This window comes from Sinohyriopsis cumingii, chromosome 10 (assembly GCF_028554795.1).
Source record: "Sinohyriopsis cumingii isolate HCF-2022 chromosome 10, ASM2855479v2, whole genome shotgun sequence".
Lineage (NCBI taxonomy): Eukaryota > Metazoa > Mollusca > Bivalvia > Unionida > Unionidae > Sinohyriopsis > Sinohyriopsis cumingii.
This window is the reverse complement of record NC_142970.1, coordinates 96,270,287-96,414,465: the sequence shown is the minus strand read 5'-3', so window position 1 is coordinate 96,414,465 and position 144,179 is coordinate 96,270,287. Positions and strand designations below refer to the sequence as shown.

General features: G+C 38.2%; 3 protein-coding genes and 1 pseudogene across 3 annotated transcripts; 1 reads left to right on the top strand and 3 right to left on the bottom strand.

Moving 5' to 3' along the window:
• Window positions 1–11,353: 11,353 nt before the first annotated feature.
• Window positions 11,354–21,011, bottom strand: LOC149790617 (uncharacterized). Its single transcript, XM_089972729.1, has 5 exons — window positions 20,906–21,011; window positions 18,714–19,034; window positions 18,165–18,266; window positions 13,616–13,822; window positions 11,354–12,550 (listed from the first exon to the last, which is right to left on the bottom strand). The coding sequence occupies exons 2-5, from the start codon at window positions 19,009–19,011 to the stop codon at window positions 11,685–11,687; spliced, it is 1,473 nt and encodes a 490-aa protein (XP_089828855.1). The 5' UTR covers window positions 19,012–19,034; window positions 20,906–21,011; the 3' UTR covers window positions 11,354–11,684.
• Window positions 21,012–48,331: 27,320 nt separating this feature from the next.
• On the bottom strand, window positions 48,332–117,421 carry LOC149790616 (diamine oxidase [copper-containing]-like). The gene is made up of 4 exons (XM_089972728.1): window positions 114,722–117,421; window positions 55,088–55,932; window positions 52,389–53,623; window positions 48,332–51,313 (listed from the first exon to the last, which is right to left on the bottom strand). Exons 1-4 carry the CDS (start codon window positions 114,824–114,826, stop codon window positions 50,907–50,909), a joined length of 2,592 nt encoding a protein of 863 aa, XP_089828854.1. The 5' UTR covers window positions 114,827–117,421; the 3' UTR covers window positions 48,332–50,906.
• A 12,604-nt stretch (window positions 117,422–130,025) lies between these two features.
• Window positions 130,026–131,211, top strand: LOC149790615 (uncharacterized; annotated as a pseudogene).
• Window positions 131,212–138,573: 7,362 nt separating this feature from the next.
• Window positions 138,574–143,254, bottom strand: LOC149790614 (uncharacterized). Its single transcript, XM_089972727.1, has 4 exons — window positions 143,100–143,254; window positions 141,647–141,737; window positions 139,493–139,575; window positions 138,574–139,254 (listed from the first exon to the last, which is right to left on the bottom strand). Exons 1-4 carry the CDS (start codon window positions 143,215–143,217, stop codon window positions 139,151–139,153), a joined length of 396 nt encoding a protein of 131 aa, XP_089828853.1. The 5' UTR covers window positions 143,218–143,254; the 3' UTR covers window positions 138,574–139,150.
• Between the last annotated feature and the right edge of the window lie 925 nt (window positions 143,255–144,179).

Sequence of the window (144,179 nt, the reverse complement as noted above, 5' to 3'; positions counted from 1 at the left end):
CGGTAACTTTAATAAAGCCTTAAACAATTACACCAAAATGCACAGTTCGCATAAGCAACAGTCTGTCAGAATGATTCAATGTCTGTAATGTTGTTAAGCACGGAAACATCCTGTCTACTCCTCTATTCAGAGTAGTGGTGGAATAGATCATGAAATTTGCACATCAGAGATGCCATATGCAATCTGCTGAACATACCTGGACCATGCAAATTATTAAGCACTATTAAGTACCACGCACAAATCCTTGCGAAGTCTAGAAAACAGCCAGATATTACCGGCTGGCCTAACCGGGCTGAAGATCAATGCAATGAAAACAAAGGTACTTGAAACTCAAAAGCCTAATTTGTTGATCAAAGTGAACGATATTCGATAGAAATGGCAACAACTTCACCTACGGGGTGGGGGTGGGGGAGGTGATAACTAGGAATGGTGATCTTGTGGCAGAAATACGAACAAGGATTGCCAAAGTTGCGGTTTCCATCAATACATTAAGCATCATAGAAAACAAATTCTGATCCTGTATTTGAAAATGAAGATCTTGATGTAAAATGTTATTTCAATATGTATGCATAGATTTGGATTTGTACACAAATAATAAAAAATAACCGAAATATTTTAAGAACAAATGCCTAAGAAAGATAAGAGACAAAGTACACCAAAGTAACGAATAAAAAGGACAGGAGTACCAACAGAACTTTCTCAGAACAGTCAGAGACACAAACAGATAGACATACCTGGGCAGTGTGATGGGAATTACACCAGAGCGTCTATCGAAAACAGTACTTAAACGATAGCAAGGGAAATAATCCATGAACATGAACAGGATACCCTTAAGATGAAAACGCTGCAGGGCTTGAAACACGGGAAGTGATGACTGATGCGACAAAGGCAGAGGAAGATCGCATGTGATGCTGCAACATCTAATAGGAACATAGCTACTTTTAAATACAAACCTCATCTACCCCATGTAATTGTCGGTAAGTTCCGAGAAAGTTAAACAACATAATAAATTACTAACGAATCATTGTTCGAAGTATTAGTATTTTCGAAATCAATTTTATTGCACATCTCTGGTTAAGCCAGCAATCGCAAAAGTCAGTTACTGTTTCATCAACTATCTGATGCTTTCACAAAACACAGTAGTTTGTATCCATACCAAAAACACTGATAATATTCTAGATCAAAACATTTCTTTTGACGGTCTACTGGAAGTAACGCACTTTTTTAAATATACATGCTACACATAGCTTTATTTTGCTCGCTTAAAGATTTGTTTTCTCTGTATAATTTCCTTGATGCCAAGAATCATCATTTTCCAAAGGTGTATTATTGTTCTCATTTGTTTACTTCAACTAAATATTAATGTTTTCTTCTTTAAGACATTTACTTCAAGATTCCAAACCATTCAAAATTTGTAACAGAATAGTTGGTCCAATGCGTTTTGCAAGAAGGCATGGGAGTTTTGTTCGTAAAGCGCTTCCTCTCATATAATACAATAATAGGTTCTAAACTGTAGCATATACATTCGTTTTCTCGTCATATAATACAATAATAGCTTTATAATCTGTAGCATAAGCATTCAGCTTCCTCGTCATATAATACAATAATAGGTTCTAAACTGTATCATAAGCATTCAGCTTTCTCGTCAAATGATACAATAATAGGTTTATAAACTGTAACGTAAGCATTCAGCTTCCTCGTCATATAGTACCATAATAGGTTCTAAACTGTAGTATAAGCATTCAGCTTCCTCGTCATATAATACCATAATAGGTTCTAAACTGTAGCATAAGCATTCAGCTTTCTCGTCATATAATACAAAAATAGGTTCTAAACTGTAGCATAAGCATTCAGCTTTCTGGTCAAATGATACAATGATAGGTTCTAAACTGTAGCATAAGCATTCAGCTTTCTCGTCATATAATACAATAATAGCTTTATAAACTGTAGCATAAGCATTCAGCTTCCTCGTCATATAATACAATAATAGGTTCTAAACTGTAGCATAAGCATTCGCTTTCTCGTCATATAATACAAAAATTGGTTTATAAACTGTAGCATAAGCATTCAGCTTACTCGTCATATAATACAATGATAGGTTATAAAGTGTAGCATAAGCATTCAGCTTTCGCGTCATATACTACAATAATAGGTTTCTTAACTGTAGCATAATCATTCAGCTTTCTCGTCAAATGATACAATAATAGGTTCATAAACTGTAGCATAAGCATTCAGCTTCCTCGTCATATAATACCATAGTAGGTTCTAAAATGCAGATACGCATTCAGCTTCCTCGTCATATAATACCATAATAGGTTCTAAACTGTAGCATAAGCATTCAGCTTTCTCGTCATATAATACAAAAATAGGTTCTAAACTGTAGCATAAGCATTTAGCTTTCTCGTCAAATGATACAATAATAGGTTTATAAACTGTAACATAAGCATTCAGCTTCCTAGTCATATAATACAATGATAGGTTCTAAAGTGTAGCATAAGCATTGAGCTTCCTCGTCATATAATACAATAATAGGTTCTAAACTGTAGCATAAGCATTCAGCTTTCTCGTCATATAATACAATAATAGGTTCTAAACTGTAACATAAGCATTCAGCTTCCTAGTCTTATAATACAATGATAGGTTCTAAAGTGTAGCATAAGCATTGAGCTTCCTCGTCATATAATACAATGATAGGTTCTAAACTGTAGCATAAGCATTCAGCTTCCTAGTCATATAATACAATGATAGGTTCTAAACTGTAGCATAAGCATTCAGCTTTCTCGTCAAATGATACAATAAAAGGTTCTAAACTGCAGCATAAGCATTCAGCTTCCTAGTCATATAATACAATGATAGGTTCTAAACTGTAGCATAAGCATTCAGCTTCCTAGTCATATAATTCAATGATAGGTTCTAAACTGTAGCATAAGCATTCAGCTTTCTCGTCAAATGATACAATAAAAGGTTCTAAACTGTAGCATAAGCATTCAGCTTCCTAGTCATATAATACAATAATAGGTTTATAAACTGTAGCATAAGCATTCAGCTTTCTCGTCAAATGATACAATAAAAGGTTCTAAAGTGTAGCATAAGCATTCAGCTTTCTCGTCATAAAATACAATAATAGGTTCTAAACTGTAGCATATAAAACAATAATAGGTTATAAACTGTAGCATAAGCATTCAGCTTCCTCGTCATATAATACAATAATAGGTTCTAAACTGTAACATAAGCATTCAGCTTTCTCGTCATATAATACAAAAATAGATTATAAACTGTAGCATAAGCATTCAGCTCTCGAGACAGATAATAATGATTATCGTGTAAATTATTAACTATGAGTAAAGGTTCTAAATTATCAAGAAAAAAGGGAAAGGTCATGATAACCTCCTTTAATAGTATCAAACAATTTCCTTTCGTTTTAGCATTGCCTTGGTAACTTACACTCCGTGATGCTGCGCTTTTGAACATCCGAAAACTAATTCATTCTCCTATGTGAAAACCCACAGACCATTACATGTAAAGATCTACTAAACAGCAAATCTAGTTCATTTTATACTGTATAGATAGTTTAAATGTAAAACGTATCATTTCGTTGATTTATATGTGCCCTTTAGACATGGTTATGAATCAGTCACGCTTCAAGGTAGACATGCACGTACATCATGTTTAAATACGATGTCTGTGCCCGACTGGATTTAAATCTTTCCACTTAACCATGCACTGGCATTCAGTGTTTGTCTTGGGTGACGATGACAAAGTATTTTTTGTCGTGGCTTCAATAATTGATGAGTTATTTAAATTTTGTGACATGCAGTAAAATCATAATTAATGGTCATGAGCAACCACACAGAAATATGCATGCATAGAAAGAACAGCATAATATACTGTCAATCCTTTAATACTGTCGCTAGAAGGCAATTTTATTTTTCCATATGAACGGAACGAATACATTAAGCTGCATTACAATTACACCCATACACTAAGAGAGAGAGAGAGAGAGAGAGAGAGAGAGTTGCTTAGATAAATAGTTCAAAGATAGCGGTGTCTGTCGTTAGACCAAACTGAAACACAATTTTGTCAGTGCTTGAATATCAAGATACATGTATGAATTCCAACTACTGTTTAAAACTGTTTCATAATTATTTTGGAATGTCCAGTTGCTTATCAAAATCCATTTTTAATTATTTACAAAATGATTAGGAAAGTTATTTCTGTGTTTAACAGGTCAAACATATTGAATAACAATTGTAAGCAACTCGAATACAGTACTTAATGTATCCATTAAGATGACTAATTGTGTTAACTTCTAAACAAATATATGTAAATAAATGACAGTGAAATTAATTGCTTCACCGTACAACCTGTTTATTCTGTAGAGGAAAGCAGGTGCCTGGAATTATTTTTTTATATAACGATTCGTCATTACCGTTTAGACTGGTCTGTAGTCTTAAACAAATCGATCAAATTTTTACAGAATTAGTGTGCAGACTTGAATTTATCCATCAACTGACAAATACATCACAAACATAATGGATTCATAAAATACATAGTTCTGTGAACTGAATCTTCGTAATACCTATATTTATGTTATAAGTAAACATTGTATTAGTTTCACAAAAATTAACAATCAAAACAAACATTGTAGATCAACAAGCATGTTATGGTTGAAGTTTAGCACTAACAATACATAGATACTGAGGATTCACACTCACTCAGTGGTTAGCGTGTCATTCAGTAAAAAATAGCGTTTTGCGAGCCTTGAAAACAGCGTTACCTTTGATGCATGGAAATAGCGATTGCCCCCAAAAAATGACTTCCAACAAATGTATGCGCCCCATAGCATCTTGTCAATAATGTTGATTAATGTTGTGCTATTAAATGCATATCTACAGTGTGTACTTAACATTTGTCCATGATTGTAGATTGTGCTTTAAGGGTCAAGGTCACATATACATAACATGATTACGTAGCGAATGTTTGACTATGACTGCAGTAAGTAAATTTTGACTTTGACAGAGCTTTTTGGGTTTAGAATATTCTATGAATATATATATATATATATATATATATATATATATATATATATATATATATATATATATATATATATATATATATATATATATATATATATATATATATATATGAGTGCTGAGAGAGAGAGAGAGAGAAAGAGAGAGAGAGAAGTAGAGAGATCGTAAACAAATAATGAATTCCTGTTTTCTACCTGTCCATGAGAATCAATGTTCAGGATTTGCAATTATGTTCAGATATAATTCAAGAGAAATTATTTATTTTAATTATTCATTGGCATTACCACGTCATTTTAGAATCATTGATACCTCTTTCAAAGACATTCTTAATTGCATGATTGTAGTATATCAGGACATTCAAGACTATTTGAATTTTATTCGGAACATTCTCTTATTTTGGTCTTGTGATAGGACATTTAGAATTATATGGGATTTAGTTCGCAATACTATAAGTGTATCTTGCATTTTTATATTTTATTTAAGGTTTTTTCTTTTCTTTGTTTGTTTATTGAACTTATTGTTGAATTTGTTTTCTTTAGGTTCCATAATAAAGACCTAGAGTCGTATAAACTGCCTTACTCAATCCGTCTCGTTGAATGGTCATTTGGAGTCAGATAATTTGGAAAAATGTCAAAAAAGTAACTATTGCAACACATTAGGTAAGCCCAAAATATATTGTCCTCTTAAGTTGCTGATATTTGTATCACCACAATATGAGTACAGTTGAAATTGCTATGAATAAGTATGGGTGTGTGTATTCGGCGGGGGAAGAATTGGGGAAGGAGGAGTAGGTATTTGCTGAAAACCGAGTTCATACGTTCGACTAAAATTTGGAGAAAAATAAACTACATTTCACCTTTTCTGTGTAAATATTACACATAGTCCTTCTTCTGGTACACAAACAAAATGGTATATTTTGACTCGTGACATCGACAATAGTTATTCGTACTGCACGATGAAATATATATGGTATTACTGCAATTAAGGAACATATTTATAAATTCAAAATATAACAAATGTATACTATTGCGTACAAATTATTTAGCAGCAATTATTAAAGTTACTTTCAGTACTTGTTTTGTATCATAAACTACAGCTGATTTCTGAAGAAAAATCGAAAACAGTAGCGATATTTGGGATAATATTACTGATATCGATGATCATTTGATATATAATATAACGGGATTTGTGAAAAAAAAGCCTTTTAAACCTAAAAATAATATCAACAAATATGAAACTTGTAAATGGAGTATGTGGCATAAAGATAACACTACCATTTTAGAAACTCTTGAAATTGTGCGTAATTATATTGCAATACAAATAATATAGAAAAAATGTAAAGTGTAGTACCAGAATAAACAAAATAGAGATCATGGTTCGAACGGATGTGGCAAACTGGTTTCTTGTATCTGTAGCATACATATAGCAACTATACACCACCATTGAAGACACTGTTGAATACGTGTGTATTTATTGTGCAATACAAATCATATAGACAAAAATTAAATTGTATTACTAGTTTAAACAAAATAAAGATCATGTTTTTTTTTTTTTTTACTGACGAAGCAAACTGATGTCTTGTATCTATGCTACTGAGACTTTTTTTTGTCGTTGTTGTCAGTGAGTGCGCGAGATTTATTGTTGACGTATGATTGAGGAATTCGTCTTAAGTCAACTAAGTCATAATGATTGAGCAGTGTTTTTAAGATGTTTTAGTGCTTTTTGTTTCTGAAATAGATCACAGCCTCTACCCCAACCCCATGACGTCTGTTGATTTTCTTAATACTATGTGCAACCCGTGGATTAATAATCGCTCAAGACAGAGACAGTGACCTAGTTTTCAGTCATGTCTATATTATTGACTGCAACTATACAACAGAAAATACTCTTTTGCAATGCTGCAGAAACAAGGTTATTGATTTTCACTACACAGCAGAGAATACTTGTGTACTTGCAGAGGATATTTTATACTGAATACAGCTGAGAATATACTATAATGGAGAAATATTGTCATAAAAAATGCATAGAGATCTCAGCTAAGGGTATTATTTGATCAGAAGAATGGCATATAAAAATACGTTTAATAAGACATCTGTTTCGTTTAAATGCATCATAGAGAATTATCTGAAAAGCTCAAGATGTTATTTCAAAATAGAGCCGAAACATATTGCAAAATTTGAAATTCCTGAGGTTGACTGTATCACCTAGTAAACGAGTTAATAATCTGATGATGTTAACAGCGTATATTCTAACAGTAATGATAATCTCCAAGAACAAATTATTTAGATAAATGTTTCTGGTATTTACGTAACAATGAGATCTACATTCGATAATCAACGGAATGTGTTTTACAAAAGGATATACGACGATACAAAGTAGATCATCTCGAGTACTTGAGGAAATTTGCAACAGCACTTATCAGACAAAAGAAACCAAAAACTATGGAGCAATTTACAATACGTTCGATATTACTGGGTACACACATTCAACGTCTGGCTATATTAGAGTTTGTGTAATGCTAAGTGATGGGTCATTTCAGGTTCTTTGCACCAATTCCTTTTTAAAAGAAATTCTTCTCATGCCGCAATGGAATTGTACGATGAGGACCCTGAAATATGCACAATCATTTATTTGAAAATGGCTGATTCAAAATATCGTATTGCAATCGATGGACTCTACAAGGTTTTATATAAAATACCACGGAAGGCTTATAACGAGATAACACGGCAATAACACATAAATCAGATTGAATAACCCCCTTTTTAAGTACAGTGGTACACAAATAATCTCTGTGAGATAAAACAATGCAAACTATTTAAAATTATTAAATTCGATGCTCCAAACGATAGTTTATGGGTTGGTTGCGTGTTAAATGATGGATTATGTAAACTGATCTGGGCCGACATCGACTTTCGGCATATTCTCCATAAGTGTATTGATTTATATATTAGATGAAGATAACTGAAGATATGTTTCTCTTGAGTTTACGTCCAGTAAGATAAACACTAACATATTTAAAAAGCTTAATGACATTGTAATCTGTTAAGGTGTATGCGAGAAAAGTTGACATACTTGTAATAGCAGGTGTGTTTGGGGATAAAGAAAGCCTTCGTCGTATTTCATCTTTAATTGGTACGTAGGCGGCTGAGTTTGTTCATGAACGAGAACGTAGTGGTAATGCCACTGAGGCCACGTTAAATGGACAGCAATTACAACTATCTGAATTTAACATTCAAAAGCGCAGTGGTGAATTAGAAAATTACGTGGCAATTATCACACACACATATGAAAAGGCAAAAGCGCTCGACAACTGATAGCAAATATAAGTAATGGAATTATATCGATGTGACGGTGCTCTGGTACCGCAAGAGATATTGGTCTTCGTGCGCATTTAGTTACGCAGCTTTATTGACTGTCATCAGACAAGCATGGATTTAAAATCATGTCGCCATGAACTCACAGCGGTGCTCGTACACGTATGATCTAAAGATTCAAAGTCTATTAATGATGAAATAGGCAAAGCAAGCGAAAATATTCTTAGGTCGTTGAAAAATATATTAATTCAGAATCCGGATGGACTCTTGACAGATATACATCAGTTGAAGTGCATAATTCCCTATATATCAACCGTTTAGTGGATTAAGTTATATTCCAACACCAATGTGTATTCTAGTGCAGATAAAAATTAAATATTAAAATTGTTTATACCTGTTGTAAATGAGCAATTTTGTCGGTGTTATATCCGGTTAGTGTTAGGCAGGACCAGCCTCGAAAATAGGGCAGCATATTGGCTCATGTAATTTTGGTAATGTAGAGTTTCCCGACTAGATAAGGTTTCGGTTCCTTGTTCTTCAAGACCAGCACTGCACATACTTATTGATTTCACAGCGAGGTACGTTGGATGTTCTACAGAATGCCTGTTGATATTTACGGACGCTCAACAGCCCGACTATGCGGTGTGGATATGAGCATACGTGCAATCAATGAGGATTCGACTAAGTTAACTTGTCATGTTTTTGTTTGTGTCGACCAAAGTGACTTTTGAAATTGAACTGGTAGATTAAACACGTCTAACGTGGACATTCAAGATATGGTTCTCTGGTTTGAGTGGCTATTATTCAAATAACTGTGTCGTAATTAGTGAAGTCGGAGGAGTCAAAGACTCTGGTAGAACGTTGCGTTTATCAAAAAATATTCTGACCTTTTTGCTGCTACAACAAAACAAAAATTAGATGAGCACATCACATATGCTACCTCATCACCTGAAGTAAGTTCGTTTGCATCATACCTAATATTGCCGACAAATGTAGGAAATGAAAATACTGGTAATATAATTACAATAATATTTTGAATGGTTTTGATAAAACTAAACCGGACATTTTAACGACGCACGAGTCTAGATCCTATTTACTTATCGTATCCCCTTATTACAGTGGATGGAGTCACTGATAAACAATCCGCCTGTCCAAGATAAAAATTCGTAATGAACCCGACACCTGTCGTCCAAAATATTTCATATATACAACATAAATATCATTGATAGCTAAAGATGAAATCCGATTGAAATCATTCACATCTACTTTCTTTGGCGTTTCTAGCTGAGATCGGATTTCTTATTACATATAAATAATGGATTCTGACCTTGATGACGAAATTGTAAAATTTTCCGACGGGGTGTTACGCCGGTTGACAATTGACGCTAACACTGATGGCAATTTTGTTAGTCGACAAATGTGTGTGTCATTGTAGTGTTACTAGACCCTTATATACACTGAAATATAATTCTGTCAAGCGTCAAAAAGAAATCCATAGTTGAAACCATCATAAGGTGGCATACCAACTAAGGTCAGCTCGGCGTTACAGCATTAGCAATCTTTTGAATGAAACTTGTGCTACAAGCCAGAACGCACAATCGTTTCAACGTTTCAAGTTTAAATATTTTCTAAGCAGATATTTTCAGTGATTGTATGACAGTGCCACTATAATATATAATTGGTTAGAAGTGCGTCAAAGTGTTGCATCTGATCAAGGTCGGCCTGTCGAACAGTTGTATTATTTATAGAAGAACTTTGATGGCCTTCAGCGTTATTGACGTGAACAAGTAATGGATGTGGAACTGCAACTGCAAAATGAAATCACCAAGAGAACCGCTTCTCGTAAAATACGACCGTTAATGTCTTGTCATTAACGTAATTTGTGGCATGGCGCAAAAAAGAAACTGCTGGTCTGGGTGTGGCTGGAATCACAGGGCTATATCAGTTGTAACCGGTGTTACGGCTGGTGCTGATAAAATAATTTCGATTCGGTTTCATTCACTAGTACATGTCTATTCAAAATAACTAGCATGTCTTAGTTTGAGACTGTGTTGGTGGAAATGGAAAATTACGGAAAACTTCGAGCACATATAACTAAACGTGGGGTCGCAGATTTACAGATAAAAAAGTCGAGTAAAACGTCTATTGAAGTAATTTTATATGCATTTTTACCGGCGATTAATCCATGCAACTGCCAATATCTAAAATGAATATGTTGCCTTGGTGTTGACTACTTATTCACTTGTTGCACACAGCATGTGGCTCGTTTGCAAAAGACAACAAACATCATGGGATGATGTGACCTATATCGGGAACATAAATACAAAACCGCCATGTATATACTACTAATACAAATGATTACTTTTTTCAAACTGTTATGAGTAAATAATATGTATTGTTGTTGACTTTTCTTAATGACTGTATGTGTTTTATATATACATATATTGTGCTTGACCTTGTCCAAATCAAATTCATAAAACTGACCACTGAATTTTAATGGATAAACAGCAGAATACATAGCTAAACTTTTGTCTACGATTGTGGATTAAAATATTCAGATCATCCTGAATATAAACGGGTTTACATGAATGAATTAACGATAGTCTTGATTCTGACTTTAGAATCTTCTAGAATGCACAATTTCATTAAGTGACATAGTATTCCAGAATATGGTAATTGCTACCTAGATCAAATAAAGGGGTTTATAGTCTTGCATACTTGAAAAATTACTCATTCATGCATTAACACCTGCAGCAGAATCAATTGTGCTGTGTTCAGTTCTTGCAAGTAACGTGATAGATGTAAGCTACATGATAAGAGACATTTTTACATATGTGTATTCCTACAGATGGGTCGACAGCAAAACAGACAGATAAAAAGACAGATAATAAGAAATGTAGACAGACATATACAGATTCACATATATACATGTCGCTAAAGACAGACAAATAGGGCCGACATATGACTGTATGGATACAAATTAAAGATGCTCTTGAAATCTAATTTTGGGTTTTTATATTTCACTTTATTTAAATTATTTCCATAGTGGCCTTGCGAACGTTGTGTAAGTACTATATATTTCATCAAGACTAATACATCATTACCACATTCCAAACATAAATAGAATTTTCACCCTCTAAAGTTTCATCAAACATGTTCATTCTCGAACGTTTCATAATCTTGGAGGTAAATGTTTCCATTTGAAACACATTTTAATGTTGCGAGGGAATCTGGTACACTCAAATTTTATCAATGATGAGCACATTACCCCGTTTTCATTTCAATGCCGATCTCTTAGGAAAGACTCATGACAGTCTTACAAAGAATTATACAATCACTGGTATTGTTCTATCTTTGATGAGCTAATCTCGAAAGACACTTTTCTACGAACAAGGGAACTATGTGTTGTATTATGTTCAAGTAGGCTTTTGGATCTTTTAAACATGGAGGTTCTGCCAGGAGAATGCCATTTTTTATTAATTTTTTTTGAATACGTTAATTGATCTTCATCTTTCGTTGCCTCTGCAGTGCCATTTCTCCCTACGTCCGGAGAAGCAGGAAGTGACACCATGAATGCGTCTGACTCGGAATCGTTTGATTCGTTCTCCTGGAATGCATTATCATCTTCTTTCGGGATGTCTAAAATATGTGATATATTTGGCGACAAAGGTGGGGATGACTTTGGTGACGACAATTTCGATGATAACGACAGTGTATCTGCACGCAGAATTAAGTGGTGTTTACTTTCAGAATCATCCAAGGATGCTTTGAAGATTTCTTTTATTTCTGAACATGGCGGCGACCTAGAATCGTATTCAGTCCCTGAGGTCTGAAAGACGTGCACACCATCTGCAGAAAGTGGCGATAATGGCAACTTTGGTGATGGCAAATTGAACTCGTCTCTTAAGGTTTGAGAACATAGACGTTTTATTCTTGGTGAGGCTGGTGATAAGTAATGTCTCCTAATTGGTATTTCACCATCATCACCCTTTATGCTCAGTTTTCTCACTAAAGACGACTGTGAGTTGAAAGAAGGCTTCCTGGAGATTCCTATCCTTGGAATTTGGCTTATGTTTGGTTCTTTTGGCAAAATGGCCTCACCAAGCTGTGTTTGCAGCGCCTCGTAAAATGTATGGTCCTGGATGAGGAGGTTATGTTCCTCCTCAGAGAGCCAGCCACTATCTGGTCTTGCATCGTAGCCTGGCAATAATAATAATAATAATAATAATAATAATAATCTTCATCATCATGATTGGGTGGTAGTGATAGTAATAAAAAAGATATTGGATCTCAAGAAAACACTTCAAGATAGGAATAATATAATGCTTCATCTATTATATACAAGCTATTTTAGCACTCAGTACTAATTAGATTATATTGTAGATTCACGCTGCTTAATTTACAAACCTCGGGGAATTCGCTTTCAAGACGAATAAACAATTTAAGTTTGTCAAGAAATCGTTGCTCGCGTAACCTTATATAGCAAAGGAAACAAAACACAAAAATGAAACAAACGAGGGTAAAAGACAAATAAACATGCAATACGTCAAACTAAAAAAAGAATTATTCGATTGGCTGTCTCTTAATATGTCTAATCTTGTCACAGAAACACGTTATCCAATTCTTTCATCTGGGTTTTACAAACGCAGGTAATAGCCGTAGACTTTTTTTTCTTCTTCTTTTAATTGACCCTTGAAAGATCTTTACAAAGCGAACTTATTGTTGACAGGATAAATATACAAAAAGGTATTAATACGAAAACATACAGCAGTAACTTTTCATTATGAAGCTGACTCTGTTTATGTGTGTGTGAATGTGTGTGATCTGCATTTTTGGAATTTTAACGTAGCTTAAACAACTTTCGTAATAACACTACGATGTTTTCAGTGTTGCAGTTAATAGTGATGTCTTGTACTGAGGCAACATACCGCAGACATGTGACAGCATGTCCCACCCAGTCACAATATCCTGACACCAGGCCTACCAGTCCTAACACTAACCTCTTAAAGCTGAGTGCCAAGCGAAGCAGCTGCTAGTACCATTATTACAAGTCTCTGTTCTGACTCGGCCGGGGTTTGAACTCGCGACCTCCCGCATCCGAGTCGGACGCTATAACCACTTAGGCCACCGGAGCGATCTTGTAGCTGACTATAACAATGCCAAATAATTTTTCGAGAAAAAGAGAGACAGCCTTCACTAGCTACGATTTGTACATGAAGTGATATAAAGTTTGTCTATATAAGGGGATCTGTTATGAACACTCACCTGATGTGATTAAAAGCTTTGCCATATCAAGAGATCTGCTGTGAGGACTGTGAACCGCTATGTAAAGGGAACTGTGGCCGCAAGCTGTAAACAGGTTCACGTTACATCCGTAACGCATAAGTAAATCTGCAGACAGTATGCTACCTTCATTAAATGCAATATGGAGGGCTGTTCGTCCATTATTATCTTGTACATCCGGGTCAGCGTCTGAGAATAATGATAATAATAATAATCAATAACGTGTTTATAGGATCACTCGTTTGGTGAAAGGCATTTCTCCTATGACACTTTATTACTGAACAAAATATATCAAAGTATATCATACTAATAGAAATAACTATTGAGGTTAAATTATGTAGTATTGTAATAGTATAATAAAGTAATAGCACGTACTTATTTATGTCTCTTTTTCAATATTGTAATACTTTTGCAGATTTTACATGCAAAAGAAGCTGATTCCACAGAGTATCTTTCTTAAATAGCTATGTTCTTGGTTTCCTTGAAAGGAAGTTAAAGAATATGTGTACGATTTTCAGTGCTTGGTTAAATTAATATGTATTGACGTAATTGTAAACACCACACTAATGTCTCATAAATTAATACGTATTGACGTAATTGTAAACACCACACTGATGTCTCATAAATTAATACGTATTGACGTAATTGTAAACACCACACTGATGTCTCATAAATTAATACGTATTGACGTAATTGTAAACACCACACTAATGTCTCATAAATTAATACGTATTGACGTAATTGTAAACACCACACTGATGTCTCATAAATTAATACGTATTGACGTAATTGTAAACACCACACTGATGTCTCACAGTGCCTATTCGTTCATATATTTAGCTGATGTACTGTTAAAATAATTTCATGTAAAGATTGCAATGTCGCTACAAATGACCTTTTGAAAATAGAAGAAATAATAGTCGGAGCAATAGTATTCAAAACAATTTTAGGTTTGTAAGTATCAATATGTAGTGATGAATATAGTTGTAGTAGTAGTAGTAGCAGACGCAGTACAGTAGTAATACACGTAGTGGTAAGAAGTAGTAAATGAGGTATACATGTAATAGTACATTTGTGGTAATATTTTGTAATGAAATACAGATGGAGTAGCAGGTTCGTGGTAATTTTGCAATGAAGTATAGATGTATTAGTACATTCGTAGTAATTTTGTAATGAAATATAGATGTAGTAGTACATTCGTGGTAATTTTGTAATGAAGTATAGATGTATTAGTACGTTCGTGGTAATTTTGTTCAAAACTTGAAAACACCGGAGGTTAGACGGTCTAATTCTGCCAACCCCACCTATAAACTAACCCTGCCAACCCCACTTAGATCTAGTTGTTGCTTTAAAAATAGAATTACAGTTCTAAACAGAAAGCATATCCAAATGTTGTGAATATAAATGGGTACATAGACAACTGTTATGTATATTTGATTGAATTATTTGCTAGTTCGTTTTTAATTTTTTTAATTATATTACATGCTATTGTAATGTAACTTTGTTTACTGGATTTGATATTGTCTGGAACAGAGTTCAGTTCAAACTGATATTTTAAAATATTTTTGACGTAAACAGCTAATAATAGAGACATTGTATCTAATGCTGACCTAGTTCCTGGTCTTGATTCAGAAGCAATGGCAGTTCCGGTAAACAACTTATTTTTAAAAATTTTATTCTTTCCCAGAGTAAGAACATTGATTTCAGTTAAGGCCATACTGGGAGAACGTGATGTTAGGCATTTAAAAAGCTTCTATTTTGTTCTAGAAAGATGTCCATGTGACTCTCATCAGGAAATCTGTTTTGCGTCTTAAGTTAGCCTTATACCTAATGTTTTGTATAGAAGTAGCTAGTGGGGCTTTAAACTTTTGACACATAAAGTTGTGTTCTTTTGACCAGTTTGAGCTGAGATTTCAATTTCTTCAAATTATTGGATTTTAAGTGATTATTTTCCATGGAAATACTAGTTGTCTAAATTATTTCTTGGACAAGGATATTTTTCGAAAATTATACAGAATTCAAAAACTCGAATAATATTTTATGTGATTCAACAAGAGACTGTTGACACTATAGCACTTCGCAGATTACAACAGACGTCATCGTCTTCCATTTTGGATTACATCGGGATTCGAACTCAGTTTTATCATGACTTTTGATTACTAGGACTTCTATTTTTTAATTCTTGGATTATTTTTAGATATTTTTTCGTAAAATCGTTAGTTCTTTTTTTTCATGTTTCACTTGATAGTCTAGGAAAATAAATTATTTGCTAATTTTTTCAAAGCTTGTTGTCTTAACTTTTCTCTGTTACTTTTTGTAAGAGCCTAGACTCGAAACCGTTTCATTTGACAATACGAAATGTAAATTTTGTGACGAATACTTCCTTTCTATATTTTACTCAGCACGTTCTCAATTTATATCGTTTCTATCATCGCGTTTCTATAGACGTATCATGTTACATGATAGCTAATTTTTTCTTCACTCGTGACTTGTACCTTGATTAGTGGATACGTTCACCTTGTACTGGGACTACACAGTGTAAAAACGTCGAAAAATGTTTTAATTTTCATCATCGCTAACATTCATCCACAATGATCAAGATAAACATTAACGGAAACACATGTGCGTACTAAAACAGGATGTGGTTAAAGCCGCAAAAAGACAGCTTCGCACCGATGGGATGATTTACATGTACTTCTGTAGTCAATTTCATTTTTTGTTAAAATGTGATCATTTCCTAATTTTTTCTGTTGGGTGTATCAATTCTAGATCAACATGGAACCGACGACCGTTTCATTTTGTTTTGTCTGTCGTTATTAATTTTTTGGATAAAAGTGACATTATTTCTTAACTGTTCACATTTGTATCATCGCACAAACTTTGTGCAATACACGATTCAGACCCGGTGGATTGCCATTATCACCGCCGCTTGAACCGCAGTTCTTTTAAATATAAACTGTATTTAACGTTATTTAATGTTGACTTTAAATCGTTCCGTGTACGCTCTATTTTAAGATAAATAAATTTCAATGGATGCTTTATGCTGTTTGTAAATCACACCAGTATTCGCAATGGCACATTGACCTCAACTTTTTTTTTTCTTTCAAAACTGTGAGAAAACAATTCCTTCGTTATCCTGCAGTTCATGATAGATATATTGCACTCTCGAGATCAAAGGTTCGTGTGTGACGCAAATTTCAATGTCACTTTAATTTTTCATTGGCATGCCAAGACTATTCATTATTCATTCACTTGTATGCATCACAGATTTTACAAAGACCTCTTTGTGTACATGCTGGATTATGTCCATTTTAGTATTTACATCATATTAATTATACTATTTATTATATATTTCATTGAATTGTTTCCCATTTGTATGTATGTTCATGGACCAATCTGATCACTGGTTTAAAGTTCTTCATCTTTCTTCATACGATGTTCCTATGATAATTAAAACAACATATTTGTTTTCTTGTACAAGAGTGTTTCGACAGGTAGTTATATTCGTTTCCTCGTTGATATGCGTGCTAAATTCAGACATTGTGGGGAAAAAGAACTTAGTTTTTCCACCTCAGTGAGACAGAGGTCGAAAAACCTGACTGTAAACATGTGTTTGTGGGTGATCTTAAGCTGTACCTGGTTACCTCCGATTATATGATAGGTCGTCCCCAATGACGCGCGGTGCACGTGATCTTTATGACTAATTGCATCCGGGACTGTACGGCGAGATATCAAAGCACGGTATGTATGGCTTATTACTCGACGAAACTCCCTCGCACCTAAAAGCTGTCAGTTTAACGTTCATCGTGCGCAAAAGTAATGATAATAAAGAACATTTATGAACCACGCAAGGCATATTACCATGCTACTAAACCAGAGGTGGGCAAACTTTCCAGTGTAAGTGCCGCGTACACAAATTTACACCTTGTCGCGGGTCGCATAGTTCATTAGGTAAAATAATTAATATTTGAAATAGCGAAAACAAAAGGTTTTTCTAAATAGCATCTAATTAATTTTCAGTTCTTAATATGTTGTTAATATTTGAAAACTTAAACTTCTAAAGAAGCACATTTATTTGATAAACAGAGTAACATAAACAGAGTCAGCGCGAATAATGACTTGTTCCTAGGCCGCATGAAAACCCTTGTCGGGCCGCATGAAAGCCCTTGGCGGGCCGCATGCGGCCCGCGGACCGTAGCTTGCCCACCCCTGTACTAAACCATTACTTTCATTCAACAGCTTTCAATTTAACTCAACATATTTATTCATACACACACCCGATAATAATAATAAATGCGACAAAAATAGCAGCAACAACAACATAATAATAATCATCATAATAATGTGGCCTTCTTTCTATTTTACTTTGGTTACTGCAACTGATTTTAAGATTTTGTTAAGTTACTGTACCCAAAATATGACAACGTGTAAAGAGCTTTTATTTATTAAAAGAAGTTTCCATGTACACAGACCAGCACTTACCAGTTTTATTTATTAAAAGAAGTTTCGATGTACACAGACCAGCACTTACCACTTTTAAGCAGAGCACTCAAGATCTCGATGTAGTCATAATAGGAAGCTTTCATTAAGGCCGTCTGTCCATCGTTATTTTTCAAGTTAATGTTTATTTTCCCTGAAAAATAAAACATATAAGTCTTATCGTGCAAGGTATTTTAAAACAATTGCACACTCATGTCTTCTGCATTAATATTAACATTTCTGATCTTTTTCGTCTTTGGTGACTTTGCAGTTTTGCACGTACAGAATGAATAAGCCTTAAATGACATTTAAACTGGAAACGTCTATAACCTTTATAACTTTTTAATTGTGTAATGAATGAATATATCAAGACAGGTATACAGGTATACATTTCCTGTATGTTTGTGTCATTTATATACGGATATTTCGTGACATCATAATTTATAAAAGAGACGTCTTTTTAGGTTTTAATGTATTATCAACAATGACAACATAATGCACGCTTGAAAAATATATATATATATATATATATATATATATATATATATATATATATATATATATATATATATATATATATATATATATAATGGGTACTTACCATGCTGTACGAGACTATGAACGATGTCTAAGTCAGATTTTTCAACTGCCTCATGTAAAGGCGTACTTCCGGTGTCATCTCCAACATTAGGGTCACTTCCTGCCTTTAGTAGAATATCCATTATCTCTCGTCTACAGTAGCAGGCCGAATAAAATAATGGCGTCCGACCTTTGGAATCGGTAACATTTAAGTTAACATCCTTTTTCTTTATGCAGTCTATCACTTGTGCTATTTCATTTTTGTACACTGCAATATGTAATGTTGTCCTTGAATCTAGCCGGGATAGTGCTTCCTTCATTATGAGGAATTACCTTTGGATACCTATGGAATCAACATTTAAATTCAGAAACATATTTTTTGTGAACAAATATTAAGACGGGAGGAAATAATGATGAGTTTGAAACATCAAGCTGTATTATGCCTGTGAGAAATACGCTATCTATATATTTTTCTTGACTATGCTAGGAACAAGCAAGACACTTGCAAAAACTGTTTTAAACTAAATGATTTACAAAACTTGATTAAGTAGTGACTATTGAAATTTTTGTGCAATTAAAGACAAACTATATCCCATTATAACATAGAATGAATATAAACAAGACCCTTTATTTTTGTAATATCGTAGAAAAGATATTCTGACACCCCAAATACTAATAAACACGATGTACGAGACAGAAAGTCTGAACAGAAGGCTCGAAATTACTGATTCCTTTCCATTATACAAACACAAGATGTATACTACAAACTATAGGCATCGTCTAAATCGGATAATACTTAAACTTGGTGGGGAGACAGGGAGATAAAATCACAAGGTTTCAATTCGTTACTGTATATGTTTGCTTATGGTGTTGTGCTGTGTAAGTATATGCGAGTATAAATCAACAAATATGCTTTGTCGTGGACCTGTTTTAAACATTCCTAACGCAGTTATCGTTTTATCGAGTAAGCAACATAGCATGAATATGTGGGCTGTGCACTTTTCCCTTGTGTATTCGATACGCATTTTATGTAACATTTCCATTAAAGATAAGGATGAGAGAGAGAGAGAGAGAGAGAGAGAGAGAGAGAGAGAGAGAGATGGATTTTTAACGTAGCTTTAACAATTTTTCAGTCATACGATGTCTGCAGTGTGGCAGTTTATAGCGATATCTATCACTGGGGCATCATGCCACAGACATGTAGCATGATGTCCCATCCAGTCAAATTATCATTACCCCAGACCGACCAGTCCTGACACTAACCTCTTAATGCTGAGAGCCAAGCGAGGGAGCTGTGAGTACCATTTTTGTAAGTCTTTGGTATGACTCAGCCGGGGATCGAACCTCCCGCATCCGAGGCGGACGCTCTAACTACTAGGCCACAGGAGCGGTTGAGAGAGAGAGAGAGAGAGAGAGAGAGAGAGAGAGAGAGAGAGAGAGAGAATTTAACTATATGTAAATATGGTAGACACAATATTAACATTCATGAATGTACGCCCACGACATAGGAATTTGTCAGGCTTCAAATATAGAAAGTATAATTTAACATATATCGCTGTGTATTCTAATGTAGATTAAATATAATGAACATGTAGACTATGTATAACAAATAAGTATTGACGAATTTGAGTGCATGTACCAATAAGTCTGAATATCGTTAAGGTGAAAGTGTTAGTTTAAAAAAAAAAATCAATGGGAAGCTAAAATCGAGGAAGTTAACTTTCTGTGAATTACTTTTGTTCCTTGGAAACACATAGCCAGTGTAAAGGATATTTATCCAAAGAGACGTTTCTGCCAGAATTCCAAATATGGTATTATAATGTGGCATTCATGGAGCGGCTGGTTAGCGAAAATTCATTACTGGTTTTTAAGGCACAAATACTGCACTTTCAAACATTATTTTAATTAAAATATTCACGGGTAGCTTGTCACAAGGAGGTGCAGAGAGGCAATTCGACATATTTAAGATATATCTCTAACATTTCCTAAATTCATATGTTAGCCATTTTAATAAATATAATGAAATTAAGAAATTGCATGCATGCTGTTTGTTTTAGAACAGACACTCTTTGATCCAATTTAATTACATTCATTTTTCGTACCTGCTGAAACTTAACTAGTATCGTTATGGTTATAACAAAAGGATTATGTACAAAAATCGATAAGAAAACTGCCTAAAGAAAACATCCAAGAAATAATAATGTTAATACACACCTTATTTCACTCTTTGGTCCAACGAAAATTAAAAACGGAAGCGATGAATAGAAATGCAATCGCTCAACTGAAGAACACCACACGGTGTGAGTGATATACTGTAACCTATGTCATGTGACTTTTACGTCATCACTGACACGTCTAAGAAGCAGGTCACCTGTATCGACCGATAACGTAAGCGTAATAAGATGATAAGACATCCCTTGTCAAGCTCGTGTTATTGTTTTACGTGTGTGCTCGGACGTCTCTATGTAGTCAACACTAATAAATATATGACTAATTTGAGACGCTTGTTTTGAAATGAAATTTGAAATTTACTTCAGAGAAAAATAGAACGTAGATTAACAGTCATAAACAGTTTTGCTGTTTCCTGTTTCAAAGTAAATATCTGTGATATAAAAACAAATTGTAAAATACTTCTGGGTCCATTTCAGTAGAAATTGATAGTCCCATGGCAACGTCCTACCCGTGTTAAATATATATATTCACTAATTAAAAGTAATAAAATGATTTACTTTATTCATTTTCACAAAATAGTATGTTTAAATGTGAGGAGGAGAAAACGAATTTGAACACTAGAATTCACCTTCCATTTAATAAAGACTTATATACAGTATGAATCGGGATTAATGCTATTGAAAATTCTACACAACGTCGAGGACAAGCAAATTTTACAAATTATCTGGAGAAGCCGACGCAACTGAAAATATATTTGAACCGCTATGGGTGCCTGATTATGAGCTAAGCTCATTTTGTTTTTATCGCCTATTTGTTGACATGGTGCTAATATAAAGTTAAGAGAGAAAACGTGCAGATACGTTTGATTCTTAGAGATTATTTGTGATTTACAAATAGCTATGATGTGGATATCCTATTTCCATTGACCCTGTCTACTTGTTATTCACATTCACAAGAAATAAATATTTACACGAAATTATTTCCTCAAACATGGTACGATTTTGGCAACAGAAACGAAGCTAAATAAAGGAGTTCTTGGACTTCAAAATTATCATTTTTAATTTGAAGAAATTTACACAACTTTATAATTATATAAATATATCTCTACTTAAAAGCAATTGTTTAAATTTGGTAAGTATTACTATTTGCACAAAATCACAGTTTTGTCTGAATACATCCACTAGTGGTGACTTATATGTAATATAATGGCATTCATCTCAGGTTTGATTCATTTAAAAATGATCCTTTTATCTCGTGGAACAATGTGCTCCTTTTTGGTGTAGGAATAAGAGTTTTGATTCGTTAGATCTAGAATCAATGACTTAGTTTATCACACCTTTGTAATTGAACACAATTTATATTGGTGTAAATAGATTATGTCGCAGTCAAATGTTAACATGAGCTACTTTCACGACTTTCCGTTCAAATTGCCGTGACGTTTTATAAGTACATCCTCATTCACTACCCTAACCCCCAACCCTGATCGTCGCTTCATATATTTCCTTTAAATGACTGATATTTTCCTTCGTTATAATTTATATGAAAGCTGTTCATGCGATTAATACATGCGTTTGTCACCAACAACTTGATACATGTATAATGGATGACAAAATTATGAATTTTCACATATGTTTACCTGTCATCGTGGGCTATTACTTTATACCGGTAGGGTTTGACAGTACAAAACGTTTAGATACATATACACTTGTATGTTTTGCCGTAACCATTAATTGTTTTCAAAGTGGATGAAAGATTAAACGACAAAACACTACCGATCCCAGTAATGACTGGTGTTGGTGAGGTTAAGCAGTATAATTTATTGTGTGACGCAATTGTTTTAACGTTTTATACATCATGCTAGTGGAGATAGAAATGAAATACATGTTTTGATATTTACTGAGAATCAATAAATATTCAAGGTTAGTGTTATAAATAATTATAACATAATTACCTTAAGACTCTGAAAAGCGACCTTTAAAATTAATAATTCAGATTATCAGAATATTTAATGAGACCTCCTATGTCATACGTTGAAAGAATTAAATAAGTACTCTACGACATTATTTACAGCTCTTTGGAATCAAATTTGTATGGGTTTTTTTTGTGATGGTTTTTGTCTGTTCCATTTGCAATACTAATGTTCAATTCCCGTTTTAAATTCTTAAACAGTTTTTAGAATTTGGCTTTTTCTAATTTTGTCTTCAATTAATCATAAATGTGTACACTTATCCTCCCTCCGAGAATACATGGCCACCAAAGAACATGTAGTAGAACAGTGTTCAGCACGTAATTTTCGCCCTCACCGAAAGAGTTTAATGTGTATTAGAAAATACTATATACGAACACCATGATTCCGGCTACATATTTGGTGAAGAACCTGCGGTCAAAGACACTGTAAAACAAGTAGTTTTCTTTATCAAGGTCGACGAACTTTTGGGTGGCGAATATTGAGATATAAAACATTATTAATGTTATGAAATTATTCGGAACCATGGAAATAAATCAAGAGTAGACATTGTCAAAATATTTGCAAGACACGCATGGATGATGATGACATGTGCATAATGTACAAAGATCAGTACCACATAAGACATGGCTAGATAGGGAGAAAACTCAAAGGATTCTATCTTTAACGAATTATTTGATCAGTATGTCGCCAACCGTCACTCAGAATCTAATTCAGTCAAACAGAGATTTGTTAACAGATTAAAACTACTATGACCTATTTTAGGAACGGCAGAGCCTGGACAAAGTCCAGTACAAATGAATTATCTGTAAGAAACCCAGTAGTGATAACAAGAGTTAATGCAACAATATGAGAAAATAAATCAGACGTAATGAACAGCTTTGTTTTAAAAATACGAAAATAAATTACACGTAATGAATAGCTTTGTTTTAAAAATACGAAAATAAATCACACGTAATGAATAGATTTGAAACGTACTTTTGATGTCAATTGTCAACATACTGTTCAAATTCGGTTACCTTCTTTTGTTTTTAAGATTGTGAGTAACAAACATACTATCATCATCATGTAACAACAACAATGACAATGACAACAACAATAACAATTAAGATATTAGTAATGATGATTAATTGAATTCATAGCAATACAATTCTCCTAACTGTTATAAAATTAACTACTGCATATCAAATACCAGAAAATAAATATTACGGTTTTTTGTTTGTTTATTTATTTGTTCTATTAAATTCGAGGAGGCATATGGGATGTTTGTCCGCTAAGACATAATTTAGTTCCTTTTAAGACTTTGTTGTTTTAAAACTAAACAAAGAAGATACACACCCTGATTTACGTTTATGAACCTTGTCTTTCATAGTCACTTAAAGCGCATACAGGTGCTTTATCCCATGACGTTATTATATCAGGGAAAAAAATTATATTAAGAAAAGAAAAAATAATTAAAAAGACAAACGCAAAATCAGACATTTGACTCACGTGGTTTATGGTGGCTGATTCTATCCGATTAATCGAATTAAGTGACTTCTATCTACTACAGCCTTTACTAGACCTCACCTATCATGTGTTGATGTACCGTTAGAGACCAAAGAGACCGGAAAATGAACAAAGTCCGTGTATATAGTACACTCAAAAGTTATAAATAAGCACATGTCTAACAAAGTTTTTGTATACAGTACACTCAAAGCGTATCAATAAGCACATGTCTAACAAGGTCTGTGTATACTGTATATTAAAAACGTGTAAATTAACACATGTCTAAAAAAGTATGTGTATACAGTACACTCAAAACGTATAGGGGTCCCTAGTGCCCGAATTACGTATCACTGCCGTCTCACCTCTGTCTGCGTGGGTTCGAGTCTCGGGCTCGGTCAATGTGGGTACGTGGTTCTTTCTGGGGTTTCCCCGGGTTCGTCCTAGATCATTTATACTGGCCGCCATGCATAGCCTGTCTTGTACTGAAAAATGGCGTTAAATCATACAACAACAGCAACAACAACAAAACTTATAAATAAGCACATGTCTAACTAATTCTGTGTATACAGTACACTCAAAACGTATAAATAAACACATGTCTAACAAAGTCTGTGTATACAGTACATTCAAAACGTATAAATAAGCACATGTCTAACAAAGTCTGTGTATACAGTACATTCAACACGTATAAATAAGCACATGTCTAACAAAGTCTGTGTATACTGTACACTCCAAACGTATAAATAAACACATGTCTAACAAAGTCTGTGTATACAGTACACTCAACACACTGCTTATTATAAATAAGCATGTCTGTAATCTCGATTTTTAAATTTGTCATAATCTATTACCAACTCAGCATTTAACGTTTTACTGCAGAAAAGTGTAATATTGGTAAATCGCATATTCAGATTCAGAAATGTCTTTTCAAAAGGGAGGGTGGCAGTCTATAAATGAAGGCGAGGGGTTTGTGGGACGGAACACTCAACATGATCCAGTGGGTAAACCTTTAAGAGACTCCTACATTTTAATTGTTTCGAGAGCATATCATTAACTATGTTATGTATAAAAACACTTGCTCGGGAATAGGTTCAAGTTGTTTGAAGCTATTATATGAGGGAGGAGGGGGTTGCAGAGGTGTGTTCTGGCGTCAAATATGCTCCACTACCCCAGCATCCGTCCCTGTGTTGCACGAGTATTCTAGGCACGAAAGATATATATATATATATATATATATATATATATATATATATATATATATATATATATATATATATATATATATATATCTTTCGTGCCTAGAATATATATATATACATTCGGCATCATTGATATTAAAATTTCATATACTACATTTATAAGTCAACAGTACGCTGTAATGATTACTTTACGTGTTTTCACAATCTTGACCTGTCATAGTATTATTTAGCTAAAAATTATTTTTCTTTTTGTTCTTGTGGTTTTAAAATGAACCAGCAACAATACTCACTTATCTCTGATCTACTAGTAAATACCTCAAAATGTATACAAATTTATTGTCATGCAAATATATCTGATTAAAAAAAAAGTACAAAACACGGCGTACTCTGTTCTTATTACTTCTGTAGAAGCCAAACAGCCGCGCTATGGTTAAGGCCGAGTGCAATATCTGTATTATATGTCACTGACATATTAATCATACTTACCACAAAGTACTTTTTGCACTTTAATTCCAGCCGGGCTAATGAGTCTTGTAAAGAAGGCGTTGTGGGACAGGGAACGCGGTACAATAGTTAAGGTCTAATAAACAAACAAAATAAGTTTAAATATTTATCATTAATTTAGCATTATTTGCTTCATCCCCATTTATACTTTAAGGTAGATATTTTATCTTTTATATTGGATGGTGGACTATAAAAGAAATCTCTTATTTTCATTCTGAGTTATTCTGAGTTATTCAACCCGATTTTACGTGACTATAAATTTAAATGCCGCTAAAATCAAAGATACAAAAAAAATTATAAAGGCATGGTATTCATGTTGGTCAACTGTTCCATGTACCATCTCATTATGTTATCCCTTCCCTGTTCTTACCAACGAGTTACCAATATTAGCCTCGCAGACATTGCCACCATTTGAACTGTCACACTTAAAGAGGATATCTTTTATACAAGCTCAGGAGTTTTTGCAAAGCGAAATTGTTTTACTCTACGTTTGTACTTAAATAGGTTTCTTCGTCGTTCCGTATGTATGCGTGTCCTCAAACAAGGTTTCTCCGAAACCACTGAGTGGGCGCACGTTGCCATGTTGTGATCATATTCTGGATTTTTTTAGACTCTCCCCTGTTGTTACTCGGAGATGGAGAGGGGTGGAACAAATTTAAAATGAACAACAATTTAAATATGTTTTAACTTTGCATATGCAATCGTAGAAGCGGACATATAATACATACAAGTAACATGTTTGGGGTTAAAAACTCTGGGTTACGGTCTGTCGTGGTGGGGGTGGGTATGCTTGGTTTATGTATGTTAAACAACATCTTACAACAAATAATGGGCTATAAAAGGCAGCCAAAATATCTAGTGGAGGAATAATAAAACGGACCCACGGGAAGACACTTGCAAACTTTTCCACATACTCGCAATGTCCGATCCCGAGCCTCGATCCCACGCGGACTGGTGAGATGGTAGTGATTAGCAAAGGCTAAAAGCTAAGACCATTCGGACACCCGGGGCCACGGGAGTATGATGTATCAAAAAGCGCGAGGATTTGAAATGGCGTTTCGTTGAAGTATCCGTTGGTTTGAATTGCGGCCATGCATTTCTACGAGAATCAAATGATATAGATCTTAGAATTTAATATCTCGCTAAAGCATACAGAAAAGAATTATCATCCTAATCGCTGCTTCGACTCCAACCCTCAGTCAACGGGTTCAGTTATATGTCCACTGGACCCTCTAGCTTAATTATCCTGCCTAGTGTAATCGCTGCCTTGACTCCAACCCTCAGTCAACGGGTTCAGTTATATGTCCACTGGACCCTCTAGCTTAATTATCCTGCCTAGAGTAATCGCTGCCTTGACTCCAACCCTCAATCAACGGGTTCAGTTATATGTCCACTGGACCCTCTAGCTTAATTATCCTGCCTAGAGTAATCGCTGCCTTGACTCCAACCCTCAGTCAACGGGTTCAGTTATATGTCCACTGGACCCTCTAGCTTAATTATCCTGCTTAGAGTAATCGCTGCCTTGATTCAGTCATCGGATTCAGTTATATGTCCACTGGACCCTCTAGCTTAATTATCCTGCTTAGAGTAAAGAAACCTTTTGGCTTCGATTTTGATGGTATATTTGCATAGACACTTTAGTGTACCCCAAATGCATTGCTAAAATAGTCTTATATGTGGTATGTGTGGATGACATGGCATACCAATCCGACTGCAAACAATTTCCAAGATTTTGACAAGGAGATTTAATGAATCATTGTAACAAATCCGGACTGAGATTGGATCTACAAAGACACCGAATGTAACTGAATTGTGAATGAATTGGACTCGTGCGAATAAAGTCTATCAAGGATTTAACAGAATACTGCGCATGAAGTTCAACAACGGATACAACAAAATTATATCGTTCCTAAATGGAACTAATCCGAGCACGCAACTTCAACGAGTAATCAAAAGAACCAACGTATAGAACTTGCAAACATAAATTACTGATAGATGATCACAGTGGATGATCTATTATAGAACTGATACAAAATTATGAACAATGTGTGGTTCATCCTCATACCAGATAAATGTATGGTTATTTTCAGTCATATAGCGTTATTGAATTATATTTAAACCCCTATTGTAACCCATTTTCACTGCGATTAAATACAATTCTCTGAGCCATCTACGCAGCATCCGAGTTACACGAAACCCGACAGGCTTCGACGATTCCCCGAGAAAAATCTAAAACTATAATGACTGAACAATACAATCCATGAGACACGATTAAGTACGAATACAATGATTAACTACATACCCATTTAATTTTGCATGACTGATCCATGTAGATGTTCAAACTGTGATTCCGTATCGCAAACCTCAAATTTCCGTATCGATCGCCCGGACTGGAACTACTTTTGCAACATTTAATGTGTGTGTGTGTGTGTGTGTGTGTGTGTTTAATGTAGTTTTATCAATTCATCAGTCTTATTGCTACGAAGCCTGCAGTGTGGTAGTTTGTAGTGATGTCTAGTATTGTGGCAACATGTCGCACACATGTAGTATCGTGTCTCACCCAGTTACATTATCCTGACACCAGGCCGACCAGTCTTAATACTAACCTATTAATTTTGATCGCCAAGAGAGGCAGTTGCTATTACCATTTTATAAGTCTTTGGTATCACTCGGCTGGGGTTCCAATTTACGAATACCTGCGTCCGAGGAGGACGCTCTTACCAGTAAAGCCATCGGAACGGTATAACTATTTTGTAATAGTCTACTTGTAAAATGATTTTTGATACATTATAAATTATCAAAACATGTATCGTTTGTTATTTAAACAAATGCAGTCAGAAGCTGATGTGCAAAGTGACCTCAAACGAGAGAGAGAGAGAGAGAGAGAGAGAGTACTATGCCGCTGAAATCTTGTCTCTAAAGTTTAAATACATATAGAAAAAGGAAGAAAGACTCAGACAGTCATGACATGATGAAAGGCTTCGTTAGAAATGCTCCCATAGTCAAAGAAAAGTTTACCACAAGTTTAATTCCCAAGAGACATTCCACGATATAAATCATCTAAAATACCAAACTTACCCAAACTCCATTTTGGTTTCAGAGAACACAAGTATGGTCTTCGGAATTATACATTTAAAGGAGCAAGTTTAAGTGGAGGAACTTTCAATTTCCAATTAGCCTATTAATAATGCTAAGGAATCAAATTCATTTAGCTAGTCTGAAGATAAAACTGACAGCGATTTGCAACATAAAGGTAAACCTATCACCAACAGCAGGAGCAGCTGTTTTGGTTGTGACGCAAAATTACTAGAATTACATCTTGTTACAATTTTGCTCGGACTTTTCATCCCTGGGACAGATAGACAGATTGACAGATAAGAGAGAAGTTTGTTGACATTTTAAATTCTCGCTACTGTTCAAACAAGATAATAAAGACAAGAAACAGAACAATATTGTTTAGAATTTTCTAGCAAAATATTTCAAAAAAATATTAAAAAACTAGTCCGCATGTTAGAGAGAGACCGAACCTTCGATTTCGTACAAATTAGGGTTAACATATCACTTTAAGTAACACGAATCACTAATTTCTTGTATTAAATAAAAACGTAAATAGAGAGTTTGAAAATACTGCAAATAATGAGATTTCTATATAAAATTGAATGTATCTAATTAATGTTAGTCTGTGAAATTTACCCTGAAATTAGCTTGGAAGTAGAGTGTGTGTATTCTGTAACTAGAGTGTAAGAAAAATTGTCACTTTCTGGTCCAAATTCCGTGTTCCATTTGAGAAGTAAGGAAAAATCCACTTGCCTGTGACTACAGTTTAAAATTCTTTAATATGTCCCATGCAACATCTTTTTAAAAATCAAAGCTAAATAGTAAATCATATCAGCAAGGCAGCAGACCAACGCCTTAAATGCATGCTATATATTCGGTCCTAATACCGTTTACGTACATTCGGAATTTTTTAATGTTATACAATAGCTTTCAAAAAACGCCAAAATTCTAAAATTCATTATTAAGCGTATCCATTAAAAAAAATCGAAACGAACATGTGAATAAAAGGGGACATATACTAAATACAAAACTGCATAATTGTTTTCTTCCGATTAGGGATAAAGAACCCGTTTGATACAGCCTAAGAACATGTCTCGGCCTAGGGGCCTCGACAGATTCCAATGCCGTATCAAACTCATTCTTTCCCTCCCACACGGAACAAAACATGTAGTTTTGTTTATATACATCATGCATGTGCGCACATGAATTGACGTCTTCACACATTAAATTGTTTCATTAGAGCTGCTGATGAGAGGTAACAATAGTATAACTAGTACATCAATACGTGTCCGACGCGAATGATCTCAATGGATTATAAGACCACGAACATTGCTAATCATTTAATGAATTTAAAATAAAATTCGATTCAATGTGTCTGCTCATTTATTAAAATGGCTACACTGAAGCAAACTATAGCCCACATGAAAGCATGAAGTATGACGTTATGTGACATAGGTCTGACTGCAAAATATAGAATAATTCTGAAGCATCCAGTGTATAAAACGGGTTCTCTCACATGTAAAGGATAGTTAGAAAGAAGGCAATTTCAAATGTCAAGTAGTTATACGGATGAAGATTGCTTTCGTAAAGTTGACAGCTCCTGACAAAACTCGTCTGTATCGTCATAATAAGGGGGCTCCGAGTGGCCGAGTGGTCTAAAGCGTTCTCCGTTACGGATCACTGCCATCTCCGCATTTTTGACAAAAACAAGATGGCCGCTATCGCTTAACCGGCTTGAAGCTGCTGTTCCGATTTTTAGTGCCGTTTTCACGATATTTGTGCTTGTTGCCTGTTTTCATCTACGTTATTGTATTCATTATGTATTGGCTGTTAAATTCGTATGTGTTTCTTCATCTCCTTGTTTTGGAAATGAGAACAATTAGACTTTTTCTCAGCTGTCTTGCTCCACTGTTTTTGAACAAACCGCCATCACGTGATACTCGCCAGTCAACCCGTTTATGCTACGATGGACCCTCATTAATTGCTTTAAATGATCACTCCTTGGCTCTCCACACTACATTGTGCTCTAGACTAAACGAACTAAGATTACATTCATCATTACCTAAATGTAAACAGAAGCGTAAAAAAAAACGTTGTTTCAAAGCTGGCCGGCGTAGAACAGGAAGAAGAATTCCAGTTATCTCCCTTATTTCGGCTCAACAATTTAAAAAAAAAGTTCGACCGTTAATTTAGATAACTAATTCAAATCCCAATTAATTCGTCAACCTTTGTGTCAGCTATCCAAAAGATACCTCTGCTTATTGCATTATTCAATGCCCGTTCAGTAGGACCACCGGAAAAGAGCACAGAAATAGTTCATTTTATCAATGAGCAGAATATCGACATCTTTTTCCTGAAAACATGGCTAAAAACACCTGGCGATGAGCCCAAGTGTGTGTATCTAACACCCACTGGTTACTCCATCAAGTCTTTCCCCTGTAATTCTCGCGGAGGTGGAATTGCTGTCATCACAAAGAACTCCATGATAAAACGTCTTAACCATACCACAACATTCAATTTCGAGTACACATCGCTTGAACTAGTCCAAACTACACTAACACTGGAGTAAAGGTCAGTACATTTTTTCTGCCTATACCGCCCTCTTCCTAGTAGAAAAAACAAGCTGGCTGACTCTCTCTTTTTGGAGCAGTTTCCTAATCTCCTGGACTATGGAAATTCGATAGGTGGCAACCTGATTATTCTTGGAGATTTCAACTTTCACTTTGACTGTCCCGGAAACCCAAATACATCAAAACTCAACCTAAAACAACCAGTTAAGCAACCCACCCATAAACATGGTCACATTTTAGACTGGATTCTTCACAGACCTGATGATAACATTCTACGGTCCTCCCTGGTATCCCATGACCTTGCATCAGATCACCTCTGCATTATAGGCCATCTTGATGTATCAGTCCCTAACCCTCCACCTTTATCTGCTGTTAAGAGAAATCTCCGTATGATAAATAGAACCAAACTAATGCACGACATCCTCACTAACCTCACAACTTGCTTAGCTCCTACCGCAGAACAACTTGATAACTGCATGCGCTCATTGCTTGACAAACATGCCCCAGCTGCCAAGTGCAGAGTATCAATTCAAAAGTGTTCTCCGTGGATTAGCAGTGTTAGGGACCAGCTTAGCACTGCTAAAAGAGACCGCCGTAAAGCTGAGAAGCTTTGGCTTTCCACCAGACTCACTATTCATGAGCAAATCTATGAAGCCGCTAAGAAGAATGTCACAAATATAGTCCATGCAGCGAAATCAACCCACTACACTACTAAGATCATGGAAAGTTCCAGCTGCAAAGAGCTCTTTGGGATTACTAACAAGCTAATGTCAAGGAAGAAATCAACACCACTTCCAACTACCTTCTCTCCAGTCGACCTTCCGGACATGTTTGCAAATGTCTTCCGTGACAAAGTACATACCATTAGAGATAAGCTTGACACCACAATTTCAATTGACTCGTCGTCACCATACAGTTGGGATACTGAATTTGAGCGGCAACCATTAGCAGCATTTGAACCTGTCTCTATGGATTTTCTACGTACAATCCTGATGAAGAGTGCACCAAAGTCATGTGAACTTGATCCAATTCCAACATCACTGCTGCTTGAGTGCTAAGATCCAGTATTGCCTTCACTAACTGATGTTATTAATACCTCTCTCTCATCCGGGGAATTCCCATCATTTTTCAAAACTGCCATTGTAAAGCCTCTGCTGAAGAAACCAACACTAGACCATATCGATTTAAACAAGAACCGCCCAGTTTCTAATCTCCCATTCATATAAAAAATCTTAGAAAAGGTTGTTCTATCCTAGCTTGTATCTCATCTAAATTCAAGCAGTCTTTTTAGCAATGTACAATCTGCATATCGCCCTTGCCACTGTACTGAAACTACTCTTCTAAAAGTAGTTAATGACATTCTCTCTAGCGTTGGATAGTGGAAAGATTACAGTTCTCACCCTCCTTGATTTGTCTGCAGCATTTGACACACTAGACCATGATATATTACTTCACCGTCTCCAGCATGTATTTGGCATTCATGATATAGCCTTACTGTGGTTCAAGTCCAGCCCAGTTAATCTATGTTGTGGTGTTCTAGAGGGGTCTGTTCTTGGACCTGTTTTCTTCGTTCTGTACACTCAGCCGCTCTCAAGTGCCATAGATCATCATCCAGTGTCTCACCAATTGTAAGCTGATGACACCCAAATATACAAATCTAGCCACCCAACCGAAGTTGATGCCACCATCTAAGTTGTAGAGAGGTGCATTTCTGATGTGAAATCATGGATGACATGTAACAAGCTGCAGATGAATGATGATAAAACTGAGGCCATTCTGATCACAACACAAAGACTTTCTCATTCACATCATTTACCTCAAACAATAAATATCAGCAACACCAAAATTAAATTCACACAATCAGTACGAAACCTAGGTGTTACTCTGGACAGTACTCTCACATTGCACCAACATGTCATGAACATATGCAAGGCTGCATATCTTGAGCTGAGACGAATCAGCTCAATTCGCAAATATCTTTCAGTTGATGCCACTAAAATACTTGTATGTTCATTAGTACTTTCAAGACTGGACTATTGTAACTCAATTATGTCTGGTTCATCGCAATATCTGCTCCAGAAACTTAAAAAAAGTTCAAAACACAGCTGCTCGGATCATACTTAGAGTACCACGATCAGAGCACACCTCCCCCCTGCTCTGTACCCTATACTGGCTATCCATTCGATCCAGAATCAAACACAAAATTTGTTCTCTGTGCTACGTTTCACTGTCGGACTATAGTCCAACATACCTATCCGACCTCACCCATGTGTACACACCAGCAAGATACTTACGCTCCTCTTCTGGCAATCGTATACTCATTATTCCAAGTATGAAAACAAAGTCATATGGACAGCGTTCTTTTGCATACCAGGGCCCAGCAACTTGGAATGAATAGACCACTGAACTTAGACACAAAGACACAGTGATCACATTCAAGAGGGCTCTCAAAACTCACTTATTTCAACTGCAAGAACAAACTTGAAGACCTAATAATGTTTCCCACCTTAAATATTCTCAGCATGTTTTTTAATGTTTTCTAATTTCATGGTGTTTGTTTTCGTAATCATATCATTATGTTTTTTATCTTATAGGTGTTGTCTAATGTTGTAAAGCGCTTAGAGCTTCTAAAGATTAGGCGCTATACAAAGTCCTCATTATTATTATTATTATTATTATTATTATCTCACCTATGTCTGCGTGGGTTCGAGTCTTGGATTCAGACAATGTGGGTATGTGAGAAAGCTTGCCAGTAGCTTCTCGTGGGTCGATGGTTCTTTCCGGAGTTTTCCCGGGTTCTTCCTTCACCATTAATACTGGCCGCCATGTATAGACGTTTCTTTTATTTTATAGTGTGCTGAAAAATGACGTTAAACCCTACAACAACAACAACAAAAACAACAACAAATCGTCATAATACTCTGAGAATGTATGGTGTATGTAACCATTATCCTTTTTATCCACGTCTAGGGAAATTGAGAAAATCGGGTTTCTGACTGTATGCACTCTGCGCTTGCTGCAATGGGAGATTCAAACTTAGTATTTTGAGATAACTACGTCAAAAACTAAACCACCTTTTGGTAACACTGCCTCCATTCTTACTGTGATTAGGGCAGTTTGATGTCTATTTTATATGTTCAATCAATAATCAATTATTTGTTTGCAAGAAAAAGGTAGCATGCATGCTTCATCAAATCCTTAAGGATGCCAGAGAGAATAGGAGTAGACGTTTTTCTCGATTTGACAAGTTAATGCTAACATTGAGGTCAAAGATCAAGTGATTACAAAGCCCACTATTGGATTTATCAATCGTTATTCTTTAAATTAGCGTGGAGCCAGTGAACAATATAAAAGGCTGTTATTATGCATAGCCTTGTGTAACAGTATTACTTCTAGGGAACTGTGCCTCGTAATACTTCTTAGGGTTGTAATATTGCCGTGCAAAAGCATTCGATGCGATTAAAGAACTGGAAACGTAATCTATTTGCTAAATTTTCAAGTCTGAATAATTGCTTTTACGACGAAACTAAGACAATATCAAAGTATTCTGAGTACTATGGAAAGAAAAACAAAAGTGACTGAAGTAACTATAGTAACTCCGATGCACCATAGTATGTTTCGTCATTAGTTTGAATTGTTCAAAAGAAAACGAAAGTGTATAAAGGGGATTTTATGAACTGCTGACGTCATTATGAAAAGTAGTTACATATACTTAACAGAAACAGGACCGGAAGATACAGGAAGTGTCTTTTCCATGAGACACTGTCTCCGCAACCTTGAATAATATAATTTTCTCACCAGGCAGTAATTTGGTGAAGAAACATATCTTGAGCATAAATGTATTTGACCGTGTGAACGTATGGGATTCTTCACCTACGCCATGCACATGAAGTCTTAATTATTGTTGTCTTATGTTATAATGTTATAAAGGACACACACACTACCAACACCACCACCAAACAACTTTGCACCTTTGTGTCCCTATGGAGATCATATCAAAAATAGGTAATATTAACATGCATCCGTGTGTGTATATGTATGCAAGCATGTGCGTGTGTAATTGTGTGTGCGAAGTAATTATGATACAAGGAAATAACATTTTAAAATCTGGTTCCTGTCTTCAGATACAAAAATGTATTGGTTGCACAAAGAATGGCATATCATACATGATACGATAATACTATCCTATCCAAACGTCATATAAAACGTTTACAGCTGGGCAAAATATGTTTCCAATGTCCGAAAAAGACCTCTGTAAAGCTAAGAGACGTCTGTATTTTTCTTGTCGTTTCCTTTAAGGATATTATATTAGCAATGATGATGACGTTTACTGTGATACCAGAGGAACAGGATAGCAAATTAATCTAATTCACAGTTCCTAATAACATCAATTATAAATCTGCATGATCCTGTTCATAATAGTTAAAGAAAACAAGATATACGTGACAAAATTTATGACCGATATCTAAAGTATGTCGTAAAAGGATATCAGCTTAATATATGTCGTGAAATACGTTCGGTCAAAAGAGTAGCCTAGATGAGGATTTGTGGAGACTCATTAACGTGTCTCTCTACGCGTGCAGGATGTCAACCGGAAATAGCAGAAAGGCCAATACATAGATGATAATGAATGTTCTAATGCCTTTTATAACGAATAGCATAGGATGTTCATGTTCGTCGTACGAATACCTGTCTTAATTATTTGTGTAGTTTCTCTACATCTAGAACCTTGACTGTTATATGGAACAGTAATAATAATAAAGGATAAAACAAATGCATCTTTTTTTTTAATCAGTTGAAAGCATGTTAGAAGAAAATGAGTTGATGACATTTAACATAACCTTTACCTGTGCTTTCAAAATAGAGGTAAATACCATTCGTAAAATATTATGACGTTTCTTTTATTTTATTTTATTGGTTTGCATGTCTTTGTCTTATTCTAATCAATATAAACTTTTCGCTCGAAAGGATCCGTTACAGCGTACTCTCCTCATGACAGTAAAATAAGCTTTCTTCTTGATGTTATCAGGCGGACAGCACCTTCCGTTCTATGCATCAAGGATCAGTATTACATTAAAACTATGATACCGGCTTAAAGCGGCGTGTAGTTTAATTTCATAACTAGAGGTATCAGATAGAAAGCAATACTTAGTAACTAAGGATGGTGTGGAGCAGAAGAAACAGTATTCCAGCCGTGTATCTGGAACTTATTTCATGCAATTTTAGTTGATCTTATCACGGATCTATGTGCCAGTTCCTCGTTTGAAAACATTTGTAGTAAATTGATCTTTAAATCACATTACGTTGTTGAATCAGACACACTTCTATAATGTCACTTTAAGTACCATATGTTGTTTGGGAGACATGTCTCATTCTATCACAAATATGACGTAAAATTTCAACCAGCAGTTGAACTCTGCTCTGTCTGCTATTCCTTTAAAGACGTTGAATAACCGTGCCTGATAACGCATGAAATAATTATTTTTCAGTGAGGTGAGTAGTAAAGATTCCTGCCAGTTATTGGATATGCCTGCAGCATTTGCAATACTTTGTTTTCATGATTTTTTAGACCAGCAGCCTTTTGAACTTGAAAGTAACAGCAAATGTAATGTATTTCTCTTACACAGCTCGACTCAACGATTGATCACAGCAAAACCATAGCCTTGATAAGTATATAAAAAGTTGGCACTTCCTGAAAACCATCCTTTCTCAGCGATTTTATCAGTTATATGTAATCGATAGCGACCTACCCAAATTTGAAGTCATCAGTGATTACCGAACTTGATAATGTCTCTGAAGGTAAACTGGGTACACTGTATGTTAGCTTTATGCCAATAAGGCAATGATTGACCTCAAATAATGCTCTAAGACTTGCATTACTAGGATTTTACTTTATATTGTCTCATTACCTCCAATTTCGCTCTTTCTAAGCACGACCTACATAGCATCCGCCACGTTATTAATGGTTCGTTATGAGCATTCGGAAATGAGTATCTAAATAAAATGGGATGAGATTTTTGATACTCCATCATAAACAGAGTGTCAAAATGGACTCTGAATCATCAAGTAAAGAATGAACCTGTGAGCGTTGTCGTCTCGCTTGAGATAGTGAGGTAAAAGTTACAATACTGCTTTTGCTACAGCATGCTTATAAAATGATCAAGATCGGAAACAAATTCAAAAAAACTCATAAGAAATTATATTATCATTTGCAAAAAATAGATGGAGCGACTTTATATGAGAAAAGACATGACGCGCATTAAGAAAACTATGGCGTTGGTATCAAGTATCTGTTGGTTTTACATATGCTTGAAAAGATGGCCAGATCAGATTGTAGCCAAACCAAGAAAATTATCGATGGCAAGAGCCAATGCAGCTTCAAGAGACATTTTAATAACATATTACACGGAACTTTGGAATACTTTTAGCAAAAGCAGCTTGAAAGATAAGCCAGAGAGAGTTTACAATATAGATGAGACAGGGATTAGCACTGAATATACACTAATGCCAATAATTTGTATTTTAAAAAATACCACTAAAGCACAATGTGTTTCTTCACTAAGATCCTCAAGTGTCACAACAATTGCCTCTGGAAATGCACATGGGAATATTATTCCTCCATATTTTGTGTTTCCTCGGCAGAGATAGAATAATGATCGTACAAATGGAGCCCGTCCTGAATCAGTATGTGCAATGTCCAAATCTGGATGGTTGAATTCACGTCCATTTTAAAATTAGTTCACAAACAAATTTGTAAAATATGCAAATGTTTGTGATGGGAAGACACAATCTTCCATTCAAATCTTGCACTATGGAACAGATCTCATATTTCTCTAATCTGAGCAGACTAGGCTAGGAAGAACAATGTTTTACTGTTTTCTTACCATCACACACCAGCTATTTGACAAACCTTTAGAAGTTGGAACATTTGGACCGTTTATAGTAATGTACAACAGAGATGTCAAAAATATATAAAAAAATAATCATGGTTTCACAATATCAAAATATCAAGTTGCTGAACTTACTGTCAAGCCTTACTTGCAAGTCATAACTGCAAAGAATTTTATATCTGCATTTAAAACGACAGGTTTTCATCCCTTTGACCACATGTCCGGAAAATCAAGTTGCAATGGCGCTAATATATAGCAGGACAGATCAAAATAAGAAGAATGTTCCTAACAAAGTAACAAGATCACATCAAAACATTGTCAAATAACGACGGTTAATGAGTTGACACCAGTTTTGAAAGAAGCATGTGCACATTGACAGATAGAAGAAATTTCAGCTGGCAGTGAAATTACAATGAAGTCTCCATTTTTCAAAGACAGACACATTACAAATGCCATTAATTAAAAAAAAACAGAAAGAAAATGTGTTACACCTCTCTTATCTGGAAACCTTTTGAAGAATTCCAATACTGGCATTATGAAATCTGCAGCAATGAAAAAAAAATTTACTGACGAAAACTTTGTGGATGCAATTCAAAAATCTGCAGATCAGAAAAAGAACAGGAATGAAATTTGTAAACTTCCCCAGTAAAGCAAAGAAGTTATTCCCAGTACATCAGGAACTAACAAGAATGTAGCACCAATTAATTTAGAAGCAGTTGAAAGTGAATTGTCAGATGACGATGACGACGACGACAATGATGATGATGATGATGACGACCACCACCACCACCACCACCACGATGATGATGATGATGATGATGATGATGATGAAAAATGCTGTGTTCTTCTTGACTTGGATCCAGATGAAATAAGGGGCTGTCGTCGATTGGTTTTGTAACATGGGGAAAATGTGAATTCTGTCCACACTGGAGTCATCATAAGTTTCGTTTGTATGAACAAGATATACGTTAAGCTTCGAATAAGTTATAACAGTTCCAGAATAATATTATGGTCCAAATAATGAGCACTTTCTATTTCCACTGAACAGTCCAAACAGATTTTTTCCTCGAATGTAATCTAACTACAACATACAGCACGTCTGCAAACTTACAATAGCAGCACAAGACATGCGAGTAACAAAATCGGAATGAAACTGATTGATTAGTTCTCTCTTTTTATACACCGTCTAATGTGACTATATTTCGCAACTGACCCCTCGTGACAGATCACACTACTAATTTTGCCTCAAATTTGCCATTCATGTGTCCTAGACCATCCAATGCGATGGTTCTGAATTCTTTATCAGCCAGTGAGAAACTAAGTCATAGATGCTATTCAGTCTTATTATTACGATTATAATTGATAATTGTCAACAGACACGTAAGAACCTATTTAGAGATGCTGTATAATACGAAACTCTTAACACACTCATGTCACGTATGCAAAATTTAACAAAAGATATTCTGTGCAATTTACAGCTATGTATCAGAATTATAAAAATTGAATTAAATCATGTACCATTCATGTACCATTAGTTCCAAAAGATGTGTGTGTGTGTATATATATATATATATATATATATATATATATATATATATATATATATATATATATATACTGTAGTTTCGTTTGCTCCGCTTGAACTTTTAGTCAGGAAAGCAATGTAATTGACGGATCGCTAGGTTTAAGTAAGACTGAAATACATGCAAGTACCGACGAATCATAATTATTCCTGGCAGGGTCAGGAGCATTCATTTATCCGATGGATATGACATCTTACCTATTCTGGTTTATGATCCAACATCTAGATGGCTGTCACTAATTATATTCATATCAATCAAATGTTCATAGTGTCAACATTCTATCACAGTCTGCACCCGTAGATTTTGAAAGATATTAATTCCATTATGATAATTGTTAGTTTTTAATTTAAAATAAACCGATTCAATAAACAAACTACTGTGCTACTAAACAGGTAGTGATGTATTTACTCCACAGAAAAAATCAGTTTAATAAGTAATAATGTCTTTCATAAGACAACTTAAAATATTTTCCAGTCTTTATGAAATCAAAGTGTTTATACAGAACGCCTATTCACATCCAAGTTGCTGCATATGTCGGACGTTTCCAGTGATCTATTCTAGAGTGAACTATCGAAATAACCAGTAAAGGTGAATGGAGACTAAAAAAGTAATTGAAGAGAGCAAAGTAAGAGAATAATTTTTATTTATATTTAAAGTTCCTTTACTGGCATCGATGTTCCATTTGTTCATTTACTATATGTTCTATTTGTTCGTTTAGTACACGTTCTGTTTGCTCATTTAGTACAACTTCTGGTTTCACATTTAGTACAACTTCTGGTTTCACATTTAGTACAACTTCTGGTTTCACATATAGTTCATGTTCTGCAGAACAACGGAGGCAAAATAGGAATGTCAAACTACATAACGTCGCATCTATTGTAGCATATTTTTAACTATATGAATGTTCTTTACAACGAATGAAAAGCCATTTTAACAAAACTTTACATAGAATGAATCAAATCAAAATTACCTTAACATGCAATACATCAAATCAAAACTACATTTACACAGAAGGAAACGAATCGAAACATCGTATTCCAATAAAAGGACATAATTCTGTCCTGTGCGATTACCACTTATCTGTTTATACACATGATATTCATCCGTAATCAAACCGATATTGTACTGATAAATCACCAAATCGCAAGCAGGTCACGTGTTAGATGATGGGGATTTACAGAATTTCAAAAGTTTCCTCAAAAGGGCACCGAAGCAAAAGTGTAAGTGTGTATTTACTCAAAGTGTACATAATACAAAATAAACGTGCACAAGAATTAAACAACGATTAAATTTGAAGTGACAAGTGACTGTACGTTTTTGTTACGGTAGAGGGGTGGGGGTATGTCTGGAAGCCGATCCGTCTCAGTAGATCCTTATTTATACATTGAAAACGTTCACTTGATGAAGATGTAATAATACCCCTTTAGAAAGTCATTTTTCTGTGTTGTTTTCGTGTAACATTTCAGATGTCAGATACATATGTAAAAAGGATTTAGAAGAAAATCCGGTTGGTACGGAATGAATAACTATTGCTCTGCTGAGAGGCTATGTTTTACCTGTACTAATGGTTTCACCTGGATTTTGTTTTAAACGAAGCTATGATATAGATAGGTAAATTCAATAATACTCGACTAATGATGAAAGACCATCAGATGCATAGTTGATCAAAAGTACTTGATAACACTGAAGGTCACGTGGAATATATAATCGTACACTAGTATGAGAGTCAAAAGCTATATCGGTTATACAGACATAGATATCAGGTCAGTTTGTACCTGAGATATCGTCTCTAGTATTCCATCTATTTAAAGTTGCCACTTCGTTGTTTTATTCGTTTTGTTGTAAGCCGTTCACATCAATAGGTTTATACATTGCTTAAAGGTTTACTTGCTTAAGGAAACACAGTCGATGGGAAAATACTGGCAATTCAGTCCGTTTATCGATATGGATCGTAGTGACCACACACACATACACACACACAAACAAACGCGCGCGCACACACACGCACACGCACACTTTCTTTGGACTAAAGTTCGTGGAGTTTGTAGGCACTGATGTTGACTTTAGTAACTGGTAATTGTTTCTTTCCGGATTATTAATATATCCCGCCATTTTTAGCATTGATTGTTTCCGGATTATTAATACATCTCGCCATTTTTAGCATTGATTATTTCCAGAGTATTATTACATCTCGCCATTTTTAGCATTGATTGTTTCCGGATTATTAATACATCTCGCCATTTTTAGCATTGATTGTTTCAGAATTAGTAATACATCTTACCATTTTTAGCATTGATTGTTTCCGGATTATTGATGCATCTCGCCATTTTTAGCATTGACTGTTTCCGGAGTATTAATACATCTCGCCATTTTTAGCATTGATTGTTTCCGGAGTACTATTACATCTCACCATTTTAGCAACCACGAAATCTACGAAATCTATACCTGACAAATATATATAATTTACGATAAAGTTTCTTTGTCACTCTTTTCAAAAATCGGAAGGTAATAAAAAAAATTTCACCGTGGCTGTTTTCAAAACTGGTGGAACAAGGTGTGCAGTTCATTATTTTTCTACAGTCAGTGTCATTAAAAGTCGATATATGATTAATAACGCGCTTAATAAGTCAAATGTTTAACAAGGCATGTGAGGTTATTATTCATTTTTAGCGATGAACTGCGATACAGGACTTGTCTAACAGAAGGACTTGTCTAACAGAAGGACTTATCTAACAGAAGGGCTTGTCTAACAGAAGGACTTACCTAACAGAAGGAGGAATAGCAAGATTTAATGAAAGTGTTCCGTTTTCTGTGTAACGTCTTTAAAATGCACAAATTTAAAATAGAACATATATTATGCAGTCTGTTTCCACTTTTCAAGATAGTGTTAAAAATTAGTTTGAAAACTTAATTTTGAGAGAACATGACTAAACTCAAATGCAACCAGAGAGATAAGAGCAAAATGGTTCAGGCACAGAATTTAGAGGAAACGGTGTTGCTAGTGGTGATTTTTCAGCCTGTGGCCTTTTTGAATGCATGTTTGCGGTATTGGTGAATTCTTGCAGCAATATCATAACAAGACAATACTGTTATACTATTATTATTATTATTATTATTGCTCTTTATTATTATTATTATTATTATTATTATTATTGCGAAGTTACATAATCTGACTGACTCATTCACCACATACTGCATTTTTGCTACAATGTTGTAACACCCTTACGTCAGCTCAAAAGAGTGCTATAAAACCGATTACCTGGTGTCTTCTTCTCCAGTGTTAGAAAATCGGAGCATTCAGTACTGCTCGTCAAGGTTATCTGGGTCAAGAATAGAGCCTATTCATTTACGGTCAAAGGTCAAGGTTATCTGGGTCAAGGAGCAATGGGTTTGACACAATAACTGATGCTCACTGCCGACCAAACGTTATGACTAGATGGCACTTATGATAATAAACAAACAAAGACTCAGGATCTAAATGTCAGAGTTCAGGTAAGTCTAATAAAATATAATGCACATTCAGTAGAGATCAAAAGTGCATATCTTGACGGACAGGGAACTGTTAAACACGGGGCAGGCGAATAATGTTCAATTTACGACATTCTTTCTCAGTGTATTACCCTAAATCAAAAGTAAATAATTGTATAATATTATCTGTGATAATTTATAATTGCAAACAGCTACTTTAACATTTCAAAATTGTTAATCTCTGTTATTTAAGAACGAAAGGAGAATTGGATTTGTTTAGTTCCTTTACAATACTCTCTTTCCATCCCCCTCTCTCTCTCTGTCACATACACACGCATGCATGCACATACACACACTCACACACGCACGAATTGATGGATAAATAGATTGACAGACATACATGTTGTTTTCGTAGCCTGGCAATAGGATTTGTATTGCATGAGCTAACACAGTGAGTTAATTTGTTTATATCTCTTAGACACGTGATTAAAGGCAAATTTGTTTATCATCGATAGACTGGATTACATACGATCACAATTCTAGACAATCTATCTTACCGACGCGGCGTACAACAATTACATTATTTTGAAACGGACAGGTACACATGCAATACATGTTTAGAGGTAACAAAAAATTATACCAATTAGGTACACGAACAAGCCAACAGTAACAACAGCATAAAAAGCAAACGACAAAACACACAACATCCGGATACACATTTCAAAGAATAATAAAACGGTTGCACGTATATGACATATCACAGAATGTGTACATGTATATGTAAACATTTGGCATTATGATTGTCAATTACAGTGTGTAAATAGCGGTAAATAGCAGGGGGGGGGAAGGGTTTAAAGTAAGTATGTCTATAATATTCAATACAAGACTAATTATAGTAATATTAATAGGCACGGAACACACAAACATTGGCCCGGATTAATGATAGTCCAGATAATTATGGTAATATTAATAGGCACAGAACACAAACATTGGCCCGGATTAATGATAGTACAGATAATTATAGTAATATTAGTAGGCACAGAACACACAAACATTGGCCCGGATTAATGATAGTCCAGATAAATTAGAGCAATATAAGGATACATGCATAAAGGATCAACTTAGTCATAATTAATGCACTGTTCAGATAAATATGTGCAGATAATCGAAGCTTTACTGTACAGGCAAAATGATCTTCCGTAATTTATGAGAATGCTTCATCTCCTAACAATAGCATCTTGCAAACCGATTTATTTTTATTTTTAAACCAAAATCCTACTCAGACTTTGAATCTGATTACTTTATATACACTAGTTGTCAAAGATAAAGCCATGGAAAATTTTATATGCATTATTAAAACCTGAACAGGCCGATTTCGCTACGGCAATCAGAGCCACAGAGTACATGAGTCTTTACAATCATCATGTCACGGTTGTAGTTACATGATTCTTTACAATCATCATGTCACGGTTATAGTTACATGATTCTTTATGATCATCGTGTCACGATTGTAGTTACAGGATTCTTTACAATCATCATGTCACGGTTGTAGTTACATGATTCTTTACAATCATCATGACACGGTTATAGTTACATGATTCTTTATGATCATCGTGTCACGATTGTAGTTACACGATTCTTTACAATCATCATGTCACGGTTGTAGTTACACGATTCTTTACAATCATCATGTCACGGTTGTAGTTACACGAGTCTTTACAATCATCATGTCACGGTTGTAGTTACACGATTCTTTACAATCATCATGTCACGGTTGTAGTTACAAGATTCTTTACAATCATCATGTCACGGTTGTAGTTACATGATTCTTTACAATCATCATGTCACGGTTATAGTTACATGATTCTTTATGATCATCGTGTCACGATTGTAGTTACAGGATTCTTTACAATCATCATGTCACGGTTGTAGTTACATGATTCTTTACAATCATCATGTCACGGTTATAGTTACATGATTCTTTATGATCATCGTGTCACGATTGTAGTTACAGGATTCTTTGCAATCATCATGTCACGGTTGTAGTTACACGATTCTTTACAATCATCATGTCACGGTTGTAGTTACAAGATTCTTTACAATCATCATGTCACGATTGTAGTTACAGGATTCTTTACAATCATCATGTCACGATTGTATTTACACGATTCTTTACAATCATCATGTCACGGTTGCAGTTACATGATTCTTTACAAACATCATGTCACGGTTGTAGTTGAAACAAATAGCCCTCGGATTCAAAATAAAGACCTTTGTGATGGTTCTGATTGGAGAAGAAATTGGGTTCATCTTGTGCATGTTATGAGATGTATTTGAAGGTTTAGACTGTCTTGCTATCCATGTAAAAATAACAGTGACTTAGAGATGTGTAAAGGATGAATTCAGTGCGATTTTAGTAATTGAAGGGTTACAAATGATATATCCATGATGATCAAAACGTCTGTAACATTTACCTACATAAATGCTGGGACCAATTTAAAGCTATCTTCATTTTGTCTGAGCAATTCCTGAGCATTGATATATAATCAGTACCTGGAATCAATGTATCCACTTTCTACAGACGGGAACGGGATTATTTGCTTATCTGTATAACCCTTTTTTATATCGCAATTAAACGGCATTACTTCATCCTATTTATAGATACATGACACCTGTATGATGTGGAGAATTGTCGTCAGGCCATTTGGTCTCCATACAATCTTCTCTTGCTACCTCACATGATATCCATGGATCCTCCAGAATTTATATCGGAAGACTGTCACGTTGCTTTCTGTATACAATCTTCAAAATGTTCGATCGGAGCGAAAGGACACACTGGTTACCCAGCGAAAAGACAGACTGGTTAATGTTATCTATCCAGCGTAAATGTTTAAGTGTCATGTGATTTTTTTTGTCGCTTGAAGAATGTGAAAGATCTAATAATAATAATAATAATAGTAATAATAATAATATAGTGTAAGAAAAAACACATACATGCAAAATATATTCGCAATAGCTGTGTACTATCTGTGTTAAAAGCACTATACAATCTGAAGGTCATCATTCGTACCAATCATCAAAACGTATGTCGACTAGGTTAAATTTATCGAAATAACCTTACAGACCAATAACTGTTGAGAAGTAACAACACATAGTCTCACAAATACCTAATTTAAGAGACTATTTTGTGACTACTAGATACCTATTCTGATGGACACCTGCTTTAAGGACAGCTATAGCTATCTATGGGACGTGTACATGAGAATGGTACAGGTGATGTTCTTATGTACGGCGGGATGAAATAAATACATATTTTATTGGGAGGAATAGAGTTGGGGACAAACCTTCAATGTAATAAACCCATAGGGATGAATGATGAATGATTGTAAATATACAAACATTGGAACAAACGTAAAGAGATTAATGCTGGGAAATACACATATATTATTTTTAAAACCTCACTCGGACGAATGAGTTTAGGAAAAAGATGTACACACACACACACACACACACACATATTGTTGTAAATCTACACGGAAGAATGGCGGAAATTTATATTACTAGAAATACATGGACACTGTTCAATTGCTTCAGTGATCCTTTTCTTAAAGTGCAATCCTGGTTTTCCTTTAAATAACACATGATGGATTTCTTTAGGGATGCTAATTTTATGACATTTTTGTTTTCAATCTGCGATTCTAAATTGATCACTTCTGTAGCGTTTAAACTTACAAAAATAAATGTTAATTAAAACAAAAATTTGAATAGCGTCGACTCCATGTTGAGAGCAAACATTCATGTAAGAAAATATATTATTTACAAATGAAAACTTCAATGATATTAGATGATGCAGGAAATAAAAATTTAGATATTGTTACTGTTGGAGACAGACAGACATATAGAGAGATATTCTAAGATTTAAAACATTAAAACATAATTACAAACAACTATTTTCTTTCTAAATTCACGCTTTTAAATTGCATGTTTAACCAGCTCAATAATACACTCACTCCGTAACAGGTAATGAGGACTAGCGATTAGTTCCGTTGTTGTTGCAGAGTTTAATGTCATAATCAGCACAATATAGGCTATGTATGGCGGCCAGTAAAAATGGTACAGGAAGAACCCGGGAAAACCCTGAGAAGAATCACCTACCCACGAGAAGCTACTGGAAAGCTTTCTCACGTACCCACATTGGCCGAGCCCGAGACTCGAACCCATGCAGACAGAGGTGAGATGGCAGTGATCCGTAACGGTGATCTCCGTTATCTTGTTGATTAAGTCACTCACTTGTGATTCAAACCAGACTGTCTTGTTAGTATTGTCCGAATTCTCTCCTATGGTCAAGGATGTGGTGGGGGTAAATCTCTGAAAGATTTGTTACTTCCGTCAACTGATCCATAACTTGGTCACAGTGCCTGTGATGAGCTCTACAGCAACTCGCTCAACACTCAGTCTTATTAGGTTTGTTGCAGAAAAGCGTTGTGCTCTGTGCACTCCAATGCTTTTGCAAATTATAAAAAATGACATTCAATCCTTGTCAGCTCCATTATATTAATTAAAGAATGAAATTTGTTGTTTTTTACTCTTGATGAACATTTTGTCAGCCGTTACGGACTTAATTAAATATGTACAAGGATTATGGTTTGCTGCATTTGTTTGGGAAATATAAGCGAGTTTTTCGGAGCTGTATTACGCGATGTTAGGAGTGAAGCATAGATCAGAAAGAAAAACAAAACGTGCTCATATTTAAATGTAGTAACTCGTTTATTTATATACTATGAAGTATAGATCAGAAAAATACATGTTCATATTTAACCATATAAATGTAGTAACTCGTTTATTTATATACTAAGTTTGCTGCTATATCACATACTGAATAATTAAAAGAGCACTACAAGAAGCAAATTAATTGAATTTCTGCTCGATTCCATAGTAAATCCATGAACACATAGCCCCGCCCTGCGACCTTTGAACTTTGTAGCGAATCACGCACTCAGTTATTTGTATGCAAATGAAATCTCATTAGAGTAATATTGTAAAAAAATATCTGCGCCTTGGAAATACATTCCCAATTGGTCTAGAATGGAGTGATTTTGGTTTTCTGTCGATCCAACTTTATTCTGCTTATCTTGATGTAATGTACTGGAGTTATTAGCCAGGTAGATTCCGTATGATGTAAATGTGACTAGATGGTCTGGCGCTGGAGCAAGTTGCATCTGTTTTGGTTCTGTCATTGATAGTTTGGAATCATGATTTCCAAAAATATGAAATTCTTTTAATTGAAATCCTCAGGAAGACTCAGGATTAGACATTGTTTGTTAAGGAACAATATCTTCATTTCTTTTCAAATTGCAGTAAATTCTCAACTGGAACGTAATTCTGTTGAAAATGTGATATAGAGATGCAATGCAATTTCTCGCTGTGAATCAGTGTTTGGAACCCATGTAATTCTGATAAACAGAAATAGCTAGGTAAGTATACTTTGGTGAAAGCTTACCTGTGTAGTAATATTCATATTTGACAATGTATTTAACTTTTCAATTACATATACAAAAAATAGAGAAAGCTAACCTGAAGCTTTCGTCCTTACGCTAAGGACTTCATCAGCAGATTGATGTGATCTCTCCTGTCAGCATCTCTCGAAGGAATAGTTAGCGATGTTCACAGATTGTCCCAGATATGCGGCAGGTATCACGGCACATCCACACTATTTTACCTGGCCATACTATAACTTGGAACTCTGTAAAACTCCTAGATGGAGAACACGCCTGGTTCGAGCGGGGGTGGGGTGGGTGGGTTAAGGAATCGATTTACATCCTTGCGCACAAACCGACGCTGAACAGGGACGGGGGCCGTTACAAACAAAACCGGCATATGAATAGTGTGAACATTAATGGGAATGTCATCGTTTTCGAAAAAAGAACAAATAAATTCATATTCAACAAATATGCTCTATTTTAAACAAACATAGAAAAATAGAGTTCGTCTTCAAAAGATAATAAACACTGTTTTCTCATCCATTTATACGCCTAATGTTTAACACTAAAATTAGTGACTTTGTTTTCATTTGCCTATACACAGCATACACCGGCTGTTGGTCATTGAGACAGTAGTAATATAGAAGAGAAAAAGTTTCTTTTAACTAGCTATAGTCGTTTTGCTCATTCCGCATTCAAGGTAGTAGAAGTAATAAGCCGTGAGAAGTTTAATTTTATGTTTGTGAACAAAAAGACTGAATATAAAGCGGCTGAAACATCTTTCAAAGTTTGCATTTTTCTGATTTTCTATGGCACTTTGCAAATTTAAAACATTTGCTACAACCAACAGACCGCTCCGGTGGCCTAGTGGTTAGAGCGTCCGCCCCGGATGCGGGAGGTCGTGGGTTCGATCCCCGGCCTAGTCATATAAAAAATGGTACTAAACTCTGCCTCGTTAGGTGCTTAGCATTAAGAGGTTAGTGTTAGGATTGGTCGATCTGGTGTCAGGATAATGTGACTGGGTGGGACATCATGCTACATGTATCACGCCACATCCTACATTTAGGCGTCATGATGTCCCAGTGCTATACATCACTTTAAACTGCCATACTGCAGACATCGTAGCGACATGACTGGAAAATTGTTAAAGCTACGTTAAAAATCTAAATCACACACACACACACCAGTAATTGCTCAAGAAATCTCCACTTTTATACTACTCCCTGATGAGTGGAGATTGAAAAAAGACTAAGCAAACTGCAGAACAGAAAAACTAAAAACTATTACTCTCACTCGCACAAACAGACACATACACACATGTATTCTGGTACACGCATATTAAGGATTATTTTAAACGAAAATGAATTAAGAACATAAACACGTGCGACCATTTCTTACACAGTTCTACAGCTTTTAAAATAATTATGAGTGAGCGCTGAAGTATTGCATAAGGATGACGTCTGACCATGGTTTTTAATATAGTCATATATATATATATATATATATATATATATATATATATATATATATATATATATATATATATATATATATATATATATATATATATATATATGAATGATTAAAATTACATGTAATATGTTGGTCCTCGTTCGAATTATCTATCTTTAACACCTAGTTTATATGCATTTCTCCAAAACAGTAAACAATATTTCCAGCATTTCTCGAAAACTCTGTCTGTAAGAATTCATGTAAACTTTTCTTCTCCTTCTTTGTGTAATGTTTGTATCTCTCATCTAAGTTCATTTGCTTAATCGTTCGAGTAGGTAGGACTAGACTGCGTGTCTTGCTGAGAGACTCAGTGGGGCAAAATATTCTCAGTGTTCGTTATTCGGCTCGAGGCACGTGTCAAAAGCAGGCTCGTGTTCCACATTAGTGGTGCCCTGCTCTTCAAAGTACTGCGGCATGTCAAACGTGGCGGTTTTGTCAAAAAAATTAAATGGCTTTAACAGGAAGCCGGTCTCAATACTTGGCGTCATTGGGAAATCCTCTGATGTAGGGACATGAAGGACTCCAACGGTAATCCAATTGACGATGTCCTCGTTGACAATGGATTCGTTATCCAGCATAAGGTCAAGGTGACCTTTAGGACTGTCCATCCGGTTGATGTCATAGATGGAACTAAGGTACATCTCTTCCTCTTTCCGCTTGGTGACGGTCATGTGATACTTGGTAAATGACAGGGCTTTCATGGCAGGATGTTCTTCCGAAAGAGACTGGGCGCCTGAAACAAATAAATAGATTCTTGGTGTGACTGTGGTAGTAAGAGAGTTTATAATAGTATATAACTGGTCTAAATTATGCTTCCCAAAATGATATTATAATGTGAACAACTCAGCAAAGTGGTTGACAAAAATTAATATCTTGTCAAAGAATACCTTATTTCGCTCTCAATTTGCGTATTGGACTTTCTTATCTGCTCTTTGAAGTGAAATAAAATATTCAGAAGAACGGATCCTCACTTAGTAATGATGAAATTTATAGAATAAAGATGCAAACTGAAGTAAGCATTCTCATTACCAAAAAAAGCAAATAAACTTAGAATCCTTTGATCTTTTCGATTCTGTCTATTGTTTTATCTCTACAACAGCGCTTAATATTAATACAATAATTCCAATCCTACCAGGATAAAAACATCACAGATAAAACTAAGATGATTGAAGCAAATTATTAATTGTAGACAAGAATTCTTGACTGACAACGCATCCCAGCCTGTCCCAGACCTCTATCGGAAACCAAAAGCAAACTAGTATAAAAACGAACGTGATGAGGATACATACACATTCTTAAGCAAAGATAGTCAAACTATCCATTAATTCATCATTTCGATGTTTTAAAAATATCCCTAAAGAGAAAGGTTTTAACATGTCTTAAACTTTTCCATACAGATCTTTTTTCTTGATAAACTTTAATAACTTCAAATAGATGCATCCATATGGTCTATATGAGCACGTCGCATAGCTTTGCTTCTGTCTGCCAAAACACAATACGTTTATGGAGCTACGTAAAGTCTCAAGCCATTGCAATAAAATCGTTAATAATAATAGGTCCCTCTCTACCTCCATTAAAATATTGCTTGAATAATGATGTCTTGTCTTTAACAAGATTTTAAAAGGTTCGGTTTTAATCTAAAATGGAAGCTTAACAATATGGAAGCAAACATTTCATATTTAAGGTTGTCACAAGGTGTTTCTGTTTCGATATAAATTTGATCTTATGATAAAAATTGTGTGTGCACTGCAAATAAATACACGTGGAAGCTGCTTTCAGAAATACTACAGTTTCAAAACCATTCTTACCAGTAGCGAGAGGGACTATTCGATAGCCTCTCTTGACTCCCCATCTGTTCCTCTTGTTTTCATTGACCACGACAAACAATTTCTGATTATTATAGTCTAGTCGGCATCCCGTCTCTTTCCGCATAGTCTCGAATTCCAAGTATCTGGTTTCGTTATAGATAAAGTATGGAGGAACCTGTGTAATGTTTGACTGAGTCCTTAAAGCGTTGTATATGTTACCGGCCTTCCAATGAATCGTTTCAAAGGAGTTATTGGAGTCAATGACATCCATGTCAACTTTAAATCCAAACGTATGATCGTGAATAGGTCCTGTTTGGTACTGCGACACCCGATAGCCAAAAGCATCCCTAGTTTTCTCTCCCCCAACATTCGGATTGTGTTCATCCCAAAAGCTAGTCAGAATGTAGCCAGTTGCTTTTCCCTTAGTGTATAATCTCCCGTCAAGATAAAATTGGAATTCAAAAATGTAGTCATAGTTGCCAACGACAAGGGGCACGCGCACAACGAGATATCTGTTCCTCATTCCACCTGAAAAGTTTGCACTAAAATGGCGCCATAAAGCGTCGTCCCCATCCGCTTCGAAAACACAAACTGATTTCATGTCATTTGCTTTCTGGTACACTGGATTCCAGTATGAAGTATTGAGCACATCAGCATAACTAGGGCAGTCGACGTCACGAAATATGCTAGTAGGTGTATAGCCTCCCATTATACCATACGAAGCGTCCATGTAAATAATATTGTTATGGCCGGACGAGTCCATGGCATATACTAGAGATATATCGTTCACTGCAAGCTCGTATGCTATCTGGTTACCCTTAAACCTAATATCAAAAAGGGCCGGACCCCTAAGCTGTCCGCCACTGATATGGAAGCTCCAGCCCATCCAGTTGACTCTGGTACCATTAATGCGGAATCGTGGCCCTTTCGGCATGTAAGACCTTGCCCCTGGTTGGTCAGCATATTCCCTTAGCGGCAAAGAATGGTCTCTTTGAGGAAACACATTTTTTCGTAACTTACTGCGATATTCCTGAGGAAGTCTGACTTTTCGGATCAGGTTGTTGTTGTATGCAGCAATGAGATCAGATGCTGTACGGTATGGACCCTGGTTAAGGTAATAATACGAGTGCGGGTACCATTCTGACACGTTCGTCCCCGGATTATGAACTGTGCCACTCAAGGGAAGAAAATTGAGCACATCTCCATCTTCGACTGCTCGGAATCCTATGATAAATCTATAAAACAAATTTAAAATATACGCATTGATTACACGGTTGTATATACGTTGCGTTTTCTGCGCTTGTGTTCCGAAGGTATCTATCGCTCTACTTGCTAATAATAACCATTATAAATATAGTGAACTCGTTCAATTCATTCGTTGCTTATCGCAAAGTGTACCAATGCTTTAGGTCTTATATCCGTGGTAAATTAGAAGAGAACCAACAATTTAAAATATCAATGTATGTTGTGCTTTCTGATTTTTTGTACTCGAGGCTTTACGCTAAACATAGAATTTAAGAGTTTGTTGACTCGCAGGATGTAGCATTGCTTCTGCCGCGCTCATCAAAACTGTTGTGGACATTAACAGCAGAAACAGCACTGTACGCCATTCTTGCTGTACTTTACGCGGAATGGTTTTTACACTGTTTAGCAATATACGCTGTCGCGTTCCTCCATATCGCCTTGGAGTAACATGATAAAAGCAGCGAATGAAAACAACAATGTACTTCATCCAGGTCGCTTAAAAGCACTCGAGATCCAAAGCCGAATTTAGAATTTAAGAGTTTATTTTTCACAAAGTGTAGCAATGCTTACTTTAATGTTCACTAAAATACCCTTGAAAAATTAGAACAGAATCAGCCATAAAAAATACCAGTGTAATTTGCTATTGATGTTGAAACGTAGAGGAGTTAAAGTCGGTGTTAGTTATTCAAAATGTTTTGGACAGTCACAGTAGGTGTTGGTCAGTCAGAATAGTCATTGAATAGTCAAATGTGTTGATCAGTTATAATAGGTGTTTTCCAATCACCAGAATATATACTGGTTAGCCAAAGTAGGTGATAGTCATTTGAAACAGATGTTGATGAGTTAGAATATGTTCTTGGCAGAATATTCAGTGAGCATAAATGTAGAATAATTAGGGTTAGTCCTTGGCAAAGGTTATACATATCTGACTAAATCTGTTTAATTTTCATAAACCATGGAATGTTCCATTATGGTATATTCCTCTATGGGACATAAACATGTAATATTAAATACAACTGGGGAACATAAGCCACTGATTTTAAATTCCTACAGAAGGCCATACAAAATGTATTTAATGCTGTATTATTCGGGGGCTATAAACTTTTAATTTCAAATTTCCATTGGGGCTATACAGTCCCAAATTTGCCACTTCATGAATTCCACTTGTGGTCATGTCCACATGTCTCCTTAATTACTATTAATTAAAATACAACATATCACTTGCATAATAAATATAAACGGTACGACGCTAATCGTCAGCAAAGAACCGTCAAGGGATCATACTTACTAAAAGCATCGTATAGCGTGGTTACATCGTCCGACCATGAAACAAATTATGCAGCAAAAATGCAATAACTTTTCCTGACTCAGATGATAAACATTGTGAAGACAACCGTGCAATAACACAATAAAGCGTCATTGATCATGATCGTGTAAACTATATGAGCCCTTACCGTGTTTCCCTCTCAGTAGCCGTCATGCCAGGTGGACCAGTCTGGTAGTTTATGAACAGATCCTCCGGGAAAGTCGCACCGTCAAAGCTTTCCCTCATCAAAGTCTCCAGGACCTTCATGTCCTTATGTAGAAGATGCCTGAGTGCTATCTCCTCCACAATATCATAGGGTCGGCTATTGAAGTGGATCTCACCAGGGCTAGTCAAGGGAATCACAGTGGCTACACCAGGAGACCCCAAGGGACCCACTTTATACTCCATGATATCAGGTAGTTGTATCGCCCCTCTCTGAATGTGTACTATGGCATAGCGTACAGGCTTCATCCCATCATGGTAAAGATATTTAATGGCGTCTTCCTTTCTTGGTGGATGTAAATACATAAATACAATGAAGTTTTCCACTAATGAAGTCGGTGTTTGGCCAATCGTAGTGATGTATCTTTTCTGGCATAGAATTTCCGATACCTCTTTCATTTCCTTTGTGGTCAACGGCGCAAAGAGACTGGACTCGTAGGGCGCGTAATTGTTTGGATTATTGTTGGGACATTGTTCTACATTGGTTGTAGGGGCTGTAGTCGGTATCGTACCGTCGAACTTTGCTTTTTGGTATGACTTATCTTGACACGAGTTACTGCTCTTGTTGCCACAGTAACCGTATATTCCAATTAGAATCCCACCTGCCAGACCTACGACAAATACCACTAACACAAATAAATTGGAACGAAAGTTGAAAATGATCTTCGCTTTTTGTTCTGTGTGCTCCACATTGCATATTCTTAGGGGAGAATTCACAATATCGTCGTCTGATCCTCGTTTGGCGGTCATGGTTAACTCGACATGAAAGAGCTACAAAGAAAACAACAACAAAAGTAAAATGCAAATCTAACATTTGTATTTTGGGCTCAAATGTAAATTCTTACTAAAAGTGTAACAATAATCAATTACAGGCATCACAATAAACCACTCACTCGCTTTTAATCCAAAATCATTCATCCTCTCTATTCGCCAGGTAATCAGCTGCGTATTGAATGTTGTTTGCCTCAGTATGTTTTAGTGGAAAAAGACTTTTGTTTTCGGCCAATTATCAAACATAAACGAACATTGTTGCCCACAAAATTGTTTACAAAAGTATTTTTTACATTTTCAATGGTAAGGCGCTCCTGTTACTGTACAAAACACTGCATTAAGCATTTGTGTAGTTCTCTCAGCTTCAAAATTAAGCTTTCGCGCTTATGTTTTCTGGAATGCACACCTCTGGTCTTGTGATTGAAGTGTCACTTTAGTGTCACTTACAATCACACCGTTCTCGATTTTGTCACATCTTAATAAATTCACTGCCCACGAGCATTAGACTTAGATAACGTTTCTTCTTTGCCAATATACAGTTTATCGAATAAACAAAATGGCATGTAACTGGTCGCACATGTATTAAAAGTCAAGCAGTGAGTAATATATCAATTAGGAAGAGTTATATCACACACAAAAAATTGTTTTATTTCCAATGTGAACAAGGCTCAAACCTGTACTCGCTTAAATTTTGATCCATAGCATTTCTACCTCATGAAATTGATCACTGTATTATTGGTAATTTCTTTTGACACACTGAAGAGACTTACTAGCATAGATAAGAGACCTAGAAAGCGATAGCAAATCTGCACATGGTTGCAGCGGGGCTTGCACCTGGAATCCTGTATAAAGTAGTAGTAGTAGTAGTAGTAGCAGAAGCAGCAGTAGTAGTAGTAGTAATGTATGAAAAATGTTATGAAATTAATCATCATACTCAGACTCATTAGTGTTGTCAACCAAATCCACACGTACCGGTGATATTGTGCCACCTCTTCCAGGCATAACAAAATGTATGGCAGTTCGTTTAAGACATTCCTTACCAACAAACAAAATCAAGTCTACGGATGTGGCAAAGTGTTCTACAAATTCTTAATCAACGTATATAAAAAGATTATTTAATGCACATGTGTACAGTGTTGGATACAATATTGTATTTATATTATGAAACTATGAGTACATTGTAACAATTACCGTAACCATGGGAGACGTCACTCCTTGAGAAATCAAGCACAGTACATGTTATGAAATGCAATAAGCGAGTAGAATTGTATCATGCAATGGTAAAAAGGTAGTACCCATGGGCTTTCGTAATTGATGCAACATATTAAGAGAACAGTATGTACAGATAGACTACATAAAAGGAATTAATTCTAAAACGACTTACCATACAATATGACCATTTAAATATGGTACATAATATTTCAACATCTAAGCTTGTTTTGTTCTCTAGAGATAAAAGTCGTATCGAGTGTAATACGATGTACTTTAGTATTAACCAAATTGTCACACCGAGTGTAATAAAATGTAACATAGTCTTAACCAGAAAGTCATACCAAATGTAATACGATGTAAAAATAGTAGTAACCAAAATATCATACCGTGTGTAATACGATGTAACATACTATTAACCAAAATGTCATACCGAGTGTAATACGATGTAACATAGTTATAACCAAAATGTCATACCAAGTATAATACGATGTAACATAGTTATAACCAAAATGTCATACCGAGTGTAATACGATGTAACATAGTTATAACCAAAATGTCATACTGAGAGTAATAAGATGTAACATAGTCATAACCAAAATCTCATACTGAGTATAATACGATGTAACATAGTTATAACCAAAATGTCATACTGAGAGTAATAAGATGTAACATAGTCATAACCAAAATGTCATACTGAGTATAATACGATGTAACATAGTTATAACCAAAATGTCATACTGAGAGTAATAAGATGTAACATAGTCATAACCAAAATGTCATACTGAGTATAATACGATGTAACATAGTTATAACCAAAATGTCATACCGAGTATAATACGATGTAACATAGTTATAACCAAAATGTCATATTGAGAGTAATAAGATGTAACATAGTTATAACCAAAATTTCATACGGAGTGTAATAAGATGTAACATAGTTATAACCAAAATGTCATACTGAGAGTAATAAGATGTAACATAGTTATAACCAAAATGTCATACCGAGTGTAATACGATGTAACATAGTTATAACCAAAATGTCATACCGAGTGTAATACGATGTAACATAGTTATAACCAAAATGTCATGCTGAGAGTAATAAGATGTAACATAGTTATAACCAAAATGTCATGCTGAGAGTAATAAGATGTAACATAGTTATAACCAAAATGTTATACTGAGAGTAATAAGATGTAACATAGTTATAACCAAAATGTCATACCGAGTGTAATACGATGTAACATAGTTATAACCAAAATGTCATGCTGAGAGTAATAAGATGTAACATAGTTATAACCAAAATGTCATACTGAGAGTAATAAGATGTAACATAGTTATAACCAAAATGTCATACCGAGTGTAATACGATAGGTGTTAGTACCGGACCAATATGTTGTCTATTTTATGAAGCCGATGAAAACATTGTCAGATTCTGTCCTAAAAATTTTAAGTATGTGAATCTATCGAATATCAATTAAATTTCTTTAATTTGTGAAATAAAACAAAACTATTTCATACATGTAAAGCAAATGCTTTCATATTCGTTTATGTGTATTTGAAATTTACATGACTTTTGTATGCATAATTAAAGTTGCCTTTTATATACACGAAACTGTCAATAACATCTGTAAAATTCATTATTCACATAATTGGATTTCTTGTTAGCATACGTGAAATAATTTTCAAACGTTAATTTTAAATTAAATTCTATGTTACATCAGTACAATTTTTGTTTTAAGCAGTAAACGAGTACTGAAAGATTAAATTTCACATATGTGAATGAAAGTCAAATTCATGGTTAAACGTACGATTTTCTTTATGTATTTTTAAATAGTTTTTCACATACGTAAGCAAGAAAAATATTTAGATTCTCCATTAGATATCATTGGGTATAGAACGGAATTCTCAATTCAGTGATTTTTTTTTCCCTTCTAAACAGCGATCTTAAGGCAATGAATTCATGCAATCATTGATATAACTGTATATATCGAGTTTTGTGATATGTGTTCCTCTCACTTGCAAGCAGATTTTCGGAATTATTTCAACAGCAAACAATAAAGCCATAACTATTTCTCTCTTGGAAAGTAAAATTCATATTTTATTCGAGAATTGTTTTACAAATATCACGGAGGAAACAAACTTCAGACAGGCGAAAATGAGTGGTAAATTGTAATTAAAAAATAACTTTAAAAAAAACAAAATATTCAGATGTGAAAGGTAAACATCCATCCTTTTGAATTAAAAGTTTCTTATGCTACAGCTGAGCTACTATCACCACTCACATCCAAGTGGCACAACAATTAACAAAGTGAACATTACGTAATCAACTGAGATTTCTCACTGTTTTCACTACGGAATCAACTGAGATTTCTCACGGTTACACTACGGAATCAGCTGAGATTTCTAACGGTTTGCACTACAGAATAATCTGAGATTTCTCACGGTTTGCACTAAGGAATCAACTGAGATTTCTCACGGTTGGCAATACGGAATCTACTGACATTTCTCACGGTTTACTCTATGGAATCAACTGAGATTTCTCACGGTTGACAATACGGAATCTACTGAGATTTCTCACGGTTTACAATACGGAATCAACTTACATTTGCTACCATTTTACACTATGGAATATACTGATTTCTCACTATTTTACACTATGGAATAGACTGAGATTTCTTGCGAAATACACTACGGAATCAATTGAGATTTATCACGATTTACGATCAGAATACAATGAACTGTTTGAAACAAACATGAAACATGTAATATCAGTTCCTTGTATGTAACAACAACTAATTGACCGACAAAGAACCAGTATCTACCATTTGCCATCTCCCAATTCAGAGAATCTTCTCTTGGTTTACAATACCGGTTCCATTGTGTACCATGTCAGTCAAGTTAGGCCTATCCAGTAGCAAAACAACAGACAATATGATCAATTCATCATCCTTCCAGTGTTTATTATAATGAAATTTACAACTAAACCAACGAAGTAATAAAATTGATGAAACAATTCGCTGCGGGTTTCATATTCGCACTATTTCTTTCAGCGCAATAACAGCATTAAACGCTTTCGGCTTTTCATATCAGTACAATATATATAAAGAACAGTATGCACAAACAATGTCAAAAAGAATTAATGCTAAATATACTTACCTTGCGAAATGTCCACTTAAATTAGGTAAATATTTTTTCATCGTTTGAAACTCATTATCTTTTTGTTTACAAGTAATGTTTAAGTACTACCATCCAATATATTTCAAGCAATACTAAATTCTCAAGGAATAAAGCTATAAAGAACAGTATACCTGAAAAACTGTACCTTATTGGTCCTGCATCACCCTGATGAACAAACTAAGCTTATTCTACAGTAGTGAAAGTTTTAGAGGAACAATAACAAGTCAGCTTGGGTCATTGACCCCACCTTCGCCGATATAGCTTAAAGTACCCTTAGGCCAATCATGAGATAACCACGCCCCGACCGATTCACGTGACCATTTCCTAGCAACCATGTCAGCACATTGGCATTCATTTACAATGGATATAACCTTTACTCTAATTCTGTCAAAATTTACCTTAAAAGTGTATTTATTTTGGTGACAAATTGTCAGCAAAATGTTTCATTGAAATAATACGTAATAAGCTAAAGTTCTGTACGTGCGTACGTGCGTGTGTGCCTGTGACTGTATTGCCTGTAATAATTGTAAATGGTTCGCAGTTTACTGAGACTTTCCAAAGTTTTAACATCAAGTAATGATTTAACATTAGAATACTGAGACATCATTTATTAAAAACAAGCATTCCATGTGATAAAAGTGTTAGGTAGCCTGGACAAGACTGATATAGCAACATACACAATATAGAATATTTTACAGTGCTTTGAAAAAGAGTTTATGTCCAAATACCGTATCTAGCAAAATGCCAGGTTTTATGAACAGAAAGTTCATTAGAAGTTGCTTTTACCGTGTTCATCTTATTGACACCCCCTTTTGTTTCTGCCGTGGAATTGAAACCACCATGCATTTCTTCATGCTCTGTCCCAAGTATAGTAGACAATGAAGTGAGTAGATGAGAAAATTACTCTCAATGCCATTTGCAACTATTATCTTCGATTTACTGCTTTGGGGAAAGGGCGATGCAAATGTAAAATACAGAATTTTACATGCAAATATATAACCGATACCGGGTGATTTCGGTAACTGACTCAAGTCTCTCTCTCTCTCTTGATCTCTCTCTTGATCTCTCGATCATGATCTCGACCGTTCCGGTGGCCTAGTTGTTAGAGAGTACGCCTCGGATGCGGGAGGTCGTGGGTTCGATCCCCGGCCTAGTCATACCAAAGACTTATAAAAATGGTATTAACAGCTGCCTCGCTTGGCGCTCAGCATTAAGAGTTTAGTGTTATGACTAGTCGGCCTGGTGTCAGGATAATGTGACTGGGTGGGATATCATGCTACTCTCTCTCTCTCTCTCTCTCTTCAATAATTTTTCATTATTATTATGTTTTCACGTTCAATATGTTGTAACATTTGTATTATGTAGGGCGAGGGCTATTTAAGTTGTTAGAACTTGTGCTAATCATATTGTATCCTAATGTATCCAAATGTATCCTAATGTGTCCACAAAATATGTTTAAACTAGCAATCGTTTTATACAAAACAATGCGTAAATAACATTGCCATTTAAAAAAAAAAACTTTAAATTTCCGATCATTTCCAGTACCAGGGGCTGGTCGGGGGATGGTTGGGGTGGGGTGAGGCTACCCCTCACTCGTCCCAACGAATATGAGTGTGAAGCAACCGGTAATTTTCCTTACAGTTATAAGGTTAAAATTATGCTCTGAAAACACTTAAACGCAGGATTGTCGGGGAAGCTTCTCCCAGAAGGCCCCCATCAAGGGTTATATGCCGCAGAGACCTTGTCAACTTGTTTCTGCCCCACCCCACCCCACCCCACCCCGATCCACCACCTGAGTACAGTATGGCTTTATAAGCATCGTTCCTAAAACACGAACTAGCGTTATGGCCAAGCTTGTTTATCTACAGTGCAAAATATAAAATTAAAAAGCAAAAAAAAGAATAACAAAAAGAAAGAAAATATATTATTTTTAACGTTAACTTTGTCTGGGTCTGCATGTGTATGTGCGTTTATCTTTGTCTCATGTGTCTTCTGTTCGATTTTTAAGATTCTGCATTAATAATTTTACTAGAAGAGGAAACGGTATATATAGACATTTACACTACAGGTAAGCTGTACACTGTACTTTATAACAGGGGTATATATATACATTTGCACTACAGGTAAGCTGTACACTATACTTTAAGAGGGTGTATATAGACATTTACACTACAGGTAAGCTGTACACTGTGCTTCAAGGGGGTATATATAGACATTTACACTACAGGTAAGCCGTACACTGTACTTTAAGGGGGGGTATATATAGACATTTACACTACAGGTAAGCTGTACACTGTACTTTAAGGGGGGTATATATAGACATTTACACTACATGAAAGCTGTACACTGTACTTTAAGGGGGTATATATAAACATTTACACTACAGGTAAGCTGTACAGTGTACTTTAAGGGGGTATATATATAGACATTTACACTACAGGTAAGCCGTACACTATACTTTAAGGGGGGTATATATAGACATTTACACTACAGGTAAGCTGTACACTGTACTTTAAGGGGGTATATATAGACATTTACACTACAGGTAAGCCGTACACTGTACTTTAAGGGGGGGGGGGGCATATATAGACATTTACACTACAGGTAAGCCGTAAACTGTACTTTAAGGGGAGTATATGTGGATATTAACGCTACAAATAGGTTGTATACTGTGCTGGAAGGGGGTATATATAGATATTAACGTTACAAGTAGGATGCACACTGTATTGGAGGGGGTATATATAGATATTTACGTTCCAAGTAGGCTGTATGCTGTGCTGGAAGGGGGATTTATATAGATATTTACGCTTCAAGTAGGCTGTATACTGTACTGGAGGGGGGATTCATATAGATATTTACGCTACAAGTAGGATGTACATTTAAAGACGGATGGTTTGATCAATAAAGGGGAAGTTAGAAGAAAGGTAAATGAGAACATTAAAGGGACTTTACATTTACACAACAAAATATGTACATTAAAGGAGCCATCTGTATATTTACATAATTAAATATATACATCAGAGTCTGTAGATTTACACAATTAAATATGTACATTAAAGATTTAAAATTTACACCATTAAATGTGTACGATAATGATGTTAGACTTACATAATTAAATGCGGACATTAAAGAATTTCAGAACCTGGGTCCCCTTAAAACATTTTTAAAATTCAAATTAGAAAGAATTACTTTTGACACAATCTTGAGGCAAAAATAAACCTGTTTTATTTATTACACAACCATTGCACTGCTGCATTACGTCATTTAAATAGAGCATTTCTAGAACAAATCCATACATCAAATAATGTTTGAAGGGGCAGCTGTTCTTGAGCGTCTCTGCGGCTCAGACATTTCGGTTACGAGTTCCAAATTAGGAACTTTAATCATATGATCTCAGATAATATATCTGAATGGCTGCTAATGTTATGTCGTCTAAATAAGCCATTTCTTAAACTAATCCATATTGCAGATAAGGAATGTCATTACCATTAGTGAGTATTTCTTGACAACAGAAATTTAGGTTACGGAGTCTAGGTCACTATCTTAAGTTACTCTGTCTCTGATACCACTGTCACGTAACTGTTTCTGTTACGTCATCTAAATAAAGAATTTCTCAAATAAATCTTATAATCAAATAAGCCATTCTAGGGTGTCCCAAGACAACATACATTTAATTGATATGTCCCTCGCTGAATCCTGAAGTGAATTTTATGCATACCTACACAATAACTCTATGACTGTTCTATTTACAACATAGAGCAATATATGAGTCAAGTTTCTTAATGTTATGAGATTTCCCTCCACGTGGCTATTAGAAAGTTTCACTCCCGTAGTCTTATCATACGCTAAAGTTTTAGCACGTGATCAGCTCAAAATTTGCAGACCGTAAAATGTGAAAATATAACAGGAACATTGTACCGGTGCAATGCAATGATCTGGTTATATTACAAAACAAAACTGCAAAATGTTGCTCCAAATGTTCGAGTCCTATAATACGAAAATACAAAGTGAACCATTTGCCAGTCACTGCTATATAGTTCTAAGCGATATAACGAATTTCTAATGTTACGTTTTTGCTAGCTTTCAGTGAATGTGATAGTTATGTGTTAAGCAAATAACTCACGTCAGAAATTAAATATCTCTTGGAAACAAATTTTAAAACAGTAAATAAAGAATAAAGGACGATTACCCATATCACAGCATAAGTATATTTACGTCAGTTCCAGAGGCGTAGCTATGATATTTTGCACCCGTGGACGAACTATAAAATTGGCGCCCCAGCCCCCTCCCCGTTTAATCACATTTTTGAATATTATCCTTGTTTACTTATTATAATGTAACGTTGTAAGCCTCATTTTGGCGCCCCTGTACCTTGGCGACCGGGGACATATGTACCCCCCTTCCCCCCCCCCCCCCCCCGCTACGCCTCTGGTCAGTTCAGTCCACTGAAAACCCAAATTGTTGTTCATATTACCAGAAGTGTTACCACTAATTGAGTAACTTAAGTTTGAATTTCATTATCGTTTTGTGCTGTGATTTATCTTTAGATATAAGTTTCTCGTAGTGAATTTTAATCCAAAATTATACGATCATGTGATACAGTAATTTTACCAGAAAGCTGGTATATTTTTGAAGGCAAAATCTAAAGAGTCTTTCAATTACACACAATGAGAAAGCAATGTTAAATAATGTTTATTAAAATAAGTAATTTACAATCCGAATTCATATTGGAGAAAATATCAATTTAAAAAGGGGGGATTTTTGTTTGATTGTTTCGTACCATGGCATTTCATCCCAAGAAGACAGAAGGTAGAAAGATAGTAACAAGCAGCTTTCCAGTAAGCTTAAAGGCTGTCATATATCAAATTTATTGCATGCTTTCGAAGGAATGAAACTATTACAGAAATCAAGTGGAAGGGTAGGTGGGGCGCGTGAGTAGATGTAGGTGAGGTAATCTGTTCGAATATTAAATATCACGAGCCTACGATTCATATTCATGTTGTTGTGTTTGTTTGTTTTTTTGTTTGTTTTTTTGTGGTGTTTTTGTGTACGATATCGTTGCTCGAAATCGGATTTCTGGGGCTAACGAAATCTCCATAGCGTAATATATCGTTGAACGGATTGGATAGTCTCTCAATGACTAAATTTCGCATAGCTAGAGCTAAATACCCAAACCCAAATTTGCTTTAGGGTGAGATTAAGATCCCTCCCCCCCATTTGCTTCAGTGTGAGCGTTAGTAAAGTCCAGTACCGTATGCACTTGGAATGTGAGCTGTCTTCAACATTGTATTTCAATTTTATAAAATAAAACGTATATTTCAAACAATTACATATCGTTGGTCTGCGATATCCACCAGATGGTTAGTGTTAAGACTGGCCGGCTTGGTGTTAGGATAATGTGACTGGGTGGGACATCATGCTTCATGTGTGCGGCATGATCACTGTAAACTACCACACTGTAGACATCGTAGCGATATGACTGAGTTGTTTTTAAGCTACGTTAAAAATCTAAATCACACACACCGACAACACCAGTTTCTTATGATCAGATTCCCTTTATTTCATAATATTTGCTGACTTTGTCAGTTACAGATTTTAGCACACCTATCTTTGCTTACAACTGCGAACAACGTAGACTCGGATTTCCCGGCGCATGATGATACAAGATGTTCTGGACCTACTTTTTAATTCATACGAACAGAGTGGACTCCAATATGTCCCACATGTCGGTCTACGTTACTCGCAAATGGGAGTGCGTTATGCACATAAAAAAAGATAGCAAGCCATTTCGGCGTAGCTGATAAAACAAACATGATGCATGTGTTCATTTTGACAATGAAAACATGTCACAAATTCACCATACTGATTATACCACTAAAGGAAGTGTCGGTGAATATTGCATTATTTATCCAGTTTCTTCTCTATTCTACTCCCCACAACATCCAACAATTAACTGAACAAATAAATAAAACTTTAAAAAAACATTTTATAATTATGTATCTACCTAAGCGCCATGCACTTGATCTCATACTTTACCAACGATTGCATCCCGCTAGCTTCGCGAATGTGTGTGTGTGTGTGTGTGTGTGTGTGTCCACAAAGTGAGATTAGCAGCTTGTCGTTGAGAGAATTATCACGAATCAATATTTATAAATAAATCTGAAAGCACGTGTGTGCTAATGGTTCCAAGCATTCCAGAGAAATCAATATTAGACGCCGAAAACCTCTTAGAATCCATGTTATCTTTTATTACAACAGTCAGAGATATGTGCGGAAAATGTTATCTTGGGTGGGTAAGAAAATCAAAGCTTGCATCAGTGTCGAGATGGGCGAAGCGTGAAGCTTTATCAGGAATTAAGATAAGGTGAAGGCAACCAATAACGTTAACACGCTAATAAATTCCAAGTGCGGAAAGTGGTTAGGGGACATACATAATACGCCATTCTGGGGCCCCGAGTGGCCGAGTGGGCTAAAGCGCTGTCTGTTACGGATCACTGCCATCTCACCTCTGTCTTCATGGATTCGAGTCTAGGATTCGGCCAATGTGGGTATGTGAGAAAGCTTGCCAGTAGCTTCTCGTGGGTCGGTGGTTCTTCCCGGGGTTTTCCAGGGTTCTTCCTCCACCATTAAAACTGGCCGCCATGCATAGCCTATCGTGTGCTGAAAAATGGCGTTGCACGCAACAACAACAATACGCCATTCTATAAATGATATTTATTATCGTATTCATTAGTGGAATTCGTGCTTGTAAACATTCGTCAGGACAATGGAAGATTTTTATACTAATAACTAGTAAAGGGATTAAAATTATTTCACCATGTTATATTTATTTTATTCAAGGGAAAATGCATGAAATTGATGAAAATTAAATGGGTTTTGTTTTCAAATACCTTTCCATAGCCTCAATAATCAGTGCCTGGTGGTTTATTCATTACTTGGTATGGGGGGGAGGGGCGATACCTCAATATATGCGTGATGTATGTATATTCTTATGTTACGTGTTTAGGCTCGAATAAACAGTAACAAACGATAGAGTGAAAAAAAAACAAGCTTTGAAAAATTTAACAAATCATTTATTTCCCTGGAAAATCTCTGTAAAAATGAAAATATAAGAACTTACGGTTTTAAGAATCAAATCCAAAAATAATCCAAGAATAATCCACGAATAAAATTTTAGAAGCCCTAATAATGAAATGTTCTAATAAATTTAAGTTCGAGTTCCGACGAAGAATCTAATATGGAAAGCGATGACGTATGCTGCATCCTGTATATTGTGATTGTCTACAGTTCCTAGTAGAAACACAAGAAAGAACACTCCGGTGTTGGAAATCCGAATAAAAATTTTAAGAAATGTCTTTGTTCAAGAATTATGTGTGAGCACACATATATCTCCAGGTGGAAAAAAAAGAATTAATCCTTCTGAATCCATATAATTCGAATAAACATTAAAATAACTCCAAACTGACAACAAAAGAACACCTTGACATCAAGTGTTTTAAGCCCAGACTGAGAGATATCTCGATCTCTCTAAGTATCACTTTTAAAACTAAGTTATGCGCAAGTTCGGAAATGCCCGAATTGCGAAATAGAGGGTTACGTGATCATGTTTATATATAAAAATCCCTTAGTTCCAGTATGACCTTGACAAAAACCAATCATTTTACTCCGAGAATAAAAAAAAATGTTGCTTACTTCACTAAAAACTATTTACAAATCGAAGGTCACGTATTCAACACAGCATCAATCTCACCCTTATTATTCCCACAATAAAAGTTGAATAATATATAATAAAAAAACTTGTTCACGTGACTTTTACTAATTTTTGATTAAGTCAGGGAACCAGGTCAGGCTTAGGTATTTACAATTAGAGTTAGGTCAAACATATTTTCTGATGTTGTTGTAGGTGGTGGTGGTGGTGGTTTTAACGCCATTTTTCAGCACACGATAGGCTATACATGGCGGCCAGTATTAAAGGTGGAGGAAGAACCCGGGAAAACCCCAGAAATAACCACCGCCCTCGAGAAGCAAATGGCAAGCTTTCTCACATACCCACACTGGATGAATCCGAGACTCGAACCCTCGCAGACAGAGGTGAGATGGCAGTGATCCGTAACGGAGAGCGCTTTAGACCACTTGGCCGCTCCGGGCCCCTCATATTTTCTGAAAACAATTCCGAATCACGTAAACAAGATTATATTATAATAGCATGTAAAATAAAAAATAAATGATTAAAGCTGACAAACAAACAATGAATTAAAATAAATATGATTGAATCAGACAAACGTCACTACATTATATTAAAATATTATATTAAAAATGACATGGCATAACATGGCTTTTGAAGTGTTCGTATAAAGCAAATTGATATACCAATAATATTGGTATATCAAACTTTGCTCTTCCCATAGCACAATATTACGAATATATAAACACTTTTTCAACTGAAGACCCATAGATCAATGATGAATTTCCACTCATTAATCAATAATGACGTACGAAAATGAAGATAAAAAGTATTAATGGCCCCATTTTTTAGATGAATTTAACATGGTACACAATTCCATCGCAATCGCTTCGTTTTTCCCTTATCGTGCATAAGGGGCAACATACGCAGAAATATGGAGTGAGAGAGAAAAACAATTTGGGTTTGACGAAAACCTTAAAACTGAACTTGCACCAAGTAACCTGCAGGAATATGGTTCGTCGTAACGGTATGTTTACACTTTCCTTGGGATCCTTCTACAGTGTTCATAATATCAATGATACATAGTTGTAATAGCCTGTCGACACTATAAGTTAAATTTGTCGGTTACGAGGCACATATATTGTCACATATTAAATGCATTATTGTGGTCTAAGGTTGACATTGCCCGGGGTGGGAGTGGGAGACAAGCGCCCCAATCCTCCAAAATGTCCCATACGGTCTGCGTCTCTTACTGCCTCTGTCAACTAAAATCCAGCTCCTGGCCTTCGCGAGTGGCTTAGATTTGAAGCCCGGCAGACCATGTTTTCTACTAACAGGAGAAGGGGTGAAGGCGGCCCACTGGCGCCTTAAAACCAGTTGCTTCGGGTAGATGGTAGCTCATCTAGGAGAAGGAAAACTCCGATTCCAAACCTCTGCTGCCTTGTGGCTATACCCACTCATGGGAAAGGCTAAGGGAGTAAACTCCGACAGAAAATCCGGAGATGGAGTCCCTAACGCGGTATGACATTGACTTCAACGTCATTCCGGCAACTCCTGCGACGCCGTTGGTGCCAAGCTGTATCAGCATTCGTCGTTCCCTTGGGCACACCAGCTGATTGGAGAGGGGGGATCTTCTGCATGGGCAACAGCTGATTCTCCATACCACCCTGCCCAGGCTTCATAGCTCCACTGGAGAGGACACTCCAGCGTCGTCGTACGGCGTCGGCACAACACGAGAAGTAGCAGTTTACCGGTTCTAAGTCAAAGCTCGATTGGCGTAGAGCTTGGCGCCAGGGGTTACTTCTGACGGTGGGAGAGATCATCAGGTCTCACTGGACAGCTACCGCCCGCCTCAAGCTGGGCAGCCCCCAGTCAGTAAGGTGCTACCCGCCATGGCCTGCCTGCTTCACTGGGTGCGTGGAGCTTAGAGAACCATCTCGACAAGTGGCCACAAAACTCTGCACCAGGAAAGACTAAAAGAAGAAATAAAAAGACTCCAACTCTTCGTTTTACAACCTGGAACATCAGGACCATGTGTCCTGGATTGACCACTGACCTACAGCAGATCGACGATGCACGAAAGACTGCCGTCATTGACAGAGAACTCTCCCGACTGAAGATCGACATTGCCTGCCTCCAGGAGACCCGACTGGCTGACAGCGGCACCATCAGGGAAACCAATTACACATTCTTTTGGCAGGGGAAGCCCTTGGATGAACCTAGGCAGCATGGTGTAGGCTTTGCCGTCAAGAACACGCTAATCGCCTTCATTGAACTTCCATCATCAGGTACTGAGAGAATCCTTGCCCTCCGGCTGTCAACATCCTTAGGCCCGGTCAACATCTTCAGTGTGTACGCCCCAACCCTCTACTCCACCTACGAGGAGAAAGACAAGTTTTATGAGGCTCTGGATCAGGCAATATATAGTATCCCCAACAATGAAAGCCTTTACTTACTAGGAGACTTCAATGCTAGAGTGGGAGCTGACCATGAGGCCTGGTCCACCTGTCTCGGCTTTTACGGAAGGGGCAAGATCAACGAGAATGGTCAGCGACTGCTGGAGATGTGCTGCTCCCACAGCCTATGTGTGACCAACACTTTCTTCAAATGCAAGGAGATCCACCAGGTGCCGTGGAGACACCCACGTTCACGCCACTGGCACCAGCTGGACCTCGTCATCACCAAGCGTGCAGAACTGGCCAGTGTCCTCCTTACCCGCAGCTACCACAGTGCCGATTGTGACACGGACCATTCCCTCGTGGCCAGCAAGGTGCGAATATTACCCAAGAAGCTGCACCACGCCAAGAAGAAGGGTCACCCACGTATCAACACCTGCTGTGCAAGCAACCCAGAGAAAACACAGCAGTTCATCAGCAAATTGAAGGAAGTCCTCACCAAAGTGACACCTAATGACACCATTGATTCCAAGTGGTCCCATATCCGTGACTCTGTGTACAATTCAGCCATCACAGCTTACGGGAAGAGGGAGCGAAAGAATGTCGACTGGTATGAGGCAAACTGGGAGGAGATGGAGCCCGTGACTAAGGCAAAGAGGAAAGCCCTCCTGGCATACAAGGCTGCACCTAACCCCAGAACACTACAAGCCCTCACGATTGCAAGGAATAAGGCCCAGAAGACCGCCCGCCGCTGTGCCAACACCTACTGGCTGAACCTTTGCAACAGTATACAGACAGCTGCTGACACCGGGGATACAAGAGGAATGTATGAGGGTATCAAAAAGACGACAGGCCCCCCCAGCTACAAGACCGCCCCCCTCAAGTCCAAGACGGGCGCAGTCATCACAGACCAGGGGAAACAACTGCAGCGATGGGTTGAGCACTATCTCGAGCTATATGCAACCCAAAACAATGTCACTGGAACTGCCCTGGACGCCATTCCAGACCTGCCTGTCATGGAGGAGCTAGACACACAGTCCACCCTGGAAGAGCTCGGAAAAGCCATCGATTGCCTTGCCTGTGGGAAGGCTCCTGGAAGCGACGGCATTCCGCCTGAAGTCCTCAAGAGCGGAAAACCAGTACTGCTCCAGCCCCTACACACACTCCTCTGCCTTTGCTGGCAACAGGGATACATCCCACAGGACATGCGTGACGCCAACATCGTCACTTTGTACAAAAACAAAGGAGACCGTAGCGACTGCAACAACTATCGGGGCATCTCCCTCCTCAGCATCGTCGGAAAGGCCTTCGCCCGTGTTGCCTTGGCGCGCTTGCAGATCCTAGCCTCCCGCGTCTACCCAGAGTCCCAGTGTGGATTTCGAGCCGGCAGGTCAACTGTAGACATGCTCTTCTCACTGCGTCAGCTGCAGGAGAAGTGTCGCGAGCAGCGGATGCCCCTCTACATTGCCTTCATAGACTTGACGAAGGCGTTTGGCATGGTTAGTCGGAGTGGACTCTTCAGACTCCTGCAGAAGATCGGCTGCCCCCCACGTCTGCTTGCTGTCATTATGTCGTTCCACGAGAACATGCACAGCACAGTGTGCTTCAATGGCGCAACATCTGAAGCATTCCCAGTCATTAGCGGAGTCAAACAAGGCTGTGTCCTTGCACCGACTCTCTTTGCCATCTTCTTCTCCATGCTTCTCCAGTACGCATTCAAGGACTGCAGCGAGGGAGTGTACATCCATACCAGGGCTGAGGCAAGCTGTTCAACATCGCCCGTCTCCGTGCTAAGACTAAAGTCACAGAGGTACTCATCCGTGTATTGCTCTTTGCCGACGATGCAGCCTTGACATCACACACGGAAGATGGACCTCAGCAGCTGGTATGCTGCCTCTCCCATGCATGTAAGTAATTTGGACTGACCATCAGTTTGAAGAAAACGAATGTCATGGCACAGGACACAGACTCCCCTCCCTCTGTCTCCATCGATGGGTACAATTTGGAAGTTGTCGAGAACTTCACATACCTCGGGTCTAACATCTCCAGCTCACTCTCCATTGATTCTGAGGTGGGCGGCAGGATTGCCAAGGCAGCAGCAGTGATGGCCAGACTTAACCAGAGGGTCTGGAACAACCCCAGCCTCACAGAGAAGACCAAACTGCGTGTCTACCAAGCGTGCGTGTTCAGCTCACTTCTCTACAGCAGCGAAACATGGACCACCTATGCAAGACACGAGAGGAAACTCAACAGCTTCCACCTGAGATGTCTGCGGCGCATTCTGCACATCCAGTGGCAGGACAAAGTACCCAACACAGAGGTTCTAGAACGCGCCAACATGAACAGCATGTTCTCCATACTCAGCGAGAGGCGCCTTCGCTGGCTCGGCCATGTCAAGAGAATGGACCCAGGTCGCATTCCCAACGACCTGTTATATGGGGAGTTAGCAGAAGGTGCACGACCAACTGGACGACCACATCTGCGCTACAAAGATGTTTGCAAGAAGGATATGAAGACAGCAAACATCAATGTCAACGACTGGGAGAGCTGTGCAAACAACCGTTCCAGCTGGCGTCTAGCTGTCAGGCAGGGAGTTCAAAACGCAGAGGAAAAGAGAAGAATAAAGCAAACTGAAAAGAGAGCTAAAAAGAAGGATAAGCAAAAGCGTACTTTGGAGCTATGCCATCGTCTCCCGTAGACTGACGGATGCCAAGAGAAATGCATTATTGTTGTTGTTGTTTCGTAAACCTTTTATAATGTTCTAAAAATCGATTATTATTAATTAAATATGAAAATTTCCGAACGGTGCCTTTCTCTCTCTCTCTCTCTCTCTCCCTCTCTCTCTCTCTCTCTCTCTCTCTCTCTGGACCATCGTAATAAGATGCGGTCAAAAATCCACGAAAACACGAGCGTTATGGGATTTTTGCCTGTGCCATACGACGATGTATCTGGACGTATGAATAATGGTAAAGTTAAGTCAAACCGTCCAAAGGAAAAGGAGAGAGAGACAGAGACAGAGAGAGAGAGAGAGAGAGAGAGAGAGAGAGAGAGAGAGAGAGAGAGAGAGAGGATTGTATGGTCAGTAGTAATGTTAATTAAGGCAGAATAATAAATTAGATCAAATTTATAAACATATTAAAATGTATTAATTACCTCTTGTTGGTTCGTCATTTCGCTTGGTTTCTATTCCATGCTGATTTCCTCAAGCCGGTACGTGAATGCCTAAGCGTTCGGTGTGTACAAGAAGCAAATGTGTTCATACTACTCTACTTTCTTCATGAAAACAATCTTTCATGTTTACATTATAAGTGTGTCTTTTATTTGATTTAATCAATGCGAATAAAAAATAAACTTAAAAAGAAAACAATCAACTTATCAATTTGCAAATGTGATTGTGAACAACAAGAAAAATAGAACTAGACTGTAGCGGACACACTCGCAGGGATGTGAGGAGTTCATTCACTCGGTCAATACACAGTTGCCGGAGCCTATCTTAACTCCGTTTGAAGGGAAAATAGGTGTATTTGTTTGTGATATAAATAAAATATATGTATAATATATGCGTTGTATCAATGATCTACCACTCCTTGTATACATTTTTAATTAAAAGAAAACTCGGCAAGCCTCGTTTCCTTTTGATTACAAATTTACACATCTAGTGGCATATCATTGATACAGCCTACATATTAAATATATATTCTATCCTTTGCTCTGTCCTTAATTTTCTTTCCTTATGTCGTTACAATTTTCAGGCATCTTAGTAGTCATGTTCCTTATAATTTTTATGTTTATTTATACCTGTAAGAAACCGAAAATAAATATACAATAATTTAACCCTGCCCACTGGCTCAACTTTTTCCCACATTCGCATTTGAAATTACAATGTACAATATTTGCAAGCTGCACTGACGTAATGTTGGTTTACATCAACAAAGAGGGTAATATAATCATTTCATGTATATAAAATAGACCCTAAACTCGCGAATGAAAAGAAAAACAGCATAAATTTTACTTTATCAAGTATTAAAAATATAAAGCTGCTTGTTAAATCTATCAAATAACGGAGATATTCGCCAGTGGGAGGACGGGACGGGAGATAATAGTCGCATGCTCTGGCTCTATGAATTAGGCTCATAGTAGTATTTTCATGTTGTTATTTATATTTGATTTAATTATATCTGATTTATAATATATTTATTTCAATTTAATTATTTGTCAGTTTTTTTATATAAAAATAATTAATTTTTCATTACATGATAAATGGAATAAATGGAAATTTATTCACTAGAAATGATACTTTTTCAGAAAATAGTTTGACCTTGACTATTCGTTTTATAAACACCAGGTGTTGATCTAAATCCTGACCTTGTTTCAAAATTTGTACCAACTATATAAACAAGTTCTATTTTTATTTTGAAATGATTGGTTCTTGTCGAGAACATGATGGGACCTTGTGTTTAAGATGTAAACAATATTCTTTTATTTCTTAGAATAAAATAATTGGTTCTCGTCAGGGTCACACTGGGTGTGCATGACCTTTAACAAATACCTAATTTATATAAGCTTCTAGAACATTATCTCGTGACCCCTTGTTTACATTTTATGAGACGATATAACCTCTGCTTTGGAGGGTTAGTAGTGAATCGGGATGCCCTAGCGACAATGGGAATTAGCATTACAGACCCTACCCCCCCCCGGGACTGTTTAGCGACTATGTAAATTTAACATTAACCACCCTGGGACTGTTTAGCGACTATGTAAATTTAACATGGACGAAAAATCGTGGGACTGTTTACCGACAAGGGAAGTTAACATGGGAAATAGATTTTGGGACTGTTGAGCGACAAGGGCAATTGAACATGGGAATATGGGACTGTATAGCGTCAAGGGAATTTAAACAGGGTGGGACTATATAGCGACAATGGGAAATGAACATGGGATTTTTTTTATATTTTTTTTAAAATTTAAAAAAGGGTAGGCAATCGAAAGTCATTCTCTTTTCGAGACCTATGAGTGGCCCTGAAAAGGGCCTTTGGGTTTATGTTAATGTATCCATTAACATAAAGGGCACCGCATTGGTCTTCTTCTTGCCCTTAGGCTGCGTCTCACTGTTGGACCGTAAATCAGCACTCTTTTGAGGCATCCTTGTCTTTCTACGTAGATCCTACGTATCCACAGACTGGTGTCTGTCCTGTGGACAACGGTCCACTTGGATCGGACATACATTAGCATGTCCGTCCTAAACATCATTGAAGACACAAGGGTGGATGATTCAACTGTGGTCCACATCTTGAAGCGACGAGAACAGGTGAATCAATGCAGTGAACTGCGCTTATTTATAGGTAGAGGTAGGATTGAAACGGATTGAGTTCATTCACCAATCCAAACACGCGTTGCAAAATTCAGTCAGCCCGCATCCAATCCGAAGAGAACAGTCTGTGACGTCACGTGGTCTATATAGATTCGCTAGCGCCTGTGTGCAGTCAATCTATGCGACAGTGATTCAACATGACGGAAACTCAGAAAACGATCCATTGGGGTGCACCAGCAGTGGAGACCGCCCAAGGGAACCCGGACTTACTTTCAGAAGAGGTAAAGAGGGATTTTGTGGATTTTCTTACCTCGCAAGAATTTGTTCCGGAACCTTCGTCACCTTCTTCATTACCGCAAGTGGAGAATTTTAGACAGAGACAGAAAGAAGAATTGGAGAAATTTATACAACGACAAAAGGAAGCGGAACAAGCTTTTCTCCTACAGCAACAGCAGCAAGAAGAAGAGGTAAGAAAACAACAACAAGAAGAAGAAGTAGCAGCAAAGAAACAAGAGGGTGAAAATCAAACAGTCACGGTACTGTTAGACATTTTAGCGGAGTTAAGAAGTCTGAAACAAATGTATCAGACTTCTTTATCACGACCAAAGAGAATACGACCTTCCCGAGCTAAACACGTCAACCCTGTGACTAAGCCTGTCGTACCACCCTTAGTGATTTCAACCAAATCATCATCATCATCAACATTACGCAGTCCAGAAGTAGGCCTTGGCCGTGGCAAAGACTTAAGGCAGTTAAAGTTGATTGCTTAAACTCAGCCCTTCACCAAAAAAAAGCCCTTTTCAAGGCCACCCACGTCTCTCGAAAAGAGATAGACTTTCAATTGCCAATAACTCAAAAATCAACAAAAAAAACATTTTACCCCTATAGTACGTGCCTGTGTATGAGTGCGTGAGTTTAGCTTCTTATTTAAAATCAAAACTCAAAGACACTTACCTTATATAATTAATTTATTCTTTTATCCATAGTTACAATCCAATTCACAATTCACAACAGAGCTCTTTAGAAAGTTCATACACTTCTTCTGTCTCATTGCTTAGTCTCTCTGTTTTTTTCAATTTCTTCACCGTTACAGTCTTTTCCTCCTCTTCCTCTTCACTTTCTTCCCTTCTTCTTTTCTTGTCCTGTTTCTTTTTCTTTACCTGGATGCTTTCTTCCTCTGAAGAATCCCTCTCTTCTGAAGAAGAATCCCTATTTTCTTATGACTCCTCTTGTTTCTTTTTTGGGCAATCTGGAGACCAATGTCCTTTTTCTTGACAATAATAACAGGTATCTTTACTTTTGTCTTTTCTAGCCCCTTTTTTTCTTTTTTGATGGTCTGGACACTCTGAAGACCAATGCCCTTTCTTCTGACAGATATAGCAAGTATCTTCACTTTTATCTCGAAAGGAAGGAGAGTAGTCAGTCGGCAGGTCTGAAGAGAATTTTCTAATGACCCCTCGCAAAGCTCTGATGAAACGTTCGATTTGGCTAGTCTCTTCCATCGCTGTGCTCGGTTAGAGAGTGAAATGAATAGTGAAAGGACAAGACACACACCCTTTTATATACGCTGGTCTGCCATGACTATAAATTAGTCTATGGTGTTTAAACTTGAGTCATTTGACGTTTTTCACTCAAGATGAAACGATCCTATTCATTCGAGAAGAAAGAAGAAGAAAGTAAGAGGCAGAAAGGTGATCTATCGCCTCGTACCAGGGCTGAAGTCTTGGCACAAATTCATGCCAGTGATTTTGAAGAGGACATGAGTGAACCAGAATCCGAACCCTCTAAACAAAGTTCACCACCCTTAGTCAACCCTGAAAAGTACTATTCCATTCGAGGGACGGAAATACGCTCCTCTAGAAAATTTAGAACCACGGCTTACAAATACACAGTGAAGTTTAAAGATTTCAAGGCTGAAGTACCGTTAGAGAAAGCAGAAGGGTTCATCACTGGGGTGTGGGATTCTTTGCTCACCGCACTCAAGCGACAATGTCAACCCAAAGAAGACGATCGCTTGAGACTTTCCATACAACACGACGGTTTGAAATCCCCTGTTTGGATCGAGTTTAGCAGACCCGCAGAACTAACTGCTTCCAAAGTCATGGACAAGATTCAACACATACAACATTCTAATGACCAGTTTGACATCACCGATGGAAAAGCCACACTGGACATGACCCACGTCTCTCCTCCTCAAGGGACTGGACGCAATAAGGTGTTACTGGTGAACGACCTCCGCAGTACCAAAAAGAGTCTCGTCCAAATTCACAATTCTCAAGACCAGATGTGCTTAGCCCGAGCCATCGTGGTGGGACGAACCTATGCCAACAAGAACGACACGACAGAATGGAAAAGAGCCTGGAAAACTATTCAACGATCGGACCGAGCCAAACAACGAAACGAAGCAGAATTCCTGTTGCAACAAGCTGACCTATCCAAAGACACACCCTGCGGCATTCCTGAAATGCAAAAATTGCAAGATGTCCTAGCTCCACGCTACACCTTGAAAGTGCACCATAAAGAAGTGCGTGGGCCTCTGTTGTTTCGAGGGAAAGACTTTAAGGACGGAAAACACATTCATGTCTATTATCACGATGAACATTTCGATACCATTACCAGTATCACTGCATTCCTGGGATACGGTTATTACTGTGAGAAATGTGACCATGGTTATAATAATCGAGAGCAACACAAACATTGCGGATTGAAATGCTCAGGATATTTGGCCTCTTCACCCTGTCTGAGCGAAGGACAAGAAAGAGTACATTGTCCTGCTTGTCTGCGCACGTTTGTCAGGCCTGCCTGTTACCAACAACATCTGAAGACGCAAGGTTCACAGCAGAAATGTGCTTGTCAACTCCTGAGATTGTGCCCTACCTGTGGACAAGGCATACGTACCAATAGTACCAAGGCACACGTATGTCGAGGAAAGAAAAAATGTCACATTTGTCATCACATCGTGGACTTGGAACACCAGTGCTACGTGCAAAAATACCAACCCCCACCAGAGAAAGAGGATGGTCACAAGAAGAAAGGCAATTTCATCTTTTTTGATTTCGAATGCATGCAAGAGACCGGCATTCACATTCCTAATTTCTGCGTGGCTCATCGAGCGTGCGAGAAGTGCATTCAGGAACCTATCTTCAGTCATTGCCCTCACTGCAGCAAGATTCCCGGAGGGCGTGAAAAAATCTCTCGAGGACCGAACACGTTAGCTGATTTTGCCCAATGGGTCTTAGACCCCATCGACAAGACGTGGAGCCAAGAGGACATCGAACGTTACGGAGATTGTCATCGCCATGCCACGGTGATGGCTCACAATTTCTCCGGATACGATGGACAGTTTCTTTTGAGATACTATACGGAACAAGGCACCGAGCGTCCTAAAGTCACTTTGAACGGAGCCAAAATCATTTTCATGCAAGTGGGACAAGTACAATTTAAAGATTCGATGAGTTACTTGGCCATGCCTTTGAGCCGAATGCCTAAAACGTTTGGAATGACAGAAATGGCTAAAGGGTACTTTCCACACTTTTTCAATACGGAAGCCAATCAACACGCCGTTCTACCCCATTTACCTGAGGCTCACTATTACGACCCCGACAACATGCGTACCGAACAACGAGAAGCTTTCTACGCTTGGTACCAGGCTCACGCCTCGGACCCTTTCGACTTTCAGGAAGAAATGTTAAAGTATTGTCGTTCCGACGTGGACATTTTACGACGTTGCTGTGGAAAATTTCGAGAACTGTTCATGGAACACGGAGGGGTCGATCCTTTGAAAGAAGCTTGCACCATTGCCAAAGCGTGTTCCTTAGTGTACAGACAACGATTCATGCCTGAAAACACCGTGGCTGTCATCAGCCCTCAATCTACCAACTATGTCAAACGTCAATACTCGGTCAAAGCCGTACGTTGGTTACATTACTTGTGCGACAAGGAAGACAAATGGATTCAGCATGCCCGCAACGGAGGAGGCGAAAAGATCATCGGAACGTATTCGGTAGACGGTTGCTTATTTCACGGATGTCCCGTCAATTACCCTGATCGTAGCACTAGAAATCAGTTTTTACAACGAACCATGGAAAACTTGTACCAGGACACTTGTCAGCGACGTCTAAAGTTAGAACAGGAAGGATACCAAGTGGTGGAAATGTGGGAACACGAGTACGATCACCGTTTGAAAATCGATCCCGAGTTTAAACGCCTCGTGGAAAGTTACCAGTTCATGGACCCGCTGAACCCGAGGGATAGTTTGTACGGAGGAAGGACCAATGCCACCTGTTTGCTGTACCAAGCCGACAAAGAGAAAGGAGAAGAAATCAAATACTTGGACATGTGTTCGCTGTATCCCTACGTGTGCAAATATTGTTGCTTTCCTGTAGGGCACCCACAATTGCTGACGGAACACATCGACCTGAAAAACATTCGACAATACGAAGGTCTGATCAAATGTAAAGTTTTGCCGCCCACGGACTTGTACCATCCCGTGTTACCTCACCATTGCCAAGGCAAACTGATCTTTCCTTTGTGCCGTACTTGTGCCGAAACGTGCAACCAAGACCAGCCTTGCCATCACACCCAGGAAGAACGGGCCTTGACGGGAACCTGGGTCAGCGTGGAATTGTTCAAAGATCTGCACATGGGATACCAACTGTTAGAAGTGTACGAAATTTGTCACTTTCCCAAGACACAACAATACCACAAGGGTGACCCCACGCAGAAAGGCATTTTCGCTGACTACGTGGATGCCTTTTTGAAACTGAAGCAAGAAGCCAGCGGCTATCCTTCCTGGTGTCACACTCCCGAAGACCAAATAAAATTCAAAGAGAAATACTATGAACAAGAAGGCATCACTTTAGATCACATCGAGAAAAACGAAGGCAGGCGATCGTTTGCCAAAGTGATGTTAAATTGCGTGTGGGGAAAAATAAAACAACGTCCGTGTTTACCCAAGACGGAATATTTGACAGAACCTTCCCGCTACTTCCAGATGATTCACGACAAAACCAAATTCATGAAACACGTGGACGTCGTTCGCGAGGATTTGATCTTGGTCAATTACGAAGAAGATCTGGACTTTGTACAAGACGACCCTTTTGGAAATGTCATCATTGCGGCTTACGTGACAGCTTATGCTCGCTTAAAATTGTACGAAGCTTTAGAACTGTTAGGGGAACGCGTCCTGTACTTTGACAGTTGCATTTACATCCATCACCCGAGTCAACAGCACCCTGACTTCGAAGGAGACCGTTTAGAAGCCTGGACAGACGAGCATCCCGACGACAAGATTCTAAGTTTCGTCAGTGGCGGTCCCAAAAATTACGGCTACGAATACCGGGACAAACAAGGAGAAGTGCACACGACGTGCAAAGTGAAAGGATTGACTCTGAATTATCGTACCAGTCGAGTGGTCAACTTTGGGGTACTGAAAGAAGTCTTGCAATCGAGAGAGGATGAACACTTTAAAGTGACCACCTTTCAACCTAACAAGATTGTACGTTTACCCACTCACCACATCGTCAGTCGGCCCTTGGAAAAAATCTATCAAATCGTGTACCAGAAGCGAGTGCGACTTCCCAATCATTTCACCTTGCCGTATGGACACGTCGGTATTGGTCTGTATATAAAAAGGAACCCTAGGCAAGATCGATAGTTCATTGTGACTACCAAGACCAAGCGAACAAGATGAATACTTTCAGAGAAACACAAAACAAGTTTAGAAAGGAACAATTCAAGTGTGGGGCTTCTGAAGTGGAATGCGATTGTGAGCCTCGCGATGGGTACGATGCTGTACGTTGTGACCTTAGCGATGCCGTAAAACATCATGGGAACTTTAGTGTCACTACCCCTATCATGGAAAGTGATGCTGTGCGTATCAAACCTGAGGGATGCGAAAGTGATGCCACTCGTCCTCTTGGACATTTTACTGGGTTTCGTTTTAAAGGTGGATGTTCACCTTCACGTCTACCCCCCCCCCCCCCTACGGATGTCATCCAGCCCTGAGCAAACTCCTGTTCATGTCACCCAACCCTCATCGAAACGAACCTGTGAAAGACGAATATTCGTTCCCTGTGCGTTTGTCGGAATACTCCGACTTTGAAAATCGTCTTCAATCGTTCAAAGGAAAATGGCCTAAGTATCTGGGAGGACCGACCCCCGAAGAATTAGCCAGAGCCGGATTTTTCTACTTGGGCGAAGGAGATAAAGTTATGTGCTACAGTTGCGGTGTGTCAATTCACCACTGGGAACGGCAAGATTCGGCCTACATAGAACATGCTCGATGGTCACCGAATTGTCATTACTTACCCTTAGTGGGACCGAGACATTGAAGTAACTTACTATGTCGTTGACGAAGAAGAAACCAGATTGGTTAGGAGTTAAATGTTGGACATCACCGAGACCAGTATTTAAACTTCATTTCAAAAACGATATTGAATCATTACCTAAAGAACTGCAAGAGAAGATTTACAAAGAAGTTTGGCAGGGGTTTGCCAGATTGAAATCTCAATGGGTCACTGTAGAACTTTTGTGTCAAGAAATTTATAAGAGAAAAGTGAAAAAAGTCAACCAGTGTGTTAGATTTCTTTGGGTCAAGGGTGCATTCATCCTATTATATCGCTTTAGACCGTTTACATCAAAAGAGTTCAGTGACATTCTTGGACGTTACCCTGCATGGCATTACTCATTATGTGGATTACTTTTGCTCTAGGAGAAGATTGTGAATTGTACGGACTGACTTATTCATGGATACTTTACAAGAGAACATTCGTGCTTTGCCTGTGGAGTTGAGAGAACGCATTTACCGAGAGCTGGTCAAAATACAAGTCAAACGTAAAGAACAGTTGCATCCGTTACGTCACCAGATTTTTAACCACTGGTACCTGAATGGTATAAGAGAACTGATTCGTCAGAAATTGTTTCAGTGGTCAGACCTTGTTCAATACTTCCAGACCCCCGATCATCCACGTGTTCATCATTTTGGTTACTTCGAGATTCACCTAGTGCAACGCATTGAGGAAGACAAAGTAAAGGATTACCGACATATTTTAAGTGGAATATACCTAGCGGAAGAGGAAACTTCTAAACGAAGTCTGACGTTTCGGTTACAGTATGCAACATTTAGATTCCCCACTGGAGAACGAAGATGTCTGACTAGAAAGTACGTGTATTGTTTGCGAAACAAAGAGACTATAAAAACAGGCTGCCATGCCACGACTTATGTCGTATGTAATCCAACAGATTCCGTGGAAGGAACTCAATGACCATATTCAAACCGTGGATCATTATCATCGATTATTACAAGAACTGTATCCATTCAATTTGGGTCGACAAGCGGTGTGTGTCTTAGTGACTTGTTTTCTAGGATTTCGTTTACCAGCCGATTCCTTGTGGACTCTTTACGATCAGTACTTACCACCTCAATGGCCTTAAATCGTCACGAAAGACTCCTTTTGCTCAAAGCCTTGCGGTTTCATCTGGATACTTCTCGACCTCTACGGGAAGAAAAGATTCGTCAACTTTTAGCTACCCAAGACGTGTATGACGATGTGTGTGTAGCTTGTGACTTACACCCCCATTGGACAGATGTCCGTGCCTGGAAAGAATGGGATTTTGAGGCTTGGACCCAAGAAGTGGCCCAGTATGCACAAGAGTTGTTCAAGGAAAAAAGTTACTTTTCAACCTGTGTTAGTGACGGTGCCAGAAGAACCCGTCACCCAGGACAGGACTGTCGTGGACAGGCCTTAAAGACCCTTTCGGGAGGATACTTGTGTGACCTTACCCCCTGTAGAACTGGTCAGAACTTTACCCAAAACATGTTGTACAGACACTTGTTTTTATTCCACGTTAATGGTTATCATGTGCCTTTTATCCCTGTACTTAAGCCTTTGGCTTTTATGTATTTTTGTCTTTCGTATTCATGTTTAAAACATTCAATAAACGTGTTCTGAAAAAAGTATATAAACTCTCGTCTTGTTTGTTTTCGTGTCACAAGTGACATTCCTGACACTATGGCTACCTCTGCTGTCTCTGTTCCCTCTTCCTCCACTGTCAAAGTCATCGACGAACACTTAGATCGTGTCAGTTGGGAGGCTTTGTATCTTCGCCATCCCTTTAACATGCTCATTGCTGGACCTAGCGGTTCAGGCAAAACTGAATTCGTCAAACGTTTGATCGAACATAAACATCATTTGATCGATCGACCACCTCAGCGAGTCGTGTGGTGTTACAAAGAGTGGCAATCGGCGTACAGTCTCTTGCGAGAAAGTCAAGGTGATTCCATCGTGTTTGTGGAAGGCATTCCTAAAGAAGACGACAGCATCGTCTCTGACTCCCGTCAAACCCATTTGGTCATTTTCGACGACATGTTAGGAGAAGACGAAGAAGAAATTAAACTGTGGTTCACGCGCAAAGGGCATCACCGTAATGCCAGTGTCGTTTACATCACCCAAAATTTGTTTCAACAAAGTAAAGCCCATCGCACCATCAGTCTCAATGCGCATTACGTGGTCTTGTTTAAAAGCCCTCGAGATAAATAGCAAGTGCAAGTCTTAGCCAAACAGTTAGGAACGCCTTGGCTGACTCAGGCGTGCAACGATGCCACTCATACTCCACACGCCTATTTACTCGTCGATTTGAAACCTACGACCCCCGAGGATTTGCGATTTCGTACCCACTTGTTTCACCACTGGTGCCAAGACGGAGGGCCTGTCCTGTACACGTCTCCGTCCTCGACTTAATTTCACTCCACATAAAAAAATCTATAAAAACCTCAGACCCTTTTCGTCTGTCTCACACACATTTTGAACATGACGTCACTTCAGTCGCATCTTCCCGTCAAATTGATTCGTGCCTTGTATGGCATCAGTCGAGAAAAAAATCCACAAATACGAGCTCGTGTCTAAGAAGCTAGTCTCAAACAAGTCTTACGATGGTTCACGGTGACGGCACGTCAATTACTCCAAGGAATCATTCAGATTCCTCATCAAACCAAACGCTTTTTTGATCGAAACAAAGTCGCTTTGACCCAACTGGCCGATCCCCGCATCGACACTCAAACCAAAAAACAAATCATTTTGAAACCTGGAGGGAGCGGTACTCTAGGAGGGGTCATGATTCGCTCTCTCTTAAGATGGGATCCTAATGCCCCCAAACTTCTCCCCAAGAAAAAAATCAAACGAAGCTCCAAGAAGAAGAAAAAGACAAGACCCCCAAGGAGAACTTCTCCAGTGGCGGGACCCTCCTCTTACCAGACACCACCCCGGAAAAAGAAAAGAAGCCCCCAGAAAAAGAAACAGAGAAAAAGTCCCCAGAAAAAGAAAAGTCCACAGAAGAAAACTAGTCGCAAGAGAGGCACTTCTTCGGCCAGGACGCAACCTTACACTCGCAAACCACGACCTGCCACGGCGGTGACTGCGTCTCCGGCAGCCTCACGTTCATCCACTTCTCCGTTGATGACACCAAGAACAGAAGAGTACTTGGAGACGTTGATCACACCAAGAACTTCTCCGTTGATGACCCCAAAAAGAACTTCCCCAGTGGCAGGACCCTCCAATTTAGTGACAGTGGCTGCTGCTCACAAAGTACCTTCTCCCAAAATCAAAGTTCAAGAAAGATCGGGCATGTTACAAAGTTTACTGGATTTGTCCAAGCAAGAACTGGCTCGATTTAGTCCGTTGCGTACCCCTGCACGACGTGTCATGCCTGTCCTCAAATTGATACGACGTAAAGATAATCAGTGGCGACGCGTTCCAGTATAAAAAAGGCCTTTGACCAAGTCGGGTATCAGTGTTTTGGTGCTCCTGAAGATGTCACCCTCCAGAAAACATCCCTCTTCTAAACAATCCCAAGGAAAGAAAAGGAAAGGACTGCCTCCTCGTTTAGTCAAACATGGGGACATGTCATCTGTCCTGTCCAAAGCTTCTCCACCTCTACGAAAAAAACTCATTCAATCGGCCTCCAAAGAGGTCATCGATACCGTGTGCGAATGCTGTTTGAACGTCTTGAAAGGCACGATCAATTTGTCCAAACACCAGAAACAATGCTAAGGCAAACATCGTCACGTTCTTCGCCAAATGGTTCAAAAGAAAATTCCCATTCGTCAAAAGAAGAAGATGTTGGTCCAACGTGGAGGCATTTTACCCCTCTTGTTAGGCCCCATACTGAATGGAGTCTTGGGAACCATGTTGGGAGGACTGGTGGGAGCAAGATAAAAAGGTCCTCGGAAGTCCCAAGATCTCAGAATCGACCCCTGACAACCCCATGGAAGGACGAAAACTAGCTTTAGTGCCTTACAAACGATGGATGGAATACCATCGTTGGCAAGAACAACGCACCCCGCATTTACCTCCCAATCCCAATTTGAGCGAGATGTCCCAGTTGCAACACGAATTGCAGTCTTTGATGGATCGCCAAGATTTGTCCGAAACAGAAAAATCGCAAAAGTACGGTCAACTCTTGCAACGTCTGCAACTCTTTCACCAGGAAGCTTTAGACGAAACAGCTCTACCCACTTTGAAAGATTTTAAGACCTTGATGAAAAGTCCAGCACCATCATCACTACCACCACCACCACCACCACCACTACCACAACTACCATCCCCAGGGGTCACCAGAGATGCTACCCCACGAAGAACAGAGGAAGAAGAGATGCGAGAAGTGTTTCAAACACCGTCAGCAGCTCCCATTTCGAGTAAGATTGCAGCATCCTTGTTGACCCCGTCCACCACACCCCAACGAGAAGAAATGAAAGCTTGGGTTAAAAAGATGATGTCCACTCCTCCTTCGACAGAAGTGAAAAAGAAAGAAGGGAAACCAGAAGTGAAAAAAGAAAAGAAGACCAAAGCCATTCCATTGCCACCTCCACCACCACCACCACTACCTTGGACTTCTACTCCCGTAGCCCATCGGACACGTAAATCCGTTTCTAAACCACCCTTTCGTCCCACCCAAAGTAGCATCACCGAAGAGTGGCTGACTTATTAACACACAAACAAACACAAAAAAATGGAAAATGTCTTAGCCAGCATTTACTACGATCCCTCCCATCCTGCAGGTTACGCAGGAGTTCAAAAATTGTATCGTGCTGCTAAAATGCGACTGAAAAGTCTCCGTTTACCTCAAGTGCAACGATGGTTACAAGAACAAGCTACCTACACTTTACACAAACCCATTCGACGCAAGTTTGCCAGAAGTCGCACCCAAGTGGAAGGCATCGATCATCAATGGCAAGCCGATTTAGCCGATGTCTCTCATTTGGCCAGCTACAATCGTGGCTACAAATATTTGTTTTGTGTCATCGACGTCTTTTCCAAATTTGCCTGGGTCGTGCCCTTGACTTCCAAATCGAGCAGCGGGTTAGTGCGAGCCCTGCAACGAGTGTTGAAACAAAGCGGTCGTCACCCTCTTCGATGGCAAACGGACAAAGGTACCGAATTTCTGAACCAAGCTTTCCAAAAAGAATTAAAGAAACATGACATTCATTTTTTTACCACCGAGAATCCAGAAACCAAAGCCAGCATCGTGGAACGTTTTCAACGCACTTTGAAAGAACGCATGTGGAAATATTTCACGCATCACCACACTCTGAAGTACATCGACATCTTTCCGCATCTGGTGCAAGCGTACAACCAATCTTACCATCGAAGCATCGGACGTGCCCCGCAAGAAGTGACTCCCGAGAACGAAATGTTGGTGTTTGAGTGCCTGTTCGGTACGTCCCCGACGAGGGCTGTCCCCAAGAAAAGTTGAATGTTGGCCGTAGGAGATTGGGTGCGCATTGGTAAAACCAAACGCACTTTCGACAAAGGTTACTTACCTAACTGGACGACCGAATTGTTTCGTGTCACTGGACGAGTGCATGGCCGTCATCCTGTCGTCTATAAATTGGAAGACATGAACGGAGAAGTGCTCAAAGGAAGGTTTTATTTGCCCGAGTTACAACGTGTCACCAAAAAAGGAGACGATGTGTACGGCATCGAAAGCATTCTCGAACGCAGAACCCGTAAAGTGGGCAAACGACGTGTCAAAGAAGTCAAAGTACGTTGGAAAGGATATCCACCCAGTTTTGATTCTTGGATCGACGCTTCGCAAGTCATCGATTATAAAAAGAAGTGAACATCATGCCCTTTCACACAGACGCAGCTACGTCGACCACTCCTTCACCCAGTTCTTCTGTGCAAGATTTACAAAAACAACCCTTGTGGGTGTCGTGTGGAGAACGTGTGCCTAAAACGCAAATCGTCTTTTTCTGCCAAATCTTCGTGGTGTATTGTGTCATCGCGGCAGCCATTGCCAATTTGAGTTTGCAACAAGGAGACAAACACTTCTGGACCATTTTATTGAGCAGTTGCATCGGTTACCTGCTTCCCAATCCCTCCCTGAAATTCACTTCGAACGGGAACCACGGGAACCTTGTGTCCAGTGCCAGTGTCAGTCACCACTCCAATAACACACCACAACAACGACCCCATTTTAGGCGGAGACACGCCTCTGACGTCCAGTAACCCCTCGGACAGCCACAGAACTCTGGAATTATGAGTCACCAAAACCAATTTTACTTAACCTTACCCAGTGACAGTTCCATGGAGGTGTTTCCCAAGAACACGTTGTGCTGTTACACGGCCAAATTACCTCGGTCATCCCATTAGATCACGAAGCCCATTGGGAAGTGGCTTTAGTGGAAATCATTCACCCGACCCAAGTCCTCAATGTCCTTCCCAATCAAAATTTTTTTGATGTGTAAGTTCATGACGAGCAAGTGCAACAGTACTTGGATACCCACGTCAAATATGACAAGAAAACCCCTGGCACAAAAAGTCAAAAGTACACCACCTATCACTTGTTCATTCCTCCAGGCTATTATTTTAGTGGTCAACATTTGGTCTGCACCATAGCCACCAGGCTTAATGGCGTGTTTTTTAAAGCTTTGGATAATTTCAGAAAAAGTGTCACCATGGAATACCACAAAGCAGCTCGTCGCTTCTCGATGAAATTTGACGGGAGTAAAACCCTGTCCATTTTATTTTGTCCTGAATTGTTTGACATGTTGAGCGGAGACATGAACATGAGAATGGCCATGCTCAAGAAAAAGGAATTAACAATCGTTTACGACAACGAGTCTTTTAGCAAGTTATTTCGTGCCCCGGTAGAACTGAACCAAGGACTGAATTTGATGTTCGTGTATTCCGATGTGGTGGAGTACAACGTGGTGGGACACTCCTCTGTGCCGTTACTGCGTGTCATTCCTTTCAAATTGGATTCTGCCACGAACGCTGACGAGGAAGGTGGAAACACTTATCACGTCCACCGCGAATTAGTACATCCTCACTATTTTCCTGTCAGCAAGTCGTATTTGGACACGGTCAACATTACTATAAAAGGAGATTTGGGACAAAATATTTCATTCACCAAAGGAAAAGTCACGGTGAAACTCCATTTTCGAAAACGGTTTTCTCACGACTCGTAAGCCATGTATCCAGTGTACCGAGGGGTTGCACGACAGCGAGGACACGGTTTAGGAGATATGTTGAAATCCGCCTTTCGTTCGGTGGCTCCGGTGTTGAAACCGATGGTGACACGCGGATTGCACGCCTTGAAAGATGCGGCACTGACGCAAGGCAAAGAATTTCTGCCAAATGTCATCATCGACAAACAAAACCCTAAAGAAGCCTTCATGAGGGCAGGCAAAAATGTCTTGCTGCAAACGGGCAAAGACATTTTAGGCCGACGAGACACACCTATAAATGCCCTGCACGCTACCGAGTCAGGCATTCAGCAAGGACAAGGCAGAAAGAGACGACGAAGAAAACACCCTTTCACCAGACTTCAAGCGAGAAAGGCCAAGAAAAGAAGAACCGTTCGAGACTTAGACGTTTTCGATTATTGAGAAAAGAGACAAAAAAATGATGCACCGAGAATCTTGCGCTTGTTCCAAGACGGAACTGGATCTGTTTGCCATGCCCCCCACGATGATCACGATGCAAGAATCCCAGTGGGTGGGATTTAAACCCGTCTCCTCATTGACAGATTCCGCTCCCATCGAGTTTGAAATCAAAGGACAGCCCGAAGATTACATCGATCTGAATAGCAGTTACCTATACTTGAAAGTGAAAGTGATCGAACCACCCAACGTTAACCTAGACAATAATGATGCAGTAGCTCCCTTCAACAATTTCATGCATTCCTTGTTTAGCGAAGTGGACTTGTACTTGAATAACAAACTGATCAGCAGTAGCATGGATACTTACCCTTACCGAGCGTACCTGGAAAATCTCTTGACGTACGGAAAAGAAGCCAAGAACACTCATCTGGATGCTTGCGTGGTATGGAAACCTGACAAAGCGACTAAGTTCAACGGCCTTACACTTGCCGGGGATGCTTCAAATACAACGGGATTTGTAGAACGACGAACGAAAATTCATCTAAGTCGTAGTTTAGAACTGATGGATCGCTTGCATCTAGACATGTGGTTACAAGAAAAATATTTGCTGAACGGGGTGGATATCCGCTTGAGACTGAATCGTAGCAGTGCCTCTTTCCATTTAATGGCTGCTGCTGATGCCACTTACAAAACCATCATCGAAGAAGCCAGACTTTACGTGCGTCGTGTGGAAGTGCTACCTAAAGTGGGAAACGACGTCAGTCAGACGTTGAGCAGAACCACTGCCAAGTATCCGATACGTCGCGTGGAAGTGAAAACGTTCACCATTCCTACTGGACAGCGATCTATGATCCAAGATCATCTGTTCCAAGGACAGTTACCCAAGCGTTTGATCCTTGGTATGGTCTTGAATTCAGCCTTCAACGGAGCCTACAACGAAAATCCTTTTGAGTTTCCTACAACGAAAATCCTTTTGAGTTTGAACACTTTGGCATGTCCAAGATCGAAGTCAGTCGCGACGGCAAGACCTTGTGTACCAGACCTTTCGAACCTAACTTTGGTGCCGCGAAGAATTATTTGAGATCGTACTTGTCCCTGTACGAAGCCACTGGACAGTTAGGGACCAACACCAGTCACGGTATTACATACGAGGATTATGCAGGAGGCTATGCTTTGTGGGCTTTTGATTTCACTTCAGACCAAGGCAGCGACGAGGGACATTTCCACCCTATAAAATCCGGCCAGATTCGAGTGGAAATTCAGTTTGCGAGTGCTCTACTCCACACGGTGAACGTCATCCTGTATGCAGAATTCGATAATACCATAGAAATCAAGAGTTTGAGAGAAGTCATTCTAGATTATTAGAAGCCATGGAAGACTGTTATCCCTCTTTACCTAGTGGAGAAACTTTGGAGATGGAATGTGAGGAGACCGTGGAAAAAGAAGAAGTTATCATGATGAAGTCAAGATGGCCAGAACAAGAAACCCATTTAGTCTCCTGTTTTGCCAAACACTTGGTCGAACAAATGACGGAATTGATCAAGAAAGATTGCTATGGATGTCAAAACGATCATCCCAGTCAAATTCAACACGATAAATGCCTGATGCTGAGTCAAGAAGAAAAATTGGACGAGTATCTGGACGATGCTTGGAGTCTCATCTCGGACGAAGAAGTGTTGAATCAGTGGTATAAAGACTTGCGTGAACATTCTTGTCCACCATTAACCACTCAAGAGATCGATCGCATCGAAGCTCTCCTGAATCAAAGTGAGGAGACGAAACGAAGAAACGGTTATTTGTCAGACATTTTCAAGCAAAAAGTCAGGATTGAATTGATGACTTATTATTACCTGTGAAGAAGAAAGAAAAAAAAACATGGATACCTGGGAACTTTATTACCTTTTGAACCACAGTTCGTATACGGCTTCTTGGAATCCTGTCGTCTGTGCTAAAGATGAACTCCCTCATTGCAAACCTCAAGACCATCAAGTTTATGTGATCAACACGGACGACAGTCATCTCCCAGGAACCCACAGGGTAGCCGTCTACTTTACTCAAGAAGGATGTGTGGAATATTTCGATTCGTACGGATTGCCTCCTTTGGAAGATGATATCATTGACTTTATGAGAAGAAATGCTCAAACCACCCGATTCAATAATGTGAAATTACAAGGCACAGATTCCTTGGTGTGTGGACAATATTGTGTGCATTTTCTGCATCATCGCAGCCTGGGCTATTCCTTAGAACATTTAGCGACTCATTTTGATCCTCGTTCTTTTTCTAGAAACGATGTGAAAGTAGATCGATGGTTTTGTGACCATTATGCTTATCTTTTGTCTCAAGCTAGGAAACGTAGTGTCCATCAATGGCCTAATGACTTCCAACAGTGGAAATCACAATTTCATTCACAACGTTGTCAGCCCTGTTTAAAGTAGAGTGTGAATTGAAAAAAAAATGTTTGTCATTTGAAAAAAATGTTTGATGTTATATGGTTGGATTATTATTAAAAAATGTTAGAGTTGTTGTTGGTTAGTGTTAAGTGATTTTGAATAAAAAATGTTGTGTTTTGAAAAAAATGCCTTTGTCTTTTGTTTGGCTATAAGAATGTTGATTCATGCTCTTTGACTTCTTACTATCCCTCTCATGACACTAATTGAACGTTCCGGCTCGAAAACCGTGGAGGGATGTTTTCCTTCACGTCCGCGCTTTGACTTTAAGAACCAGGATAGTTTCCAGTCTAACCATCCATTGTCGACTCATCCTCCTACGAAGATGTGCTCCAAACTAGCTAAGCTAAACGAAGCCTACGTGAATTTGCATAGGGTCAGACATAGTCTGATACCGAAGCCAGAAGAGATAGAGAATGTGAGAATGTTAAAAGTCACTGAAGACCTGAGAGAAGAACTCTTCAGAGAAGAAGTGAACAGGGATAAAGAAGAATGGACAGAGAAATACTGACTTCAGAGACAGCAGCAACAGCAACAACAACAACAACAACAGCAGGAACCTGAACCTGACAGAGGCTTTGTCGATTGTCGTATCGACACCAAAGAGTTCTTCTTCTCTTTCCGAAGAAGCAGACATATCGTCAGAAAGTCTATCCTCAGAGGACGTCGCATTCTTAGAAACTAAAAGATTGCCATAGCAAACAAAATAAAACCAGCCCTTTTCATGGCTACCCAATACTCTAGAAAAGAAATAACAATCCATTTGCCAATGTGTGTAGGTAGAGTAGTGTGAATATAAACACTAGCTCTTTTTTATAGTGTGAGTGTATGTGTTTGTGTATAGGATTGTGTGTTTGTAAGTGCTCACGTACGTTGGTGTGGATAGTAGATTAAGATCATGTTTTTAGCTGTTTGAGGTGTGGGGAGAGTAGATATGGGGTTTGATTGGATTGCTTTGCGTATGTGAATAGTATATTGAAGTGATTAATGAAAATATTTTAGAATAGTGATAGGCAGTATAAAAAAGTGAGTGAGTGTTTCTTTTAGGTCCGCGCGTTTGTTTGGTCATGATCTAGGTAAGATCAATTTTGTTTTAGGGGGATGTTTTCCTTCACGTCCGCCCTTTCACTATAAATTGAAACTCGCTGGGCAGTCTAGCTACCCTGTTCATTCGTTGACAAGACAATGAATACCAGAATTGTGAAACTGCTAGAACTCCAAATGCACCTGGAATATGCCAGGCGCATAGTAAATGAACTGGCCGCGGAGGCCATAGTAGAAGAGGCAAGGATAAAGAAAGAAGAGGAGGAGAGAAGACAAAAGGAAGAGGAGGAAAAGAAAATAGGAGAGAGGATGGCTTACAAGATACCAGAGACAGAGGATTGGGGTGATGAAGCTAATCATCATCCCTCTGCGCTCCCAGTCAAACGAGTCAACTGGAAAGATTGGAGTAGAAGATGTGTGTGTGGTGCCAGGCCAGGAAGGTGCCAGCATTAGATAGGTACATCTGGAGTTCAAAAACAAACAGCCCTTTTCAGGGCTACCCAAACCTTTAGAAAAGAAATAACAATCGATTTGCCAATGTGTGTAGGTAGAGTAGTGTGAATATAAACACTGACTCTTTTTTTTCTAGTGTGAGGGTATGTGTTTGTGTTTGTGTTTGTGTGTTTCTGTTTGTAAGCGCTCACGTACGTTTGTGTGAATAGTAGATTATGGGTTTGTTTATTGTTTCTTAGCGTATGTGGAGAGTATAGTTTGGGTTTTGTAACCGATCACGTACGATTGTGTGGATAGTAGATTATGGATTTCGTTTTAATGATTTGCGTGTGTAAATAGTAGATTTGGGGTTCGTTTATTGCTGGTTCACGTATGTGGATAGTAGATCATATGAAATGAGAAAAGTTGGGGCTGTTTTCCTTCACGTCCGCGCGTTGTTTGGTCATGATCTAGGTAAGATCAATTTTGTTTTGGGGGATGTTTTCCTTCACGTCCGCGCTTTCACTATAAAACTAACAGTGTTTGCCATTGGAGCCCATTACACGGAATAAGCAAACAAGAAGATGCCAGCAGCTTCAGCTTTGTATAACAACCTTATGGGAAGTTGGTATTGGATGGTGGATGGATTGAATGTAGCAGAAAGGCTTGAACAGGAATGGAGGCATGCAGTGACAAAAGACTTCGTCTCAAGACAAGTAACCAGCCTCCACTTAGCAATCGATATTGTGAAAGAAATGATAGAGGATGAGGAGAAGAGAATCAGAGGTTTAATTAACCCACCGTATGTGAAAGTGGGCAAGTTGAAAGAAGCCATAGTTTATGTGACGAGTGTAAGGTGTTTTTTAGAAGACATTGTAGAATGGACAGATTGGTCTTTTGTGAAGTGGGGCTTAGACAAGCTTAAGAAAGCGGAAGAAGTAATGAGGAATGTGCTGACCGAAGAGGTCAAGAAGATCAAAGAAAAGTGGTCAAAGGAAAGAAAAGAAGAAGAAAATAGAAAGAAAAAGGAAGAACTAGAGAAACTAAACGCTAACTGGATGAAAATCCAACAGAAGTTCCGAGCCATGGGTCACCCGGACTGGATACCGGAAACAGAAAAGAAGAAGAAAGGAATGATGGAAAAAATAAGAGGATGGTGGAAGAAGTTAAGGACTTAGAAGAAGAAGAAACCCAAAGGCCCTTTTCAGGGCCACTCATAGGTCTCGAAAAGAGAATGACTTTCGATTGCCTACCCTTTTTTAAATTTAAAAAAAAAAAAAAAAAATCCCACGTTCATTTCCCATTGTCGCTATATAGTCCCACCCTGTTTAAATTCCCTTGACGCTATACAGTCTCATATTCCCATGTTCAATTCCCCTTGTCGCTCAACAGTCCCAAAATCTATTTCCCATGTTAATTTCCCTTGTCGCTAAACAGTCCCACGATTTTTCGTCCATGTTAAATTTACATAGTCGCTAAACAGTCCCAGGGTGGTTAATGTTAAATTTACATAGTCGCTAAACAGTCCCGGGGGGGGGGGGGATCTGTAATGCTAATTCCCATTGTCGCTAGGGAATCTCCATTCACTACTAGGCTTATTCTCAGTAGAAGCTGGGCTGTTACACTGGAAGTTGTATGTTGTGCTGTTTGTAGTTATTTCAAATTACTTGGATTTAATAAAGATTAATTCTTATTCAATGAAAATACGTGTGCTCGTGTGAGATTCTTAATCAAAGGCAGTTATTATAAGAAATTTATTTAAATTTCCGAAACCGGAGTGATAATTCTTGTTTCTACAAGGAACTGTAGAATTCAACACTACAGATTTCGCCATACGTTATTGTCTTCCAGCTTGGATTCTTCGTCGAGATTCGAACTTGAAATCAGAAGAACAATTTGTTATTAGGACTACTAACATTTTATTCTTGGATTATTTTTGGATTTGATTCTTAAAACCGTAAGTTCATATGTTTTCATTTTTAATTTTTTTTCCCCGGGAAATAAATTATTATATTTTTCAAAGCTTGTTGTTTTCACTCTTTCTTGCGTTACTGTTTATTTGAGTCTAAACAAGTAACATAAAATGATTTGAATGAAATTTGTGACTGAAAGAAAAACTACAATTTAATATTTCCTTCAACATAATTAAGTAACTTCTATATCTAATCATTAAAACTGCTACATATTAACCCACGAAAACAAAGAAGTTGTCCTTGACTATCGTAGAGTGTGTGTGTGTGTGTTGATCAGCCAAAATTAAAGCTAGTGTTGGGAATTATATGATGATAAGCATGTTTCTCAAAGGAACGTTATATAGGTGGACCCTGATTACTGGGTGAATTGAACTCGTAAGTTCTAGGAAAAATATTTGAAACAAGTAAGTCAAGTAATGCTATTTTTGAACATACAACGTTGCAATTTCTCTCTCTCTCTCTCTCTCTCTCTCTCTCTCTCTCTCTCTCTCTCACGCACACACACACACACACACACACACACACACTATAAAAACAAAACTATTGCAATCATGCTTATGCGCATAAGCACACATTAAACACATTTCCATTGATGCTGTCGAAAAAAATGTATGCGACCCTTTCAGTTGCCATTTATCAATGATACTTGGCTTGAAACATGTACTAAAAAAGATTAGCTATCAGCTCCTATCAACACAAATTGATTTGATTTGAAGTGTTTTGATCACTTCGTGAATTGATGAGGTCAATTAACAGCTCTCTCTCAGTAGTAAATGGGGGCACCCTAGCGTCAAGGGGAATTAGCATTACAAGACCCCTTGGGCAACTCTAGCGTCAAGGGAAAATTAACATGGAGAAAAATCGTGGGTCAGATTAGCGTCAAGGGAAATTAACATGGAGAAAAATCGTGGGTTACTCTAGCGACAAGGTGAATTTAACATGGAACTATAGTGTGGGTCTGTCTAGCGACAAGGGGAAATTAACATGGGAATAGAGTTTGGGTTTGTCTAGGGACAAGGGGAATTGAATATGGGATTTTTTTTTTTTTAAATTCAAATTTAAATTTAAATTTAAAAAAAGGGGTAGGCAATGGAAAGGCTATCTCTTTTCGAGAAATATGGCTGGCCCTGAAAAGGGCCTTTGGGTTTTCTTCTTCTTCTGCTTCTAATTTCTTCTTTTTCTTCACCAAGTTCTTATTTTATCTCCAACACTCTTTCTCTTCTTCTCTTTCTTTTTCTCCTACTCTTCTTTCTTCTTCTCTTCCTCTTCTTCTTTCTTCGTCTTCTCATTTTCTTCTTCTTTTTCAATCTTTTCGTTCCATTTGCTTATTCTTATTCTTTCCTCTTCATCCTCCTTCTCCTCCTTTATCTCTTTCATGACACCACTAATCTTGTCCTTTACCTTTTTTAAGTTATTAATTTCCATCTTTACACGATGGGGACTATAGGAATAATGGTCTTCAACCAGTCTTATTAACATCTGCTCCATCATTCCTAAGTTGTCTAAAACGTCTAATGTTTGTATTTTGTCCATTTGGTTAGAAGCCATCTTCTTTTTTTATTCTTTGCAGAATGGTTTGAACGACGAATACTATGGGTTCTTATACTTAAAGCGCGTAAGTGAAGGAAAACATCCCCCCTAAAACGTAAAATTGATCTTACCTAGATCATGACCAAACAACGCGCGAACGTGAAGGAAAATATCCCCCAATTTTTTCATTTCATATAATAAAACCCAAACTATACTTTCTCATTTCATATAATAAAAACCCAAACAATACTCTCCACATACGCTAAGAAACAATAAACAAAATCCATAATCTACTATCCACACAATCTTACGTGAGCGCTTACAAAACCCAAACTATACTCTTCACATACGCTAAGAACAATAAACAAATCCATAATCTACTATTCACACAATCGTACGTGAGCGGGTACTAACACAAACACAAACACACAAACACAAACACACAAACACATACGCTAAGAACAATAAACTAATCCATAATCTACTATCCACACAATCGTACGTGAGCGCTTACAGAACCCAAACTATACTCTTCACCTACGCTAAGAAACAATAAAGAAACCCGTAATCTACTATTCCCACAAACATACCTGAGCTCTTACAAGCACCAACACACAAACACATACCCTCACACTATCTTAAAAAAGAGTTAGTGTTTATAATCACACTACTCTACCTACACACATTGGCAAATCGATCGTTATTTCTTTTCTATTGGGTAGCCCTGAAAAGGGCTGTTTTTGTTTTGTTTTGGAACTTCATGGACACCTGGTTAATGGTGGCACCTTCCAGGCCTAGCGCCACATACACATCTTGTCCCCCAGTTACTTTTTACCTTTTTGGGGGAGAGAGCAGAAGCAGGATATGTCGCTTCAGAATCCCAATTTTCGCTCTCTGGGATTCTGAAATTTCTTCTTCTTCTCTCCTTTTCCTCCTCCTCCTCTTCTTTGTATCTTCTCTCCTCCTCTTTGTATCTTCTTTCCTCTTCTTCTTTATATCTTCTCTCCTCCTCTTCTTTGTTTCTTCTTTCCTCCTCCTCTCTTATCCTTCCCTCCTCCACAATGGCTTCCGCGGCCAGTTCATTTAATATGCGCCTGGCATATTCCAGATGCACATGAAGTTCCAACAGTTTCTCCAGTCTCGTGTTCATTTTTGGTGTTGATCAATCAACAAGGGTAGCTGGACTGCCGAACGAGTTTCAATTTATACTGAAAGCGCGGACGTGAAGGAAAACATCCCCTAAAAACATAAAATTGATCTTACCTACATCATGACCAAAAAACAACAACGCGCGGACCTAAAAGAAACACTCACTCACTTTTTATGCTACCCATCACTATTTTAAAATTTTTATAAATCACTTCAATAGACTATCCACATACGCAAAGCAATCCAATCTAACCCCAAATTTACACCTCAAACACCAAAAAAAAAAAAGACATCATTTTAATCTACTATCCATACCAACTTACTTAACCACTTACAAACACAAACACACAAACACATACCCTCACATTTTTTTTAAAAAAGAGTTAGTGTTTATTTTCACACTACTCTACCTATACACATTGGCAAATCGATTGTTATTTCTTTTCTAGAGTATTGGGTAGCCATGAAAAGGGCTGTTTTTTTTGTTTGCTATGGTATTCTTTTTAGTTTCTAAGAATGCGATGTCCTCTGAGGATAAACTTTCTGGCGATAGGTCTGCTTCTTCGGAAAGAGAAGAAGAACTCTTTGGTGTCGATACGACAATCGACAAAGCCTCTGTCAGCTTCAGGTTGCTGCTGCTGCTCTTGTTGTTGTTGTTGCTGCTGTCTCTGAAGTCTGTACTTCTCTGTCCATTCTTCTTTTTCCCTGTTCATTTCTTCTCTGAAGAGTTCTTCTATCAGGTCTTCAGTGATTTTTAACATTCTCACATTCTCTATTTCTTCTGGCTTCGGTATCAGACTGTGTCTGACCCTATGCAAATTCACGTAAGCTTCGTTGAGTTTAGCTAGTTTGGAGCACATCTTCTTAGGAGGATGAGTCGACAATGGATGGTTAGACTGGAAACAACCCGGTTCTTAAAATCAAAGCGCGGACGTGAAAGAAAACATCCCCCACACGGTTTTTGAGTCGCAACGTTTAGTGAGTGTCATGAGAGGGATAGTAAGAAATGAAAGAGCATCAATCCAACATTCTTATACCTAAACAAAAGACAAAGGCATGTTTTTCAAAACACAACATTTTTTATTCAAAAATCACTAAACACTAAACAACAACTCTAACATTTTTAACATAAATCCAACAATATAACATCAAACAATTTTTTCAAAACACAACATTTTTTATTCAAAAATCACTTAACACTAAACAACAACTCTAACATTTTTTAACAACAATGCAACACTAAAAGTTTCTCCACTAGGTAAAGAGGGATAACAGTCTTCCATGGTTTCTAGTAATCTAGGATGACTTCTCTCAAACTGTTGATTTCTATGGTATTATCGAATTCTGCATACAGGATGACGTTCACCGTTTCATCAGGGTCTCGGTCTTTAAACTGAATTTCCACACGAATCTGGCCGGATTTTATAGGGTGGAAATGTCCCTCGTCGCTGCCTTGGTCTGGAGTGAAATCGAAAGCCCACAAAGCATAGCCTCCTGCATAATCCTCGTACGTAATACCGTGACTGGTATTGGTTCCTAACTGTCCGGTGGCTTCGTACAGGGACAAGTACGATCTCAAGTAATTCTTCTTGGTAAAGTCAGGTTCGAAAGGTCGGGTACACAAGGTCTTGCCATCGCGACTGACTTCGATTTTGGACACTCCAAAGTGTTGAAAGTAGAAAGGATTTTTTTCGGCAGCTCCGTTGAAGGCTGTATTCTCGACGATACCAACGATCAAACGTTTGGGTAACTGTCCTTGGAACAGATGATCTTCGATCATGGATCGCTGTCCCTTGGGAATGGTGAAGGTTTTCACTTCCACGCGTCGTATGGGATACTTGGCGGTCGTTCTGCTCAACGTCTGACTGATGTCGTTTCCCACTTTAGGTAACACTTCCACACGGCGCACGTAGAGTCTGGCTTCTAGGATTTTGGTTTTGTAACCGTCACTATCAGCCATCAAATGGAAAGCGGCACTGCTACGATTCAGTCCCAGGCGGACATCCACCCCGTTCAGCAAATACTTTTCTTGCAACCACATGTCCAAATGCAAACGATCCATCAGTTCTAAACTTGTGTCGGCTCCCGTGATTCTCTTTCTTCGTTCTACAAATCCATCATTGTTGTCTTTCTTTTCATCAGTTTCCAATATTTCAAACTTGGTAGGTTCGTCAGCTTCCCATACCACACAGGCATTGAGATGAGTGTTCTTGGCATCTATTCCGTACGTCAAGAGATTTTCCAGGTAGGCACGATAAGGGTAAGTATCCATGCTGCTACTGACCAGTTTGTTATTCAAATACAAGTCCACTCCACTGAACAAGGAATGCATGAAATTGTTGACGGGAGCTACTGCTTCATCGTCTATAGCACCTCCAGTCTTATCTAGAATTTTGACTTTCAGGTACAAGTAACTGCTATTCAGATCGATGTAATCTTCGGGCTGTCCTTTGATTTCAAACTCGATGGGAGCGGAATCGGTCAGTGAGGAGACGGGGTGAAATTCCACCCACTGGGATTCTTGCATCGTCATCATCGTGGGGGGCATGGCAAACAGATCCAGTTCCGTCTTGGAACAAGCGCAAGATTCTCGGTGCATCATTTTTTTGTCTCTTTTCTCAATAATCGAAAACGTCTAAGTCTCGAACGGTTCTTCTTTTCTTGGCCTTTCTCGCTTGAAGTCTGGTGAAAGGGTGTTTTCTTCGTCGTCTCTTTCTGCCTTGTCCTTGCTGAATGCCTGACTCGGTAGCGTGCAGGGCATTTATAGGTGTTTCTCGTTGGCCTAAAATGTCTTTGCCCGTTTGCAGCAAGACATTTTTGCCTGCCCTCATGAAGGCTTCTTTAGGGTTTTGTTTGTCGATGATGACATTTTGGAGAAATTCTTTGCCTTGCGTCAGTGCCGCATCTTTCAAGGCGTGCAATCCGCGTGTCACCATCGGTTTCAACACCGGAGCCACCGAACGAAAGGCCGATTTTAACATATCTCCTAAGTCGTGTCCTCGCTGTTGAGCAACCCCTCGGTACACTGGATACATGACTTAAGAGTCGTGAGAGAACCGTTTTCGAAAATGGAGTTTCACCGTGACTTTTCCTTTGGTGAATGGAATATTTTGTCCCAGATCTCCTTTTATAGCAATGTTGACCGTGTCCAAATACGACTTGCTGACAGGCAAATAGTGAGGATGGACAAATTCGCGGTGGACGTGGTAAGTGTTTCCACCTTCCTCGTCAGTGTTCGTGGCAGAATCAACTTTGAAAGGAATGACACGCAGTAACGGTACGGAGGTATGTCCCACCACGTTGTACTCCACCACATCGGAATACACGAACATCAAATTCAGTCCTTGGTTCAGTTCTACCGGGGCACGAAATAACTTGCTAAAAGACTCGTTGTCGTAAACGATGGGTAATTCGTTTTTCTTGATCATGGTCTTTCTCATGTCCATGTCTCCGCCCAACATGTCATACAATTCAGGACAAAATAAAATGGACAGGATTTTACTCCGTTCAAATTTCAGCAAGAAGCGACGAGCTGCTTTGTGGTACTCCATGGTGACATTTTTGTTTTGCTCCAAAGCTTTCAGAAACACGACATTAAACCTGGAGGTTATGGTGCTGACCAAATGTTGACCACTAAAATAATAGCCTGGGGGAATGAACAAGTGATAGGTGGTGTACTTTTGTGTACGGGTTTTCTTGTCATATTTGACATTGCTATCCATCCACTGTTGCATTTGCTTGTCATGAACTTCCACATCAAAAAAATTTGATTGGGAAGGACATTGAGGACTTGGGTCGGGTGAATCATTTCTACTAAAGCCACTTCCCAATGGGCTTCGTGATCTAAGGGGATGGCTTGAGGTAATTTAGCCGTGTAACAGCACAACGTGTTCTTGGGAAACACCTCCATGGAACTGTCACTGGGTAAAGTTAAGTAAAATTGGTTTTGGTGACTCATAATTCCAGAGTTCTGTGGCTGTCCGAGGGGTTATTACTGGACGTCAGAGGCGTGTCTCCGTCTAAAATGGGATTCTGGTTCTGATTGAAGTGGTGACTGGCACTGGCACTGGACACAAGGTTCCCGGGGTTCCCGTTCGAGGTGAATTTCAGGGAGGGATTAGGAAGCAGGTAACCGATGCAACTGCTCAATAAAATGGTCCACAATTGTTTGTCTCCTTGTTGCAAATTCAAATTGGCAATGGCTGCCCCGATGACACAATACACCACGAAGATTTGGCAGAAAAAGACGATTTGCGTTTTAGGCACACGTTCTCCACACCACACCCACAAGGGTTGTTTTTGTAAATCTTGCACAGAAGAACTAGGTGAAGGAGGGGTAGTCGACGTAGCTGCGTCTGCTGTGTGAAAGGGCATGATGGTCACTTCTTTTTATAGTCGATGACTTGCGAAGCGTCGATCCAAGAATCAAAACTGGGTGGATATCCTTTCCAACGTACTTTGACTTCTTTGACACGTCGTTTGCCCACTTTACGGGTTCTGCGTTCGAGAATGCTTTCGATGTCGTACACATCGTCTCCTTTTTTGGTCACACGTTGTAACTCGGGCAAATAAAACCTTCCTTTGAGCACTTCTCCGTTCATGTCTTCCAATTTATAGACTGTAGGATGACGACCATGCACTCGTCCAGTGACGCGAAACAATTCGGTCGTCCAGTTAGGTAAGTAACCTTTGTCGAAAGTGCGTTTGGTTTTGCCAATGCGCACCCAATCTCCTACGGCCAACTCTCCACTTTTCTTGGGGACAGCCCTCGTCGGGGACGTACCGAACAGGCGCTCGAACACCAACACTTCGTTGTCGGGAGTCACGTCTTGCAGGGCACGTCCGATGCTTCGATGGTAAGATTGGTTGTACGCTTGCACCAGGTGCGGTAAGATGTCGATGTACTTCAGAGTGTGGTGATGCGTGAAATATTTCCACATGCGTTCTTTCAAAGTGCGTTGAAAACGTTCCACGATGCTGGCTTTGGTTTCTGGATTCTCGGTGGTAAAAAAAATGAATGTCACGTTTCTTTAATTCTTTTTGGAAAGCTTGGTTCAGAAATTCGGTGCCTTTGTCCGTTTGCCATCGAAGAGGGTGACGACCGCTTTGTTTCAACACCCGTTGCAGGGCTCGCACTAACTCGCTGCTCGATTTGGAAGTCAAGGGCACGACCCAGGCAAATTTGGAAAAGACGTCGATGACACAAAACAAATATTTGTAGCCACGATTGTAGCTGGCCAAATGAGAGACATCGGCTAAATCGGCTTGCCATTGATGATCGATGCCTTCCACTCGGGTGCGACTTCTGGCAAACTTGCGTCGAATGGGTTTGTGTAAAGTGTAGGTAGCTTGTTCTTGTAACCATCGTTGCACTTGAGGTAAACGGAGACTTTTCAGTCGCGTTTTGGCAGCACGATACAATTTTTGAACTCCTGCGTAACCTGCAGGATGGGAGGGATCGTAGTAAGTGCTGGCTAAGACTTTTTCCATTCCTTTGTGTTGGTTGGTGTGTTAATAAGACACCCACTCTTGGAGGATGCTACTCTTTTTCTCTTGGGGTATTTTCTTGGATTGCAACGCTTTGCGTGTGCGGCCAGCAATAGGTGTCGAAGAGGAGAAGGATGTCTGAGCGGGGGATATCGGTTCTTGTTTCACTTCTGTCTTCACTTCTGTCTTCACTTTCTTTTTCTCTTGTGAGGAAGAAGGGGTGGCCATCATCTTTTTAATCCATCCAATTCTGGAGGTAGGTGGTGTTGCTAACTTGCGTACTTTTTCTGGTGGAATTTGAAACCCATCCTCTTCTTCTCCTTTTTCTCCTTTTTCTGTCTTGGTCACGGGTACTGGTGGTACTGGTACTGGTACTGGTGATGGTGCTGGACTTTTCATCAAGGTCTTAAAATCTTTCAGAGTGGGTAGAGCTGTTTCGTCTAAAGCTTTCTGGTGAAAGAGTTGCAGTCGTTGCAAGAGTTGACCGTACTTTTGCGATTTTTCTGTTTCGGACAAATCTTGGCGATCCATCAAGGACTGCAATTCGTGTTGTAACTGGGACATCTCGCTCAAATGGGGATTGGGAGGTAAATGCGGGGTGTGTTGTTCTTGCCACCGATGGTATTCCATCCATCGTTTGTAAGGCACTAAAGCTAGTTTTCGTCCTTCCATGGGGTTGTCAGGGGTCGATTCTGAGATCTTGGAACTTCCGAGGCCTTTTTATCTTCCTCCCACCAGTCCTCCCAACATGGTTCCCAAGACTCCTTTCAGTATGGGACCTAACAAGAGAGGTAAAATACCTCCACGTTGCACGAACATCTTCTTTTTTTGACGAATGGGAATTTTCTTTCGAACCATTTGGCGAAGAACGTGACGATGCTTGCTTAAGCATTGTTTCTGGTGTTTGGACAAAGGGATCGTGCCTTTCAAAACGTTCAAACAACATTCGCACACGGTATCGATGACCTCTTTGGAGGCCGTTTGAATGAGTTTTTTTCATAGGGGTGGAGAAGCTTTGGACAGGACAGATAACATGTCCCCATGTTTGGCTAAACGTGGTGGCAGTCCTTTCCTTTTCTTTCCTTGGGGTTTTCTGGAGGGTGACATCTTTGAGTCTTCAGGAGCACCAAAAAACACTGATACCCGACTTGGTCACATGCCTTTTTTATACTGGAACGCGTCGCCACTGATTGTCTTTACGTCGTATTAGTTTGAGGACAGGCATGACACGTCGTGCAGGGGTACGTAACGGACTAAATCGAGCCAGTTCTTGCTTGGACAAATCCAGTAAACTTTGTAACATGTCCGATCTTTCTTGAACTTTGATTTTGGGAGAAGGTACTTTGTGAGCAGCAGCCACTGCCACTAAATTGGAAGGTCCTGCCACTGGGGAAGTTCTTTTGGGGGTCATCAACGGAGAAGTTCTTGGTGTGATCAACGTCTCCAAGTACTCTTCAGTTCTGGGTGTCATTAACGGAGAAGTGGACAAACGTGAAGCTGCCGGAGACGCAGTCACCGCCGTGGCAGGTCGTGATTTGCGAGTGTAAGGTTGCGTCCTGGCCGAAGTGCCTCTCTTGCGACTAGTTTTCTGTGGACTTTTCTTTTTCTGGGGGCTTCTTTTCTTTTTCCGGGGTGGTGGTGGTGTCTGGTCAGAGGAGGGTCCTGCCACTGGAGAAATTCTCCTTGGGGACCTGGTCTTTTTCTTCTTGGGGCTTCGTTGGACTTTTGTCTTGGGTATAACTTTGGGGGCATTAGGATCCCATCTTAAGAGTGAGCGAATGATGACCCCTCCTAGAGTACCGCTCCCTCCAGGTTTCAAAATGATTTGTTTTTTGGTTTGAGTGTCGATGCGGGGATCGGCCAGTTGGACCAAAGCGACTTTGTTTCGATCAAAAAAGCGTTTGGTTTGATGAGGAATCTGAATGATTCCTTGGAGTAATTGACGTGCCGTCACCGTGAACCATCGTAAGACTTGTTTGAGACTAGCTTCTAAGACACGAGCTCGTGTTTGTGGATTTTTTTCTCGACTGATGCCATACAAGGCACGAATCAATTTGACGGGAAGATGCGACTGAAGGGACGTCATGTTCGCACTGTGTGAGACAGACGAAAAGGGTCTGAGGTTTTTATAGATTTTTTTATGGGGAGTGAAATGAAGTCGAGGACGGAGACGTGTACAGGACAGGCCCTCCGTCTTGGCACCAGTGGTGAAACAAGTGGGTACGAAATCGCAAATCCTCGGGAGTCGTAGGTTTCAAATCGACGAGTAAATAGGCGTGTGGCGTTTGAGTGGCATCGTCGTACGCCTGAGTCAGCCAAGGCGTTCCTAACTGTTTGGCTAAGACTTGCACTTGCGATTTATCTCGAGGGCTTTTAAACAAGACCACGTAATGCGCATTGAGACTGATGGTGCGATGGGCTTTACTTTGTTGAAACAAATTTTGGGTGATGTAAACGACACTGGCATTACGGTGATGCCCTTTGCGCGTGAACCACAATCTAATTTCTTCTTCGTCTTCTCCTAACATGTCGTCGAAAATGACCAAATGGGTTAGACGGGAGTCAGAGACGATGCCATCGTCTTCTTTAGGAATGCCTTCCACAAACACGATGGAATCGCCTTGACTTTCTCGCAAGAGGCTGTACGCCGATTGCCACTCTTTGTAACACCACACGATTCGTTGAGGGGGTCGATCGATCAAATGATGTTTATGTTCGATCAAACGTTTGACGAATTCGGTTTTGCCTGAACCGCTAGGTCCAGCAATGAGCATGTTAAAGGGATGGCGAAGATACAAAGCCTCCCAACTGGCACGATTTAAGTGTTCGTCGATGACTTTGACAGTAGAGGAAGAGGGAGTAGAGACAGTAGAGGTAGGCATGGTGTGAGGAATGTCTCCTGTGACACGAAAAAACAAACAAGACAAGAGTTTATATACTTTTTCAGAACACGTTTATTGAATGTTTTTTTCAAACATGAATACGAAAGACAAAAATACATAAAAGCCAAAGGCTTAAGTACAAGAATAAAAGGCACATGAACGTGGAATAAAAAACAAGTGTCTGTACAACAACCACATGTTTTGGGTAAAGTTCTAACCAGTTCTATAGTAGGGGGTAAGGTCACACAAGTGTCCTCCCGAAAGGGTCTTTCAGGCCTGTCCACGACAGTCCTGTCCTGGGTGACGGGTTCTTCTGGCATCGTCACTAACACAGGTTGAAAAGTAACTTTTTCCTTGAATAACTCTCGTGCATACTGGGCCACCTCTTGTGTCCAAGCCTCAAAACCCTGGTCTCGGTGATGTCCAACATTTGACTCCTAACCAATCTGGTTTCTTCTTCGTCAACGACATGGTAAGTTACTTCAATGAACAATGAACTATTGGTCTTGGACGTTGTCCCTTTTTATATGCTGACCAATATCGATGTGACCGTACGGCAACGTAAAGTGATTGGGAAGTCTCACTCGCTTCTGGTACACGATTTGATAGATTTTTTCCAGGGGACGACTGACGATGTGGTGAGTGGGTAAACGTACAATCTTGTTCGGTTGATAAGTGGTCACTTTAAAGTTTCCATCCTCTCCCGATTGCAAGGCTTCTTTCAATACCCCAAAGTTGACCACTCGACTGGTACGATGATTCAGAGTCAGTCCTTTCACTTTGCACGCCGTGTGCACTTCTCCTTGTTTGTCCCGGTATTCGTAGCCGTAATTTTTGGGACCACCACTGACGAAACTTAGAATCTTGTCGTCGGGATGCTCGTCTGTCCAGGCTCCTAAACGGTCTCCTTCGATGTCAGGGTGCTGTTGAATCGGGTGATGGATGTAAATGCAACTGTCCGTGTCAAAGTACAGGACGCGTTCTTCTAACAGTTCTAAAGCTTCGTACAATTTTAAGCGAGCATGGGCTGTCACGTAAGCCGCAATGATGACATTTCCAAAAGGGTCGTCTTGTACAAAGTCCAGATCTTCTTCGTAATTGACCAAGATCAAATCCTCTCGAACGACGTCCACGTGTTTCATGTATTTGGTTTTGTCGTGAATCATCTGGAAGTAGCGGGAAGGTTCTGTCAAATATTCCGTCTTGGGTAAACACGGTCGTTGTGCCATTTTACCCCACAAGCAATTTAACATCACTTTGGCAAACGATCGCCTGCCTTCGTTTTTTTCGATGTGGTCTAAAGAGATGCCTTCTTGTGCGTAGTATTTCTCTTTGAATTGTATTTGGTCTTCGGGAGTGTGACACCAGGAAGGATAGCCGCTGGCTTCTTGTTTCAGTTTCAAAAAGGCATCCACGTAGTCGGCGAAAATGCCTTTCTGAGTAGGGTCACCCTTGTGGTACTGTTGCGTCTTGGGAAAGTGGCAAATTTCGTACACTTCTAACAGTTGGTATCCCATGTCCAGAGCTTTGAACAATTCCACGCTGACCCAGGTTCCCGTCAAGGCACGTTCTTCCTGGCTGTGATGGCAAGGTTGGTCCTGGTTGCACGTTTCGGCACAAGTACGGCACAATGGAAACATCAGTTTGCCTTGACAATGGTGAGGTAAGACGGGATGGTATAGGTTCGTGGGAGGCAAAACTTTACACTTGATCAAGCCTTCGTATTGTCGAATGTTTTTCAGGTCGATGTGTTCCGTCAACAATTGCGGGTGCCCTACAGGAAAGCGACAATATTTGCACACGTAGGGATACAGCGAACACACGTCCAAGTATTTGATTTCTTCTCCTTTCTCTTCGTCGGTTTGGTACAGCAAACAGGTGGCATTGGTCCTTCCTCCGTACAAACTATCCCTCGGGTTCAGCGGGTCCATGAACTGGTAACTTTCCACGAGGCGTTTAAACTCGGGATCGATTTTCAAACGGTGATCGTACTCGTGTTCCCACATTTCCACCACTTGGTATCCTTGCTGTTCTAACTTTAGGCGTCGCTGACAAGTGTCCTGGTACAAGTCTTCCATGGTTCGTTGCAAAAACTGATTTTTAGTGTCACGGTCAGGGTAACAGATGGGACATCCGTGAAATAAGCAACCGTTAAACTCGTACACGATCTTGGGGTTTTCTAAGTCCCAGCCATCTACCGAATACGTTCCGATGGTCTTTTCGCCTCCTCCGTTGCGGGCATGCTGAATCCATTTGTCTTCCTTGTCGCACAAGTAATGTAACCAACGTACGGCTTTGACCGAGTATTGACGCTTGACATAGTGGGTCGTTTGAGGACTGATGACAGCCACGGTGTTTTCAGGCATGAGTCGTTGGCGGTACACTAAGGAACACGCTTTGGCAATGGTGCAAGCTTCTTTCAAAGGATCGACCCCTCCGTGTTCCATGAACAGTTCTCGAAATTTTCCACAGCAACGTCGTAAAATGTCCACGTCGGAACGACAATACTTTAACATTTCTTCCTGAAAGTCGAAGGGGTCAGAGGCATGAGCCTGGTACCAAGCGTAGAAAGCTTCTCGTTGTTCGGTACGCATGTTGTCGGGGTCGTAATAGTGAGCCTCAGGTAAATGGGGTAGAACGGCGTGTTGATTGGCTTCCGTATTGAAAAAGTGTGGAAAGTACCCTTTAGCCATTTCTGTCATTCCAAACGTTTTAGGCATTCGACTCAAAGGCATGGCCAAGTAACTCATCGAATCTTTAAACTGTACTTGTCCCACTTGCATGAAAATGATTTTGGCTCCGTTCAAAGTGACTTTAGGACGTTCGGTGCCTTGTTCCGTATAGTATCTGGGAAGAAACTGTCCATCGTATCCGGAGAAATTGTGAGCCATCACCGTGGCATGACGATGACAATCTCCGTAACGTTCGATGTCCTCTTTGTTCCATGTCTTATCGATGGGGTCTAAGACCCATTGGGCAAAATCGGCTAACGTGTTTGGTCCTCGAAATATTTTTTCACGTCCTCCAGGAATCTTGCTGCAGTGAGGGCAATGACTGAAGATAGGTTCTTGAATGCACTTCTCGCACGCTCGATGAGCCACGCAGAAATTAGGAAGGTGAATGCCGGTCTCTTGCATGCATTCGAAATCGAAAAAGATGAAATTGCCTTTCTTCTTGTGACCGTCCTCTTCCTCTGGTGGGGGTTGGTATTTTTTTCATGTAACATTCGTGTTCCAAGTCCACGATGTGGTGACAAATGTGACATTTTTTCTTTCCTCGACATACGTGTGCCTTGGTACTATTGGTACGTATGCCTTGTCCACACGTAGGGCACAATCTCAGGAGTTGACAAGCACATTTCTTCTGTGAACCTTGTGTTTTCAAATGTTGCTGGTAACAGGTAGGGCTGACAAACGTGCGCAGACAAGTTGAACAAGGCACTGGTTCTTCGCTCAGACAGGGTGGAGAGGCCAAACATCCTGGGCATTTCCATCCACAAGACTTGTGTTGCTCTCGATTGTTATAACCATAATCACATTTCTCACAATAATAACTGTATCCCAGGAATCCAGTGATACTGGTAATGGTATCGAAATGTTCATCGTGATAATAGACATGAATGTATTTTCCGTCCTTAAAATCTTGGCTTCGAAACAACAGAGTTCCACGCATTTCTTGAGGGTGCACTTTCAAGGTGTAGCGTGGAGCTAGGGCATCTTGCAATTTTTGCATCTCAGGAATGCCACAGGGTGTGTCTTTGGACAGTCCGGCTTGTTGTAACAGGAGTTCTGCTTCATTTCGTTGTTTGGCTCGATCGGATTGTTGAATAGTTTTCCAGGTTCTTTTCCATTCTACCGTGTCGTTCTTGTTGGCATAGGTTCGTCCCACCACGATGGCACGGGCTAAACACATCTGGTCTTGAGGGTTGTGAATTCGGACGAGACTTGTTTTGGTGTTGCGAAGGTTGTCCACCAATAACATCTTTTTGCGTCCTGTCCCTTGAGGAAGAGAGACGTGGGCCATTTTCAGTGTGGCTTTACTATCGGTGATGTCAAACTGGTCATTAGATTGTTGTACGTGTTGAATCTTGTCCATGATTTTGGAAGGGGTTAGTTCTGCGGGTCTGCTAAACTCGATCCAAACAGGGGATTTCAAACCGTCGTGATATATGGATAGTGTCAAGCGATCGTCTTCTTTGGGTTGACATTGTCGCTTGAGTGTGGTGAGCAAAGAATCCCACATCTCGGTGATAAACCCTTCTGCTTTCTCCAAGGGTACGTCGGCCTTGAAATCTTTAAACTTCACCGTGTAGGTGTAAGCCGTGGTTCTAAATTTTCTAGAGGAGCGTTTTTCCGTCTCTCGAATGGAATAGTACTTTTCAGGGTTGACTAAGAGTGGTGAACTTGGTTTAGAGGGTTCGGATTCTGGTTCACTCATGTCCTCTTCAAAATCACTGGCATGAATTTGTGCCAAGATTTCAGCCCTGGTACGAGGCGATATATCACGTTTCTGCCTCTTACTTTCTTCTTCTTCTTTCTTCTCGAATGAATGGGATCGTTTCATCTTGAGTGCAAAACGTCAAAATGACTCAAGTTCAAACACCATAGACTAATTTATAGTCATGGCAAACCAGCGTATATAAAAAGGGTGTGTCTTGTCCTTTCACTATTCATTTCACTCTCAAGCCGAGGAGAACAATGGAAGAGACTAGCCAAATCGAACGTTTCGTCAGAGCTTTGCGAGGGGTCATTAGAAAATTCTCTTCAGACCAGCCGACAGACTACTCTCCTTCCTTTCGAGATAAGAGTCAGGATACTTGCTATATCTGTCAGAAGAAAGGGCATTGGTCTTCAGAGTGTCCAGACCATCAAAAAAGAAAAAAAACAGGGGCTAAAAAAGACAAAAGTCAAGATACCTGTTATTATTGTAAAGAAAAAGGACATTGGTCTCCAGATTGCCGAAAAAAGAAACAAGAGGAGTCAGAAGAAAAGAAGGATTCTTCAGAAGAAGAGAGGGATTCTTCGGAAGAAGAGAGGAATTCTTCAGAGGAAGAAAGAAGACAATTCTATTTAAAAGAAGCAAAGAAACAGGAGAAGAAAAGAAGAAGGGAAGAAAATGAGGAAAAAACGGTGAAGAAATTCAAAAAACAGAGAGACTAAACAAGGAGAAAGAAGAAGTCAATGAACTTTTAATTAAAGTGTTGTGCTGTGAATTGGATTGTAAAAAATGGATAAAAGAATACATGAATGATATAAGGTAAGTGTCTTTGAGTTTTGATTTTAAAATAAGAAGCTACACTCACGCACTCATACACAGACACGTACTATAAGGGTAAAATGGGTGGGGTTCATTTTTGAGTTATTGGCAAATTGAAATTGTATTTCTTTTCGAGAAATGTGGGTGGCCCTGAAAAGGGCCTTTTTATTTTGGTGTAGGGGTGAGTTTAACCAATCAACTTTAACTGCCTTAAGCCTTTGCCACGGCCAAGGCCTACTTCTGATGATTGGGTTGAAATCACTAAGGGTGGTACGACAGGCTTAGTCACAGGGTTGGCGTGTTTAGCTCGGGAAGGTCGTATTCTCTTCGGTCGTGATAAAGAAGTCTGATACATTTGTTTCAGACTTCTTAACTCCGCTAAAATGTCCAACAGTACCGTAGCCGTTTGATTTTCACCCTCTTGTTTCTTTGCTGCTACTTCTTCTTGCTGTTGTTGCTGTTGTTTTTTTCTTACCTCTTCTTGTTGCTGTTGCTGTTGCTGTAGGAGAAAAGCTTGTTCCGCTTCCTTTTGTCGTTGCATAAATTTCTCCAATTCTTCCTTCTGTCTCTGTCTAAAATTCTCCACTTGCGGTAATGAAGAAGGTAACGAAGGTTCCGGAACAAATTCTTGCGAGGTAAGAAAATCCACAAAATCCCAATGTACCTCTTCTGAAAGTAAGTCCGGGTTCCCTTGGGCGGTCTCCCCTGCTGGTGCACCCCAATGGATCGTTTTCTGAGTTTCCGTCATGTTGAATCACTGTCGCATAGACTGACTGCACACAAGTGCTAACTAATCTATATAGACAACGTCACGTCACAGACTGCTCTCTTCGGATTGGATGCGAGCTGACTGAATTTTGTAACGCGTGTTCGGATTGGTGAATGAATTCAATCCGTTTCAATCCTTCCTGTACCTATAAATAAGCGCAGTTCACTGCATTGATTCACCTATTCTCGTCGCTTCAAGATGTGGACCACAGCTGAGTCATCCACCCTTGTGTCTTCCATGATGTTTAGGACGGACATGCTCATGTATGTCAGGTCCAAGTGGACTGTTGTTGATAGGACAGATACTAGTCAATGGATGAGGAGAGTTTACATAGAAAGACAAGGATGTCTCAGGAGGGTACTTGTGTATGGACCGACAGTTAGAAGGAGTTTAAGAAGAAGAAGAAGAAGATGTGACAGATGCCATCTATGTTAATATTAATATTAACATAAACCCAAAGGCCCTTTTCAGGGCCAGCCATATTTCTCGAAAAGAGATAGCCTTTCCATTGCCTACCCCTTTTTTTAAATTTAAATTTAAATTTTAAAAAAAAAATCCCATATTCAATTCCCCTTGTCCCTAGACAAACCCAAACTCTATTCACATGTTAATTTCCCCTTGTCGCTAGACAGACCCACACTATAGTTCCATGTTAAATTCCCCTTGTCGCTAGAGTGACCCACGATTTTTCTCCATGTTAATTTCCCTTGACGCTAATCTGACCCACGATTTTTCTCCATGTTAATTTTCCCTTGACGCTAGAGTTGCCCAAGGGGTCTTGTAATGCTAATTCCACTTGACGCTAGGGTGCCCCCATTTACTACTTCTCTCTCTCTCTCTCTCTCTCTCTCTCTCTCTCTCTCTCTCTCTCTCTCTCTCCATGCAAGACATGGTGAATTGTCTTAACTGAAAAACTCCACTTGAAAATGTTTGACCCACCGTGCGTCAGTTTATACCTGTCATCGTCATAGTTATTATGGTTAGTAGTAGTAGCATATGTATTATGTATTACTCTACCGCCCCTTGCAATGCTAATACAATTTATTCCCTAGTCGGAGCATAATATCCGGGATGTAAACTTGAGGTAAAAATAATGAAGTGATACAGATGGCGCAATAAGAAACAATTTTATTTAGACATGTAGTGTACTAATGTTGTTGAAAGCTTTATGATATTATTCTGCTGTTCATAATTAGTTCTAATCAGACCTGTCATATAGATATAAACACTTATGAATCCATCAAGTCGACAATATATAATGCGGCTACTCGCAGCCAATACTCGATGAAGTTCCAAATTTACTTGCCGTACCCTCCTCCCGTATCGTGAATGGGTCAACCCTCGGGGTCGAAACCGAGGCAGCAATGAACTAATCGAAACGTATTGCACTCGTTGCTCTAAATAAAGTCTACAAAGCTGTAAGAGCTGATTAACGACAAGATTTGGCTCTTGGAACCCAATGTCATTCTCTCCCAATTTAATAAAAACTAGATCCGGTATGGGATCTGGTATAGTTGGTCGTGTCACAAAACTGTCCACTCTTGTTCCAGGGCGCCCATCCCAGGTGATTACAGAATTACTGGGCTGTCGACATATAACAGGTAAATTAGACCACCGGCTCAGACGAGCAATAAAACTATGACCAATAACATGAATATACACCTTGTTTAGAAAAATTCAAATTCTAACTACAACAGCGAACTAGTGATAATTTAGGTGGCAGGGTCCAGTTTCGTAAATTGGCCCATGGCAAATTTCATAACTTAAGGCAATGGTGTAATTTCTTCAGCTATTATTGTTTACTGTTTATAGATATCGATATATTTGTGAACTAGGTGTTTCGGGCTTGTGTTGTTCTTGAAACTGATGTCAGGCATGTACACCTTCCATAGTTGCTCTGCAGTATGTTGATAGTTAAATACTGAAAACTGGCATCTAGCCTACATATTTAACTAATTTATTTTTGTAGGTGGTGAAATATATATGTACATCCACTCGTGAGCTATCAATCTGCATAAACCGAAGTGTCAACATGCCAGGACGATTTGTGGGGGGAGGGTGAATAGATGAGAGAAAATGGAGAGAAGGGGTGGTGGAAACGAAAGAAAAAGAGTTTGAGAGAGAGAAAGATGATAATGCTGAAGATGATTATATTACCTTTCTCCGAGCAACGTGGTATCCATTTTTCACGTACACAGCAACTTCTCTAACCCATCCAGAAGTAAATAGATTGTATGCGTCAAGGCTTTTCCAGGCTTTCATTTCCTTTAAGGTATAGCTGCTCTTTGCATAACTCAGATAATTTATTTATTTGGGTACTGAAGGCTTGGGAATAAGACCTCCGTAGTACTCCACTCTGACTTTGGCATTTGATAGGGATCTAAATCATCTATCAGCCGGCATTTACTTAAATATCTTTGCTTCGATGTACTGTCTAACGTGTCGATATATATGTCTGATTTTCACTGGCTTCGACATTGTTATATACTCCACGTTTGATTAGCAACCACAAGTGTCGACCTCCGCTTGTAATCCAATATGGCGGCGTGCTTATGTGTGCACATGAAATTCTGACGTCACTGAATACTGTCTATAGTCGGCTTGGAAGAAGAGCTAGCCTCCCACAGCAGTAGACACGTGGGTTCAAGGCAAGTAGAGTATCTCAAAAACGGCTTGGATGACAACTATTCTGAATTGCATCAAACTATTTAGTAGACGATGTTGTTCAAAATTTTCATCCCGGGAAAGAGCTTGCGTTTGCACTGTGAGCACCACATGCTATCAAAAATGGCCTTTGGATGTAAAAAATGCATGTATAAAATAGGGGTTGGGGTGCATTAACTTATGCTATGAACTGCCATTGACTTTTCTGGTCAAATGAATACTATTCTTATGCTTTGTTTTAATATAGGTATCTAAAAAAAAATGACCTTTTTGACCTCACTTGTGTATTTGATTTTTTATGATTTTTTTATACTAGGTCGCTGATTGCGGTATTACATTTGTACATAAAAACTGGTTCCTGCCCACTTATATCTATCACACAACAGCAAATTTGAATCAACCAATCAAAAACAAGGTTACATATCACGATTGGTAAAGTGTTACGGTACTTAATATCAATAGTTCTATTTCAAACTCTAATTTGATAAACCACAACTTTGTGTTTTAAGTAATAAATAGATACATACATCAGGGCATAACTTTCAATTTTCCTGAAATATGCGCATGATGGAAATATGCTCATGATAGAAAGAAATAACAGGATTTAAAAAACGACACAAAAAAAGATAATGTTTAGAATTTGGAGAAAGTATTTAAATGCAACAAAAAGAATGAAGATACTACAATTATTTAATACATAGCAATAAATGATTACACTTACAGAGAGTAATCTGGTATAGCTTTCGGTTTGCCAGAACTATACCAACTGAATGTTTAGAATTAAGAGAAAGTATTCAAATGCAATTAATACAGGAGAAACATACGGGGCTTCAGCGGAAGGTCAATATTGACGCCCCACAAGGGACCCGCTTACCAAGTCGGTATACAACAAGAACCCCAACATAATTACTAAACTATATGCCAAGGCATACTCAAATAAAACTTAAAATAATAATAAAAATTCTTCAATGAAGATTTTACATGCTATTTTGATTATTAATTATGTGCTATGGCACAAGTAAAAAAAAGCTAAAAGAAATAAATACAATAGGTGTTATGACACCATTTTCATATATGCCAAGGCATATATATTACATATGCAAAACACACTCACCCTACAATTAGCAAAAACACCATTTATTATTGTTGGGGATTAGATAGAAGAAGAAAAAACTGAATTGACCTAGATAAGCTGTCCTACATCTAACACACAAAACAAAACACCATACACCAAAAAATGAGAAATGATTACAAGAAAGGACAAATGACTCTGGCAAAGTCACTGCAATAATAAACAAACGATAGGGAAAAGGGAAGGAAATTAGCCCAGGGTTAAGTAGCCTTTTGGGTAAGAGTACAACCCTAAATCCGAAGCAAACTTAGTAGAAATCAGGCCCACTGTCAGCTCGGACAAAGGGAAGAAAGTATACCATAAAGCTTTCTCTTGGGATAAATAAAAGAACTCTAAATATTTGATGGATAAAAAAGAAATCAGCCCTGCAAAATTATACATCACATCATTGTTTTCTGAACAAAAACACTAACAGACCTCCAAGGGAGACAGGGGAAACCCACACCAATACACTTTTATATATAAACAGGGTGTCGCTCTGAAGTCCTAACCAGCTGTATGTGATGGGATGGGGCTTAAGGGTGTCAACAATCCGTCATATAGAATTCCTTTATATTGGAGTTCTGTTATGTAAATACGCGTATGAAATAGTATCTCCTCATAAACACCAAGCCTTATACGATCGACTTTAACCTTCGTTTCACCTTTTGGCATACGAATTTATCCTCAATCGGATCCAGCTGAAAAAATTCAGTTTTGAAAACATTGCAAACTTTCATTTTGCCAGATTACCAGTGGGAATATATAGGAAGTTTCCAAAGTAAATATTTGACATTTGTGAATTCAAAAATGAAAGTTTATGTTAGTACGGTTGCCTTTTACCCCCTCTAACAAGACTATCTGCACGTAACTTTCGTAAGACTTTTTTGTATTGGCATATGATGTTTGTTTAGCCCAAAACATCAGAAGTGATCCTTTATTTGTGTCGGCAATTGTTTTTAATTCTTGCAACCAGTGATCAACTTGCAAATCTGAATCATTTTTTATTCCATTCCACTTTTGAACCAGTTCTTCCTGGCAAATATTTCTGCTCTTTGTAGGATATGCTACCACGTAAGCCTCAAAAAGACACTGGAACATTTTACTTTTATCCATCGTAGCGGTCAATTCTTCATATAAAAAATTGAGATTGTTATTGGTGTAATATAAACTTTAATTTATTCTGTTTGTAATATAAATTATATATATATATAAACTTTAATTCTATTTCTTAAATGTAGGATCTTTTATAACAGAAACCTGAAAATATCAACCTATCAAACTTATAAATTATTTTTCTTTAAAAGTTTTCCAATTTAATTTTAAAGCACAAATTAAAATTAAAAAAGTAGCAGAAAAATTTTAAACTTCTTTACAAAATTAGCAATGCTTTTTATTTATATTTTAAAACTATATATAAAACTATCAAACAAGAACGTTATTATTTTTTCATTAAACGCCGAAGAATCTGGCTGTCTTCTTGACGTGTGTAAAGCTAGCAGCCGAAATATAAATCTACAAAAATAAAAACCTAAACATAAATCTTCCACTAGAAACAAGCAGCTACATAAATAAAATCAACTGATATCGAAACATCATGAACTTCCCTAAACAAAGCACCCATTTTCACAACTCATCTTTACACTTCGAGGTGTGATCGACTCGCTTATATCAGGATGCACCAAAAACCAGGAAACTCTAAAGTTACTTCAAGAAATATGTAAAGTATGCATGTCGAAAAAATTTGTATTATACATTGATACAAACGTCATTTACTCTCCTAAAAACAAACATTTTTACCAACCGCGTTAACAGTTGAAGGTTTATTTTTGTTGATATTTTTTTCTGCAAGCTTGACACACGTGTCTGCTGGAACATGCCGTTGAGTAATTCATAGTTTAAATTAAGAATCAATATCAAGTTAATTGGATGTACTCCCAAAAGGACGTTGAATCAATTAAAATCACTTTCAAAACTCAAAATATTCGCAGGACGAAATATCATTGAAAGTTCGCTTATCACTAAGTAAGTTTGGCTGTAAAAAGGTCATTTCAACCTCGCTTTGTCGACACCAGCGGACTGGAAACGGAATAATGCTATTTGGAAAAAACAACTATTGGGGCTAGTAGGGGTGTTGTTAGTTCGAAGACGAGTCAATTTTAATTTGAGCACATGCACGACACGCGTGAAGCTACTTAAAACGTCATTAAATTGTAAGCAATAAAAAAAAATTAAGTGGTACTTTTATTTAAAGTTGAGCATTTTGATGTGACGTCACATTTTTTAAACACCTTCCTCCCCCTCGTCACACATCGTAACAAATGTGTGACCCCCCCCATGGTGCGTGACGTCATTTATGAACGGTCCCTTACCCAATTATACTATTGTAGTTACAGATGCGTAAATATATTGTTACGTGTTTAGGCTCGAAAATTTAATTTCTTGGTAAAATTCTGTAAAGATGAAAAATGGAGAATTTACGGTTTCAAGAATCAAATCCAAAAATAATCTAAGAATATTCCACGAATTAAATTGCAGAAAGTCCTATTTATAAATGTTATAATAATTTCAAATTCGAATCCGTTAGTGGAATATGCCAAACTCCTTTCAGAAGGTCAGATTTGGTGATGTACTTGGCATTCCTGATTTTATCAATACAGTCCGCGATTCTTGGTAATGGAAATGAATCTGTTTTTGTCGCTTTATTCACCTTCCATTAATCAGTACACATACGGTAAGTTTTATCTGGTTTTGGAACAAGTATGCATGGTGAACTCTAGTCAGTTTTGCTGGGCTCTATAAAAGCATTCTCCAGCAAATATTGAATAACCTTTTTCAGGTATTCCTGTTTGAGAGGGTTCATCCTGTACGGGTGTTGTTTCACTAATGGCCCTTTAAAACGCAGGAGATCTCGGGAAATTATCCTGTTCGACGAAAAGTTTTATCACCCTGAATAAAGAGAGTGAGTCGTTAAAAGAGGATCACTGTGATCAATACCTTCAGATTGATCCTAACAAGGAATGAAATTGACTTCATCAAAAGCCTGACCAATACATGTGTCAGCTAAAGGAATACTTTCCTTATTAACATCGTTCTCAAGAGCTTTCTTTGCCATAGCTCTGGTTACTGCACAAGCTGTAAATACATCAAGGAATTCTTTTTCAATTAGATCGAATTTCTGATCCAAGCAAGGCTTATCATTTACAACTGGATTAACCACAACATTGTCTCAGTTAGGTCATTGCCTAGCAATAAATGAATGCCGTCAACGGGTAAAACAGACCATTCCGACTGTCACGGGTCCTGAAACCAAGTCAGATGACAAATTTACGCAATGGAGAGGAACATTAACACCGCACTCTACTCCCTGAATAAGAACACTCTCATTAGAAGAAGATATCTCAGAAAATTCAAAGTACCCCACAATAAAAGACTTTTGAGAAGCTCATATGTCCCTTAAAATTTTAATAGGGATAGGATTCGCCGAAACACACAAGAGTGATATGTAACCCATTGGATATTAGTTGTTCATAATTCTCTATAAACAAACCAGACATGGGTTTGTTAGACCCAGTAAATATATTGCTTTCAATACAAGACCGTGACCATGATCTTTTAGAAATAAGTGCACGTGGAAAACGTCTATCTTGATTCTGATGCCTAATGTTCAATTTGTAGCAATTAGAAATAACGTGTCCTTTTCCTTGCAATAGGTATACGTAAGAAGAGACAATAATCTTGAATAAAGCTTATTCTACGTTTGATTTTTAGAAGTTGTGCCAGTTTGAGTTTTAGAAGGGCTTGTATTAGGCTGAAATACTTTTCTGCCAAAAGACTTGTATAGAAGTCTTATTTACAAAAGAAACTTTATGAGTTATAGAAAACTCGTTAGCAGCACGAGCAGCATTTTCCAAGGTTTTAATCTGATGCTCATCAAGATAAGACTTCATGTCACTATGTAGTTTTTGAACTCTTCAGGTAATATAAGTTATTTAAGACTTTAATAATTTTGTTCAACTTTCTTGGCTAAGCACTTTCTATCAATAACTGCTCTTTTTCTCTAGCAAATTCGACATGAGTTTGTTCAGTTTCATTTCTATAGTTTCAGAATTTTTGCCGATAAACTTCAGGAACCAACTCATAACCCCCCTGAGATGCATTATATGATGTATCATAGTCACAACATTGTTAAACTGACAGTGAACGGTAAAATATCGCTAGCTTTACTAGTGAGTACCCGTTGTAATAATTGACTCCAATGCTCCCTAGGCCACTTAAAGAAAATATTTGTCTGCTTCTTTTTCTCTTAAAGGGGGAACTAATCTAATATTATTTGCAAGATAAAAACTTAAAATTTGGATTTGAAGTATGAATGTAATTTTCACTTGCCAGTTCAATTTCTTCCGTTTTACATTGATATTTCCTCTCTTTATTTCGCTTGTAAATATATTTGTTCTTTTTGTAACTGCATTTTTTTCCAGTTGCAACTGCATTTGCATTTGTTTTTCTTAATCTCTCTGAAGCTCCAGCTTCCTCAACTCCAATTCCATCTTGTATTTTAATGACAATTCCTTCATTTTTGTGTTAGAGTCTGATACAAACTTACTGACTGCAACCAAAGTACTTTTATCCAAAACATTTTTTTCTACCAAATACTGCACCAAAATATTTATTTCGTTTTTCGTTAAGGAAGTCTTTACTTCAGAAAGATCCTATTTTCATGCAAGTTGAATCAAATCGTATTTTTTCAAAAGACCTAACAGTTCCTGGGTAGGATTTGAAAGAAAGATTAACACTTTAATGCCATTTTATAAAAAAGCTTGTAGATCTCATTAAAGATTTCAAAAACATGGGAATTCAAATCTATATAATAAAAAAAAACGATGTCTTAAGAAATATTTTAGCCGAAATACAAAAATTCCCGACGAGCTACCCAAATTATATGTTAGGTGTTTAGGCTCGAATAAGCAGTAACACAGAAAAAGTGAAAACGACAAGCTTTTTAAGAATTAAAAAATAATTTATTTCCTGAAAAAATGAGAAAAACTTGGGTTTAAAGAATCAAATCCAAACAATAATCTAAGAATAATCCACGAATTAAATTGCAAAAGTACTAGTAATAAATGTTCTAATAATTTAAAGTTCGAATCCTGATGAAAATCCAAGACGGATGACAATGACGTATGCTGTAGTCAGTACTGTGCTTATCTACAGTTCCATGTAGAAATACAAATAACGGCACTCCTATGTTGGAAATCCAAATCAAACTTGTAAGCAATGTCTTTCCAAAAGTTCTCTGAGAGCACTCCTCAAGATATTTCCAGACAAAAGATAATTAATCCTTTTGAAATCGAACTGATCTGAAGAAAATTATAACTCAAAATCTGGCTACAACACAGAACTTGAAAAGAACCCAAAACTGAGAAATCTATTTCAAAGCATCTTTATTAAAACTAACAAATGCGCATAATAGAAAGACCGAAATTGCGAAATCGAAAGGGGGTCAGGTGATTATGTTTATGTCACGTACACCAAAAGATTACCCTGACAAAAACCAATCAATAGAACTTGTTTACGAAGGTTGTTACAATTTCTGAAACAAGGTCAGGATTTAGATAATACCTGGTGCTTATAAACTAACAGTCAAGGTCAATCTATTTTCTGAAGATGTATCATCTCTAGTGAATAAATTTACATTATAATAGCATATAATAGAACAAAAAATTTAAAAACTGACAGTTAAAATTGTCTTTCAGTATTATACACAATATACTCGTGGTTGCTGTCATTTGCTTGCAGGGAGAAGTCACCCACTGCAGGTTGTGTTTTCTTTCCGGCCTGCATTCCAAAGTGCATGGTACAGATGAGCCACATTGAATATAAAAGAGCAGTCGGATTGTGAGCACCCAGAGTCGTAGCCTCATACATCTTATGTGGGGTCTGGTGACCTCGTTTTGTTGCCTTTTCCCAACTTTTTTTATATAGATCGTTCAGCTTCGTTTTTAGAACAGATCTACTACTGTCAAATTGAATGCCATTTATTATGGAAACACCATACGACTTTGTACGTAGATAGCGATCAATTGATGATATCGTACCTTTTAAGTGATAATGGTTCAAATTCATCACCTCCTTTTTTTCCTGACATAAGATGAAATGAAAAATGTGTTGGTTTAGATCTGATGGTGGGATAAACTCTGGAAATCTTTGTTCCCCTTCACTCTGAAGAAAAGCCATGAACAATTTCAAGTCACCTTAAGTTTTGTTTCTTGGTGTTGATATTTGCCTGTTCTTTCGAGAAAACATCCACATCTTCAGAAGTCACTTTCTATAAACTGTTACATTGAAAGAAATTTATTGACTGTATCATTATAGTTAGAAAATCAAGTAATTCACTTTTTAGCATAAAATAAAACAAAATATCAACAAGATTCAACATTATGCAAGTTCTAACGGTTTCAAATTATCGGAGTCAAAAACGGTACGTTTGCATTTCTGTGAGTTACGAAGACATCATGATGACCCTAAACTGACGCTGGACGGAACACCTATTCCAGTTGCTAAGGAAACAAAGTTTTTAGGTATTATTTTCGACAGAAAACTGCCATTTATTCCACACTTAAAGAACTTACAAAATGCACATCAAGTTTTTACCTGCAAAGATCGGAGCAATAGACCTTGCTCTGCAATATATCGAAAACAAACGTATTTTAAATAGCATCACCTTCACCGACTCGCTATCAGTACTTCAGTCACTACACAACACAAAACGAGAACCAGATGTTGACCAGTGTTCTCGTCAAAATTCTAACCTGACTACCTCCCACAAAAAATAGCCATGCTGGTTTTAAAGGTAATGAAAAAGCAAATCGCGCTGCTAAAATGGCCCGAACTCGAGAACCATCTAATTTTAAAATACCGTAAAATGGTTTTAAACCTAGTATTAAAGAGACATTACATCAGAAGTGGCAGGCATCATACAATGAAGCAGTCAATAATAAACTTAACGGCATCAAGCCAATCCTATGAGAATGGACTCTTTACTACAGAACCATACGTAGGGAGGAGGTAGTCTTTGCAAGAATTCGAATTGATCATACGCATACAACCCACTCCCACATACTAATTGGCGAAGCCCCACAAGAATGCGTTTCTTGCAATGAACCATTCACTGTTAAGCACTTTATGATAATGTTTTGACTTGAAACCTACGCGCAATCATTATTTCAATGTGCGTGGCATGAAGGAACTTTTTGATTCAATAAACGTCACTAGTATTATGAAATTCCTGAAAGAAATAAACATTTATTCTAAGCTATAACTTGTATGCCATCACCTATGAGTATTTTTGTGCAATGTGTATACCTTTTTTATCAATACCTTTTCATCTGCCTTCAATAACGTACACCATTTACATTGATGTTGATTGGGAATCTTTATTTTTTACCGTTACCATCTATTTGGTTTTGATATCACTGGTCGATATGAAAATTTTATAATTTTTAAACGAGCATACATATAATCATTTGCATGGCTATAAATAGCCTAACCGCTAGTGCGTCATTAAAATATACTCAAGCTTTACACTTTGGCTAAAGCTTTCTAAGGTTTCAGGATTCTGCTGTTGACAAAATGGCGTACGGTAGGGCGGATTCCATTGATGATAATTGACTGGACGTTTGCGTCTGGTAAACCCAGTGCTAGTGTAAACGCCACCAGAGTAACTAAAGCAATGTAATCTTCTACATTTGATGACCCTTGTATAATTTCCATTGGAAGAGAGATGCGGTTTGTTGCTATTTGGATCTCTCATTGGGTCCATAACGCTGAATGAATGACGTTTTTAATAGTTTACAATCATTTTTAGTGTCCTCAGATAGAGCTATATACCAGCGAAAGGCATTGTCAGAAGCAGAGGCAATCATGTTTTAGCTTTATTGTCGTTGAAACCGTTGGTTTGCACTTGAAGTTGAAAGCGTGTAAGCCACAGCTTCTTTACTATTGCCTGTAAAACTTGAAATGAGGTTGAACTCAACTCCATTATTACGTGCCATGTTGGTATTCTTTCCGTCTCACAGATCAAAGTTTAAATAGCTGGAAATTGTGGTAGAAGTAATCTGCTGTGTGAGAAATTCTAGCCCTTAAATTTCTTGCCACATAGTTCTGAATGATAAATCTCAAATTAGGGAGCTGTTACATCTATCAGGTGACTTTCATCACTAATGATTCCATGAATTAGACTAAAATCCAAATATAATCCATTCATACTGCCATTAAATCCAGATTTCATAGTGAATCTAGGAGACCAGAACCGTTGATTTTGCGGTGTTATTTTTCCATTGAGTAGGATCGCATATTTTGTGCTGTTTGCTTGAATATCTTGGAGTTCCATTTATTTCCAGAGGATATGTATTGTTTTTGTCTGCCGGGGGGGGGGTGAGTGGGACAAGTGTTTTGCTGAATAGAGTGTTACCATTTTTAATCGTCAATTTGGTTGGGTTGGAACCTTTGTGAATTGAGTTTCGGGTGGCATATCTCAGTATTTGTTCTTGTCTCAGATGTAGTGGTAAATCTCCTGGTAATATTTTAGAGTTCCTAAATTGGGTAGAGTTCTCGTACAAGGTCTAAGCGCTTTATATTGTATGCCGTTTAGATTTTGGAGCAGTGTGTTGTTGGCCGATGCATACACTTGGCCATAATTAAGTTTAGCCCTGATTAATGATGTGTAGAACAGGAGCGTTGTTATTTGGTCCGCGCCCCACAGTGTCCTCTTAATACTTTTTAGAAGGTTTAGGTCCTTTTGGTTATGGCTGTTACGTGCGATTTCCAGTTGAGGGTCCCGTCAATTAACATTCCCAAGAAATATGTTTCTTTAACAAATTTGATTGGTGTTTTGTAGTTGAAGTTTGGGATATGTTATATGTCTATTCGTTGTTGGGGAGAAAAGCATTCCAACAGTTTTGGTGCCTGGTCTTTTAAATCCCCAGTTGTCTGCCCATTTGCCGATTTCATCTAGGCTCTGTTGTATTTGGTTAATGCTGATTTGGTTGTATGGGTTGCCTGCGTTCCAGATTCAACTGTAGTCAGCAAATTGAGATAGCTCGATTAGTTTGTTAGTAATATTGTCGTGGAGGTTGTTGACCATGAGGTTCAATAGTGTGGGGCTTATCACACTTCCTTGGGGCGTACCGTTGTAGAGTGTGTTTCAGAGAGAGCATCACCTACTCTGGTTTTGATTTCTCTCCCCGTAAAGAATTTTGAAATCCACTGATGCATGCGCCCCGTTATGCCAAACTGATTGAGTTTTGAGATGAGACCTTTAGTCCATACCAGATAAAATGCCTTTTAGTGATCTAGAAATATTCCATCTCTTTTTTTGTTTGGTACTGAAGGCAAGTTTAATGTTTGATTCCAATCTAATTAGTTGGTCAATCGTAGAACGTCTATTTTTAAATCCACTTTGGTTTTCTGTGAGTAAATGATTTTTTTCCCAGGTGATGTCTTAGCCGGTTGTTAGTCATTGTCTCCATAATTTTATAGATCGTGTTAGTCGGGGAGATGGTCTGTGTATGATGTTTGACTTTTGGGGTCTTTTCCCTTGGTTTAGTGTGCCTATAACTATTGCTTATCTTTATAATGACCATTGCAGCCTCTATATATATATATATATATATATATATCAGCCTAGCGGACTTAACAGCAGACATATCATATTTCTAAAACTGGCTTGATTGTTTCTGTTACACAGATATGTTTCCTACATTAAACGAAGCATTTGATTTCTCAGTAATGAGTTGACTAGAAGTTGATTTGAAGATATAAATGATTATATATCCGATCAGACTCGTCCACTTTCAATCTCTTCCTCAAAATATAAATGTTAAATGTAGTTTATCTGTAAGGGTTGGCAAAGATTGTTAGAGTTCTAGTATAAAATATATATTTCTTTAAAATCTATATGTAAGATACTCTTGCTGATAACAAAAACTTCATCTACTGTCCTGTCTTTAATATCAGCGTTTTCAAAATCTAAAATTAATTTTAAGTCCTATAAATAATCGTTTAATTAAGTTGCATAAACACTGATGTCTGTTCTCGCTATATAGACCATAGAGCTAGACCTGTTAAACCAAATGATTAATGCCATGGGGTGAGTGTGCTGTCAAGATTCTGCTTGCATTGTTTTGGACTGAGAAGCACGCCATTTCTTCAAATGTGGATTCTATTCCACATCACTATGTACAAGACTAGAAAATTGGAAAGCGGTTAAATCATATCAAAAGTCCATACTACACCAGCATCAATGACATATATTCCTTCTCGACTGTTCAATAGTTTATTTGGTGCTTACTTACTTTCTCAGAAAAATGGCACACTTGATGATCATACAACCTTTTCTATGCGGCTAAATACCCTAATCATGCTGATGCGCCGTAAAGGTATAATCAATCAGTCAAAAAACTTGTTTTTGTTGCTCAATAAATTTGTCAGGTGTTCGGCAATTATAAAAAAATTGGAACAAAATTTCCGATTGTATCCAGCCATACCTAAAATTCGCATCAGTTGCTTATTACTAAAAGGCACGTGGAATTAAGAGATAACCTTGACTTTAGCATCTGTATGTTTATCATGTCCATGTCCCACGACATGACCTAGAAGTGTTACACTACCACGGCATAACTCACTTTTGGATAATTTGTCAAACTTGCATCAGAGAGTCTGTCAAAGAATTTCAGAATTGTCGCTACATGTTCTTTCCAGGTGTCGTTGTAGATGATATCATCGATGTACCGATCACGATTGTGTATATCAGAACTGATCATATACATTAGACGTTGGAAAGTACTTTGCGACCCATTCATCCCAAACTGCATCACTTTATATTGATAAAATCCATCTGGAGTCACTAATGCCGAAATTTCCTTTGCTCTTTCAGTCAGTGGAATTTGCTCAAACCCATTCAGAAGGTCAAATTCGGTGACATACTTGGCATTTTCGATCTTATCAATACAGTCTACAATTCTTGGTAACGGAAATGAATCTGTTTTTGTCGCATGGTTCACCCTCCTATCAGTGCATATACGGAAAGTTTTATAGGCTTCGGAACAATTATACACGGTAAACTCCAGTCACTTTAACTGTGCTCTTGTGAAATATTCTCCAGCAAATACTGAATGTCTTTTTTTCTCTCGAGTATTCCTCTTTGAGAGGGTTCATCCAGTACTAAATTAATTGCATGTATAAACTCTTTCATTATTTTCCCTTATCACGTTTATGTGGCAAAGTTGTTTTTGTTTTCGCCTCATAGGAGTATTTATGATGTAATGTATATCATTTCCTTTCCTGCCAACCGTGTATGGGCCATACTACTTGGCCTGAAGAGGATTTTATGGTACTGGCAAGAGAGCCAGAACTCTTATCAGTAGTCTGAAAACTCATTTACCTTCAGCTTTTATCATATCATTATTTCATTTTTGACCGAGTAAGAGTGCAGATTCGCTCTTGCAGCCTCACAAGCCTTTGACAATTTATACTTAAAATTGGAAATCTAAACGAAAAGATTAATTTCAGTACCTTCATTAGAAATAAGTCTCTCTTTCAACAACTTAGTCCACATAGTATGTCCAAAAACCAGTAGAAAGGGACTGAAGCACAAAGATTCTTGAACTGATAACCTAACAGCAAACAATTGTAAATTAATGCCTTCATCCCAATCTTTACCCGTATCAACACAATATGATCGAATCATTTTTTAGTGTCTGGTGAAATTTTTCTCGTGCTCATTGGCTCTCAGGGTGATAGGCAGAAGATTTGAATTATTGGATGCTTATTTCGTACATAACTTGCTGGAAAATTCCAAACATGAAAGTTGAGCTTTGATCAGATTGGACAGATTTGTGATGGCCAAATTGAGGTTTAAAAACGGATCTTTATCAAAGCTTTTACTGTCGTTTTAGATTTCACAATCCTCAAAGGAATTGCCTATGGAAATCTTGCTGACGCACACATAATGGTCAACAAGTATTGGTTAACTGACTTGGTATTAGGTAAGGGACCGACACAATCTATCATAATTATGCTAAATCGTTCGTCAAATACAGGAATAGGTTTCCAGATTGAGCCTTTTGTATCTTCTGATTGGGTTTTCCTACCATTTGTTGTTGTGGGGTTTAACGCCATTTTTCAGCACACGATAGGCTATGTATGGCGGCCAGAATTGATGGTGGAGGAAGAACCACCTACCCACTAGAAGCCACTGATAAATGTTCTCACATAACTACATTGGCCGAATCCTAGACTCGAACCCACGCAGAGGTGACATGGCAGTGATTGGTAATGGAGAGCGCTTTAGACCACTCAGGGCCCCTCCTACCATTTGACAAGTATGACAAGATCTACAGTATTTACAAACATCGCATTTGAATTTTGACCAATAGAAGGGAGTTAAGATCTCGTGAAAAGTCTTATTAATCCCTAAATGACCAGCCAAAGGAGTTTCATGTGACAGAGTAAGTATTTCGTGTCTGTAAGATATTGGAACTACAATTTAATAGTTCACTAACCGTCACCAGCAGGAATCTCAGGAGGTCTCTATTTTCTCATAAGAATTCCATTTTTAATAAAATAACAGGCAGGTAACTTAAGTGGCTTCACTTTCACTAGTAACCCTTTGAAGCAAATGAGATTTCATTATTTTTTTTTTCCTGTTCGACAAGTGATTGTTTATCAAACTGATTAGAATAAAGAGAATGAGTAGTTAAAAGAGGATAACTGTGATCAATACCTTCTGACATTAATCTTAAAGCAAATATGCAAAGCTAGCAAGTTAATGAACTGATACTCTGAAAAGTGTTTCAATTATATTGCTTATACTCCACAATTAAAACTACTTGCTGACTAACATCATTGTGCATAAGTATTTATTTCTTAAAGATTGAACAGTCCAGATATGAATTGTGAGTCAGGGGTGTCTTAACAGACAGAACACCCATGTAAGTATTTTAATCACTTATTCTGAGGATTGCATATGTGGAATTGCATAATCTCTGTAAAATTCAGCTAACTTTTGTAACATTGAAGTCATAAATGGAATATCTGGTTTAATTCTTTCCACATAATATCCTCCTGTGTGTACACAATTCACAAAATTCACAACCTGTAACCATAAGTTGGCCTTGAATCTGTCCATAGTAACTGTGTTTTCTTTAATGATACATGCACATCCTTATGTAAATAGAGATCAGGTATATCATTGCATGCCTTTGCAATAGTCATTTGTCTAGCAGAGAAAGGTCATTTAATTTCCACAATTCCACATACTCCATTGTCACAGTTTCCCATCAGGCGAGGCACAAAAAAAACGAAAAGTCATTATTAACCACAAAGCCACACTCATGGAAATGCTTAGAAAGATACAATTCAAGATACTTTTCTTCAGCAGTTTTACCATATTAAAGAGCTTTGGCCTTCACTTTTTGAAAATCAACTGTTAATAAACTTTTCGCTGGGTTTAGATTTTCTTGATATTACTTTTCCGATAAGGCCTGATTTCTTGTCTGTACCTCAGTGTCACATGGATTTATGCACTTTATGTTCTTATTGAGTGGTTTGAACTCATTTGGTAAACAGACTGGAGAATCCCTTGTCACAGATGTATTACCACAGTCCTGAGTTATTTGTGTAGTTTCTCGCAGGTACTTTGAAATGAAGAAATGAAATACTTTTCTTATTTTTTCAGGAATATCAGCAATGGATATGTTAGCAGTTGCAGCTGAGAATCAGGATCTAAGGCTCAAATTGTCAAATAGTTCAAGAAAGATACAAGAGCTTCAACTTAAAGTGTCATCAAAAGATAAAGAAATTCAACATCTGAAAAACATAATTGCCAAGAAACAAACATTGAGTGTAGCGATTGTGAAGTATCAAGGAAACACTGAAAAATTGTTAAAATACTATACAGGAATCACATACATAAATTCTTTTAGCTTTATTGACCTTTCTAGCCCCTATAGAGTGTCAAGTCAAATATGGACCAGGATGAAGGGATACAAAAAGCCTTATCCAGGAAGATGGACTGTTTTTAACATTATGTAGGCTTAGGCATGGGTTTGGTTTAAAAGATTTGGCCACACGGTTCGGACTATCAGCACATTCAGCTAGTGTTGTATTTAACACAAGGCTCGATCTTGTGTATTTAAAACTTGGCCAGCTTTCAATCTGGCCACATAAAGGTACTATTATAAAAAATATGCCATCTGAATATAGGAAAGATTTTCCCACTACCATTATTATTATAGATGAAACTGAAGTTAAAACTCAAATTCAAAGTGCACTTTGCCAACAGAGCCAGTTATATAGTGATTATAAATCTGCAACAACTCTAAAGGGGTTGATAGGTTGTGATCCTAATGGATGTGTAATGTTTGTTTCAGAATTATTTACAGTATCAATTTCAGATAAATCTATCACAGAACAATCTGGTTTTTATGATATGCTTAAAACACTAAAATCAATTATATTAAAGAAGGAGATGCCATAATGGTAGACAAAGGATTTAACATTGCAAAAGATTTAACATTGCAAAAGAAATAAATGAAATTGGTTTGAAAATAAACATTCCACCATTCGCATCGGCAAGTAGGCAAATCACCGCTTCTGAGACACTTATGCCTAACTAAATTGTCAAACATAGGGTACATATAGAACGTCTCATATGTAAAGTTAAAACGTACAAACTTTTATCACATTGTATTCCTACATCTTTGTTTCAAAAGGCCAACAAAATATGGACAGTGTGTTGTCTTCTAACACTTTTTCAAGATGTTTTTTGTTCAGGATGAACACTGAATATACTATGATTGGATAGTACCTGATACGATAGTATTGACCCGATCTGTACGTGTCCTAGAGGTGTTGATACTTTAGGAATGTTTGGTGCAATTCTGCACTCTACGGGTGTTCCCTTCAGAATATAGAGATGAGTCATGTGCTTTTCATCCACTTTCGGTACTCTAAATGTAAAAGAAATGTAATGAAATAATCGTGTTAAACAATGTTGTTTCTGTGTTTACTACATATCAGTACCTATTTTAGGCATCTATAATTTTTGCACATATTTTCAATGCACACCTTATTTCTTGTTCAATTTGATAACATTGTATTGTAGATTTACCTGAATATTTTTCTATAACGTATCAGTTCAAGTATGTTGTATCAGCATGATGAATAAAAACAAGGTATTTAAGCTGTATTGTTTGTTGTGTTTATTTTAATCTGGAAGTAATAAATAGTTAACTCTATGTTCCATCTACAACCAGATTTTAAATAAGTATTTCTGTTGGTAAATTATTTGTATTTTAAATTCATACTTTTTGTTTATATCTGTCTGGCAAACCACTGGCTTCCTTTTCCTACTCTCTGTCGGTCTAGCAACCACAACATGGGTAAATGGCACTGGTTTTATTTTAGATCCCCTTGGTACATGCCATTGCTGAGGTATGCTTGTGCAGATCAGTTGGTCAAGAACAATGGTGAACTTATGTAGTTTGAAACCCAGTAAGGACTTGATTAGCCCTACTGCATGGAAGCAATGCCTACTGACCCTGCAACAATACATATATATATTTTTCAGATATCATACACATTAATTAGTAAAATAAATGCTATTGGTGCGTAAATCTGAAACATACTACTTACACCACTCAGTGCAATGCCAGAGGAAGTGTTTATATATTATTTATTAGGTTTCCAAGCAACATGTGCCAAAGTTACAAAAATATTAATTTTTCTAAAAATGAATAGTATTCTAGTTTAGGCAAAGTGTATTCAATGAAGGCTTTACACCTTAAATGTCATCAGAACGTTTTCAGAGTCCATCTATACATGACGTTGTACACCGAGGGAGATCGAACAAGTATGATGATGGGGCATTTTAAAAATGTGATGTCACAAAACCACCACCAGCGCCATCTACCAGATAAATAATTTAGAATGCAGTGTATTTTTCTAATGCAAAGGGATTTCAAACCAATTTTAATTTTGACAATTTTTATTGGTTGGGAGTGTCAAAGCTTTGTGACATCTAACGAGGGGGCTGAGTTTTTATCACGGGATCGGAGGTACAAAACATCCGCCCAAATTACGTGACGTCATATATGGATGACCCCTGACTAAAATTAATGATCACTGTGGACATTTACAAAGGTGACCAGTTATTAAATTAGGTCAAGAGAAAAGGACCTAGGGTGAAACCAACAGTTGACATGATACTACGATTTTTATTTTCGATAGCTGCAGCTTTCATTGTGAGATTACGGCACGCTAACACCTTTAGGTTGACCTCATCCAAATATATCCATTTACGTAATTTAACATTTGTTTTTTCCGAATTTACTTCTTGAACAGTGTTTATATAATGACATTCTAAATGAATATGGATGTATGAGGATCAGGATAAAGTGAATGCTCGCCATTTTAATGTATTTGCAATCAAATTGTAAAAAACTATCACACATTACTTAAATAGTCGGTACCGAATGCCTACATGACCTGCATGACTTGTACTATAACAGTTGCCATTACTTTAGTTTATTAAACAGTTCAAACATTAAAAATCGTTCATAAAAATACAAAACATTAAATATTACCCCGCTTTACATGAACAGTATGCATCTTCACACTTTTCCTCCGTAATTTCGATGTGCAGACGGTGCGGAGGCAGGTTCCTCTTCATAGATGCCCTGCATCTCGCTTCTACGCGAATCTTATTTTCAATCTCCAAAACTTTGATCTCGTGTATATATATCCTTACGTTAAGTAGTTAAAATCCTTCTGCAACACTTTACTGGAAAGTTTCTCTTGATAGGAAGCTATTTAAGTAAAATATTATCGGGAATACGCGAGAGAGAATCTGACATGGTGTCTGTATTTTGTGATGATTCAGCCATTTTAATGGGAAGCTTTGGGTTCGCAGTAAGTCTCTAAGGGGGCGGAGCTTAACTATTCATTTCGGATCTATGCACTGAGTTACAATAGTCCAGTCTTGAAAGTACTAGTGAACACACAATTTTAGTGGCATCATCTGAAAGATATTTGCGAATGGAGCTGATGCGTCTCGGCTCAAGATATGCAGCCTTGCATATGTTCATGACCTGTTGGGGCAGTGTGAGATTACTGTCCAGAGTAACACCTAGGTTTCGTACTGACTGCGTGAATTTAATGTTGGTGTTGCTAATATCTATTGTTTGAGGTAAAGGATGTGAATGAGAAAGTCTGTCTTGTGATCAGAATGGCCTCAGTTTTATCATCATTCATCTGCAGCTTGTTACATGTCGTCCATGATTTCACATCAGAAATGCACCTCACTATACCTTGGATGGTAGCAACAACTTCAGTTGGGTGGCTAGATTTGTATATTTGAGTGTCATCAGCTTACAGTTGGTGAGACATTGGCTGATGATCTATGACACTTGAGAGCGGTCGAGTGTTTAGAATGAAGAGAACATGTCCAAGAACAAACCCATGTTGGAGACGGTGAAGTAATATATCATGGTCTATTGTGTCAGATGCTGCATACAAATCAAGGAGGCTGAGGACTGTAATCTTTCCGCTATCCAAAGCAGAGAGAAGGTCATTAACAACTTTCAGAAAAGTAGTTTCAGTGCTGTGACAATTGCGATATGCAGATTGTACATTGCTAAAAAGACTGTTTGAATTCAGATGAGATCCAGTTTGTATAGAACAACGTTTTCTAAGGTTTTTATATGAATGGGAGATTAGAAACTGGGCGATAGTTCTTTAAATCGTTATGTTTGAGTGTTGGTTTCTTCAGCACATGCTTTCAGTGGTAGTTTTGTAAAATGATGGGAATTCACAGGATGAGAGAGATATTAATAACATCAGTTAGTGAAAGCAATACTGGATCTAAGCACTCGAGCAGCAGTGATGGTGGAATTGGATCAAGGTCACATGACTATGGTTACCTCTTCGTCACGATTGTAGGAACTAAATCCATACGGACGGGTTCAAATGCTGCTAATGATTGCCGCTGAAATTCTGTATCCCAACTGTATGGTGACGACGAGTCAATTTAAATTGTTTTGTCAAGCTTATCTCTAATGGTGTGGACTTTGCCACGGAAGAAATTTGCAAACAGGTTTGGAAGGTCGACTGGAGAGAGGGTAGTTGGAAGTGGTGTACGTTGTTCCTTGACATTAGCTTGTTAGTAATCTCGAAGAGCTCTTTGCAGCTGAAACTTTCCGTGATCTTAGTACTGTAGTGGGCTGATTTCGCTGCATGGACTATGTGACATTCTTCTTAGCGGGTTCATAGATTTGCTTATGAACAGTGAGTCTCGTGGAAAGCCAAAGCCTCTCCGCTTTACGGCGGTCTCTTTTAGCAGTGCGAAGTTGGTTCCTAACACTGCTATACCATGGAGAACACTTTTGAATTGATACTCTACGCTTGATGGCTGGGGCATGTTTGTCGAGCAATGAACGCAGGCAGTTATCGAGTTGTTCTGCTGTAGGAGGTAAGTAAATTGTTAGGTTTGTTTCGATGTCATGCATTAGTTTGGTTCTATTTATCACACGAAGGTTTCTCTTAGGATCAAATACAGGTGGAGGGTTAGAGACTGATACTTCAAGATGGCATACAATGCAGAGGTGATCTGAAGCAAGTTCTTGGGATACCAAGGAGGACCGTAGAATAATATTATCAGGTCTGTGAAGAATCCAGTCTAAAATGTGACCATGTTTATGGGTGGGTTGGTTAACTGAGGTGGAAAACATTATGAAATCTAGGAGTTTTGATGTCTTTGGGTTTTCGGGACAGTCAAAGTGTAAGTTAAAATCTCCAAGAATAGTCAGGTTGCCATCTTTCGAATTTCCATATTCCAGGAGATTCGGAAACTGCTCCGAAAAGAGATTCAGTCAGCTTGTTTTTTTCTACTAGGAGGAGGGCGGTAGAGGCAGAAAAAATGGACTGACCTTTGTTCCAGTCAGAGTTTGGTTTGGTTTGGACTAGTTCAAACGATGTGTGGTAGAAATTGAAAGTTGTGGTGTGGTTAAGACGTTTGATCATGGAGTTCTTTGTGATGACAGCAACTCCACCTCCGCGGTAATATTACCGACCCTAGAATGTGGTGACTTTACGGGTCAATCAAAGGTAATTTTATCAACTGAGTATGGCATCTGTGTATCCCTGGCACTTGAAAAGTGTCCCCATGTTGGGCTCCATGGTGGGTGGGAGCATGGGTGCTGAAATTTAAACAAACCAGCATGGATATTTCCACACAAAAATAATAAAAAAACGAACCAAAATTCTGATTACGAACCATGTAGTGTAGAGTCATTTTCACGCTTCATGGTAATACAGTCTAAAGATGCCATAAAATCAGTCTCCTCACTATCTCCATTTGTCATCGAAAAGACTATCACTGGATCGATTGGCACACCAAAAAGTGTTAAAAATTTGAAATCGGGTTGTCTTATTGAGTGTGAGCGACGAGGTCAAACAGAAAATATCAAGAAAATGAAATCTTTGATATCCCAGTGACCTCATTCGCTCACACCACACTCAATACGTACAAAGGCGTGATTCGCTGTCGTGACTTTGCTGGAGTCACCGACACAGATATCATTGTGTATGGTTCAGCCAGAAAGTCATCTGAAAATACTTGATCCAATTCATCATCAGGGAATAAGACTCGCTCTGGGAGCATTTAAAACATCCCCATGTGAAAGCCTTCTAGCTGAAGCGAACGAACCACCGTTATCAAATCGTAAATTTTCTGCAAAGTATGCTCTCAAATTAAAATCAAACTTTCGGAACCCTGCTTTTTCGGCTGTTTATCAACCCAAATAAACCTTTTACGAAAATAAACTAAACGCCATACCTTCCTTTGGCATTAGAATATCATCCAGCCTTGACAGTAGAAACATAGATCTTTCTAAAATTCAGAAAACGTCCATCTCCGAAACACCACCCTGGCTACTCGCCGAATTTAAAACCTACACAAACATTTACACCGATGGATGAAAGAATGAGGAAAAGGCTGATGCAGCCTTCGTTTCTGAAAATCACACAACGCGAGTTCGCTTACTAAATGGCACATCAATTTTTTCAGCCTAAATCGGAGCAATAGACCTTGCTCTGCAATATATCGAAAACAAACGTATTTTAAATAGCATCATCTTTCTCCGACTCGCTATCAGTGCTTCAGTCACTACACAATTGAAAACTGAAGGACCCATTGTTGACCAATGTTCTCGTCAAAAATACTGAGTACCTCCCACAATATCGTATACTGCTGGTTACCTAACCATGTTGGTATTAAAGGTAATCAAAAAGCAGATTGCGCCGATAAAATGGCCCTATCCCATGAACCATCTGATTTTAAAATACCGCATACTGATTTTAAACCTAGTATCAAAGAGGCTTTACGTCAGAAGTGGCAGGCGTCACCAGAGTGCGTTTCTTGCAATGAACCATTCACTGTTAAGCACTTTATGATGGGAGTGTTTTGGTCTGCAACCTACACGCGATCAGTATTACAACGTGCATGACATGAAAGAACCTTTTGATACAATAAACGTCACTTGTATTATACAATTCCTGAAAGCAGTGAACATGTACTGTAAACTTTATGCCATCACATTGAGTAGTCTTATGTAATATATGCCGTCCCTTTTTTCAATACATTTTCATATTTCTTCATTAACATACACCATTTACATCCCCCGTTGATCGGGAAGCTTTATTTTTTACGGATACCATCTTATCGTTTTAATTTCAACTATTTGTTTTTTTATATCTCTGGTCGATATGAGACCTATTATAACTTTTAAAAGATTCTAGTTATAACATTTTTTATGGCGCTAAATAGCCAAACAGTGCTGATGCGCCGTTAAAATACAATCAATCAATCATTTCTGCTTGACCTGATTGACTTCTTTATTTCATTTATGTAAACAACTAATAATAGATTCATTATTCTCTATGTGTATGAGCTTATGAATAGAATTGTTATTCAGGTAAACAAGAAGGTTAAATACGTTAATCAGGGCCAGGGTTTTGGAGATTCCTAAGTGAATTGTATAGGCTATTACGTTATAAATAAACATTCTATAAGGTTATTTTCCATTAGGCAATGGTTGTTATAGAAAATGTTAGTTGTGACCTGGGGTCAAGCAGAGAACTAAATTATATTGTGACTGTAAAGATTTTACCAGTCGTGCTTTAACATCTAGCACCTTTAAACTCTATTATGTTGTGACTAGTTTTGGCTCAATGTTTTTTTCTTTCAAATTATTGAATTAAAGTGATTATTTTCTCTGGAAATACACAAATGCTCTGATAAAATTCTTGGATAAAACATTCATGGGAATTTATACTGAATTCAAACCTGGAATAAAATTTCTGCGATTCAACAAGAAACTGTTAACACATCGGCACTTAGTAGGCTATAACATACATGTCATCGCCTTCAATTTTAGATCTCTTCTGGACTTCAAATGAGCTATTATTCAGGACTTTTTTTACTCTTACTTTTTTCTTTAATTCTTGGATTATTTTTGGATTTAATTCGCAATACCGGAAGTTCTTTTTTTTTCTTCTCATTTTTCACTTTATATTCTAGGGAAGTAAATTATTTTTTAAATTTTACAAAACTTGTTGTCTTCACTATTTTCTGTTACTTATTTTAAGAGCATAGACTTGTAACTATATATATATATATATATATATATATATATATATATATATATATATATATATATATATAGTGGGGAAAAGCACATAACGGCTTACAACTTATAGCGTGAGAGAAGAATGAGTGTTGCACTCGTACACACAGGAAAAATCATTAAAAAAAAACGTGCAAAATTAAGATAAGCCCATCAAAAGCAGTAAACACAAATATATAACGCGAGAAATGAGGACAACTTGAAACCGACTCCAGGCTGGGGTCACCTTTAAAATTGTCTTGTGGCGAAAGGGGAGAGAACCTCGCCCAAGAGACTTGTTGTTTGGAGGGAGGGGAGTTCCAAACTCGAACCCCAAGACTCGTAGCTTGACCCTATAGGGATTAACGATCCTCCACCATATAGTGACTCGAAAAATATTGAAGAGCGCATTCGGGTACCCAGACAATTTGGAGGGGGGCAGCCCTTTAGTTCTAACCAGCCATATATGCTACAATGGGCTAAGGGTTTGCCAAGAAAAGCAAACTCATGTCAACGTATTTATCACTTTTAATGATGCTTGTGCGTCTCTTTCGATTCTATTTTCTAAACACGCAAAGATTTCTGTAATTAATGATCCAAAATAGGATAATTATAAAGTTACAAAAGAAATAAAAACTATTTTTTTATGAAATGCACAAATTATTTATAACGACCTTAGAAAAACTATATTTTCTCAAATTTTAGTGTATTATAACCACCCTTTCTTAAATAGAATGTAATATCTAAGCACAAAAAAGGTGTTTGAAAAATCAAAATCGTTTTTGTTACCATTTACAGTCTTATTAGTTGGAACCACTGCACACACAAAACCAACTGGTAATTGGTATGAAGGACTGCACCCCTTGTAAAACTCGGTCATGTTAGAAATATATCAAATTTTTGTCGGAGTTTCTTTATGCGGGGGGTGTCTTCCATTTTAAGTCGCCTACTTGAGAAAGCAAAAATGCTCATTTATCTGTATGTTTTGCACAATAGTTCTGTAATAAAGTGCGGGCAACATCATTTTATTTCGTTCAGCTGATAATATTCACTTTTTCTCCATTTTCCTATTTCCAAGTTCACACTTGATCATCGTCTACACTCGCTCTTGTCTGAACTCAGTGTATAACCTCTATCACAGGCATCACATTTGTTCCGTTCTGTGCAGCTCTTGCAGTTACTCACTCTACAGTCTGTAATAATAACAATAATAATAATAACAGTTTAAAGACGAAAATATATTCCTAACTTTCGTATAATGGTTTTAAAAAGAGTGGAGAAAAATGGAAAAGCGATGAACGAAATCAAATTTTTGCATCACGATGATGATGGTGGTAGTGGCCGTATAAATAATAATAATATTATTATTATTAACAAAAACTACAAAAATATAAAGGAAGATGATCGTTGACAGAGAGACAGTCTACAGACCTGCACACATATTGACCAGTCCTTGAAGACAGAACTGTCCGGCAGAGCAGGTTGGAACACACATCATCCCAACATTTCTTTCCCTGGAAATGTTTAAAAATGATAAGTCAATATTAATTCAATAACCAAGCACAGACTAATACTGATGTTAGATATTACACATACAATGACCATAATGGACCTTTTGGTATTAACTGTGTACAGATTGATTGCAATAAATAAGAAAAGATATTTAAAAAAATCTCTGAATCCTGTCTTCTGTTTTACTACCATGAAGTTGTGCGGGTATGTTGAAAGAAGCAATAAGAGAATTAGTAGTAGCAACAGAAATAGTTGTAGTAACAGCAGTAGAAGTAAAAGTAGGGGCAGCCATAGTAGTAGTGGTATTAACAGGAGAAGAAGCAGCACTAGTAGCAAGAGCAGTAGTAGTTGTAGTAGCAGCAGTAATAGTAACAATAATAGTATCATCAGCAATAGTTGTAATATAAGCAATAGAAGTAAAAGTAGTAGTATGAGCTGTAGCAGCAGTAGTAGTATCAGTAATAGTAGTAGTAGTTGTAGTAACAGCACCAGTAGTAGAAAAGGCAATAGCAGTAGTAGTAATAGCATTAATAGAAAAGGCAATAGCAGTAGTAGTAATAGCATTAATAGAAAAGGCAATAGCAGTAATAGTAGTAGTATTAACAGAAGCAGTAGTAGAAGAAGTAGGATTAGTTAAAGTAACAGTAGTAACAGCACCATTAGTAACAGCAGTAGTACCAATAGCACTGATGGTAACATAAGTAGTAGTAGTAACCGTGGTAGTAGCAGCAGCAGCAGTTTTACGTCAGCCATTTATGAAGCAGTCATAGTATCAACAGAAGTAGTAGTAGTAGTAACAGCAGCACTAGCAATAATAGTAGCAACGGAACAACGGCACTAGTAGTAAATCAATTGTAGTAACAGTAGTAGTAGTAGCTGCAGCCTTAGCAGTAACAGCAGTAATACGACTATTAGCATTAGTAGTACCAGCACTAGTGGTCACAGTAGTAATGGTATTAGTATTATAAGCAGTAGTAATAGCAGGAGTAGTAGCAGTAGTAACAACCGCAGTAGTGGTAACAGCGTTAGTTGTAGTAACAGCAATAGTAGTAGCAGCAGCAGAAAGTAATAGTAGCAGCAGCAGTAGTAGTACCAACAGCAGTAGTGGTACCAGCTGTAGCAGCAGCAGCAGAAGTAATAACAACAGCAGTAGTAGCGGTAATAGTAACAGCAACATTAGTTGTAGCATTTATAGTCGGCGGTTTTAGTAACAGCAGTAGTAGTAACCGTAACAGTATTTACAGCAGCAGTAGTAGTAACAGCAGTGGTAGCAGTAGTAATAAGATTTGTAGTACCAGTAGTAGTAGCAATAGTAGGAACAACAATAGTACCAACAGCAATAGTAGCAAGCAGTACTTATGGCAGTAGTAGTATCAACATTAGCAGTAACAGCAGTAGTATTAGCAGTAGTAGTAACATTTGTAGTACCAGTAGTAGTAGCAATAGTAGGAACAACAATAGTAGCAGGCAGTACTTATGGCAGTAGTAGTATCAACATTAGCAGTAACAGCAGTAGTATTAGCAGTAGTAGTAATAGCAACAGAAATTTTAGTAACAGCGGTGGTGTAGCATTAGCAGTATTAGTTATATTTGTAGCAGCAACATTAGTAGCAACAGCAGCAGTAGATGTAATATAAATAGTAAAAACAGCAGAAGTAGTAAAAGTAACAGCAGCAGTAGTTCTAGTAACAGCAGAAGTAGTAATAGTAAAAGCAGTAGTATCAACATAACATAAGTAGTCGCATCAGTTTTAGTAGCAGAAGAAGTAGTAACAGCAATATTACTAACGACTCAAGTGGCATTAATATTAAAGTCAGCGTTGATACTAAAACAACCAGCATCAATGGTAGCAGCGGAGAGGGTAGCGGTGCTTATTGTCGTACATTAATCAGTGGTGGTGATGGTCGTGGTAGTATTGTTGATGGTAGTAATAATGTTCCTTTTCACAGACGTTGCAAAGATAATAATGATTTGTAAAGTTTCGAATTAAAGCTTTGATTCCGTTACTGGTGATTAAATTGCATACGATGTCAATAATGGTGATGATGAAAAACATGATATTTGTATACTCACCCAGGCTTACCACACCATCCCGACGTGCACATACCTAGAGGACACCCAATACCCAAAGTACACCGGTTCGCAGTACATCCCATGGGGCAAGCTGTTTCGAATAGAGAGAGAGAAACGAATTATATTTCTAATCGTATTAACCAGCTATGTGGCAGAAGATATTTTACTTTACCAGCTGACCTGGACAGATGGTTGTTAGAGAATCTGTAGATTAAAAGGAGGTGAGGTGGGGAGGGAGCAAGAACATTTCGGAAGAGATTATCCATCAAAATGTAATCGCAACTCTCATCATACTTCACCACCCCATTCTCCCATGCCAAAAACAAATCGTTTACTCCACATTCTCCGATGTCCATACCCAAAACACGTCTTCTACTCCGTATCCTCCCATCTCCATACACAAAACATCTTTTACTACCCACTTTCCTATGTCCATGCCCAAACGTGTCTTTTACTCTTCGTTTCCTTCAAATGATGTTAAAAGTGATATATTTAACGAAAAAAGTGTCCCTTTTAACTACTATTTATTTACGATGACTTTTTCATCTAAAAGTAGACCGCTCCGGTGGACTAGTGGTTAGAGCCTCCTCCTCGGATGTGCGAGGTCGCGGGTTCGAGCCCCGCCCAAGTCAAACCAAAGACTTACAAAAACGGTACTAGTTAATGCCTCGTTACTAGGCTGTCAGCATTAAGAGGTTAGTGTTAGGACTGGTCAGCCTGGTGTCAGGATAATGTGACTGGTGGGATATCATGCGACATGATGCCCCAGTGCTCGACATCACTATAAAGTGCCACACTGCAGACATTGTAGTGATATGACTGAAAAATTTTCGTTGTTGTTGTGGGGTTTAACGCCATTTTTCAGCGCACGATAGGCTTTACATGGCGGCCAGTATTAATGGTGGAGGAAGAACCCGGGAAAACCCCAGAAAGAACCACCGACCCACGAGAAGCTACTAACAAGCTTTCTTACATACCCACATTGGCTGAAAAATTGTTAAAGCTACGTTAAAAATCTCAGACACACACTCATCTCAAAGGACATTTTCAATATTTTTTGTTTTAGAAATTAAAGAAATTAGTATGCATTGTCAAGTATGTTTAGTGTGAAATCTGTTTTTAAAAATTCATTAATTAATAAACTTACAAAAGGGACTATATATTAGACAATAGTAATTGCAAACAGTGAATATGCCGTAGACATAAGGTATGTATAAACACTGAATATATCATAGATAATAGTACTTACAAACGGTGATTATGACAATGACAATAGCACTTGCAAACAGTGAATATATCATAGAAAATAGTACATACAAACAGTGAATATTCGGTAGACAATAGTACTTACAAACAGTGAATATGCCGTAGACAATAGTACATACAAACAGTGAATATACCGTAGACAATAGTACATACAAACAGTGAATATGCCGTAGACAATAGTACTTACAAACAGTGAATATGCCGTAGACATAAGGTATGAATGTGGCAGCAAAACATAGCACAAACACAGAAACTAAATGGAATCTTTCCCTCATATTGACTGTTGTAAATAAACTCCCTCTCATCTGGCTACTACAATATACTAATCCTTGGTTGATATTTATATACATATCTCCTAATGCACAAGCGGATATACAAAATATTAATTCACCTGCGGTTGAAATTTGAATTGGTAAACAAAGACATTATTCACTGAATTATCGGTCATGTGTTATCCCGTCATATCGTCCTACATACCAACTGAATTTAAACATCAACTGGGAAAAATTCTCTCTCTCTCTCTCTCTCTCTCTCTCGCACGCGCGACCACAACACAAATACGACAGCACACTTCAAATGAGATTTAGAAGCAAGGTGTCTAATTGAGGAAGTTATTACTATTCAAGCTATCTGGATGGATATAACTTTAAAACAAACCTCAAAACGGTCTATTCGCCCTGCTGTAGTCAAAGGCAAGCATTGGCAGAGGAATTGCCATACTCGCCCGACTTCTTTCGTACTTTATGGCCGGAATAAGAGGTGTAGGGTTGGAGTGGCTTGTTTCGAGTGTCTAAATAGGCCCCATATGAATTAATCAAGAGCTGAAATAGCTATTATACAGGTTAATCGATTGGTTAATAATTGAGCGAATAAAATTATGGATGAATAATTGGCGAAAGAGAGAAGGAATTAGCAAATTAATGTATAAATCTATGAATTGAATGAACTCAGAAATGTTGTGTACGGTACAGTTTTGAATATATGTAAATACTTTGTCAGTGGATGATAGCTGTTCCAATTAGCTGTACAAAGATTTCTAGACAGGATTACCGTGTGTGGGACTGGAACGTTATATTAACATTTATTTTTTTTAAAAAGAAGAAATAACCGTGATTAATAGATACAAAGAACTAAAATTAGATTATTACTTTTGCATGGATCCGGTATTCTAATGAACGTGTTGTGCAAGTTCAAAAGGTTCGACTGGTTGGTGGGATAGACGTCTTGTGAGGGGAAAAAATGGGAAAATGAAACAATACTGTTATAC

Bases quoted from the DNA above. Each gene is read 5' to 3' on its own strand.
- LOC149790617 (XM_089972729.1), bottom strand. From the start codon at position 19,011: ATGAAGGAAGCACTATCCCGGCTAGATTCAAGGACAACATTACATATT. The intron at 18,267-18,713 runs GTAAGTACCCAT...TTTATTTTTCAG, and splicing joins TCATAGTCTCGTACAGCATG to GGAAAATAAACATTAACTTG. The intron at 12,551-13,615 runs GTGAGTGTTCAT...TATTATTGCCAG, and splicing joins AAAGCTTTTAATCACATCAG to GCTACGATGCAAGACCAGAT.
- LOC149790616 (XM_089972728.1), bottom strand. From the start codon at position 114,826: ATGAAAGCCTGGAAAAGCCTTGACGCATACAATCTATTTACTTCTGGA. The intron at 55,933-114,721 runs GTAATATAATCA...TTTTCTTTGTAG, and splicing joins ACCACGTTGCTCGGAGAAAG to CTCTTTCATGTCGAGTTAAC. The intron at 51,314-52,388 runs GTAAGAATGGTT...TATTTGTTTCAG, and splicing joins AATAGTCCCTCTCGCTACTG to GCGCCCAGTCTCTTTCGGAA.
- LOC149790614 (XM_089972727.1), bottom strand. From the start codon at position 143,217: ATGAGAGGGAGTTTATTTACAACAGTCAATATGAGGGAAAGATTCCAT. The intron at 139,576-141,646 runs GTGAGTATACAA...AAACATTTCCAG, and splicing joins GGATGGTGTGGTAAGCCTGG to GGAAAGAAATGTTGGGATGA. The intron at 139,255-139,492 runs GTCTGTAGACTG...TTATTATTACAG, and splicing joins ACTGGTCAATATGTGTGCAG to ACTGTAGAGTGAGTAACTGC.